This window comes from Phocoena sinus, chromosome 5 (assembly GCF_008692025.1).
Source record: "Phocoena sinus isolate mPhoSin1 chromosome 5, mPhoSin1.pri, whole genome shotgun sequence".
Taxonomy (NCBI): Eukaryota; Metazoa; Chordata; class Mammalia; order Artiodactyla; family Phocoenidae; genus Phocoena; species Phocoena sinus.
This window is the reverse complement of record NC_045767.1, coordinates 114,721,353-114,865,531: the sequence shown is the minus strand read 5'-3', so window position 1 is coordinate 114,865,531 and position 144,179 is coordinate 114,721,353. Positions and strand designations below refer to the sequence as shown.

Genomic DNA, 144,179 nt, shown 5'->3' with positions numbered 1-144,179 from the left:
GAGTCGAGAGCCGCTGCAACACGCAAGAGGTTTATTAGGAGCCGATGCACCGGGGTTCCCTGAACCTCACGCAGGAGGCCGATGGGGAACCCCTAAAAGCGGAATCACATACTTTTTATAGGTTTATTTACTCATAGGGCGGGTATATTCTCACAATGATTGGGTAAATGTGGTGACTTTTGAATTCATTGGCTTAGGAACTTTTGTCCCACCTTCTGGCCGTTATAGTTGTCTGTTCATTGTGGCGGTTAGGGCGTATACCTGTTACGGGCAACTGGAAAATTACTCGCTGTCTGGCAAGTCCCCGTCAACTGAAAAACTCCAAGAATTGGTTTCGATAGGGAGAAGGAGTGGCGCACGATAGGGAGAAGAATTGGTTTCGATAGGGAGAAGGAGTGGCGCACGATAGGGAGAAGAATTGGTTTACGGGAACAAGTGAGGGGGTGGAAAGTCCCTAAAGGCCCCACAATAACAGTGTGTTTTGAAGAGTAAAATATTCTGATTTTGATGAAGTTCAACTTATTTTTCTTTTATTGTTGGTGCTGTTTAAGAAATCTTTGCCTAACCCAAGGTCACCAGGATTTTTCTCCTGTTTTATTCTAGAAATACTAGACTTTTAGCTCTGACTTATAGTTCTATGATCCACTTCGACTTAATTTTTGAATATGATACGAGATAAGGAGGTTACATTTTTTCCTTTTCTTTCTTTCCTTTTCTTTTTTTTTAACATGTGCAAAAATTATTCTAGCATCAAGTGTTGTAAAGATTATCCCTTTCCCTGACACCTTTGGTGAAAATCAGTTGGCCATCTATCTATGAGTCCATTTCTGGACTCTCTTTTCTGTTTTGAGTTATGTCTATCATTATGCCAAGCCTAATTGCTTTCATCATTATAGCTGTCTATAATACTCTTATAGTATGTCCTCCAATTTTCTTCTTCCAAAACTGTTTTGTTTATTCTAGTGTCTCTGAATTTTTATACAAATTTTAGAGTCAGCCCATCAATTTCTACCAAAAAAACAAAGTTGGGATTTTGCTGGGGTTTATCCTGAGTCTATAAATCCATTTGGGGAAAATTGACTTCTTAACAATATTGAGCCTTTAGATCGATGAGTTTTGTATACACCTCTGTTAAGTCTTTTTAGGTTTCTCTCAGCAATGCTTTGAAGCTTTTAATGTAGCAGTCTTGTAAATTTTTGTCCAATTTATCCCTGAGTGTTTCATATTTTTGAACTATCGTAAATGGCTTTGTTTCTTAATTTCAGTATTTTAAACCAACATTACCTTGATTGAATTAGCACATCAGTTTCTGTTTCTTAATTTGTAAATTGGGGATGTCATGTCCATTTTGCAAGGTTATCACGAAGATCAATGAAAATGTACCTAGAAGTCAAAAATTATTACAAGATAGGTGCTCTAGAAAAGTCATCTCATTTAAGCCATAAGACAACATTTTAGGTAGATACTTGTGAGTCAAATGGTAATCCCCAAAAAGAAATGTCCACATCTTAATACGTGGCACCTTTGAAAGTAATCTTATTTAGGAAAAGCGGCTTTGTAGATGAAATTAAGGATCTCAAGATGATAGAATCTTGGCTAATCTAAGTGTACCCTAAATCCAATGACAAGTGTCCTTATAAGAGAAACATCAGGAGAGACAGAGAGGGAGCAAGAGAGAGAGAGAAAAGTGAAGGCCACGTGAAGTTCAGGCAAAGACAAAGGCAGAGAATGGAGTTTTGCAACAACAAGCCAAGAAATACTCAGGACCACAAGAATCTGGAAGAGGCAAGGAAGGATTCTCCCCTAGAGACTTCAAAGGGAGCATAGCCCTGCTGATACCTTGATTTTGGATTTCTGGCCTCCAAAACTGTAAGACAATAAATTTCTGTTGTTTTAAGCCACTTAGCTTGTGGTAATTTGTTATGGCAACCCTAAGAAATGAATACAGTACTATTATTCTCATTTTACAGATAATGAACCTAGGTGCCAGAGAGTTTAAGTAACTTTCAAGATTCCATAGCCATCAATCAAATTCAATTTTTCTTGATCTGTTGTGATTAATCATTATACTATATCCCACCTGATACATGTTAGGTTTTGTGGGCATCACAGAAGAAGGCACTGGTCTCCTTCCTCATGGCTCTTAGAATCTTTAAAACACTATTCCTAAAAATACAGGAATTGGGTCAGTAGCACAGGAACAGACTGAACAGCCTCATAATTACCCAAAGCTGTATAATCCAATTGTTCCTTGGTTTTCTCCTTCAACTGGGCTACCTTTTTCTTTTGTTTTTGATACTCTTTAGCATCTCTACATGCTATGGCAGAGATAAAATTTTGTTTCTTGTTTCTTGTACAAAGAGTTGAGTAGAAGAGAAGGAACAGTGTCCAGGACAAAATGTACTTAACTTTCACTAAGCAAAAAGAGAATATTTAATTATATTCAATTATCAAGAGAGGGATGTTGAAACCTCCAACTATAATTGTGGGGTCATTATTTTTCTTTATCGTTCTATCAGGTTTTGTTTCAAGGACTTTAAAACTCTTACTAGATTAAATATTTAGAAATTTTAAGTCTTAATGAATTGATTATCTTTATGAAATGACTCTTGATCCCTGGTGATTTTGTTTGTCCTGAAATCTACTTTGTCTGAAATTAATTATAGCCTCTCAGTCTTCATAAAATTTATGTTAGCATGGTGTATATTTTTCTATCCTTGTACTTTAATTTACATGTCTTTATTTTTAAAGTGGGTTTCTGGTAGACATTGTATAGTTGGGTCTTGCTTTTCATCCAAGCTGACAATCTTTGCCTTTTAAATTGGGTATTTAGCCTAGTTATACTTAATGTAGTTATCAATATCGTTGGTTTTAAATCTACCATTGTCTTGGTTTGGACTGCTATAACAAAATACTGTAGACTAAGTGACTTACAAGCTACACGAATTTATTTCTAACAGTTCTGGAGGCTGGGAAGTCCAAGATTAAAGTATCTGGTGAGGACCTACTTCCTGGTTCAAAGACTACTGTCTTTTCACTGTGACCTCACATGGTGGAAGGGGGCAAGGAAGCTGTCTGGGGCCTCTTTTATAAGGACACTAATCACATTTACAAGGGCTCCACCCTCATAATCTAATTGATCACCTCCCAAAGGTCTCAACTCTAAATATTATCATATTGGGGATTAAATTGCAACGTATGAATTTTGGGGGGACACAAACATTCAATCTATAGTAACCATGTTCCTATTTGGGTTTTTTTTTTCTTTTTTTTGTTACCTTTTTCTTCTTTTCCTTCCTACTTTTGGATTGTGTGTGTGTGTGTGTGTGTGTGTGTGTGTGTGTGTGTATGTGTGTTTATGGTTTGATTTTATCTCTATTATTGGCTTGTTTTTTCATTTGACTTTTTTCTGGGTTTTGTGGGGGTTTTGCTTTTGTTTTTTGTTTAGTGATTTTTCTGGGATTTACAGTGTACATCTTTCACTTATTAGAGTTTACTTTCAAATATGTAATTTTTATACATAGTATAAGAACTTTATAGCAGTATATGTCCATTCCACACCTCAACCTTTGTGCTATTATTATAATATATTTCACTTTTTCTTATGTTATAAACCCCACAATACATTACTACTTTTACTAATTATCATTTAAAGAGATTTAAAAATTAGGAAAGAAAGCCAGTATACTTATTCATATATTTGCCATGTCTGGTGTTCTCCATTCATTAATTTGTAAGATCCATATTTCCATCTGAAATAATTTTTTCCTTCTGCTTGAAGGACTTCCTTTCTTATTTCTTATAGTGATAATGTGTTAGTAATAAATTCTCTCAGATTTTATATATATGAAGTCTTTTGAAAGATCTTTTTGCTGAGCTTGTAATTTTTTTCCTTTGAATACTTTGAAGATGTCAATTGTATTATTTTTTTTTATGAGAAGACTACTGTTATTCTTTTTTTGCTATAGACTGAAATGTGTGATTCCCCCACCCTCCAAGTTCATATATTGAAGCCAAATGTCACTGTATTTGAAGATAGAGCATTTAGGAGGTAATTAAGGTTAAATGAGGTCACAGGGGTGGAATCCTTATCCCACAGGATTGGTGGCATTATAAGAAGAGGGAGATCTCTCTTTTTTCTCTCTCCCCTTCCCCACGTGTATGTACAGGGGAATGGCCATGTGAGCACACAGCTAGGAAGCTGTCATCTGCTAATCAGGAAGAGATTCCTCACCAGAACTCAACTATGCTGGCATATGATCTCAAACTTCCAGCCTCCAGAACTGAGAGAAAATAAATTTCTGCGGTATAAGCTACCTAGTCTATGGCATTTTATTACAGCAGCTAGAGCTGACTAATATATCCTAATTCTTCTATATTTCTGTTTTCTCTCTATTAGGAGTTTCCAGAAATTCGATTATGATACGCCTTAATGTAGTTTCCTTCATGTTTTCTGCTTGGGGTTGATTGAGCTTCTTGGATCTTTGGGTTTATACTTTTTATCAAATTTAGAAAATTGTGACCATTATTTTTTCAAATAACTTTTTTGTTCCCCTCCCCAACCTACCTTTTCTGGGACTTTGATCACAAATATGGTAGGCTGCTTGACCTTGTTCTACAACTTACTGGTGCCCTGTTTGCTTTATTCCAGTCTTTTTTCTCTCTGTTTTATTTGAATAGTTTCTATTTCTAGGTCTCCAAGTTCACTGTTTTCTTTTCTTCTGAAGTATCTAATTTGCTGTTCATTCTGTCCATGTTGTTTTTTGCCTCAGGTATTGTATATTTTGTCTCTAAAAGTTCCATTTGGGTCTTTTTTTATATCTTCCCTTTTTCCCTTCTTATGTTTATGATTTCCTCTACCTTCTTGAATATAGGTAGTATTTTGAAAAGAGAATATAGGTAGTATTTTTATAGATAGTTTGATGTCCTTTTCTACATCTAATTCTATCATCTGTGTAATTATATTTTATAAATATATTTTGTCCAGTTTTATATTTATTTAAGATGGGGAAGTAAATTTGATGCTTATTATACTATTGTGTTTAGAAGCTGAAGTCTCTAATGTTGTTGGCACGACTGTTGAAAGGAGTTATCTGTTTCTTTTTTTTTTTTTTTTGGAAGTTATCTGTTTTATGTCCTCAGGGTATGGACAATAATTAACCAACTAGGAAAATATTAAAACTTATCATTGATTTCATTCCAACTTGGTGAAAACTGATGTTTGCTAGAATTGAGAAAAAGCTATGATTAAATGATTAGAAAGCAGAAATTGATTATGTTTTGAGGGCTCTAAATTTTTGCCTTAAATACAATAAAACATTTTTATATCACCATTTTTCTTCTTATTTTATACATCACCACAGTCACTAAATTCCCATAAGGTTGATGCCATTTCCTACATTTGAACTCTTGTGTGCCTCAGAAATATGCCTGTACTACTAGAAGAAATCTTACTGTTAGCTGCTAGGTGTTCAGATCTTCATTTGCAGATGCCTAGCATAGTTTCCCTACTGAAATCCCACAGATAGAGTTTCCGAACTCTGGTTAGTAGGTATATCCCCAAATTGATAAATGAAAAGAGAGCTGTAAAAATCTTCCCCTTTTGCACAAAGCTCTATTACTTGGTTATTTGAGATTAAAGTACTTGCTTATTACTTGCTATATGGTAACTTCTTTGGGGAAAGGAATGTGTCTTGTGCATGGTTGTATCCACAGAGACCACGCTGGGCACATGGTAAGTGCTGTGAATATTTGTGGAAATAAGTGACTAGACTGCTGTTTATACTGGATGATGACAAGAAGCACCCTGATTGTTTTGCTATTATCTCTCAGAGTCTACACAGTTGTTAATTCCTACATTTTCAGCTGAGCGTCCAGAATATTGAAAGGCAATAAAAATGACGAAGTACAACCTTAGGTATTGAAGGTTATAACCAAAATGTGTTAGGGGCCCATCTGCAGTGGCCTATGAAAGCCTTGATGCAAAAATTTAAAAGACCAGGTTACTAGCACAAGAATGAATTCCCAGAGGTGAATTCTTACTTAAAAGTAAAACTTGACTCTGGTAGTATGAATTTTCATGGAAGCATACAAATTTAGCTCATCTTAGTTAAGATTATATTCCATAATTGAATCTTCCCGTTACATTTTATGATTCTATATTTCACAATTAAATTTTACAGAGGAAGAGGTAGTAAATATTTTGGCACAGTCTTAAAATGTTTGTGGAATTTTACTTGTCAGCAGCTGGCCATTGCTGTGTACTTTGTGTCCTTTGAGCCAAGCCCAAATTTGAAGGAAAATAACAGATGTCAGTTAATTATTTTCCCGCATGCGTGTGCGCACGCGTGCGCATGTGTGTGGTGTGGCTGCCTTCAAAAGACATCAAACATAGGCATTGCTCTTTTTTTTCAAATTTATTTATTTATTTTTAACATCTTTATTGGAATATAATTGCTTTACAATGGTGTGTTAGTTTCTGCTTTATAACAAAGTGAATCAGTTATACATATACATATGTCCCCATATTTCTTCCCTCTTGCATCTCCCTCCCTCCCACCCTCCCTATCCCACCCCTCTAGGTGGTCACAAAGCACCGAGCTGATCTCCCTGTGCTATGAGGCTGCTTCCCACTAGCTATCTGTTTTACATTTGGTAGTGTATATATGTCCATAGGCATTGCTTATTGATGGTCATCTTGTTTGGTTCCAGACTACTCGATGGAAAATAAAATAAAAAATAAAAAGAATCCTGCACAAGGCATTTGGAAAACAGTTTATAACAAAAATTCCAACAGCAATGTTCGTCAGTAACCAGACCATACTTTGTATTGCATGCTTTGGGAATAAACAATGAAGCTAGGTAGTTACGTGAATCTTAAATGACTAACATTAATATGCTGGATGACGTAGGAAGTTGGCCAATTGTTCTTTCACTTTTGAAAGCTTGGTTCCACTATATTCTGTAGGTCATAGGTGTAAATAAACAGAATGATTTCTGCATTCAATTTATTACAATTGTCTGTAATTCTAGATTCTACAGTTACATTCATTAGAATAACTATGTAACAAACAGTTATTTTTTCTTTTTCAGTTTTAGAGACTTGCATGGTAAATATGTAATAGATTTTTAAATCAGTATTTCAAATTGGTATTCAAAGACAACTAACTAGCTGATAACAATACACTTAACTATAATATTTATATACGCAAAGCTACCTTAAATGATTTGCCACCCTTGATTCACAACTTGAAACAGGGCAGGATCAAGGCTAAATGAGTTACGACTGTGACATGACGAGTTTTATATTTTTCAAGTAAGCATCAGATGTTACTAAAATTAGTGTGTTCTACTTTAAAGTGGGCACCATAAAAGACTAGACACTTATTTTAATTGATACCACCATTATTTAATGCATTTTTGACACTCCTTCTTTGAAATTGTGTTTTTAAACTACAAAAAAGCAATATTAGTATTATCATTTTACTTTCACCTCAAGTATAGGTACATAGGTTAGTCACTCACACCCATGTATTTAATGTGTTTGGCTATTTTCCTTAACCATATTCATCTTAAAATTTGGCCACAGTGAGCACATAAAAAGGAATGAACTACAGACTCCAAAGAAATTTCTATTTTAAAAATTTGAGCACAGACATCATAAGTAAATGTCTTCTCTAGAGAACCCCTTCACACTCTGGATAGTTATGTTGTAGTGTCTTTTAGAGTCATATGTTAAATACCAATTAATCAGAAAATATTTATTAAAAAAAAAAAAAAAATTTATTAACTACGCTAGAAAAATAATATGGCATGCTGTAAAGTATTTGGTCTTTTGAGTCAGATTAACTACTTTGCCACCTATTCTGTTATCTTGATAAATTATTTAACCTTCAAATTTCAGTTTCTTAGTTTGTAAAATGAGAGTAATAATGCCCACTTTGCAAGGTTGGCCTGAAGATTAATAAAGATGAATTACCCCAAGACATCTAGAACTCAAAATGTATTATAGGTCAGTTGCTTTAAGAAGGCATCTAATTTTAGCCTCAAAACAACCCTTTCTAGAGATTATGTAATGATCAAGGGATCAATCCAAGAAGAAAATATAACAATAGTAAATATATATACACCCAAATAGGAGTACCTAAATACATAAAGTAAATATTAATAGGCATAAAGGGAGAAATTAATAGCAACACAATGTAACATCCTATCAACGAACAGATCATCCAGACAGAAAATCAATAGGAAACACTAGCCTTAAATGACACATTGGATAGGATGGACTTAATAGATTATATGTAGAACATTTCATCCAAGAGCATCAGAACACATTTTTTTCCAGTGCCCATGAAACATTCTCCAGGATAGATCATATGCTAAGCCACAAAACAAGTCTCAGTACATTTTTAAAAAACTGAAATTATATCAAGTATATTTTCTGACCACAATGCTATGAGACTAAAAATCAACTACAAGAAAAAACTGTAAAATACACAAAAATGTGAAGGCTACACAATATAATACTAAGAAACCAATGGTCACTGAAGAAATCAAAGAAGAAATAGAAAAATACCTGGTGACAAAAGAAAACAAAAATACAATAACCCAAAATCCATGGGATGCAGCAAAAACAGTTCTAAGAGGAAGGTTTATAGTAATACAAGCCTTCCTCAGGAAATAAGAAAAATATCAAATAAATAACCTAACCTGACACTTAAAGGAACTTAAAAGAATAAAACCCAAAGTTAGTAGAAGGAAAGAAATCATAAAGATCAGAGCAGAAATAAATGAAATAGAGCTTAAAAAACAATAGAAAAGTTCAATGAAACTAAGAATGTGTTCTTTGAAAAGATAAACAAAATTGATAAACCTTTAGCCAGATTTATCAAGAAAAAGAGAGGACCTAAATTAATAAAATCTGAATGAAAAAGGAGAAGTTACAATTGACACTCCAGAAATACAAAGGATTATAAGAGATTACTACAAACAACTATCCACCAAAAAAAAGGACAACCTACAAGAAATGGGCAAAATCCCAGAAATAAACAATCTCCCAAGACTAAACCAGGAAGAAATAGAAAATATGAAAAGACCAATTACCAGTAATGAAATTGAATCAGTAATAATAATCATAATAAACCAACTTTCAACAAACAAAAGTCCAGGACCAGATGGCTTCACAGGTGAATTCTACCAAACATTTAGAAAAGAGTTAACACCTATCCTTCTCAAAATATTTCCAAAAATTGCAGAGGAATGAATACTTCCAAAGACCATCATCATCCCGATACCAAAATCTGACAGATACTACAAAAAAGAAAATTACAGGCCAATATCACTAATAAACATAGATTAAAAAATCCTCAGCAAAATATTAGCAAACCAAGTCCAATAATACATAACAAGGATCATACATGATGAAAAGTGGAAGTTACCTCAGGGATGAAAGGTAAATCAATGTGATACACTGCATTAACAAATTGAAGAATAAAAATCATACAATCATCTCAATAGATGTAGAAAAAGATTTTGACAAAAGTTAACATCCATTTATGATTAAAAACTCTCCACAAAGCAGGTATAGAGGGAACATACCCTAACATAATAAAGGTCATATATAAGTCCACAACTATCATACTCAACAGTGAAAAGCTGAAAGCGTTTCCTTTAAGATCAGAATAAGACAAGGATGCCCACTCTTGCCATTTTTATTTAAATAGTATTGGAAATCCTAGCCATAACAATCAGACAAGAAATAAAAGGAATCCAAATTGGAAAAGAAGAAGTAAAACTGTCACTGTTTGCAAATGACATGATACTATAAGTAGAAAATCCTCAAGACGATACCAAAAAACTACTAGAGGTCATCAATGAATTCAGCAAAGTTGCAGGATATAAATTGAATATACAGAAATCTGTGGCATTTCTATACACTAAGAACAAACTATCAGAAAGAGTTATTAAGGAAACAAACCCACTTATCATTGCATCAAAAAAAATACCTATGAATAAATCTAACTAAGGATGTAAAAAACCTATACTCGGATAACTATAAGAGGCTGATGAAAGAAACTGAAAACAACACAAACAGATGGAAAGATATACCACGTTCATGATTTGGAAGAAGTAATATTGTTACAGTGACCATACTACCCAAGGCCATCTAAAGATTCAATGCTATCTGTATTAAAATACCAACAGCATTTTTCACAGAACTAGAAAAAAATAATTCTAAAATTCGTATGGAATAAAAAAGGACCCTAATAATCAAAGTAATCTTGAGAAAGAAGAACAGAGCTGGGCTTCCCTGGTGGCACAGTGGTTGAGGGTCCGCCTACCGATGCAGGGGACGCGGGTTCGTGCCCCGGTCCGGGAAGATCCCACATGCCGCAGGAGCGGCTGGGCCGGTGAGCCATGGCCGTTGAGCCTGCGCGTCCGGAGCCTGTGCTCCGCAACGGGAGAGGCCACAACAGTGAGAGGCTCGCGTACTGCAAAAAAAAAAAAAAAAGTTTCTTCCTGCTCCTTTTCTAGTCTGTACTCCCCCTTCCCCCAAACACTCACTGAACTGCTTTCTGACACTACGGGTTCATTCGTATCTTTTGGAAATTAATACACATGAATATGTATATTATATATATTCTCGGGGGGGGAGGGTTGGAGGTCTATTCATGTTGTTGCATGTATCAATAGTTTATTACTTTTTGTTGCAGTGTAGTCCTCCAGTGCATGACTGTACCATAACTTGTTCATCCATTTCCCTTTTCATGGACTCTGTGGTCTTTTCAGCTTTTGGCTATTACAAATAAAGCTGCTATGAACAATTATGTACAAGTGGGCAGAATGCTCTCTCTAAGAATGTCCTCTCATTTCAGAATGGACACATGCTTTCAAGTCTCTTGGATAAATACCTGAGAGTAGAAGAGCTAAATCATATGATAGGTGTCTGTTTAATTTCTAAACTGCTTTGCAAAGTGGTTGTACAATTTTACATTCCCATCAGCAGTCTCTGAGAGTTTCAGTTATTCCGTATCCCCACCAATAGTTTATATGGTCAAACCTCTTAGTTTTAGCTATTCGAAAAGGTGTAAGACTAATAATGATTAACATGATTTCATGTACTTATTTGCCTTATATGTTAAGTGCATCTGTTTCAAATCTGTGCAAATCTTTTGTTCAGTTTTTAATCTGATTGTGTGTTTTCTTACTGTTGAGTCTTGACAGTGCTTTATATATTCTAGTTACAAGTCCTTTATTAGATGTTAGACCCCACAAAGATGCCCATGTCTCAATCCCCAGCATCTGTGAACATATTACCTCCTATGGCAAAAAGGACTTTGCTGATGTGATTAAGGTTAAGGACCTTGAGACAGGGAGCTTACCCTGGATTATCTGGGGGACCACCAGGTACCGTTTCCTCTAATCTTTTCAGGTGGTTCTTTCCCCAGCCTTGGTTGGTTTCCTCACAGGCATTCATGCAGTCTCCGGAGTTTTCTCTCTGCCCCATTTCTCTCTTCTCTGTTTCTCTGTTTTATGAACTCTAACCATCTTGATGTACCTGGACCCTCAACTCCATCTCCTCAGCTCAGAGAGTGCCAGGCTCCACAGACACGGGCTTGCACTTCCTGCCCCACAACCTGGAATTTCTCTTAAATCAGTAAACCAAGGCAATTGCAAGGCCCACCTTTTTGTTTTCTGTGCTTCAATGACCATCTCCAGCATTCTGAAAAATCACTGTTTCATATATTTTCTCTGGTTTTTTGGTTGTTTCAAGCGGGAGGGAAATTTGACCCCTTTTTCTTCATTTTGGCCAACAGTTGAAATCCAGTTTCTAGTGTTTCAAAGGTGCAGTGTCACAGCAGAACTGCAGCCTACTTCAAAGTGTGTATATTTACCTTATTAGTCCAGAATAACAAAGACGTACCTAAGATAAGTATGTAAACCCCAGCAATTATGTCTTATTCACTGTTGCATACTTAAGCATCTATCACAGTTTCTGGCCCATAGCACATAGTAACTGCTGAATAAATATTTTAAAAATTAACCATGATCAAAGTAAAGTGAAAAGATATTGTAGGAACACTGTATTCAGATGTTGCCTCACTGACTTCTGAATTCTCTGTTTTTGTATATGCTTGACTGTTAGTCTTTCTTACAGAGCCAGGCTTTCTCCATGTATCAGGGAAGATATTTCCAAGCAGCTATATTTGCACATCCTTCCAGCTATGTGACTCTAGAGATAGGACCCCTTCTCCTTCAGTTCCAAATGGAAAAATCCTAGGGAAGAACCATAAACAGCCCAGATTGGATCATATGCCCACCCATTTGCCAAGGGAAAGCAGAATACTGTGTTATTTTTTTAACAAAGCACTTTTCGTATTAAAATATATGTCATTTACAAAAATTGTAGAAATGTTAGACAAGTAGAAAAAAGAGAATATAAGTATCTCATCATCTCTAGAGAGACAGTATTAAACTTTTAAAACATTCCTTTTGGGAATTCCCTGGCGGTCCAGTGGTTGGACTCCACAGTCTCACTGCTGTGGGCCCAGGTTCAATCCCTGGTGGGGGAACTAAGATCCCACAAATCGCGGGTCGTGGCCTAAATAAATCAATCAAACATTTCCTTCCTTTTTACAGATAATTTTTTTGGAAAGTGGGGGAGGGTCAGCAGGTTATTTAATGTGTCATTTCAGTTTCTGCTTCTGAATGCTTGGTTTCATTCTTTCTGAGGAAGGTTAGATGGAATTGGAGACCAGTCAGACCCCATAATTTACCTGTAAACACCATAAGTCTATGCTTTAGTTAAACACTAGAAAATAAGGAAAGAGGAGAGGAACAAGTCAACCTCTTTGCCTGTATTGAGAAATGCTGTCTCTTTAAGAAACTCACAAACTATTTTGTTCCCATTGCCACTCTTGACTCACCTGTGTTAAGAAACACCTGTATACCTTCAGGGTAGTCTCTTCTGAACACTTGTATAAATTAAGATTTGCCTTTAGGGACTCCAAAGTTCTAGGTCCAAAGTTACATTGAAAAGGAGAGTCTCAGCAAATCAGCTCTAGCAATTCTCAAATGGCATATACTTTATGATACAGGTTTTAAAACAAACTCCGCATTTCATCTGGGTGAGCCATCCACCAACGTTTATTGAATATCTACTTTGGGCGTAAGACTCTACATGCTGCTTTGGGGAACATAAAGAAAATGGATACGTGATTCTCACTCTTAAAAAGGAAACCAGCCATGTAGCTGGGGAGTCAGGTAAAATGGATTTATCGGCTTTACTGTGAGTGTACTCTTGGAGACAGGCGCTAGGATTTTAAAGCCACACATCCCAGTCTGACAAGCATTCAGTTCCACAAACTTGTATTTTACTGCCAATCACCATGTTATTCACTGCACTTTTCACAGAGGGCTAAGATATGACTGGCACAATATCTCTCCCCCCAGGGCTGTTCCTAGAACATAAAGTACCTCTTAACAGAGGAGATGGAAATCTCATCCAAATCCCTCCAGGTGGGGCTTTACAAAAATGTGTCCCCTTCTGACTGACCAATTAGGAAAAGGTGCCCCTCTGGTTGGACTAAATAGAAAAATGTGCCCCTTCTCCTAGAGCCCTGGGCTGAGCAGAGAGGAGGTTGGAATTTGGACACTGCCTGTTCTCCAGTGGTACAATCTACATGAGGAACCTGCAGTTCCTTGTTCTTTGCCCCTTACATTTTAAAATAATAAGCATCCTAATTCTTTGAACCAGGTAAATAAGGGTCGCTCTTAGAGCCGTAGAATGCTGTTACCTTAAGTTGTTACTGTGACTTCTTGTTAACCCCTTGGATTTCCTTTAGATTCCCCAGCCTTGGTGCTGTGCTTATTATTTCAAGAGAGATAGGTACCTCTTCTTTTTCCACATGTTGTTGGATATGGTGGCAGAAGATCTAAAGGGCCTGTCATAAGCATTCCGGGGCAGCTGGAGTAGTTTTTGCCAATACATGCATTTCAATGCTATGACTTATGGGCAAAGACAAGAGGGTTAGAGTATCTTTGAGCAAATACACAATCCTCCAGTGACCCCTCTGGCAATACATCAGAGCTTCTGCAGTATAGCTCCAGGCAACAAACTGAGGCCAGCCAGAATTGATGGGGGAGTCTCTGCTGTGCTCAGCTTTTAAAAATACCTGCACTTCAGTGCAGCACAACTGGCTTCTGCTTGAGTGCATGGGCCTGGTTGTTATTCAGGCTGGGCAGTCCTCAGGAGTGCTCTGGGGAGATCACTATTGTCTGTAAAACTTTCTTTTGAGTCAGGGTTGTCTCAAGGGTGTAACAAGGGTGTTCTCATAACTGATTCCAAATAAATGAAAGCTTAGTTCTAAGAACATTCAGCCTTTTTACAAGCCTTGTTATAAATTACCTGGGATTTGTCAAGACTACTAATTTTACTAAATTTGTATCTTGAAAATAAATATTGTTTTGTAGTGGTATCATCTTTAGTTAGGAAATAATGGGGTTCCTGGCCTCCTTCAGGTCTGGTATTCAACAGCTTTTTGGAGATTTGGAGATGAGATTTTCCCCTCTTTCATCTATACTTGTTTACTCTACTCAAACTTCACTAAATAAATGATAATCTTACCAAATGAGAAAGATAATTTAGGCTCCTAGAAAGAGGATTATGTTGTCTGTTGCTGCAGTATTTGTACTGGGGGGAAGTTGGAGGTAACCTCAGGATCTACTGCTGGGTAGTGAATGTGCACAAAAGAATACTGGACAGGGGTTAGAAGCAATGACTTACATGTACACGTAGCAACATGAGTGGGCCTAAACCACATACTACTTCATGGAAAAATGAAAAGCAGCGGCACGTATCATCAAAAAGTCTACAAATAGGGCTTCCCTGGTGGCGCAGTGGTTGGGAGTCCGCCTGCCGATGAAGGGGACGCGGGTTCGTGCCCCGGTCCGGGAAGATCCCACATGCCGCGGAGCGGCTGGGCCCGTGAGCCATGGCCGCTGAGCCTGCGCGTCCGGAGCCTGTGCTCCGCAACGGGAGAGGCCACAACAGTGGGAGGCCCGCGTACCGCAAAAAAAAAAAAAAAAAAAAAAGTCTACAAATAATAAATGCTGAAGAAAAAGGAACCCTCCTACATTGCTGGTTGGCATGTAAATTGGTGCAGCCACTATGGAGAACAGTATGGAGATTCCTTAAAAAACTAAATATAGAACTACCATATGATCCTGCAATCCCACTCCTGGGCATATATTGGGAAAAAAAAACATAATTCAAAAAGATACATGCACCCCAATGTTCATTACAGCAGTATTTACAATAGCCAAGACATGGATGCAACCTAAATGTCCATCAACAGATGAATGGATAAAGAAGATGTGGTATATACACACGATGGAATATTACTCAGCCATAAAAACGAATGAAATAATGCCATTTGCAGCAACATGGGTGGACCTAGAGATTGTCATACTAAGTGAAGTAAGTCAGAGAGAGAAAGACAAATATCATATGATATCGCTTATATGTGGAATCTAAAAAAAAAAAAAAGATACAAATGAACTTATATCAAAAACAGAAATAGACCCACAGACATAGAAAACAAACCAATGGTTACCAAAGGGGAAAGGGGTTTGGGTTTAATACATACACATTACTATATATAAAATAGATAACCTACTGTAGAGCACAGGGAACTATACTCAATATTTTGTAATAACCTATGAGGGAAAAGAATCTAAAAAAGAATATATATATATTATATAATATATATATAACTGAATCACTTTGTTGTACACCTGAAACTAGCACAACATTGTAAGTCAATTATACTTCAATAAAAATATAAAAATTTACAAAAAGAAAAGAAAGGCAGAGGCATTTACATAAATTAAAAATACGTGCATACAAGACAACAATACCTATAATTCAAAAATACATGCAATGAAAAAGGTAATATCCCACAGACATTAAGAGGGATGCCTATGAGGACAGGAGAGGAGAGGAATAGGGAATGAGAAAGGATAAATAGCATAAGAGCAGGACCTAGCATTGACCAAAGACTAGCTCAACCTTCTGTTCTTAATGATCAAGAACCATGACATAGTGTGATTTCTACTTTTCTCCCCTGGGGAGTTTCAGAAGAATAAGTTGGGATTCCATGAATCTGTATTTAACAAGCATTATCTTTTTTTTTTTTTTTTTCAGTACGCAGGCCTCTCACTGTTGTGGCCTCTCCCGTCGCGGAGCACAGGCTCCGGATGCGCAGGCTCAGCGGCATGGCTCACGGGCCCAGCTGCTCCGCGGCATGTGGGATCTTCCCAGACCAGGGCACAAACCCGCATCCCCTGCATCGGCAGGCGGACTCTCAACCGCTGCGCCACCAGGGAAGCCCACAAGCATTATCTTTATGTCTTCTGATCAGAAGAGTTTGTGAAACATTGTTCTAATGTCTAGAGCAATCATCGGAGCACAGGATGAGAGCCTCTTATGAAAGGTGAAAATGCTGTAAGGGACAGGCACCCAAGGTAGAGAAGGGAGATATTTTAGTGCACTAGAACATTTGGGGAAGGTGTCAGTCAGGTTCTGGGAGGTCTAATGTTCTTTGTAGGATGCATAGTATGGAGAGTTAGAAAGGGGATATGTTGGCATTCTAGAAAAGGGTATTGAGCCAAGTTTCAGAAGTGAGCGGTACAGAATGAGGCATTTAACACGAAGGGTGCGTTTTGGATTGGCATGAAGAAGACGGGTGAACAAAACGGCTGAGGAAAGATTATGAAGGACTTTGGAAGCCAGGGGGGAGGTTTAGACTGAGCCCAGAAGAACAACAGACCTTAGAGGTCATGTAGAAGAAAGAAATCCAAGAAAGTAGTTTGAGGAAGAGTAGCCAGAGATAGCAGGAAAATGCAGAGGAAGGAATTTCAAGAAGGAATTTCAATAGTGGGTCAACTACTTGGAATGCTGCTGAAATGTTTTTTTTTTTTTTTTGATTTATTTTTTATTTTTGGTTGCGTTGGGTCTTCGTTGCTTCATGCAGGCTTCTCATTGCCGTGGCTTCTCTTGTTGCAGAGCACGGGCTCTAGATCGCGGGCTCAGTAGTTCTGACGCACGGGCTCAGTTGCTCCGTGGCATGTGGGATCTTTCCGGACCAGGGCTCGAACCCATGTCGCCTGTATTGGCAAGGCGAACCCTTAACCACTGCACCACCAGGGAAGCCCTGCTGAAATGTTAAGTAGAAGGAGGACTAGAAGGTCTCCGTCAGACCCAAGAGCATGAAGGTCGTTGGAGACGCAGTAAGAACAGTTGTGCTGAAGTGGAAAAGACAGGGAGGAGTGGGTGGAGATGAGTGAGGCTTTGCTCTTGGTAGAGCCCTGGGGAAGTCTCCCAGTGCAGAACCGCTATTCGGTGTGTCCTTCTCTGAAGCACCACTGCGCTCAAAGGAAGTAGGACAGGTCTCCAAAGTTCATCCTCTCGAGAGAAGTGAACTGAGGCAGAGTGACAGGGAACCGGGGCTGGAGAGAGGCTGACTTGCAGGGAGGGCACATGGTGGGAGCAGCACCGTTGCCTGACGGATCCTGAACCTCGGGGCCAGCAAAGCAGTAGGTGGTAAGGAGGCTGGGCCTCTCTGGAGGAAACGTTCTCCAGTGTAGGCCCTGTGGCAGAGACTACCAGCTATCTTGTTAAAATCCATTCCATCTTTTCCTGCTGGACATACAACTAAACTACCTTTAGGCCTCTTTCAGCTGGTTGTGGTCAATGTGAGTGGGAGTTCTTGGGCAACTCTTGCCTCATTTGCTTAGGAGAAAACTCCTAGCCCTGGATGTCCACCTTTACCCCCTTCACACTGCCTGAAATGGCAATGACTAGATTGACTTTGGAAGCCAGATGTTGAAGATGACAGCTCCACTGTGAGCCTGGGCCTCTGGATAATTGCACAGAGCAAAGGTGCCCAGGAGCTCTCATGGTCACCTTGACATTGTTACGTAGGAGAGAAATAAACTTCTTTGTTCTTAAAGACACATTGTTGAGTCTCTTATTACAGCAGCTTGGCATGTTATGCTAATAGAAAATTGGCAGCCAGCACATGGTGAGTGTGGTACCACCAAAACAGAGAACTAAAATTCTGTTGCATGGGCTTAACAGGCAGGTTGCAGGTGGTCAGAACATAGATATCACATTATTCTGTATATACAATATATGTAATTTAAAAGTTTAAATGTTTTAAGCAGGAGATTTGTTTCTTATCAAGACCTAATTAAAACTGAAGTTCTCGGGGCTTCCCTGGTGGCGCAGTGGTTGAGAGTCCGTCTGCCGATGCAGGGGACGCGGGTTCGTGCCCCGGTCCGGGAAGATCCCACGTGCCGCGGAGCGGCTGGGCCCGTGAGCCATGGCCGCTGAGCCTGCGCGTCTGGAGCCTGTGCTCCGTCCGCAACGGGAGAGGCCACAGCAGTGAGAGGCCCGCGTACCGCAAAAAAAAACAAAAAACAAAACAAAACAAAACTGAAGTTCTCTTCTGTTAGTAATGTACTTACTAATATATTTATACAATTTGAAATGGACCATGCAAATTTTTGCTTTTTAATTTGGTACTCATATGTCGTGACCATGAAAATACACTACAGCCTGGACTAAACCTTCTCTGGAACTGCACTGCAGTCCAAGGCTCTTCTTGCCTTCTCTTCCCTCTTTTCAATTCCCTTCCCTTCCCTTCCCTCCATCTCCTGGCTACCCTCTCTCCTTCCACAGATATCAGACCTGAATCACGGTCTGAAGGCTCTCCCTGCCTTCTCCTGCTACCTCTTCCAATACATCGCATGTACATCTAATCTCATCTTAGCATTCATTTCCCAGTGGACCTGAACTAAGGCAAGTGATCATGGGAGTGGTCCAAAAAACAGGCAGTAAGATGGAGATTTGGGGCTGGTTTACTCACTGCCCAACAGGCAAAGAGGATATCATCCCAAATGACAGGTGGGGCACCCTGGCCCAGAGTGGAGGCTCAATTGTTAAAGATGTTAGTGGTGATGACCTGGGGAAATGTTCCAATGTAGGGAAACAAATATGCAGGGCAATGATTCAGACAGGCATGGAATCTGACAGAGCATAGCATACAAGCAAGAGGCCCTCTTCACAGGGAAGGATGTGAGAGTGGGCCCATGGTCCACTAGTCTGTGCATACCATCATCCAAAAGCAGCCAGCCTATGGAACACTGGAATAACCTTTTCAAGTTATTCAATGCCAGCTCTAAGACAATACTCTGGAAGGGTTAGGTACCATTCTCCAGGATATAACATATGTATTTAATCAAAGAGCTGTGCTAGGAAGAAGACATGGTCCTAGAAACCAAGGGGTGGAAGCAGAATGACCTTACCATTATTCCCAATGACTCACTTGGGACTTTTTCTTTCTCATCCCCACAATTCTGGGCTCTACAAGGTTGGAAGACCCTAAAAGAGACCACTCTTGGAATCCCACTCTTGCAGGGGACACAGGAAGGTCCTATTGAACTACAAACTTTGACTACCCTGAGTATCCTTTGTACTCCTTTGACTAGGGACTGGCAGGCGATAGGTCATTTGGCAGGTAATTGACCCCAATTAGGTGGAGAGGAAGGCTGCTCTCCTACACGCTTACCCTTTGGTAACTGTGATCAGATATATGCAGCAAACCTAGTCTGGGAAAGGTATGATTGCCAAGAGTTCAGACACCTCAGGAATGAAGGTTTGGATAATCACTGTCAGGTAAGCCACAAATATCTGCTGAGGTGATAGTGGAGAGTGAGGGGCATTGGGAATGGATGGTAGAGCAGGTTGAGGATGAGCCCCATTATGACCCTGAGTCCCCCCACAGTGATGGAGGCTGTAGTTCATCTCATTAACCAATCACTTCTATGTTTGCCCCAGAAAGAAAGGCTCATGGAAACCCTGGAGGAATTTCTTTCTGAACCTGCACGGAGAAGTAGATCTGTGTGGCACAAGGGGTGACTGTGGCAGTCTGAGAATTTTGCTACAGGGAGCATCAATGACGGACACCCCAGCTCCTGCCCCTCTGGACTCAGCACTGTTTGTTCTGAGGCAACACTTAGTGCAGACCATTCACAGCCAATGACTGAGCGCGGTGAGCCCTAATATGGACTAATTCTGGTGAGATATGGGACTCTTCCAATGGGTGTCTCGGCTTAAGGGCTCCGCATCAGCCTGGCTGAACCTCCTTGGAACTTCACTGGAGTCTGAGGATCTTTCTATCTTCCTTCCTTCCCTCTCTTCTCCCAGAACTACATCACAATCTAAGGCTCTCCCCTCCTTCTCCTGCTCCCCCACCCCCAAATAAATCTTTTCACATCTACCTGGCATCTGTTTCTCAGTGGACCTTAACTACACACAATGGAATAAAACTGATCAAAATTCCTATCTTTGTAAGCGATGCCACAAACTATACGACTATGTGAAGCTGTACATTTTACGCATCTCATCTTCCTGGCACATCTGGTCTTGTGGCAGATCTAGAAGTTACAGATGAAAATCGCTACCACCCTGGTAAAATGGCCTGGAGATATAAGTATTCCAATGATGAAACAGTTTCTCATATTCATAATAGTCAATGTACATATTGTAAAAGTAATTTGATTATATATTGTAAAAGTAAAAAGCAATTATAGCCCAACATAGTATGGTAGCAATTTTAAAATACATTAAAAATTCTCTTATGTATGCCTTAATTTCTGATTATTTACACTTTCCAGAAATATTGATCATGCCAAAATACAAATATGATGGGAAGTACCCTAGAGAGAACCCAAAATAATTATTTTATTATTCTCTTATACATATCATAGCAAAACTAAAATCTTTCGTAATCAAAATCACATGGAGAAAGAAAAGTAACACAATAGACAAGAAAATATAAGTAATGAAAATGACAACAATAAATATAAAGATGACTAGGAGAACGAGAATCCAGACACTCCTAAAGGGAAAAAAAATTGGAAAGAAGATAAAAGTAGTAGTAAATAAAAAACAATTTCTTAGTTAACAGGGAACATGCAAAGATCAGCAACAACTTTATTTTGTTGAGAGACATGATCTTTCAATTTGGTGCTATAGCGATTAGTTAATCAATAGTGAATGAAATTATTAGAGACACTTCCCCCCACAAAAAAATCAAGATCCCAGTAATATATGTAGACAGCCATATAGGACATACAATGAACAAAAGGAATGCTTCTCAAACAGGTATTTGAAAAAATTTTAGAAGTGATAAAACTGTTGTGAGATGCTGGCTTGCTCCAAGACTAAAACTTAAATGTTTTGTTTTGTTCACAAACATTTTTCAACAATATGGATATACTTACACCTGACATATTTTTCTGACTGAATGTTTTATGGAGAACCCCCTCAAAAGTCATTTGGGTTTCACAGAGCAGAAGAAAGCAAGTTCACCTGGATTGCACGTAAATCAAATAAAGATGTACTGAACAGATGAACAGACCAGGAAGAATAGCCAGTTTTATTTTAAAATAAAAAGAGTAACTGTGGTTATTTAAGTGAAAGAAGTTTGCCTTTCAGACATCACGAAGTAACCTGGTGTACTTTGAACAATGGAAATTTCGTGGACTACATTAAACAAATAGCTAAACTCGATCCTTTTTCCCCATGGTCACATGGAAATGTCAAAATTAAAAACTCAAGTGATCTATTTATCCAAAATAATTTATGAAGAATTCGTAAAAACAGTGTGGAAACATGTACAAAATGAAACAGCAAATTCAATAAATTAACCAGACAACAGATACTATTCCTTTCTTGTAGATGCCACAACAGATGTGACAAATACCAATCAGATGGTAACTGTGTGACACAGTTAAGATGGGAAGCCCTGAAAACTATTTTTAATCTTTTTTGCCAACTGAAAATCATCTTTCTGTTATTTTATTCAACAAGGTAGGATTCTGGACGATTATAACCTGCCGTTGAACAACAGCCATTGTCAGTCTTAGGACAACACTTCTATTAAGCACGACTTAAAACATTAATATGTTTGCATATATGTCGTGTAAGGCTCATTCCTTTTATATCATTTGTGTTTTGCAAAGTTATGTCTTTCCAATTTGCCCCAAAGATGGACTGTTTTAAATATGTAGGCTGTTATGGAACTGTGTTCCCCCCCCCCAAATTCATATGTTGAGCCCCTAACCCTCAGAATAAGGCTGTATTTGGAAATAGGGTCTTTAAAGAGGTGATTAAGTTAAAATGAGACTGTTAGGGTGGGCCCTAATCCAACTGACTAACATCTGTATAAGAAGAAGCAATTAGGACGCACACACACACACACACACACACACACACACACACACAGAGGGAGGATCACGTGAGGACACAAGGAGAAGACACCATCTGCAAGCAAGGAGAGAGGTCTCATCAGAAACCTCCTCTGCCAACACCTTGATCTTGGACTCCAATACTGTAAGAAAATAAATTCTGTTGTTTCAGCTACCTAGTCTGTGGTATTTTGTTACGGCACCCCTAACAAATTAATGTATATGCTAACCTGGATTTTTCTTTAAAGAAACTAAATGTAATCATATGGTCTACCTCCTATAGGGTTGTTCAAGTCTTGCATTTTAAGGATAACCTATATTTTCAAAGATTTGGAAGAGAGACCTATATCCAAGTGCATTTTCCTTTTTGAAAAATGTTTATTCAAAAAATTGATACAGCCAATTATGCCATTTTAATTGCAATTTGTATAGACATTTGGAACATTAAAAATGCTTGATTTGGGCTTCCCTGGTGGCACAGTAGTTGAGAGTCTGCCTGCCGATGCAGGGGACACGGGTTCGTGACCCGGTCCGGGAGGATCCCACGTGCTGGGCCTGTGAGCCATGGCCGCTGAGCCTGCGCGAACAGAGCGTGTGCTCCGCAACGGGAGAGGCCACAACAGTGAGAGGGGCCCGCATACCACAAAAAAAAAAAGCTTGATTTGGACATATACGAAGGGTATTTTCTTTTGCCATCTATAAATTTATATATTTAACAACAGAAGTAAAACTCATTTAAAATTACTAGAATCTTAAAGTGATAAAGATGAAATCAATAGGAATTATTTCGACATAAAGCAAATTGTAACCAAAAACTTTTCAGGTCATACCAAAACCCATAATGCATTAAGAATTATAGAGCCATTTGTATGTCTCCTTTGGGAAAATGTCTATTCAGCTTCTCTGCCCATTATTAAACAAGGTTGTTGGCGGGGGTGGGGGGGTGGGGGGGCGTTGAATTGGATGAGTTCTTTAAATATTTTGTATATTAACCTCTTATCAGACTTTTTCCAAAGAAGACATACAGATGGCCAACAGGCACATGAAAAGATGCTCAACATCACTAATTATTCGGGAAATGCAAATCAAATCCACAGTGAGAGCACCTCATGCCGGTTACAACAGCTATTATCAAAAAGGCAAGGCATAACAAGTGTTGGCAAGGATGTGGAGAAAAGGGAATCTTCATACACCATTGGTGGGAATGTAACTTGGTGCAACCACTATGAAAGACAGTATGGAGATTTCTCAAAAAATTAAGAATAGAACTACCATATGATCCAGCTATCCCACTTCTGGGTATTTATCCAAAGAATACGAAAACACTAATTCAAAAAGCGATATGTACCTCTATGTTCATTGCAGCATTATTTACAATAGCCAAGATATGGAAACAACCAAAGTGCCCATTAACAGATGAACGGATAAAGAAGATATGATATATACTATATAAGATATGATATATATTATATATTATATATGCACACACAATGGAATATTACTCAGCCATAAAAAAGAATGAAATCTTGCCATTTGCAACAACATATATCGCTCTTGCGGGTGTTAGGCTAAGTGAAATAAGTAAGAGAAAGACAAATACCATATGATATCACTTATACATGGAATATAAAAAATGAACAAAATAAATGAACAAACCAAACAAAAAACAGGCACACAGATACAGAGAACAGAGTAGTGGTTACTAGGGGGTAAGGGGTAGGGGGTGGGGAAGGCCCAAATGGGTAAAGGGGATCAACTGTATGGTGACAGGTGGAAACTAAATTTTTGGTGGTGAGCACACTGTAGTTTATACAGAAGTAGAGATATAATGTTGTACACATGAAACTTACACAATGTTATAAAACTGTTACCTCAATAAAAGGTAAATTTTTTAAAATAAAATATTTTTTAAAGAAAGAAAAATAGATTCATTTCAAGCAGAAATAATGAATAGGTTCTTTGTTTGGAAACACATTAATGAAGATAATGATACATAAAAATACATGGGAAAAATATAAATTCCTGCTGATTTAACAAAATTCTGATATCATCCAAGATACTAATATAAAATTCATATTGCTCTGCCTAAACAAGTACATCACTTTTCAGTGACAAACTACCTACTGAGTGTTGTCAATTCAAAGATTATTTAAAATTTGCCCTGCACTAGAAATCTTGAAATGCTCTGATGTCTTATAGCACATACATGAAAGAAACTGAATTGAGGTTTTCCCAAATTAGTCAACAATAAAAATAGGTGAGACAGTGTTGATAATGAAAAGATGAATAAAATCCACATACACTTAGAAATTAAAAGCAGACTTTTTTTTTTTTTTTTTTTTTTTGCTGCGGTACGCGGGCCTCTCACTGCTGGGGCCTCTCCCGTTGCGAAGCACAGGCTCCAGACGTGCAGGCTCAGCGGCCATGGCTCACGGGCCCAGCCGCTCCTGCGGCATGTGGGATCTTCCCGCACCGGGGCACGAACCCGTGTCCCCTGCATCGGCAGGCGGACTCTCAACCACTGCGCCACCAGGGAAGCCCAAAAGCAGACTATTAAATCATAGTTCAAGTATCAAAATTAAATTTTAAAACACTTAGAGATGAATAAAACAAACATAACTTGCAGAGTGAGGTAAAAATGACCCTTCAAATGAGGGAGTGTTGTAGAAAAGAAGAGTGATTGAAAATGAATGTGTTAAATGTCCAACTAACAAGTTAGAAAAAACAGGATAAGCCTGCAGGAAGGAGATAATAAGGATAAGAGCAGAAATGAACAAATTAGAAAACAATTACAAGAGAGAAAATCAATAAAACCAAAGTTGGTTCTTTAAAAATATTTATTAAAAGGTCAACCTCTTGTAAAATTGAGCAAGGGAGAGAAAGAGAAGGTGCGCCCAAGTGATCAATACTAACACTGAAAAGATTGTATCTCTGTTGTATGCATGGTTATAATATTAAAAGTACTATGAACAAGCTTATATTAATATAAACTTGAAAATAAAGACAAAATGCAGAAATCCTTAAAAAAATATATCCCAAAAAGTGACTCAAAATAAGTATGTACCTATTATATATGCAATAGGCAAGTTTTACCAAACTTTATGAAATAAATAATTCTAGTCTCATACAAACTTAGACAGAAATGTAAAACGGGGGAAAACTTAGGAATGCATTCTATGGGGCCTTTTTTTTTTTGCAGTACGCGGGCCTCTCACTGTTGTGGCCTCTCCCGTTGCAGAGCACAGGCTCCGGACGCGCAGGCTCAGCGGCCATGGCTCACGGGCCCAGCCGCTCCGCGGCATGTGAGATCTTCCCGGACCGGGGCACGAACCCGTGTCCCCTGCATCGGCAGGTGGACTCTCAACCACTGCGCCACCAGGGAAGGGAAGCCCTCTATGTGGAATTTTAACTTTGATACTAAAACTAGAAAAGAATGGTATAAGAAAATTATAGGTCAATCTAACTTGGGAACATGATGCAAAAATTTTAAATAAAATATTAACAAACTGAATCTATCATGTACAGAAAAACAAAATATACCATGACCAAGTTGTATGTTTATCCCAAGAATGCAAGAGTGCTTTAACATTATAAAATCTATATATGTCAGTTACCACATAAAATATCTTAAAGGAAAAAAGCCATGTGATCATTTCAACAGATGTAGAATAAAAATTGGATAACAGTATCACTCATTTTTATTAAAATCCCTATCAGATTAGAAACAGAAGAGAATTTTCTCACACTAATAAAGGATAACTACCAAAATTTTGTATAAACTATCAGTTTAAGTGGGAAACATTGAAAATATTCCCTTTAAAATCAGGAACAACACAAAAAGTTCCACTGCTATTCAACATTGTGCTAGAAAACCAAGCCAGTACAATAAATCGAGAGAAAAAAATGGGATACAAGGAATGGAAAGAAAGGAAGAAAAACAGTCATTTTTCACAGATGCTATACAGACATAGAAAACCCAAAAAATCTATAGATAAATTATTGGAATTATGAATTTGATGAGGTAGCTGGCCAAAAGATCAATACACGAAAATCAATTGCATTTATATATACCAGTCCACAAAGAGCAAATGGACCCATTTACCATGGCAACAATAAGAACGAAAAATACTGAAGAACAAATCTCACTCCAAAAAATGTTTACAATCCTTATGGATAAACTATAAAATGTTATTGAACGACATTAAAGTACTAAAAAAATAAGATCCCGTATCCATGAACAGGAAGATTCAAATATTCTAAATATGTAAATATGCCCCCAAGTTGATCTATAGTTTCCATTTTTAGCACAATTAAAATCCCTATATTGCTTTTGGTGGAACTTGACGATCTGATTCTAAAATGCATACAGAAGAGCAACATGCTAGGAATCATCAATACTTCTGATGAAGAGGAATGAGGTGGATGTACTTGCCCACCAGATATTAAGACATCATCAGGGGCTTCCCTGGTGGCGCAGTGGTTGAGAATCTGCCTGCTAATGCAGGGGACACGGGTTCGAGCCCTAGTCTGGGAGGATCCCACATGCCGTGGAGCAACTAAGCCCGTGCGCCACAACTACTGAGCCTGCGCGTCTGGAGCCTGTGCTCCGCAACAAGAGAGGCCATGATAGTGAGAGGCCCATGCACTGAGATGAAGAGTGGCCCCCGATTGCCACAACTAGAGAAAGCCCTCACACAGAAACAAAGACCCAACACAGCAAAAATAAAATAAATTAATTAATAAACTCCTACCCCCAACAAAAAAAAAAAAAAAAAAAGACATCATCAAACTTTAATAATTAACACAGTAACATCCTGGTGCAAGAATAGACCAATTGACCAGTGGAACAGAATAGAGAGTTCAAAAACAGGACATCTGCTACATGGCAGAGGTTCTAAAGCAGTTCTGTGGGGAGAAGGTGTGACTGTCAGTAAACACGTTACCTGGTTATCTGTAAGTAAGGCTGGTCATCCATAAATAAAGTTAGATACCTACTGTCTGTCTGCTAGGGCTGCCACAAAAAAATACCACAAACTGGGTGGCTTAAGCAACAGAAATGTGTTTTCTCACAATTTGGAGTCCAAGATCAAGGGGTCAGCCAGTTTGGTTTCTGATGAGACCCATGCCCCCCCTTGGTTTGCAGGCAACACCTTGTCCCTGTGTCCTCCCATGGCCTTTCTTCTGTGTGTGCATGCTCTCCTGGTGTCCCTCCTTCATCTTATAAGGACACCAGTCGTATTGGATTAGGGCCCCACCCTTATGACCTCATTTAACTTTAATTGCCTCCTGAAAGGCCCCATCTCCAACACAGTCACATGGTGTGGCAGGGGAGGCATTAGGGCTTCAACATATGAATTTGGAGGGGACATAATTCAGTCCATAACACCTTCTATGTACCATTAGAAAGAAAAATCTGTTCCAGATTGATTGAGGACTTAAATGTGAAAAACAAAACTTTAAAACTTATTAAAAGTGAACATAGGTGTGAAGTAACAGTTTTCAGACATTGGACATCAGGCGGCACAGGTCCACCATCCCTGAGAAAATGGAAATTAACAAAGTAAGCCCTGGAACTGTCCCAATATAGTGCCTAAAGAAAGTTTCCAGGTCACAGTGCAGGAAGAAGGAACCCGAACAGAGCTCCTAGAGTTAAGGAGACAGCGTTGAGGATTGAGGGAGGCCAAGGCAGCTGGGATTTATGGGTAGAGTGCCAGAAAGATGGCTGGAAAGAGAGCTCTGGAGATGCACAGAGGTTTCGCCTTGAACATTCAGCTGATTATTGATCAGCTCATGCATGTGCTGAGAACCAGGGAAAGAATACCAGAAAGGAGCAGTTGGAAAAATTCCCGAGCTCACACAGGGCAAATGCAGCCCAAATGGAAAAACCTTGTACTATACAGGACAACAGAGTACTCAGAAAAGTACTGCTTCAGTAATGGGGCTAAATTAACCATAGACTAAAGGCTGCTTTGGTCCCACCTAGACAAGCTTAAAGGCAAGCTTTGAAAAGACAAAACTATTTCCAAGTAGCTTAACTGCATCCCAGAATAAAGTTCAAGACTACCCAAAGGAATATAAAGATATAATATATCTGGCTTGCACAATATGAAATTCACAATGTCTGGCATCTAATAGCAAATTTCCAGGCACGCAAAGAAGAAAGATATGCCAAAGAAGACGGAAAGTATGATCTATAGTGAGAAGAAAAACCCATTAATAAAAACAGACCCAACGAAATGAAATACAGAATTAGTGGATAAGGACGTTAAAACAGCTATCATAATATATTCCAAATATTCTAGAAAGTAGAAGAAATCATGAGATGTTAAGAAAAGACATGAAAGAGGTTTTTTTTTTTTTTTTGAAAGACCCAAATAAAAGTGCTACAGATGAAAAATACAAAATCTGAGATGAAAAATACACTGGATGGGATTTTAAAACAATAGATATATTTTAAGAAAAGATCAGTAAATTTGAAGACATGGCAATAAAAACTATCCAAAATGCAACACAGAGAGAAAAAAGGCAAAAAACAAACAGACAAAAAACCCCACAGAACATCACAGGTGTGTGACAATATGTAATCAGAGTCCTGCAGGAGAGGAGAGAGGACAGAAAGGGGACCATCAACTGGAATTGAAGAAATAATGGCTGAAATTATCCCAGATTTCATGAACTATATCAAAAACTTATTCCAAATTTAATCCAAATACCTTCAATTTAAGAAACTCATTGTGTCCATGAATGAATACATGGATAAAGAAAATGTGATGTACTAATACAGTGGGATATTATTCAGCTATGAGGAAGAAGGGAATCCTACCATTTGCGACAACATGGACAAAACTTGAGGATATTATGCTAAGTGAAATAAGACAGAGAAAGACAAATACTGCACGGTATCACTTGTATGTGGAATCTAAAAGAAACCAAAAAAAAAAAAAAAAAAAACCCCAAAAAGAAAAACGAGCTCACAAATACAGAAAATAGATTGGTGGAAGTGGGTAGTGGGCAGAATGGGTGAAGGTGGTCAAAAGGTACAAAACCTTGTTTGTTTTAGAAGCACAAAAATAGATATTTCAAATTTTAAGTCCTGGGAATATAATGTATAGCACAGTGACTATAGTTAATAATACTGTATTGTATATTTGAAAGTTGCTAAGAGTAAATCTTAAAAGTTCTCATCATAAGAAAAAGCAGTTGTAATTATGTGTGGTGATGGATGGTAACTAGACTTACTGTGATGATCATTTTGCAATATATACAAATATTGAATCATGCTGTACACCTGCAACTAGTATAATGTTATCTGTCAATTATATCTTAATATTAAAAAAAGGAAACATTCAACAAAGGTTCCAGTGGGTTCTTTCTTGAAACCCTTCAAGACAATCATTAGAAGCTGCAAACACAGAGAACCTGATTTTTTTATGCATTCATAAAAAGACAGCAGTTCGTAGTTAACTGAGGGCAGGGATATACAGAAGATTGGAAATGGCGGTGTTTCCTCCTTCTTCAGGATAGACTGCAGGTGATTTAATTCCAGATCATTGATGATTTTAGACTTGGAACAACTCCCAGACATCATTTTATCTGTGTCCTCTGGTTACACATATAAGAACTGAGAACTAAGGCGTTGACCAAGTTAAGTGACTTGTCCAAGGTGATGTAAAATGTTAGTTACAGAATTGCCACTAGCATTTAAGTTCCTTGATTCCCAGTCTTGAGTACTTTCCAGTAAGTCAGAGAAAAAAATCTTTTTCTTTTTTTTTTCACTAAATCCCGGTACCCTGGCAAACCACAGCGTACTCCCAATAAACAAACAAATATTTTTGACCGAAATACTTCCAGAGACGAGCCATGAAAATGTGAATATGTTTGGGGGTAAAGAATAGTTTAACTGGAGTGTGAGGTTGATTGAGGAGACATGAGGGAGAAGACATAGTGTGGTTCTCAACGCATGTTCTGGGGACCTGGGGCACTTTCATAGGGTCTGTGAGGTCAAAACTATTCTCCATTCATACTTACATGTTATTTCCCTTCTCACTCTCCTTCTCTCTAAGTATACAGTAGAATTTTCCAGGGGCTACATGACCTGTGATATCACAACAGATTGAATGCAGAAGCAGATAGGAGAATACAGCTGCCTTCTATTAAGTCAGACACTCAAGAGATTTACAAAAATGTGAAACAATGCCACTTTTCTCACTATTTTTTTTTAAAGTTATTTTTTTCATAAAATGTGTTATGTTAACATTATGTTATCATGTTTGTTACTATTATTTTTACATATATAAGTAAATATTTAAAAATTTTTTCAGTCTTAACTTCCAATAACAATAAATAGTGACAGATGTAGCCCGTGTAAATGAAAGCTCTTTGGGGTTTTCAAGAATTTTTAAGAGTGAAAAGGGATCCTAAAACAAAAAAGCTTGAGAATCACTGTTATAGAGGATTTCTAAAACTACGTTGAAGAATTTGTCTTTCATTCACAGGCAGTGGCTTTCACTGAAGGGTTTTGAACAGGGAAGTACAAGGTTAGAGTTAGGCTTTGGGGAAGACTTATCTGACTTATCTGTGGGTAGATGGACAATAAAGGGGGGGTGAAGATAAAACAATCAGGAGGCCATAAAGATGCTGCTGAGAAGCAGTGAGATGGTGGGATTAGGTAGAAGAAGCAGGCAAAGGGATATAGCAGTAGGATTCATGAATGAGACAACTGATGGGACGCCAGGGGCACTGGAGAGGAAAATGACCAATGTGTCCCCTAGTTGACCAAGAGAGTGGTGGTACCATTAACAGAAGTAAGGAAGTGGGGAAGAGACTGTGTTTTTAGGTGGTGTGAGTTTAAGCTCTGACACTTTAGCCCTGGGGCAAAATTGTGAATCTGAAGAGCAGATAGCTGGAAATGTGGAACTGGTATTTGAGAGAGGTCAGTTCACGTTGGATATGTGGAGTTGAGTTGTGTTTGAGATTATGAAGACATTCCCCAGGGAGACTCTGGGAGAGATAGAGATCGGGAGCAAAAGACCCCGAGGGGCAACAATAAGGTGAGGGAAGCTCGGATCCTAAAGACAGAGGAAGAACTTGGATTTTGCAATGTCTCAGAAGCCAGGAAGGGAGTGCTTCCAAAAGAGAGTAAATGGCACCCAGAAGCCTATAGGTTTGGGGGCCTAAGGGAATTTCTCTGATTAAGAGATGTCTCTGGAAATTTGAAATGTAATTTTATTGGAGTGGTGGATGTGGGTCAGATCACAAGAGGATGCGTGTGGGCTGAGAAAGTCTAAAAAGAAGTTTAGCAGCAAGAGAAGAGAGTGAGAGAAGATGGTAGCCCACTCAGAGAATGGAGAAACTCTCTGAGGATGAAGATATTCAGAGAAAGAGCAGAGATCCCAGATAAGCTCACTCTTCGGAGTCGGAAAGCAGTCTAAAAAAGAGGAAAAGTATTGATTCGTGTCTAGAAAATGAATGGCTAGGATGTGAAAAAAGAAAGAATACGTGACAGTGTCAAAGGCAGCAGAAATCTAGGGATTCTATTCCTGCCAACAACAAAAACAAAACACAAAAAGCATCTAGGTAGAGAAAAACTTCGGGAGCTTTTACAGTAGTAAACTTTCAAGAGCAGTTTCCTCTGAAAAGTAGGACTTAGGGAGATTTTATTTTTGCACGTTCTTCTGTACAGTTGGAAAGTTTTCAATTTTTAAATTATGAGTTAGTATTTCATTTAAAATTAAAAATATTCACGCCTCATCTAAATGAATGCGGTGTCCTGGATTGTATACTGGGACAGCCAGAGGACATTAGCAGGAAAACTGGTATTTAGTTAAGAGTAACATATTGATGTTGTTTTCTTAATTTGGAAAAACGGACCATGATAATGTAAGATGTTAACATTAAGGGAAACTAGGTGAGGAGTATAGTCATTCATCAGTATCCCAGGGGGATTGGCTCCAGAACACCTGTGGATACCAAAATCTGCAGATGCTCAAGTTCCTTATATAAAATGATGTAATATTTGCATATAACATGTGCCCATCCTCCCATATACTTTAAATCATTTCTAGGTTACTTGTAATACCTCATCTAATGGAAGTACTATGTACATAGTTGCCAGCTTGTGACAAATTCAAGTTTTGCTTTCGGGAAGTTTTTGGAATTTTTAAAAAAAATATTTCCATCCACAGGTGGTTGAATCCACGGTTGCAGAACCCCCAGATTCAATGGGTGAACCATATTATAGGAACTCTCTCTACCATCTCTGCAGTTTTTCTGTAAATCTAAAATTATTCCAAATGAAAGTTTATCTTTCAAAATGAGTTCATGAAACCATGAGTAAACAAATATAACCGAAGCACAGAATTCTGTTAGGAAAATAGTGGCGAATTAAGATGAATGGGTGGGAAAGGGGCCTAATCGTAGAAGACGTTGCATGCCCGGCTAGAGATTTTGGACTTGGATTCTGCGGTCCATGTAATGTCACTGAATGTAGGAGGATGGTGAGGTGTTTGAAGGAGAAAGGAACAGAGCAGAGCCTTGAAATGGGTGCTCTGTCCCCAGAGAGGCTTGAATGTCATCATTCGTTTGTGCTTGTTCAACACCAGGCTCCCTGAAAAGCAATTCAAATAACACAGTAACATTTTCCCTATCATACTTTCCTCAGTTATTAAAATGCTAATGCTGGGTTAAAGGGAACCAGAGAGCACAGAACCTTCCAGAGTCCATGGAGCAAACTCTAAATTAAATGGAACCAGAACTTACAGAACCTTCTGGAGTCCACTGAGCAAACTGAATTAAATGGAGCCAGAACTCACCGGGAGGCTCCAGGCTCAAAGAACCTTCAGGAGTCCACCATGCATCTTTCCCCATCAGGCTTGGCACTCAGGTTGGTCACCGCCGTTGTGCTGGGCTGTGCTCGCCCGTCCTCGCAGCCTGGCTGCTCTGACCCCTCCTGCAGCCCTGGGGCTGCTGACTCTGCACTGTTTTGCGTTGCTGCCTCTCACTGCAGTGCGGGCAGGAGACGAGTTCTCCTCCTCACTGTGGACCACTCGCTGGGCCACTGGCATCACCTGGATCTTGTCACAGTGCCGAATCCTAGCCTTCGGCAGTGGATGGTTAGAGAATCTGCATTTGACAAGGTTTCTCAATACTGCAGCTACATAACCAATCACTCTAGACTGTAGGTGCTAAAAACAGTAAACATTCATGATCTCACGCCCTTTCTTGTTATTTTCATTTATTTTTTATTGAAGTATAGTTGATTTACAGTGTTGTGCCTACCTCTGCTGTATGGCAAATGACTCAGTTATACACATACAGAAATTCCTGTTTTTTACTATTCTTTTCCATTATGATTTATCCCAGGATATTGAATATAGCTGCCCGTGCTCTACAGTAGGACCTTGTTGTTTACCCATCCTATATGTGTGAGTTTACCTCTGCTCACCCCACACTCCCAATCCTTCCTTCCCACGCCGCCCACCCGTCCACACCCTTTCTGAGGGTCAGGGAGCAGCTTCACTGGACGGCTCCGGCTCAGTCCTTCCTAAGGCTGCAGTAAGACTTGGCCGAGGCCTGCCTGGGGCCCGAGGGCCCACCCACTGCCCGGCCAGTTAATGCTGATGTGGCCAGAGGTGACAGCTCCTTGTCATGGGGCCTCTCCAACCCACGGAACAACTCGAGGGTCCTGACAACATGGCAGCTGGGGTCCCACAGCAAGTGGTCCAGGAGAAGCAGGAGGAAGTCCCGGTGCCTCCAAAGTCACCTGTGTCGTTACACAGGTTGGCCTCGCTCAGACGGGGAGGGACAACTGAGGCCCTGACTGCCATCGGGCAGGCTCACTGGGACCGACGTGAGGCTGCCCACCATGCCTGTTACAGTTGTGGAAGCACTAGCTTCTCCCCGAGCTCACAGCCCTGATGCGTGGAGGCTGGGAAAGTTTTTGAGATTCATTGGTGTTGGTGGCATGGGGCCTCCTCAGGGCAGTGGGCTGCTCGCTCCGGCCAGTCCTGGAAAGGCCTCGCTGGCCCCCTGCTGCAGACGCCCGTCGGATGAACAGACTGCAGCTCACTGACCCACTGACACTTGGGGCTAATTGAACACCATAGTGCCCCGTGAGCCCCACTGTCTCCCCAAGGAGTTGAAGCGACTCCCTCTCCCACCAGCATCTCCATTCCTCCACATGCCATCAGCACTTGGTTTTGTCCAATTTCTATTTTTTACCCCTTTGGTGGGTGTGAAATGGATGTCGTAGTTTTCATGTGAATTTCCAAGGTTACTAATAAAGGCTTATTAGCCATTAGTTTGCCGTGAAATGCCCATTTTTCTACTACACTGTTTCTTTCTTGACCATTGGTGTCCTTTGTATATTTTGGACATTAATCCTTTGCAGTTACATGTGTTAGAAAAAAATTCTAATGCTTAGTAAAACTACCAGATTCTGGGGGAGATGCAAATGGCTGATTCACTCTCCCCCAATGAGCGTTCAAGCCGTGAATGATGATTACTTGGCCTCACTCAATAGCCATAGTCTCGGAGCAGACTTTTTATGAAAAATTAGTATTGGAATGGGGTGCCACTTCTACTCTAGAGCCAAGAACAGTCCCTTGGAGGTTATTGCTTCATTGTAGAGAAGGATTTAAAAGACCCTCAAAGTTATGAAAATGTAAGCAAACAGGCAATCTTTTCCAGTGAAAGTTTGGGTGTAGGTGTAGGTGTAGGTGTGGTTATGTAAAATAGGTGTGTATTTGTTGCTTAGCAACATTTGCCTTTCTCCTTTAGGTGCAAGGGGGAGATCCCTTGTTGGGATGTACTGAGGTGATCCCATGCAGGGGGAGCGAACCAGGCACCGCAGGGAGGCTGGCACTGGGTTCTTCTCCAGCATGGCCCACCTGGCACTGTTCTAAGCATTAGGGGGAAATGGCTGAGCGTGTGAGAAAAGAGAAGTGTTCTCAGAGCTCAGGGGGACGCTGCTGGGGTGACGGGAAGAAAAGAGCTGAATCAATAGGAGTATCTTAGCAACCATGAACAAGTTTCCTACCATCAGAATATGCAGGACCACATGTAATCTCACGTGGCAGAGTCCCAAGCCACGGCATTAGTGAACTGGTCACGTTTCCTGGTTTTCTCTCTTCCTGGCTTCTTGCAGTAGCACCGATCTTCTTTGAACTAAGTCCGTAGTATTCCTGCCCAAGGAGGGTGGTTGGGGGAGGCCTTGGGGAATAAGAGGACCTCCCGTCACTGAGGGCAGGTGGGTGCTTAAGCAATACACTGAATAAATAAAAGTGAGGTGACTGTGTTTGTACTCCAAGCTAGTAGCTGTGGATTATTCCAGATACACCGTTGACATGGATTTTTACCAAGTGAGTCATTTCCCTTACGGTCTTTCTCTAAATTTCTTAAATGTATTCCCACAACACCTGCAGTTAAGCCCAGTGTTTCTTGGAATATAAGAAGCAAAGTACACAGCCTATCTCTGAGAAGAATGGACCCCGAGGGTAATAGTGAGGACTTTGAGAAAGGAAATCTGCATGTGCTAGTCTGATTCTTTATGCTTCTTCTTCCTTACGTCCCAGCATGCTGCCTGTTTGAAGCCATCTCACAAGGACATTTGCAGGATCTGCTAGGTTGGCCATTCCACGAAAGCAAGAGTCCTGCTTTGCTTATTGACCTATAAGAGGGACAGGTAGAAGCTCAGTAAATATTTATTGAACAAACAAATGCATCTAGTGAGCTAAGGGGCATGAAAGTATCTAAACACTACAATGTACAATTGAAGACGGATGAGTGTTAATTTCTGTCCATTGAAAACACTACTAGGGAGGGAGAAGTTTCCTCGGGGAGGATTGGTGAGAGGAAGGAACGCATTAATGCAAACACACTGGGGAGAAAGCTTGTGTGATGGGGGGCTTCAGTCTATGTCCCTCAGAGCTAAACTGAGCCAGAGAACATTCGTTTACTGATGAGTATCCCTACCAAGAGGAAATAGAGAGCTTCAAAGAAGGGGAAGTAAATCTCAATACCCTGGGCCTGATGCCAGATAGTCCAGCACATTAAAGATGACAGACAAAGGAGACAACACCTTAAGACCTATTCCAGACTGTATATTTTCCTCCCTTTGTGGGTTAGCCGGCGTTCAGTATGCGTGTCCAGGAAGTAATAGAGAATGTGGGGAAAGATGTTTTCTGCTGTTCTCTCTGTAATTCTAGGAGCCACACTGTGAGGCTTGAGGTCTAAGTCATGTTGTGATGTCTAGACTATGTGAGAAGAAATGGGATGATGGTAGGATGTAACTTATCCAAGGATGCTTGTGGCTGAATGTGTACACATTTACTAATGGTTTGATTCCCCCTGGAGTGGCTGAAAAGGTCAGGGTAGCCTCTACTTACTGGGAAAGAAGAATATTTTATCTTTGATTTAAAAAATTTTTTTAACTTTGTTAGGAAACTCTATTGTTGCAGGTTTCCTGGGACCTTGTACCATGTACCATGCTTTTTTCATTTTGCTAATGTAGAAAATGATCTAGTAAGTCATCTGTGTCTTGTAGAATTTTGAAAAGGCACAAGCTTTCTCTGGCCTGAAAAGCTTATACCTAATTCAGACAAAAGGGCTTTCTGCAAAAGTTAGAATTTCAAAACATGACAGTTTGAAAGACTGAAACAGCTACAGGTTCCAGAAACCTTGAGTGGAAAAACAAACACATTTTGCAAACTTACTCATGCAGGGCTGGGTTCTCATTACTGTAAAAGTAGAGGTAAGACAGTGGGCAACAAAGTTTTACAATTTATATGCATTTCCTTGTTAGCGAAAGGACCATTTGCTTTATAACTAGGTAAAACATTTCCATGGTTCCAAAACCAAATTCACAAATAGGGTATTTTCAGAGAAATCTAATTTATATCCCTGTTTTTACCACCTTATCCTTTCTCTCTTTTATATGTAACTTAAAAAAACAAAAAAACCCCAAACTTTTGGTTTATCCTTGCATTATTGCTTTGTTGTGAGGAAATATCTATAAATATATATTCATAGCTCTCCACTTTCTTGAAATAGATATAACATACTATACATAATTTTCTCCACCTTACTACTTATTTATTTATTTTTTGCGGTACACGGGCCTCTCACTGTTGTGGCCTTTCCCGTTGCGGAGCACAGGCTCCGGACGCGCAGGCTCAGCGGCCATGACTCACAGGCCCAGCCACTCAGCGGCATGTGGGATCTTCCCGGACCGGGGCACGAACCCGTGTCCCCTGCATCGGTAGGCGGACTCTCAACCACCGTGCCACCAGGGAAGCCTACTTATTTATTTCTAAATTTTATTATTTTTTTGGCCACACCGTGTGGCATGCAGAATCTTACTTCCCTGACCAGGGATCGAACCCATGCCCTCTGCAGTGGAAGCGCAGAATCCTAACCACTGGACGACCAGGGAATTCCCTCCACCTTACTTTTTCACTTAACCAGATATCCTGGAGATTTCCCCATGTAGCATATAAAAAGTAGTCCTGATTCCTTATTTCAGCTCCAAGGTATTCCATTACGTTAATTCAACTAGTCCTTGAAGAACAGATATTTGGGTTGTTTCCGATCTTTTACAAAGCCAAAGTTTTTGAGAATGAAGGAATGACTAGTTGTGTCCAACGAATCTGAGCCATCCAATAGAAGATATTAAAGTGTTCACTGGATTTGGCAATATGAAGGTCAATGAAATCTTAACCAGGGCTAAGATGTATACACACAACCTACCCAGCAGCATGCAGAACCTAGCTTAGCAAGGATAGTTTCAATGTCATGGTGCAAACTGAAATCAGATTATAGTGGGTCACTGGGTGAATGTGAGAAAAAGGAGACAACTGGTAGTATAAACTTCTCTTTGAGGAAGTTGGACAAGAAGGGACACAGAAGTGTAACTAGATAAGTATTTGGAAACAAGAGGGGTTTTATTTGGGGGGGGCTCTATTTTGTATGTTTATGAATGTTTGTGCAAATATGTTTGTAGAATAGAAGATATCACAGCATGTTTATTGTTTGGGGAAGGAGCCATAAAGAGAAAGAGTTAAAATGAGAGGAAAAGAAGGTGTTGATTGCAGAAACATGTTGTCATTCTTCATTTTTGAAGAGAAGGCTCTTAAGGTTGTTGGAAGTATGGTTAGAAAATACAACATGTAACAAGCATCTTTTTAAAAATACATTTCCTGAAATTTATAGGAACTCAACTCACCATGAAAAGGCAACTTTCACTGGCCTCATCCTTGTCCCCTTGAAGCTTATAGTATAAGAGGCATTTATCCTTATTACAGCATTCTCTCCTTTTTGGTCCATCACTACCACTACTGCCTAGTCCAAGCCACCATCGTCTCTTGGGACCACTGTAGTAGCCTCCAAACTGGCCTACCTGCTTTCACTCGTAACCTTTCTGTGGTTCCCACTTTTCTACAGAGAAGCCAGGAAAATATAACTCAGATCCTGTCTCTCCCCTGCTTTAAACCAGTCAATGACTCCTTATGGCAGTTAGAAAAGATTCCAAAGTCCTTATGAGGGTCTGCAAATGATGATCTGTAACTTCTTCAGCCTCATAACTTGGCTCAAAGGCACCTTTTCTGGCTGCCCTGCCTAAAACAGAACACTGCCTACCCCTTAAAGTCACTGTCTGTCACAGCACCCTGTTTGATTGTCCTCATAGCTTAAATGATCACATCTTCACTTATCTTGTGTTCCTTAGTTCATTGTCTCCCCAATTAAAATATGTGCCAACTGAAAGGAAAACTTCTTGTTCACTGTAGTAAACCCAGTGCCTTAAACAATGCCCAGCACACAGTAGCCACTCAATATACATTTGGTAACTCTATTAATATTGTTCTTTGACTTTTGCAAGGACCTGCTATAGTAATCTTCACATCCTTTTACCTCTTGTTTTCTCTTCTTTTATTTTACACAAAGCATTTCAATTTAACAGTTATGACTTTGGGGAATAAGTACAACTGCAGAAACTTTGAAACGGACAAAATTTGAGTTTGAACTCCTTAACAACAAAATGCAAATTTCAGGAGCTTTATGTAGGCAAAGTGGAGTATCCCTGAGTTAACTGGAAAAAAACCTGATCACCTTGTCTCAAGTGGAAAAGTGCAACATTAGCCTTTCTTTTGAAAGATGAGATAACTCAGTGTATATGCTGATGCAGAGTGGAAGAATCCTTTAGGAAACCAGAAGGGTATTTTTTGTGAGGGAGTGACCCCTTCTATCTAGTCATACAAATAAATTGCAGCCTGTGGCTGTCCCACTATGGTAGTGTCTAAGACTGTCTAATTTGGAGGTAAAGTACTAGCAAGCCAATTTGGCCACAGATCTCTGGCTAAATATTCCAAGCTACTTTATAGATAATAAAGATGGTGTTTTGAATTCCATCTGCCTGACTTTGGGGTTTGGTTATTATTTGTTTCCATACTCAGGAGGCAAAGGAAGTGTTATTTGTCAACCATCCTCCAAAAACTCCTGAACAGACAGTGGCTCAAATGTGGTTGATTCAGTTGGATACCCAAGCCTTAGAGATAGATCACTAGTGATCATTGTTTTTATTTTCAAATAAGATTCTTCATCATAACCGCTACAGTCAGATAACATTAGCTAAAGCAAATCATAAAAAGCAAGATTTTTAAAAGAAAAATGTCTTGTACAAGAAAAAGCTTTATTATATTTATACAATGGACTCTAAAGGTGATAAAACAACACTAAAAATTCCAGTCATAAAAGATATCATCCAAAGAAGTAAAAAGTTAAAGGAAAGTTTAATGCAACATTTCAAAGGCTTCTCTTTGTCAGTCTTGTTAGTTTATCACAAGAAAAAGATAAAGAAAAATCTAAAGGTACAGTTGGCAACTCTAATTTATATGTGACTTTGTTTCTGGTTTTCATTTCTAATTACCCTAAGTTGTATTTTGGAGGTGAAACCCCTTAGATGGGGTCGTGTTCACAAGCCCTTGAGATTTACTTTTCAGTTTCTGGCTCAACTCCCGAAATCATTCTTCTTATTTTATCCCTGCAGAGGGAAGGCACTCTTTGTCCCTTCAGTGCTGTGTTTTCAAGTGTCTGGTTGTGTTCAAAAGAAAAGCAAAACCAAAACAAACCAAAACACAACCTACCAAGGAGTCTCCTCCTTAAGAGTGAAAAGCTATCAATTCCTCCTTATAATCAGGAGAAGAAAATGTTCCACTGTACACTTTTTCCAGGAATACATTTTGGAAGAAGAAATTATTTTAAAGAAATTTTTTATGTCTCAGGAAAGTTATACCTTAACTTAGAAAAGCCGGTCCGTCTTAGCGACAGCTTGATATGACAATTGCCTCAAATACAAAATGCAGGGGCTGTTTCTGCACATGCATGAGTCTTACCAGAACAGAGTATTTTTACGTAAAACTTTTTCAAGTTCCGGGACAGAAATTTGATTGTTTCATGACATCCCTAGCTTAATACCAAAGAACAACTTTTACAATCTCTGGGAAAATACTAAAACCCAATATAAATGGATACGCCTAACATCTTTACAGAACAAAAAGAGGGAGATTGTTAATATACCAAGTACTTCAAAATATTACCTGCCTAAGTGTTCACAAGCCTCAACCATTATGGTCAGAGAAAATGACAAGTGTAGTAAGGAAGATGAAAAGCCTTCTGTAGCACGGTCTTTTAGCTACTTATCCAATATTCAGTGGTATGGTATATGTCTAACAACTGGCTCTAGGAAAAAGAAAAAAAAAGAAAGCCTAAACTTTTTGATGTTTGCCAATTTTTGTGCTGTAAATGCTCCCATTGTGACAAATTTCAGGCTACCAATGTGTTTAACAACCACCCTATAAAAAGAAAAAAACCTGAAAATCTAACCATTGGCTCTCACAAGCCAGAGTGAGCCATTTGGAGCACATCACTGCATTCATCCTCCTCTTCTTCATCACTAGCAGAAATTCCATTTTGTTGCACTGGCAATTTTCTATGATTAAAAAGAAAAGAAAGGCATTTCCTAGTCATTCTTGCAAATAGGCCATAAGACAGCATGTGCTGATGAGAAGTAGGCACAAGTCATGGTGGGAGCTGTGCTAGTGATGTGTTCCTTAAAGGAGCTTCAGACTCAGCTAACCCTTTTTACCCTTAACGTTTTCTTTTTCCTGGCTGGAATGCATACATGATGACTGGAGCTGCAGCAGCCATTTTATGATCAACAATTAAGGAGAGAGGACAAGGAACTCACAGAGATCTTGGCCCTGACATCTTTGAGTTGCCTTACCACCTCTGGAGTTCTTATTTCTGATCTTTTTAAAACTAAGAAATAAAATATATTCCTATATTGCTTAAACCGCTGTCATTTAGGTTCTATGTCAAAGGCAGCCAAAGCCAGCCTTTCACCTTGGGCAAACTCACCAATAGATGCAGACCTAGTAAAGAGAAATTGCTACCAGAAGCAAAACTGTTTAAAATTTTTTTCCTGGAAATCACATAGTCATTAAAACTTTAAAAAACTGACCAATCAGGGCTTCCCTGGTGGCACAGTGGTTAAGAATCTGCCTGCCAATGCAAGGAACATGGGTTCGAGCCCTGGCCCAGGAAGATCCCACATGCTGCCGAGCAACTAAGCCCATGCACCCCAACTATTGAGCCTGCGCTCAAAAGCCTGCAAGCCACAACTACTGAGCCCATGTGCCACAACTACTGAAGCCTGCGCGCCTGGAGCCTGTGCTCCACTACAAGGGAAGCCACCGCAGTGAGAAGCCCGTGCACCTCAACGAAGAGTAGCCCCCGCTCGCCACGAGAGAAAGCCCGCATGCAGCAATGAAGACCCAACACAGCCAAAAATAAAAACAAACAAACAAATAAATTTATATATATATAAAAAAATATTTCGTTGGAATGAATCTACCTAAAATACTTGACTCTAGAGGCAGAAATTGTGTTCTCAGCACAGCACTACGAACCACCAGTGAAGAGAATTTTGGCCCCTGTTATTGAACACAGGCACTGTACCAGATACTGTGCTAAGCACTGTAGAGGCATCAGCATACTTGCTGTGTAACCTTGAGCAACTCAACATCTTGGTGCTTCATCTATTTATAAGACGGAGATAACATAATAGTTATATAATAGAGGGGTTTTGAAAAATAAAGGAGTTAATAGTATATATGTAAGGTGCTCAAAACAATGCCTGGCAAATAGGAAACACTAAGTGTTAGTTATTATTACCAAGATTATTATTCCCCACAAACCCTATTAGTTAGGCACTGCTATTACCAGCAGATGAGGGTAAGAACATCTATCTCCTAGGGAGGTTCCTGCCACCGCTTCTCATTGCGGTGGCTTCCCTTGTAGTGGAGCACAGGCTCCAGGCGCACAGCATTGTGCCAGGTAAATGCTTAGTAAGCTCTGGCTATTATGAGTTCGATACAGAACAGCAGTCAGATGAAGCCCTTTAGTGAGATCTGTGTCACTAATTTAGTGAAATATTGTGTCAGTGTGGAGAAAAAATTAGCTTTTTTTGTGGGAGAGAAGGCTAGTATTATTCATCCATCCCTATAATGTACTTATGGTGCCTTGTGATATATAATTAATATGTCAAAGGATGAGTGATATTTGACATGCAATATATAAAAACCAAGTATATGGGGCACGGCAAGAGCTAAGGAACAGAGAACGCCTTGGGATGGGGCTTTGGTATAGAGGAGAGAGAACTCTGGCCCAGGAGACGTGGAGTTGGACCTGATTCTGCCATTTACTAGTTTTTTGACCTTGGGCAAATTACTTAACTTTTCATTTCCCTCATTTGTTAAAATGAGAATTCTGAGTTCAATACATCATCTATCCCAACTTTAAAAAGTAATTCTGTTTGTTTGTTTAATATCTAAGAGGTGATGTTGGACCTTAAAGAATAGGTCAGATTTTGAAAACTGGAGCTTCTGGTTCATACACCAACGTTGAACACAGGATATACTATTTAGATGCTTTGGGGGAATACCATTGCAAATTTGCCCACGTCTGTGTGAGAGTATGAGCGAGACCAGGCAGGAAATGTGAGTCAGGGTCATACTTTGAGAACCTTGGGTACCAGGCCTTGAAGTTAGAAGTTTATTGGGAGGCACTGCTAAGCCATTGAACTTTTCTGAGCAGGGGAATGACATGCTCAAACCACTCCCCTTGGGAGATTATTTCAGCAACGAGAATGATATAAGGGTTACCTGAGGCATGGAGGAGGGTTGCGGGACCACCCTAGAGGTCTAGGCATGAGATCAAAGTAACTAGGAGCGTGGGAAAGGAAGGACATGAGAGGGTTTCAAGAGAGAAGTGAATATCTCACGGAAGGGATGAACTTGTGGAAATTCTCCTGTATGATTTAATTGGCAAGGAGTAGATGTGACAGTTCAGCAGTTTAGTGCAGAGCCATTCATTCCTGGCAGAAACTGGGGGTCTGAACATTTGTTAGGTGAATTTGGAAACAGTTTGAATGGTAGGTAGTAAGCTCACAAAATTGGGGATCAGCCTTGTTAATAATGATTGAATTAATAGACGTCAGATAAGCAAAAAGAATGCTGTCGATTTATTACAGTTTAGGAGTTCAGTAGCTTGAATATTCACTGTGAGTTTTGGGGAATAACAACATTGAAGTTCTGTGTGGCAGGAAAATGGAGGAGGGAACAGTCCTCAAAGGCTTGTGTCTACGGGCTTCCCTGGTGGTGCAGTGGTTGGGAGTCCACCTGCCGATGCAGGGGACACAGGTTCGTGCCCCGGTCCGGGAAGATCCCACATGCCATGGAGCGGCTGGGCCCATGAGCCATGGCCGCTGAGCCTGCGCGTCCGGAGCCTGTACTCAGCAACAGGAGAGGCCACAACAGTGAGAGGCCCGCGTACCGAAAAAAAAAAAAAAAAAAAAAACTATATAAAAAAAAAAAAAAAAAAAAAAACCAAAAAAAAAAAAAAGGCTTGTGTCTACATGCTGCAAATACTACCTGACCCTGACTGGAAATGTGGTCTCAGAGAATAATTCTAAGCAAGGATTATAGAATGCCCCACAGACTTCAGAAACTGTTGAAATTCATCTAAAATTCTACTGCCACCATGACATTTACCATCAAATGTTCACATAGAACTTTTTACATAGTATACAGACTGTTTTGAAACTCTTAGAAAAAAGGCTAACAACTTTTTGCAAATTCTTAGAATTATAATTAGATCTGAAATTTAGACTTGAGAGTGAGGATAATAATGGGAAAGAACCATTACTGTGAAGTATTGTCTACTTTAAGAAAGACACCAATTGGAATTTTCACAGCCATTCTATTAGAGATTTATTCCTTCAGCAAATATTTGAGTGTTTACTGTGATAGGTCTGTGCAAACTTTGGGGACGTAGTGGGAAACAAACTAGATAGAGCTCCCACCTACACACAACTTAGAAGGCTGATAGGGTCTTCCCACGAATAGTCAGCAACATGCCTAAATACATCTATAATTACAAACAGTTCAAAGTTCTCTGGAGGAAAGGGTGTGATGAGAGAATAAAGGGATTTCAACATCAAAAATGTATAATTCCCCCACCACAGTTATCACAGGAACAACCCCCCCCCTTTTTTTTTGCCTCCTGCCTTTTTTTTCTTTCTAGTTTTAATGAGATGTAAGTGACATCCAACACTGTATAAGTTTCAGATGTACAGCATAATGACTTGACCTACATACATCATGAAATGATGACCATGATAAGTTTAGTGAACATCCATCCTCTCACCTAGATACAAAATAAAAGGAGTACCCCTTTTTAATGTGAAGAATACCACACCAGTGATCCTTGGCAGGCTTGTTCCAGGGAAACTAATTCACTTAAATTCATTTAAGGAGCTGATACACAAACTCTACGTTGCATTTATTTTTCTGAGTAGAACCATCTCTTAAAATAAGTTTTTGGGTTCACAGTTTGCATATATAAAATTTGCAGCCAATTTTAAGGGCTCACCTTATTGTAAATGATTAGTAATTGATTTTGGGCAGGGGGAGACAAACTGCTTAAATAGCATAATTAATTTGCTTTTGGTCCCTTGATACCTCCTTTTCTCTGAGGATCCTGTCTTCCTCCCTAGCTCAGCCCATCCACTTTCTCTGATCACACTGCTAGATCTTGGCATTATCCCACACTGTCCCAGCTCCATGATTTTAATCTCCAGCATCCCATTCTCAGACTGTTCCCCAGCTTTTGGGAGTGGTTCCCTGCTCCAGCAATTCTTGGATTCCCCTCCTCCCACCTTCAATCCTTTGATCTTCTCATCTTTCCATCATCATCACACTCTCCCGTGTCCTCACCTCTCTGCTTATCACAGTTCCCCAGAGTCACTCCCCTGCCTACACCCTCTGCTCTCTGACCCTCTTTTCCTCCATCACATCCACCTGCAAAACCCCAGCTCTGCCCCTTTAGGCCGACCGAGGCTGGAGGAAAAGCCACAGCCATGCTGACTGGCCTTGCTTTAAATTCATGACCACTAACCTCAAATGGGCACTTAATAGTGCTGCCTGGCAATCCTACCACATTTCCATGGTTCATTTGCTCTCAAACTCTCCCAAAAGATAACCGTTTCATATGTGCTCCTCTCTTTTCCAACCTCCAGCATCTCTTCCACCCTCACCATTTCTCCGGAAGTAGGGTCCATGGCTATTTCACCAAGAAAAGAGAAGCAGAGAGAAGAGAAGGTCCCTGTGTTCCCAGCTCCTCAGCCACCAGCCCTCGTGCATCTGGGCCCACACACTGCCTTCCTTTCTGTGCTAGCTTCTCCCTGCTTCAGGGCTCTGGCCCCCGGCTCTTCTGTGAAAAGGGGAAGAAGACTCAACTTCAGGGTCTTTGCACTTGGCAACCCTCCCTGCAGATCATGTGATATGCTCCCTCTTTCTCTAGGACCTCTTGTCAATAAGGTTTTCCCTACCCGCATGGACACAGCAACCGCCCCCATTCCCCATCTCTGTTACCCTTTGGCTTCCATCCCATCTACAGCCACCTGGCATATTTGTGTATTTATTCATTATTTGTCCCCCCTGAGGGATTTGTATCTGTTTGCACCATATCCCTTGTGACCTGAACAGTGCTAGATTGATTCATTCACTCATTCCTTTATTCAACAGGTGCCGGACTCTGCTCCAGGCACTGAGGGTACAGCGATGCACAGATCCAGGGAGGAAACAGCCGGTGCACAGGTCCTGAGGTGGGAGGGTGCCCCAGTGGTCCCAGGACTTGTGAGGAGGCCACAGAGACTTGAGGAAAGAGCAAGGGAGAGAGTAGACCAGATCAGAGTGGTAAAGAAAGACGGGAAGGGAAGTTCATGTAGGGTCTTGTACACATTGTGAGAACTTCTATTTTGAGTGAAATGGGGAACCAAGGGAGGATTTTTTTGGTACAATGATATTAATATGCAATCCACATTCAAGTTTTCACAACTGTCCCAATAATGCCCTTTTGAAAACAGTCCAATTTTCTATTACCATTGAAAGAAATAACTGGCATGAGTGGCAAGATCAAATTTCACAGCATGTGTAGTATTAGTAATTATCATTTGGGGCTACTAGGCTGCACTGGGAAAGGTCATCTATAGATTTTAAAAAATGAACAGTTCTACGTCATTTTATAGCTTTCCCCCCCATCCAGAATCCAAACAAGGATTAGTTGTCATGTCTTTTTTTTTTTAAACTGCTTTATTGAAATAAAATTCACACGTCGGACAATTTGACCACAAAGTGTACAATTCGGTGGGCTTTAGTATATCCACAGAGCTGGGCAACCATCACCACAGACTAATTTTAGAACATTTTTGTCACCCCCAAAAGAAACCCCATAACCTTTAGCTATCACCCCACCCCCACCCCAGCCTTTCCAATTCCCCCAAACAAAGGCAACCACCATTCTCCTTTCTGTCTCTATAGGTTTGCCTATTATGGATATTTTGTATAAATGGAAGCTTACAACTTGTGGTCTTTGGTGTCTGGCTTGTTTCGCTTAGCATAGTGTTTTCAAATTTCATCCATGTAGCATGTGTCAGTACTTCATTCCTTTTTATGACTGAATAATGTTCCAGTGTATGGAACTTTAAATTTTTTTGATCCAGTTCCATCCAGTGTATGGAACATTCTATTTATCAAAGGAGGGTTTGAGCAGAGGAGTGATCTGATGGGAGTGGCATTTAACAAGGCTCACTCCAACTGCTGTTTTGAGGAGCAGAGAATGAATAACTATATCAGAAGTTGATTTTTTGGGAAAATAAGATGAGCCTAAGAATTGACCTGTAAGTGCTCAAATATTTAATGAAGAAATTAGCAGAAATATTCTGACCTATATATAAATAGTATTTTATGTGTTTTGGGGGACTTGTTGCATTTCCTTAGAATAATTAAACATGGAATGCAGAAATTAAAAAATAGTTAATAAATAAGAATTTTAAATGGAATGTGCACGTGTAAAATTACGTGAAAAATTGGAGAGTACCATTAATTGGAATTTTAAAAAAATATTGCTGGTAATGGTTCTTTTGGTACATGTGAAATTTATTCCTCAGAATAATTATTCGCTTCTAAACATAACTCAACATTATGGTAATTATCCAAGATTTCATGCCAGCTTCCAGAGAGCTGGCCAAGAGAAAAATGAAATCTTATAAAAAAATATTTTCAATGTCTACGCAGATCAGGTATCTGGGAGCTAGTTCGGTTTTATTTTGGGAAGTTGGTGTCATCTAAAAGATTGTAGAAACTGGATCAAAAAAATTTAAAGTTCTATTGTGGCATCTGTCATTATTTGGAGCAGCGAGGTAACCAACTGGAATCATTAGATCCCGGATTGGCATAAAACACACATATTGATTCAGGGTTTGTTACAAGCACATGCAATAGTTACTAGGTTATCCTCTTTGGGTACGTGCAACTTCTGGGGCTTGCAAATCATTGAGGAGTAAGCGAGGGGCAATGAAACTAGACATAAAAAGGCGAGGCTCGAAAGGTAATTGTCAAAACGCACTCCACGTTTATAGAGCGGTTGGGTGGGCCCGGTGGACTTGTTCTAGGAACATTTCAAAAAAATAAACATTGAACGCGGAACTTCACGGGCAGGCAAGGTACCGAGACCGCTCCCCCGGGACTAAAGGAGGCAGGGGCTGTGGTGTTTTCTCCTTGGAACCAGCGGGGCGTGGGGCTGGAGGCGCGGGAGGCGGCGCGGTAGGCGGCGCGGGCCCAGCGCTCGCGCCGGCGGGGCCGGGAATTTGGAGAGGATCCCTGGTAGCGCAGCCGCGGCGGGAGCGGTGGCGCGCGCAAGTGCGCGTGTGAGCGAGCTAGAGAGCAGGCGGGCGGGCGAGTGCGCCGGGTATTGGCAGCTGAGGAGTGGAGGCTGGGCGGCTCCGACTCCCTGACGCCAGCGCGACCAGATCAATCCAGGCTCCGGGAGCGAGCGAGTGTGCGAGCGAGCGGGCGGGCGGGAGGAGGAAGGAGAGGCCGAGCCGCTGAGCCCGGGCCGAGGCGCGGGGAGGGACCCTGCGAGCGCAGCGCCCGGCCGGCCGGACCGGGGCCGCGGGGGACCCCGCTCGCCCGGCCAACTCGTGCGCCCGCGTGGACAGGCGCGCAGCCAACCCGGTAAAACGAAACAGACCCGAACCCAACTTTCCCCTCCGTCGCGTCCTCGCCCTCCCCTCGGCGCTCCGGGCTTCCCAGCGCCGCCGCCGCTGCCGCCGCGGGCTGGGGCGGGCGCGGGCCGGCCGGGTGGCCACGATCGCGCGCGGGGTCGGCGGCGCGGGCTGCGGCGGGGAGGGGGCTCTTCCCCGCGTGGGGCGGACCGGGAATTTCCCCCCCCCTCCCATGATGGCGCCTCCCGGCCGCTCGGAGGAGCAAGCCTTACACCTCCTCCTCTCCTCGCGCCTGGCCAGCCGGGCAAGGCTCGCGCCCGTGTGCCCCCCGCGTCTTTGTTGGGTCTGCGGTGGGGAAGCCGCGTTCCTCGGTCCCCGGCCCTGCCTGCGGCCGGCCCTCCGCGGCCACCCTCCGCCTCCGCCCGCCGCCCGTTTCCCTTTCCCTTCCTGCAGCCGAGCCTGGGCCGTCGGCGCGGCCCGCGGGCCCATTGTGTCCCGCGCCGGCCCGGGCGACCCCTGCGGGAGTCGGAGGGCGGTCGCCGGCGCTGCCCTCTCCGCGGAGCGGGGCTGTTGTAAAGGGGACACCCGGTGCCCTGGGTCCTTCTGCGTCCGGCTCCTTCTTGTGCCCCCTACCAGCGTCTTGGGGGTCGAGGTCAAGGAAAGTTCGTAGTGAAATTCCCTCTCAATTATTCAAAGGTTTGGCGGCGGCGGCGCGCGTATTTTTTTTTTTTTTTTCTCTTCCGCCTACACCCCCCGGAGTCTCCGAGTGTCGTCTTATTCCTTTCCCTTTCCCGGATTCGATTGCCTCACTGCATGTGTATTTGTGAGTTCGCTGTGCAGCAACTGTTCATTTACTCTGCGCCCGGTCTTTGTTAGTGTTTCTCGGGGTTGTTTCTGCAGGAAGGGGGGGGGGTGTTGGGTGTGAGAGAGACAGACGTGGGCTTGTTTTTCTAGTTGCTTAATAAATATGAAGGCTTCCAGGGAGAGCGTTTGCCTGATGTACTTTGGGAAGGGAGGGGGAACAAATGCCTGCCGGATCTTACAACTACAGTAGCTGCGGCTTTTGTTTATTTTGCGGCGCGGACGATGTTTCAGTGCACTTGCAAGGTCCCCGGCCGGGCGCTTCCCTTCTGAAAATCGAGGCGCGTCTCCGAACCCTCTCCCGAGAAAACATCGTTGTCGTGAGTGCCGTGACAGCCGGCCTCTTGCTTTCCCCTGAGGTTCTCTTGCTGAAATTTCAGAGTAGGTGGAATGATACAGAAGTTGCCTGATTTCTGTATGTGCTTCCTCTTACTGAAACTCCTAGCAAGCAGCTCAATCGCAAAATGCCTTTATTTCAGAACGTTTCTCGCTTTCATTACCTGCCGTGGATAACATGCCTGCATTCAGTAGCACAATGAGAAAACTGTTCTCTGCCCATGTTGATTTTTCATCTTGTTTCTCATTACCTCTTGACGCTTTATTGGAGGTAGCTGAGCTGTATTGGAACCACGATTTAAAAAGAATCAGGGCAGAATCAATGTGCACTGCCCCGGGATTTTCAATTAGTATAAATATTTTGCATCAGTGTTAATTCTGATGGAGGTGCCAGGCCTAAATATGCTGTAACTGATTTAAATGTTTGTCCTCCCCTCTCTCTCCCTCTTTCCCATTTGCAGTTATTTGATATTTCTGTGCAGGTGGTGTACATTTGTGTAATATTGCAGTTCTTAGGAAACTGTAACCAGGGTCGTGGGAGATGATTTTCTAGAGGTGGGCGATGTCAGAGCCTCTGGAGGATCCAGGCAGGATCAGGTTTCTTCTGAGGGTAGGGATTTGTCCTTGATTTAGTTTTGACCCCTCCAAGCATAGGTATGTAACCAAATACATTTTTCCTTTTTGCAGTATCCTTTGGTTTTATACCCTTGAAGAGCTGATGACCTTTGCATTTTAGAGAAACGACAGTTTTTAGGCAATTTAAGATATGAACTTCTTACACCTCTTGGAATTTAATTTTTTTTTCTACTAAGTTCATTAAAGCGTTAAGAGGAAGTAAGTCTCATTTTTCCAAATATATTTATTAGTTGAAAACTAAATTGCAGTTTGTAATTTTGATTTCTAGTAAGTCTGGGTTTAGTAACTTGGTTAGAGTGGAAAAAGAATAAACTTGAGTGTAATGAGATGAGTATATTTAAGCTGCAGTCGCCTACATAATCAAGGCCAAGTTGTGTGTGTATAAAAGATCTCATTTGTGTAGTCTTACAAGGCTAATGGAAGCATCATTGAGGCTTTATAAATAATGTAAGTTGTGTATAATGTAGAGTCTCCAGAGACGGCAGAGAAAGCATCATTACCAGCCTTTTCAACCTGCTTGAGATCTTAAATTGATTTACAGCACTGAACTGGTGCAAAATGATACATCAGGATGACATGGGGTCAGCCTGTAAAAGTCTATGATGTCAGCCTATTAGTTCAGTCATCATAATTAAACCATATTACAGGGGCAGCTAAGCAGGAGTCTGGCGTTATCCTTCAGATATGGATGGTACATGGATTTTGTTTATAGTGGGAAGGCCAAACTGGCAAGGAATGCTAGTGTTTCTGAAAAGGGGAAAGGCTTACAGAACTCTGAATTTCTGAAAAAATTGAAGCTAAATTAAGGCATGTCCAGTCTGCATTGTCTAAGTAGCTTTCCATTTGGTAGTGGAGAAACAGATGCTTTGAGGGTGCCGATAAGGACCCTCAAAGCAGCTCTGATCCATGCACTGAATCATGCTTCATGTGAGCTTGAATTTAAGTTGGCCTTAGGGACCTTATAAAATATCAGAGGACCACATATTTCACATCTCTGATCCTTTTATTAACACGGAGTTACACTGTATTGATGCAAACGCTGATACGTTATTTCTTTAAGCATAGTTACCAGGTCTCCACTGGAAACAGAGATACTTGAATTGAACATATAAACAATTCAGGAAAAGAAGATTCTTAGTTTTTGCTTAAATTTCTGGCAGTCCTTATTCAATTTATGGGTCATCTAGGGCTGTGCTGTCCAATTAGGTAGCCATAATCATGTGTGGGTATTTAGGTTGAAATTAATTAAAATTAAATTAAAATAAAAATTCATCTCAGTAGCACTAGCCACAGTTCACGTGCTCAGTAGCTAATGTGGCTAGTGGCTACCACCTTGGAGAATGTATACATAGAACATTCCCATCATCACAGAAGGTTCTATTGGGCAGTGCCGCTCTAGACCGTTCGCCTCTGCTCATCCACACTTTCTACTCACCTTTCAGCTGCTTCTCTACTTGGTACCTCTGTGGATGAGTTTGTGAGGTCGAAGGGAGAAAGAAATATGTCACTTAATTTTGCTGCTTCCTAGTTGCTCTTGGTTAAAAGAGTTTGGAAGTGACAGTTGAAGCTACTGCATAAAACAAGGTTGACTTTTCTGTCAATCATATTTATCATTGGTGTCATGGCTTCTAATTTGATTTAGAGCTTTGGGTAGGAGAAATAGTTGTAGCTGATTTTTTTTCTGTGTCCTTGTCTTTAATACTCATATCTCATTTAAGCATCAAAACTTCCCTAAGTACTGTCGTTGTCACCTTTTTACAGGTAAGGAAACTGAGTTCTGAGTGATTCATTGTCTTGCCTCAGGCTACGTTACTAGTGATTATATTCTTAGCCATGAAGTGAACAAGGCAAGCTCACTCTAGAGCCTCACTTTTCTAAAAAATTAATTAATTAATTTTTGTCTGCGTTGGGTCTTCGTTGCTGCACGCGGGCTTTCTCTAGTTGCGGCGAGCAGGGGCTACTCTTCATTGCAGTGCGCGGGCTTCTCATTGAGGTGGCTTCTCTTGTTGCGGAGCACGGGCTCTAGGCGCACGGGCTTCAGTAGTCGCGGTGCGTGGGCTCTAGAGCGCAGGCTCAGTAGTTGTGGTGCAGAGGCTTAGTTGCTCTGCGGCATGTGGGCTCTTGTCAGACCTGGGCTCGAATCCGTGTTCCCTGCATTGGCAGGCAGATTCTTAACCACTGCACCACCAGGGAAGTCCCCTCACTTTTATATATATATATATATATATATATATATATATATATATCTAGAATACCTGAATAATCATTGTTCTGCTGGGCTTTATTATTCTGGTATAGACATGACTTTGCTTTTATTTTTTAGTCTTTTAGACAACTTTGCCTTCTATTGTGCTTTTCTGGGCCATCTTCTGTTGTCTTCCTTTAAGTGCTTAAGAAAGGAAACATAATGTTAACACCTCTCTAAGCAGAACATAATTGGAAGACTAAATCTGACATAAAAGTAATGCATTTCAAAGCCAAATTGGTTTTATCTCTGCTTTTCTGGATAATTCCTGTCACTTTCCCCTTGCTTTTTTCTTGTATTATCACAAGCTGATGGTACTAAAAAAGAAAGTTCTAGTAGTTCAGTTTATCTCATTAAAATTAGTCTTCTTTAGCTGGTAAACACTGCACCTTGAGATGCAAATAGTTCATTGCAAATTCCTTGGAATTTCTTTTTTTACATTTATGTCTATTTTTGTATAGTCTTACAGTTCAGTCATTTTTATTTTTATTTTTTTTCGTCAGGGCTATTTAAGAATTTGATGAAACCCTGGATCCCCTATCACGCTCCCATCCTCCAATCCGAAAATGCTTATATGCCCTGAAGCTTGTGTGTGCACAGAAGTACCCAAATTTCAGGTGAAGGACATCCATGGGACTGCCTTGCCAAGTGTATAAGTTTATAAACACTGATTTGTAATTTCCTTTACAAAGAATAGAGATATTGAGTGTTAAAAGCTACTTTGATGTTCCTATCAAGTTGAGCAATCCGAGGCCCAGGGAAGATAGCGGACTTGCCTGAAGTCACCCATCCAGTGATTGGAGGAGGGAAAGCCTGCACCTGGATCACTGTCACCGTCAAGTTCCCATTTGTTTGTTTTTTCCTTCCTCACTTGCTGTGCTCCTGGGCCTTTGGTCTGAGCATATCCAGTGTTAATTGGGGAGGGGAGGAAAGGAGAATTTTTTGGCATGATGTTAACTTTTTGTACCCAAACATTATTTGAGCTGAGTATGAATCAAGTCTGACAACCTCAGATGTTCTTTACAGATTAAAATTGATTTTTTTTTTTTTTTTTTAATTTTAGAGATGGAAAAGAAACGCCTTATGCCTGATTTAGTCAATGGGACCTTACTAGAAAATGGTAGATCCGAGATTCTACAAAGTTCAAATTAAATCAGGCAAGTCTGCTGTACAAATCTCCTCGTTTGGCTCTCAAAAACAAATCATATTCCTAACCAAAAGTCAGAGATTGGGGTATTTAGGGAAGGAGTTAGGAGGTACTAGGGAGAGAATTGGAAAGGTCTAAGGAGAAAAGGGATAATTTAAATATAAAAATTTAGAAATGAAATATAAAGTTATAAAATGACATTGAGGCTGATGAAGTGTTTTGTGTAATTGTACTTCTGTATGTGGTTTTTCTTTTCTTTGTTAAAAACTTACTATTACCGGTTTATTATGAAAGGATATAACTCAGGAACAGCCAGATGGAAGAGATGCACAGGGCAAGGTATGAGGGAAGGGCGCCATGAGCTCCATGCCCTCTCCAGGCGCCCCACCCGCATAGCACCTTGATGTGTTCACCAGCCTGGAGGCTCTGGTCTTAATTTTTGGTACCAAGATTAGCAGGAAGTGCTTTGGTAACAAATGGAGGCATCTCCGTTTTGCCTCGAACTGAAATCTCTTGACTCTTTATCCCCCTTTTCTGCTGTTACGTCGTATTGCAACTATTTAGGCTAATCTGGTGACCTGTCATCTGATTTGCTGCAAAAATACCTGAAGTATTTTTAATACTTCTGGAGTTACTGCCTTTAAAAAAAAACAAAAAAAAAAAACTAAGTTGCATGAATGTACTTACTTAAAATCTAAGTCAAAATCTTCACTATGGTGTTCATTATTAAAATAATGTCAGTTTTAGAGAGGTACTACTAGTCCTAGGCAAAAAAGTAACATTTACAGCTATTGCTGGCTGATTTGCAGAAATGAGCGGGCCCTGTAGAACATTCATTTGCATAAGGAAAGCTGTCTTTCAGATGGGAAAAGCCAATCTTTCAAAAACAGTTCAACTCCAATGACTGCTTCGGGCTTTTAGGCTGATACTGGGAACTGCAGTATTTGTGCAGTTTAATCTAACATCTTTGTGATTTTTTAAAAATTAATTTATTATTTTATTTTTGGCTGCGTTGGGTCTTCGTTGCTGCGCGCGGGCTTTCTCTAGCTGTGGCGAGCGGGGGCTCCTCTTCGTTGTGGTGCGCGGTCTTCTCATTGCGGTGGCTTCTCGTTGCAGAGCACGGGCTCTAGGTGCGCGGGCTTCAGTAATTGTGGCATGCAGACTCAGTAGTTGTGGCGCATGGGCTTAGTTGCTCCGCGGCATGTGGGATCTTCCTGGATGAGGGCTCGAACCCGTGTCCCCTGCATTGGCAGGTGGATTCTTAACCGCTGCGCCACCAGGGAAGCCCCCTGTGATTTTTTTAATAAGCTAAAATCAGAACTTTAGAGAACATTCCCTCTTGAAGATAAAGCATCAAACTCTCTAAGGTTTGAGGGAATCCATACCTGGCAATTCTCCCAAATCTCTCTGCTTGGTTCCTAGTGTTCACATAGGAGCCTTATATAGAACCCAGGTCTATGGCTGGTGGATTGATTTCTTAACTAATTTTCTTTGAGACAAGCCTGGATTTCAAGGAACACATACAACATACACAGCAGTTACTTATGCATCTATATGCTTTTGAGCTCACGGTGAAAATAAATATTCACTATGTCATGTTTGCGAAAAGGAGGATAGAGGGGTCTAGCTTTTGATTCAAAAATATATTTATACGTGTAATTTTTTAATGCTTTATTTGTAGTTTCCCCTTAATTTTAGGGCAGCTGCACTATATTTTTTCCTACAATTCCAGATAGTTAGGGTATAGTTACTCAAACTATTCATTTTCCTCTCCGTGTCTATCTTTTGTGGTTTCTTTGCGGTGTGCTTATGCAAAGTGGAAGTATTTCAGACCTTTATAGTTTTTTTCTTTCAGTTTCGAATACCACAAGAAGAAAAGGGAACTCATTATCTTTCAAGTATTATAATTAGGCATTAAATTAAGTCATTAGTTAGCTAAATGCAAGATCTTTTGTTTAGATTGAAGGAAAACATGTCTTTTTAATGGAGGAGAGGGGTATTAAATATCTCCTTATTTGATCATTTTGATGCAGTGTGGTAATGAGCATATGCTTCACTTAGTGAATCTGTTAGTTCAGAGTGGCTCAGTACTTAGTGAGGAGACCCACAAAAATGAAAAATTAAATGCAACATCACAAGAGTTGTTGCAGGGTAATATAGGGGTAAGTTGTACAGACAGTTCACATGAGGTCCACTGTGATGTGGAAGGATGTGTGGGTTTGCACTGGGAGAAGGAAGAGACATGTGGGCAGAGTAGCGGCGTGGAAGACTCAAGGTGACAGGAGCAGCGCTGTCCGATGGAACTCTCTGCAGTGATGGAAATGCGCTGTATCTGTGCGGTCCAGCACTATAGCCACAAGCGGCTGTTGTGCATTTAAAATGTGGCCAGTGTGACTGAGGACTGCATTTTAAATTTTCATTAATTTATGTTTAAATAGCCACCTGTTTAACAATGAGCTATCATGTTGGACAGCACAGATCTGGAGGCCAGTCTGCAGCTCTGACTGACCACAGAGGGTATTCCTGATGTGGTCCCGTGTGGTGAGCTGGGAGAGGTGTTTGGAAAGGTTAAGTTGAGGATGAGGGTTTGAGGACCTCAGCGTGCCAGAATAAGGAAGCACTGGGAAGTCACAGAAGGTGTTTGAACTTGCAGTTTGGGTTGGAGAGGGTAGAGTCCATGTGCCAGGAGATCGATAAGAAAGCGCTTTGAGTTCTCTCTCTCTGATGGGGTGGGTTTTGTGAGTGAAAAGACACCTGGTGGTTATTTGGCTATAGAGTAATGGGAAAGAGGGGTGTCAGTTTATCCTTAAGTTTCCAACCTGAGTGGCTGGAAAATTAATAAAGCCTTTACTTAAGAATAGAGAAGAACTGGTTCTGGAAGGAATAAAAATTGCGTGAATGATAAATTAGAATTGACAGGTTGAATTTAAGGTGGGGTATCTAAGTATTCTACAGGCAAGTTGGAGATACATAACTAAGCTAAAGCCTAGGGGAGGGCTCGGAGCTTTACGTAGATGCCAAGTAGTGATCTGTTGGGAATGATGGTGGAACGTCCGGGAATGGATGGGTATTTGGAGAGGATCATGTACAGAGAAACAGAGAGCTGGTGGGTTGAATCTTCCATTGATGCCCACAATTAGGAAGTGGTAGAAAGGAGAGGCATGTTTGAAGTAGACAAAAGAAGGAACTGAAAGAAAGGTGTGGGGTCAGAGGAAGAAGTTAAACCAGGAAGCCAAGGGAAGAGAGATTCCAGAGGAAGGTTCAAAGGGGGACATGTTATATGGTTCAGGGTGAAGGAGAGAAGGTCAGGGTAATCAAGTGAATGCAGCTGAGGTGAAGAGACTGAGTATATTAAGAAATAAGAAACAGAGTCTTCTATGCCCTCGAGTGATTTACGTTTCAAAATTGATGAGACGACTTCTTATTTGAAGGTTGAGGGAAAGAAGTTAATGGACAGAAAGCAATCAGAGATGAGATGACGGAGTTAGTGATCTGGAGCACAGGTGACAAAATATTAGTCATGGTAAGGAGGGAGATTGTCTGAGAAGGAAGCAGAATGGGGTCCGAGAGAGGAAAGCGGATGGCACAGAGCTCATGTCAGCTTGCGCTGGTTTTCCCAGTAGTGTCGGAGGCAAGTCAGTCCCTTCATTGGGATGGTGAGCCGGGAGAATCAGAAAATGGTGCTGGCAGTTTAAGAATAACGGAGAAGGTTTGGAAGAACCATTGTAGGTGATGTGCCAGGAAATCTATGGCGAATTCAGAGGCTGAGCAGTCGGAGGAAGCCTGGGGTGAGGTTTGACGCGGCTGTAGAGTAGACTAGTAATTGCTGCTTTTTAGTGTAACTTGGTGCCTGAAAGTAAGCTTGGAGAGGAATGTTGGCAGAGATGATTCTGGCTGACGGATAGAAAATAGGCTAAGAAATGAGGTTCTAGAGTCAGGTTGCCTGGGTTTAAGTCCCAGCCCCCAACACTGACTTGCTTTTTTATAACTTTGGGAAAGCTGCCATTAACTTTTTTTTTTCTAATTTTTTTAAATTGAACTATAGTTGATTTACAATGTTGTGACCATTAATTTTTTTTTTTTTTTTTTTTTGCGATACGCGGGCCTCTCACTGTTGTGGCCTCTCCCGCTGCGGAGCACAGGCTCCGGACGCGCAGACTCAGCGGCCATGGCTCACGGGCCCAGCCACTCCGCGGCACGTGGGATCCTCCCGGACCGGGGCACGAACCCGCGTCCCCTGCATCGGCAGGCGGACTCTCAACCACTGCGCCACCAGGGAAGCCCCGACCATTAACTTTTTGAACCTCACTTTCCTCATCTGAAAAATAGAGATAATGGTATCAGCCTCAGGATTGATAGAAAGACGAGATGAGTTATCCTTCCATATTTCATCTAAGATGCTGTTAATCATAAGATGTTATTTCATGTACTACTGAGGAAAAAACCATCATTTAGGCACAACATACCACTGACTGTAAATTTCCTGGTTAGGAGAGGGTACATCTTGCAGTCAGTGAAGTACAGGATACATAAAGGACTTAGCCTAGGACCTGGCACATAATTAGCATTTGGAAAATGTTAGCTATTTAATATTTGTACTCTACAATGTGATTGTAGAGTCTAGAACGTTAATGAGAGCAATATCGAATCCAACCTAGATAAGGGGTTACAGGTTATAAGGAGTCTAATGGATTAAATGAACTGAGAAGGGTTAAGCAATGGGAATCCTGATAATGAAATTGTGGAATATCAAGTTTGGGAATTTGTAGATGGAGCGTTTCCCTGACAATGCCAGCTAAAGTTTTTTAAGAAAAGTATAGTAATTGAACTAAGAGAAGAATGCCCTTTATTGATTTTAAAAAGCTACTTAAAGTTGCCCAGAGCTTTTAAAAGTAAGTATTGTGAATTTATCTATGGATTTTTCTTACACTATTCATTAGTGTTAAAAAAATTTTTTTTCATGAGAGAATACACACTCAGTGAAGAAAGTTTCCGGCGTGGATTCTGGTGATAGTGTCAGAAGGAAAGGGGGAGATGGATTCTCGATTATCATTGATTGAGTGAATTGTCATTTTCAAGAGATGGGGGTATGGGGGCGGGGGTAGTACTAATAGCTGCCTGTAGAGCTCTTTTGTTTTTGTTTTTGTTTTTGTTTTGGCCACGCTGTGCAGCATGTGGGATCTTAGTTCCCCCACCAGGGATCGAACCCGTGCCCCCTCCGTTGGGAGTGTGGAGTCTTAACCACTGGACCACCAGGGAAGTCCCTGTAGAGCTCTTTTAAACATGGCTCAGAAAGCAGAAACCATAAAGGAAAAATTTATAGATTTGACAACATTTATGTGACCAAACACACACTCTTGAATGACCACACACAAAAATACAACCGTTCAAATTTGCAGCAAGTTACTCTTCTTGTAAAAAACTTTTTAAATCAATAGGAAATTCCACCCCTACAGAAAAATTGGTACATGGACCTGGAGAGTATCATACTAGGTGAAGTCAGGCAGACAAAGACAAGTATCATAGGATATCACTTATAGGTGGAATCTAAAAACATGATACAATGAACTTATTTACAAAAGACTCACAGACGTAGAAAACAAATTTATGGTCACCAAGGGGGAAAGCAGGGGAGGGATGAACTTGGGATTAACAGATACACACTACTCTATGTAAAATAGATAAACTACAAGGATCTACTGTATAGCACAGGGAACTATACTTAATATCTTGGAATAACCTATAATGGAAAAGAATCTGAAAAAGAATGTGTGTGTGTGTGTGTGTGTGTGTGTGTGTGTGTGTGTACATACACCTGAAACGTAAATCAAGTATGCTTCAATTAAAAATAAATAAATGAAATTCTGGGCTCCTAAAAAAAATTGGTAAAGGACAGGAACAATTCACAAATGAATGAAATGCAAACTACTAATAGCCATGAACTGTTCTGCCGTGTCCTGGATGAGACTCTTCACTGGAATGGGGATGATGTCTTCTCTTTTACTTTATTGTATCATTCTTTGTGGAGCAGGAAGGATCAGTCTGGGGAAATTGGGCTTTTCTCACTGAAGGAAGGGAAGCCAAAATTTCCCTGCCTCCTAAGAGAAACTGGGGTCACAAGGAGGTACACAATGAATGTAAGCTGGAGTTATAAGAGACAGGCCATCTCCATCCCATTTCCTTGATGTTGCCCCACTACCCTCATGACATTGGGCTAGGAGTCTCCTCATTGGAATGTGAGGTGTTCCCAGCGCTTTAGGGGCTCTCAGGTTCTCAGGCTCTCAGAACGCAGGTTCTCAACCACCTGGCATGATGGGTGAACTTTTTTTTTTTTTTTTTGCGGTACGCGGGCCTCCTACTGCCGTGGCCTCTCCCGCCGCGGAGCACAGGCTCCGGATGCGCAGGCTCAGCGGCCATGGCTCACGGGCCCAGCCGCTCCGCGGCATGCGGGATCCTCCCGGACCGGGGCACGAACCCGCGTCCCCTGCATCAGCAGGCGGACTCCCAACCTATCAGTGAACTTTTAAGGATACCAGTGCTCCACAGAGCACATCGAAATGGGCCTCTTGCTCTCCCACCTGAGTTGCAGTATTAGATTTGATTTGTAGTGGCGTTTTCTTATTCATATGAGACAGTGATGGCCTTAGAACATGGTTTTTCTTATTGAGCTAGACTGGTTCATAAGGTATTGAAATAAGAAGTTCTCCCACATAGTAAAACCTCTTATAAAGTGAAGAAAATTTGAAGTTAGGCATTAGCATTTGATTTCCCAGATTGTCTCTTAAGGGTAATAGTTAAGGTCATGGGCGTAAGAAAGGCTTCTCATGTGCTGCCCGTAAGGTGGTTATTGGTAGGGTCCTTACCTAACCGAAGTACACTCAGTCTTACCTCAGCCTTGAGTTTTTACCTGGCCACTCGACAGAAGAGGATTCAGCAGCATCTTCTGACCCACCATCTCCTCTCTCTTAAGTGATCTGCAAATATTTCAGAGTTGGGGGGAAAAAAAAGGCTTTTGAATTTCACCCACAGTCTTACCACGAATTTTAGCCACAGGCCAGTTACCCCCACCTCTTCTTTCGTTAAGTCCTTTCAGAGGACAGTGCCTGGGAGTAGGGGGCCGGAACTGGTATGCATTGGTCAGAGCCATCCTTCAAACTCATTAAGCAAAGTTGGGGAGGGAGGATGAATGCCGGCAACACGAGTCTAAATTTTATCAAAAAGGGTCCCTAATTTTATGGGTAGCTTTGTGTGGAAGGGAGTGGTAATGCTACAGTGAGTGTTGCTTTAGGAATTACACCTTTAGCCCTGTGACAGCTCAGCACAGCTGCCTGTACATAGCTTGCCATCCCATCTGTTACGGCTTCCTGTTTTGCTTTGTGTCCGTTGCTGGCTTTGCAGTCTGCATAATTAATAACAACCTCTTTATTTTCCCAGTGTTCATGTTTGTGTGCTCAGGACTTCTATTCAGTTTGTTCAATCTCGAGAGAACGAGAGAATGTTTGATTGGTTTCAAATGGCCTTCTGTTAAACTGTGAGCAAAATTAATTTGATTACCCTTGAAATGATTGGCATCCAAGCTGTATTTATAGCATTTATTTGCATGGAAACACTGAAGAGTTCTGTCTTGTCATACTGTGCAGGCTGAGATGTTGATCTGTATTCCAGGAAAGCCTCCATTAAAATCGGTGCATCCTCACTGAGCAGTTCTGCTTTTTGTTGAGCCAGTATTAATCAATTCAGCAAATGTTTCATGCATCCAGTGCTGGGCTCTGTTTCGGGGAGGGAGAGAGAAACATCTAAGTCAGTTTTTGCTCTGCAGAAGCAATCTTACTGGTAAGAGGAGACTATGATTATATGAAAAGCTAAATAACAAGCCATCGTTATTCATGTTATAGCGTCTTATTTTGAGTGTATTTCTTCAGTAATTGGGATAGCCTTTCAGAATCAAGGGATTAGGAAAGAAATCTAATGTAGTTGGTAGAGCTCCTGCACTGTGCCCACCTCCAGCTTAGTGGATTCTTTCAGCAAGTTTTTGAGCATCTCTACGTATATTTCTGTTCATAGTGTCTCTTACAGAGCTTGATAAAGTTGGGATAAGGGGTCATAAATGTAGGATTTGCACTGAGATTGTAACTTTGAGGAAAAATGCAAACGTGCTTGTCTAATGCAGCTTCTGTTTTAATAGCTTTTACTACAGTTATCTTATTCATTCTTTAGACTGAGTTCCTTGAGGGTATGTGGACAGTATCTTTCCGATCTTGATGTTAGCACAGTGGTTCTCACTTTGCACATCAGAATCCTGTGAATGACAACCACCGCAGAAATGCCAGGGCCCGCCCCTGGGGGGGCTCTGATTCCAGGGTTTTGGTTGGGGAGCTTTTAAAGAAGCACCACAGGTGAGTCTAATGTACAACAGCATTGAGAGCTGTCGGCTTGACACATGGTAGTGATGAGTGAATTTTTTCATTTTGATGTGTTTAAAATCATGTCGGGAAATAGGACGTGTGGTATGCTGTAGGTCTGTTGTGAATATGAACTATGTCTTTGATATCCAGCAGCACTTGGTGCCGGGTGATACCTGTTCTAGGTGCTCCAGACGACCCAGGTAGTTCTGAGGGTTAACTTTTGCTCCCCCTTTTTTAATTTGAGGAGAGAAGAGATAGAAAGAAAGGATATGTGTGTTTGAGAGCTTTTGCTTTTCCCTTCTTGAAGGAGTCAGCAATTCCTTGTGTCCTAGAAGTAGAGCTAATAAATAAAGCTGTTGCGACCTGGGGCACCAAGAGCACAAAGAGAAAAGGAGAGAAGAGTGTTAGCAGAGGTTATCCGGCAGAGTCTGGAGGAGTGTTTGGGTGTCACAGCTGGGGGGAGGGCAGGGCTGTTTCCGCCAGCAAGGTTGCTGCCAAATGTCCTGTAATGCCGAGGTTGAGAAACCCTGGAATAGGGGATTGAGAAACCCTGGAATAGGGGATAAGGAAGGAGACTGGAAGGCAGATAGGATACTGAAGTGGTCATGTCACAGATGGCTGTTTCTGCCACACCCGTATGCCGTTTGCTATGTTATCCCCTCTCCCAAATCCTCTAGAGTCAAGAGCACTGTTTTTTGCCCTTATCTGTAGATAGGATTGTGACTGCCAGCTGTGTATGAGCCATTAAAAATGAACATTTTAATATTTTACCTATAATAAAATATACTTGAAAGAGTCCTTCAGTTATTTTCCATCTGTACATTTGCTTGAATGGGACAGTATTAATTCACACGCAAAAAAATAAGCCAGTAATTTTTGTTCTGTTTTGCTTACGTTTTCAGTAAAGGATACTAAGAACCATCAATAAAACAGGGAAAAAAAACATTAAAAAAATAAACCCAGTAAAGCAATCAATCAATCCATCTCTGAGAGAACCAGAATAAAAGGAAAATTTCCCATCTTAACAAAGGCTATCTACTAAAATCTTACTTTTTAAACTGCTGTTTCTTACAGCATCATTTATAAAGGAGGCGTTTGAGGCGGCGCAAGTGTCTCCCTTTTAGGAATGGATAAGAAAATACAGTCTATACGTCTTTTTTTTTTTTAAACCACTACACAGTAACTGGTAGAAATAGACTAGATTTTAAAAAAAGAACAATCAGTGGGAATGTAAAGAAAATTAATTTCTTAAAAGGAGTTTAATTTTAATATTCCACAGCCTCATCATAAGAAAAGAGTATTAAGAGTTGAACACATACCGTGGGCTGTTGGTGTGAGGTAATGGTGCCAATTTCCTTGTGTCTTTGTTCAGTTATCGCTTACAACTACTTATCCCTATTCTAGGCTGTTTAGATGAAAATGAATTTAATTTTGTCATCGCTGCCCTGATAAAACTCTTGGTTTTTTCATGTTCTAGGAAAGTGGCAAGATGCCAAGAAGGAAAGCAACAATGAAAACAAAAATAAGTTGGGGAGAGAAGGAACCAGGGGGATTAAAGTAAAACCATAAGCACATCCTTGCTTGTCAGTCCCTCTACTTTATGCATGAGACAAAGGAGGAGGTTATTTAGGAGAAGCAGGGTGATGGAGGGGTTGCCTTGGCAAGCCCTTAACCTTTCTGCACCACGGTTTCATCATCTCTAAAACAGTCTCTACATCACAGGACTCCCATAAGGATTAGAGAGAGTGAATAGGTGTAAAGTGCTCAGCACAGTGTTTGGTGTTTCATTGTGGTGGTGATGGTGATGATGATGACGATATGAGAATGATTTTTTATTCCCTCTGAATACTTGAGCTGTGTTGGAAACTGACAGAGACCATGGATACACTCTTGCGCGATGTCTCCCATAGAGCCACCTGCGTGACAGCCCTCTCTCCCTTTGAAGTGGGTGGTGATGAAGCTGAGAGTTTATGGAGTCCTCAAACTGGGGTGTTTCAGACGTTCTGTAAAGACTGTTGCCAATAGAATGAATTTCCAGAGGAGGATAGAGTGATTTATGTGACAAAATATGTTTTTAAGTTTTTATAACGTAATAAAACCATTACAGTTAAGTCTCTGTCATCCACGTATAGATTTTCCACAGCAGTATTTGAATCCTGAGCAGGCATTTCTTTAGAATTTACTACATTCTCCGAGTATATAACAGTTTTATGGTTAGTGTAAGCAACATGTGGTAAGGAATTAAAAGCGTTCTTTGATAAAAGCATAATACATATTCGAAAAGCAATGGTTACGTTTTATTAAGGCTGCTTTGGATTATCCATTCTGTGGTTCGTCCCCACTGACGCAAGTGGTTGACAGTCAGCTGGACTCGTTTGGATTTCCACGTCAGGGTAGGCAGCACAAAGCCCCAGATGCACAGGAGATGTAGTTGTGGTAAAGAAATGGCACAGGTTTTTGGCCTCTGTCCCTTAGATAAACAGCCTGAACACGTCCTGTGACTCTATCACGATCAGCCTGATAATGTGGTTCTTCAACCCCCCGCCCCCCATAACGGTGAGCAGGGTGATGCTGGGAACTGTTTCATACCCATTTTCTTCCTACTGCACCTTTGTGTTGGGGATAAGCACTTAAAGTACTGTTCAGTTAAATAGTGAATTGGTGGAGACTAACGCCTCTTAGTAGTTGAACGTACCAAAGGAGGAGAACTTGTGTTCTGAAGCCTTCTAAGGGCACTCTGTTTATTAGGTTTTTCCATCTCGATTGGTCAGTAACTTCACTGAGGGGAGGTTAATGGATAGAAACTGGACTGAACAAGTGATCTGAGGCAGAAGAGACCTAGATCGGTGGTGCTGGTCTCACCTAATTCTCCAGGTGATGCTTGCTTGTCTCCGCAGCGTGGTTTCCCTAACCCAGTGAAAGACGGAGCATCTGCTGCTTTTCACTCTCAGTTGGAGGGAGCTCTCACTGTTCTGGAAGAGGGCTGCTGCTCTTTGTTCAAATTCCTCCTCTGAGGTGGCCAAGCGAATGGAAGTCCAGCTTCGTTTTTGGCAGATTGAGAACAGGATGTCATTGATCATGGAGGAGAGTGAAATCTGGCTGATCTCAATGTTTGTTTTGGTGGTTATGTAAACTTTGATTTTGAGAAGTCATTTTATTCTTCCAGATAACAGATTTACATACTGGAAAAGGGACAGGACCAAATTGCTCTTGAGATATTTGAGTAATACAAAACATTTCTTTGGTAAGAAATTCGTGCCCTGAAAAATTGGAAGGAGATTTGAATTGTTAATGGAAAGGGGACTAGGAACTAGAACGGAGAGGAAACTGAATTTTTTGTTATAATATGCCATTTTGTAAAATTGAATTTTTTGATCATGTGGCTGAATTGTATAATAAAAAAGTACATTCCCACCCATATCATATTCACCCAGCATTAGGTCATATGTCCCAACCCCATACATTGGAATACATTTCTCTGAAAATCCTAGTTCAGTGATAATTCCATTCTGGGCAGAGACACTTTCTATTATTTTTTCCTTCGTCAAACGATAAATCTTGTCACCTGTTGGTCATAATACTGTCTCCCGGAGCCGTGTAGAATAAATCTCTTACCTACTTTCAGTTTTTATTTGTTTTTATTGTTAGAGTCTTAAAATTGAAAACCGTAATTGGTTGTAAATAAAAATGGTCTGCTTTCCTGAACTCCCCTCCTGCCAGCTCACTCCTAAAGGCAACCACTTGTTCAGATTTGTTTATTTCCTTCCAGGCTTTTAAAGGTGTGCATATATTATACACGTGCAGGTTTCGTTTCTATTTGTGTTTTTAAAATGGGATTGTACTATGTGTATGGTTCTCTAGCTTTTTTTAACTGAACAATTACAGTATGGTTTTCTTTCCATGTTAGACATGAAAGGCTGTCCTCCTCCCACCTTTTTTTTGACAGTTACATCATTGTCGGATGTACTATAATTTATTTAATCGTTCCATTATTGTTAGATACCTGGGTTATGTGGAACATGGATGATCTTGAACACAGATCAAACGCATCTGAGGATACTGCTTCCCTTGTAGCTGTTTCTGCGGCTGTTTTCTCTCACCACCCTCATACCACCGGGCCTGCTGGAGGTAGGGGCCTCCTAATTGTCTCCTCCAGACCATTCTCCCACCATCCTCCATGAAAACACCCACCTTTGACCATCCTGTCAGGTTATACCACACTTCCCCTCCTTGTTACTCACTCACTGCCTCACTCCCCACCCTCGACCCTAATTCCTACAGGATTTTAGTGTCTTTATTCCCTTCCTGCTGCTCCTATGATCATTCTCGGTCTACTTCTCCAGTGACCTTTGACCCCAGCTCAGGTACTCAGTCTCATAGGCCCATAATATGGGATTTTGCACTTCTAAAAATTAAACAGATTTCACCAACTTTATGGGTAATTATTTTCCTCATTTACTTAAGCAATAAAGTGTTATTTGTTCATAGCTTACCTTCAGAATATGCAGTAGCTGGGATCTGACCACTTCTACTGGGCTGATCCAAACCTTTATCATCTTTTTTTTTTTTTTTGCGGTACGCGGGCCTCTCACTGCTGTGGCCTCTCCTGTTGTGGAGCACAGGCTCTGGATGCGCAGGCTCAGCGGCCATGGCTCAGGGGCCCAGCCGCTCCGCGGCATGTGGGATCTTCCCGGACCGGGGCACGAACCCGCGTGCCCTGCATGGGCAGGTGGACTCTCAACCACTGCGCCACCAGGGAAGCCCCTAAACCTTTATCATCTTGAGCTGTAACAATTGCCATAGCTTCGTAGCTGGTCTCTTTCCTCCTTCCCACTACTATCACTCTTCCTCCTTCCATGCCTTCAGACAGTTCTCAGCCCAGCCATACCATAGTCAGCCTGTTAAGCTAGAAGTCAGATCACGTTGGCATCTCTGCTCCCAGCTCGTTGCGGTTCTCGTCTCAGTTCAGAGGGAAAGCTACAGAATCCTTGCGGCGTTCCTGTCTGTCTGCTTCGACCTCCCCTCCCCTCGCTCTCTCCATCCCAGTCACGTTGGACTCCTTGCTGCCCCTGGAACATTTCAGGCATATTCTTGCCTCTTGGCCTCTGCCGTTGCTCCCCCTCTGCTTGCGACGTGCTTCCCTAGATATCCACGTGGCTCCGTCCCTCACCTTTTCAGGCTTCTGTTGGAATATCACCTTCTCAGTGAGGCCTTCCCTGCCACAAGAATGTAGGTCTCATGAAGGCATGATCGTTTTTAAAAAGAGAAAAAGCTGTTTCTGTCTCTTGTTCAGCCCTGTGTCCCAGTGCTTAGAATAGCGACTGGCATGTTGTGGGTGTTTGTCGAATGAGTCGAATGACTGTAGTGGTTATCAGCCTTTCTTTTTATCGTTTTCTTTCCTTTTTTTGTACAAAGTTAGAACTTCACTGGACAGACAAAAGCTAGGACACAAACTTTGTTTTTTTTGTATAAACAAAATATTAGAATTAGCTTATTGTGAACCAGCTTTGTAAATATGTTACATTTTTCAGCATGTTATAATTTTCAAATCAACTTTACGTATCCCTATTTAAGGCTGATGCCAGCCCAGCGGGGGGGTAGGTGGTGGAATCAAAATTTCATGGAAGAGCAAATTGAGGCTCAGAGAGGTGTTTTGTTCAGAGAGCAGCTGCTAAGTGGAAAGCTGCTCTTCAGACCTATCTTCTTTCATTCCAAGTGAAGGGCTCCTGCTCTCTCATTTAGAAGCATCTCAAAATGACAGAAACATGGTGGGGGTCTTATTTGAAAGCCTGGAGACTGCCCTGATTGCTTACTCTAGATTTCGCCTGCCATTTGTTTCCATTTGGAAAGCACATAAAATAAATGGTTCACTTTAAAATTCCTGACAATGACAGAGCAACAAGTTTTATTTCTCTCACCTGTGGAGGAAGTGGCCTCCACCCAGTTTTACTGAATTAGGAGGGAAGTGATTTTTTCAAGTGATAAAAAGAAAGAAAATTCCATGCTCTTCCCAGAGGAGGAGTTCAACAATTGGGAGAATGGCGTGAGACCATATGTTGGTTTGTAAAAGGATATAACTTGTAAAGATGTTTCCTTTGATGCCTGTGATGAATATAGATGTGTTTCCCTTCTAGAGGGTCCTGATTAAATTATTCAATTAAGCCCGGAGCTGGAGGATCTAAATATAGGGAGAGGGTTCAGGCTGTCCTGCCTTGTGGGTGTCAGCTCACCCCTACAGATGTGCGTGTTTGTTGTCATAAATAACACCTGCCAGATCAGTGGAGAAGGAGAGATGTTCCAAAAAATGAAATACAGCAGAGTATTTTTCTTTTTTAAATAAAAGGGACAATTTTTTTCCGCCCTTCGGCCTATTCCATTTTCATTTGTGAATTTGGCATTTGAATTACCGATTTTTTTTTTTTTTCTTAACTTGATTCATAGACTTTAGTATCTGTTCTGGTTTCAAGTGTAAATCTGCTACTTACTAGAATATGATCTTGAAACAGTTACTTAACCTCTGATCCTTAGGTTTATTACTAAAACTGAGAGAATGGTATACATCTTGAAAGATTGCTATAAGAAGTCAATACGATCATGTTTGTAAAAACGACCAATATAATCCTTGCATAAGGTAATAGCTCAATTAAAATAATTTCATTTGTTAACGATTGAATCATTCCTCACTGGTCGCTTATGGGAATTTACCGCATTTAGCATGCTTTGCAATCAGTAAAATTGCTATACTACGATAACAATGACTCAAAGCGAAGAGTTTTTTCTAAGAGACGACTGTATACTTTTTCCGCTTATAGTCTGTACAGTTGAACTTGCAAACGTCCCTGCTCTGCAGTTCCCAGTGTTTGAGGAGTAAGCACTTGCGAGCCAAATGAGTCTATACAATTTTTGAGTTGAGGTGACTGCAGACGAGATTTATCAGAGTGAGGCCTTTAGGACCTGGATGTCTTGAAAGGCTACCACGTGCTGAAGGACAGCTTTCCATTACAAGCATGAATTCGAGAACAGGGATTCAGGGGGATTAAGGAATGTTATACAACTTCTAGAGAAGTGGTAAGGAGATGTAGCAATAAGCCAAGCTTGTTTGTTGATGTTGAGGACAGCAAGAAAACTTTTAAGTGTCTCCAGTCTACTTTAACTAAACAAGTAATCTCGTGAAACAGAACAGAACTGACACTTGTTACTCTATAAGGGAAGCTCTGTGACTAAGAAAAATTGACCAGGTGCCCTGTCAGCAGCCAGAATTTGTCAGGATGGAAGGACTTGTGTATGCAGAGCAGAACCAGAAAGAGTTCTTGTCTTGAAGAATTTTCTAACACAACGAATATATATTAAATAGCATACTTGGTGCAACTAAACGCATAAACTACGGCCCTGTCCTTAGAGATGCATCTAAGTGCGACATCCCTAAATTCCTTGCTTCATTGTCATCAAGGGGATGCTGCCTTTGGTAGAAATGTCACCGCTCACGATGAACTTCCAACTGGTAGGTGGTGAGCTCTTCTTTTTGATTCCTAAGATTCCTACTCACTTAACACTGTTGAGAGACCACATCACGGCAGCCCTTGCCAGCATGTCCCTCAGGTCACACCTGAGAGACTGGTAGACCGGCTGTTAGCGCCTGTGTTTTAAAGGCACCGGTACCTGCGTGACTTCATTATGCAAAATAGCTTTCAAGAGCTGGTCCACTCTTCCACCTTCACCCCCTAGTTTCTCCAGACTTGGAAAATTAACCTTGAAAACAATTTTTTAATGAAAAAGAGGCAAACTAGCTATTCTGTGTCATCAAACTGACATTTGGAAAGTTGGGAAATGTTTGGAAGTAACCGAAACAAGGCTTTATAGTAAGAGGCTCAGAACAGTGAAGTCCGCCTTCTGAATGTTTGTGACGGCAGGACTTTGCTGTAAGACCAGCAGAATTCTGCGATTGCCAGTGGATCTTTTTTTTTTTGTAAAAAGTATTATTTAAAAACTGTTTTCTAATTTAAAAATTTTTTTTCAAATTCCTTTCCCATTTAGGTTATTACAGAATATTGATTGAGCACAGTTCCCTCTGTAATACAGTTAGGTCCTTGTAGGTTATCCATTTTAAACACTGCAGTCTGTACATGTCAATCCCAGACTCCCAATCTGTCCCTACCCGCCAGTGGATCTTCGTATCACTGTCTTGTGTAGGGACTTGGTTTAAATATATTTTCTTTTTCTGAGGATTCAATCAGAGTAGAGTTCCTGTTAGCCCAACTTCTCAGCAAAGAAGTAGGTAGTTTAAAAAGCGCTTTCAAGTCTGTAAAGGAAATGGAGAGAGGTTTTATTCATCCTCACTTTCTTCTTGTTCTAGGATTTTTTTCCCCCTTTATTTTGGTTAGTGGTGAGCTTTATTTAGCTACATTTGACCCGTTTGAAATTGAGAAATGTTGAGTGAAGGTCCAGGGCTAACTGCTAGTTTAAAACAGAAAAAGGAAATGCAGAGGGACTTCACCTGTTTTCTCCTTCAAGACAAGTATCTCAAAGCCAAATGAGTTCCTAATTGCAGTAACCGGGGAATAGAAACATTTGAACAGGTTATTTGTTGAAACGACGTCACAGAATCACAGACCATCGTTGCTTTGGGATATTTTCTGAGACTGAAATAGCTGGAGAAAACCCATCTGCGTTTTTATTTTCATTGTGATGGCATTATACTTGTGTAGCAAATTTTAACTCTTTTTTCCCCCTGTTTCCCCTGGTATGTTAAGTTTCTGACTCTTTTTGATGTTTTAATTTAGCTAAGCATCTCGGGGGAGGCAAGAGTTCTCATCAGGCCTTGAATCCTATCTGAAATTGGATGTTAGGCTAGATGACACATACCTTTCCACAGAACTAATTAATATTGCCGCCAGTCACTTTATACAACACACCTCTGATGTACTTTACACCTCCATGGCATTCTGGTGAGGTATTTGGTGAAATAATTTAGATACAACTACCGAACTACAGAAATCATATAGTTTGCTCGTGATTTCTCTAAAGCCGCACAGTAGCTCTTCTTTAGGAGCTAGAGTCTTACTTTTTCTGTTTCTTCACAAGATCATCTGTTTAAGAAGAGCTAGTGGTGTAAGTCAGGAAATATGCATACAGTTTATTTAGTTACTTGGAAATACTTGTTTCCCCCGCAAAATGGATCAGGCATTTTTTTACAGAAAGATAATTTTTGTAAAGTTTTCGTTTTTCTTAAGTAACACATCCAACGGTTACACAGTTCCAAAGCGAAGTTAATCAATACCCCTGCGTTTAGTTCCCTAATTCTTTTGATCTTTATGCCTTGATGTTTTACCATTAGAGTTAAGACAGTAATGAACCAAAGAACAAGAAGTTGGGGGTGGGGGAGAGTTGCTTGCTTCATTGACGGTAGACCGTTTATCTCCTTTTTTTTTAAGGTACTAGCAGGGAGTCTTTGATGTTTCTCCCCCCAGTCACTTTTTTGGAGCCTGTATTTCATGCTGATTTTATTGAATCATTTCATTATTCCCTCAGTATTTAAAGGAATCAGTCGTTTTGTCTAGTTCACTGAATTGCGTGCCAGTGCAGGAACTGTAACAGCACTGGTCTGAAGCTGTAGAGGGCGACTGGCCATTGTCTGTCTCCTCTCCTCCTCCTTCTGTTAAAGGTACTTGGTTTGTAGCACTTGGCAACTCCCCCCTCCCGCCTTTTTATTGTGCTTCAGATACAAATTAGAATAATTTCCTTTTAAAACTTTCAGTGGGAATCTGGGATCTGAGGCATGGCAGAGAGTGTATTTTGTTGATATTCGCACAGTTGGATAATTACATGTTTCTTTGCTGGATGAAGATGAAGAAAATGCCGTTGTTGTGCAATTGGCTAACGAGGTTTTCTTTCAGTATAGAGCGAGTCTCACAGCAGTTAAAGGTATTTTACAACTTCTTCCTTTTTTCCTTTTAACATTAAGGAATACCACATAAGCTGCAGAATTCAAGAGCCATGTTGAAAGGAGCATTATAAGTATTCTTCTCATTTGGTTCCGGCATTGCTAATAGAAATCCTTCCCGTGGGCGAGACTCCATAGGGAAAGGGCCTGACTTTAGAACCCTGTTTTAACCTGCATTTTTTTTTTTTTTTTTTTTTTCTTCAGTACGCGGGCCTCTCACTGTTGTGGCCTCTCCCGTTGCGGAGCACAGGCTCCGGACGCGCAGGCTCAGCGGCCACGGCTCACGGGCCCAGCCGCTCCGCGGCATGTGGGATCTTCCCGGAACGGGCACGAACCCATGTCCCCTGTATCGGCAGGCAGACTCTCAACCACTGTGCCACCAGGGAAGCCCTAAACTGCATTTTTATTACTTCCCAAATCGGGTCACATTGTAAATGCAGCCTGATTTATAAGTAGACTTTGTATGTGTCTTGAGTTAATGAATTGAGGTTTTGATTTGTTTTGTTTTTTTGTGTGTAATTTGCAAATATTTGTGTATAGAGGCTTTTAAAATTTTTCAAAGTAACAGTTTTTTATTAAAGAATGTTTGAAAAGTTTTAACAAGTAGGGGAGAGAGAGAGAGAGATTATTACCCTTCCAGACCCAGCCACCGTTACATGCTTTGGTATATTTACATAGTTGTTCATGTTATGTATACCGTTATTTTGGTATATTTACATAGTTGTTCATGCTGTATATACCATTTTACATTCTGCTTAAGGTGTTTTCCCAGTTATTTTTATGAACACAATTTTTTAAGGGTTACGTAATATCCCGTTGAGTGGATTATACTACATCTTACTTATTTTCCAACTTTTAGATACTTCTTTTTTTCCTTATAATAAAGAATGCTCTAATGAAAATCATTATGCAAAAACTTTTTTACCTTTCCAGTGCAGAGTGTTTCCTTAGAGTAAATTTCTAGAAGTGAAGTTGCCAGAACAAAGATCTCCCTATTTTTTAAGGCTTCTAGGGGGTTCTTTACCAGATGAATGCTTTTGCTTCTTTGTCATTTTGAAATGTTTGTATTTGGAGAAGAGGGAAGGAAATCTCTGTTTGCTGACTCATGTTTTTATTTTGTACTTTAAACTGATAACGCCACTTAGCTTTTGACATAAACTAAAGCAGGAAGTACCAAAAGGGGCAGAAAAAGAATGAGTTGCCTTGCCAAGGCCATAGTGTCATGGACACGTTTGAGTTCCTGATGGGAGGTAGGTTACTTGTTTGACTTGAATATAAAAAAATGCTTAACTCAAGTAGGCAAAAATCAGTCATCAGCCTGTATTTTGTTTCATATGCACATTTATATGCAAGAGTTTGTGATCTTGTCACTTTAAAGTTTTTAGTGGCATCAGACCCCCCAACTGGCCCTGTGGTGTTTAGAGAACGTAGGGTTTTTTTTTCATTTTTTGTTCCCTGTGCGGAGAAGCCTTTTGTATTGAGGATATCACTTTAGCTGTCTTTCTAAAACATAAATCTAATCACACTGATGCCCTGATTTAAAGCCTTCCATTTGTCCACAGGATACGATGTGTGACAGGCCCTTCACAGTCTTGCCCTGCCTTTATCAGCCTTGTATCGTCTAACAGCAACCGTGAACCCTAGCATTTCTCTGATGTTGGTGAGAGCAAGTAATTTACAAAAGTGGTTTAAAAGTTGAGGCTCTAGAGCCAGACAACATAGGTTCACTCTGGCCCCACCACTTACAACTGTGCACATGAAACCTCGGACAAGTTATTTAACTTTTCTATTGTATATTTCACTTTCCTTACCTGTAAAATGAGGAAAATAAGAGTGTTCACTAAAAAGGGTTTGTCACAAAGATTAAACTAATTAGTAGATATAAAGTGCTTGGAACAGTGTCTATCAAGTAACGACCACTCAGAATATTAGCTCTGTTGTTTTGCAAAATTCTACTCATCCTTTAATGCTTGTCTGATAGTTCTTCTTTGGGAAAACTTCCTGAAATCCCTGGAATTAACTGTTCTCTCCTTTTCTGCTTTTATTCGTTATCGTTTATACCTGTCGTATAGCTTTTGCACACAGTGTTATTATTGGTTCAGGGTGGGCAAATGCATGGTACAGGGGCCGCCTCTTCTAGTCCTGCACTCAGGGTTCACCTTGCTACAGTCCTGGCATTCCTTCCTGCTGAGGTCTGCACTTGACCCAAGACTCTGCAGTACAGTCCTTTAGCTTGGCATGCAGGGGAACCAGTTTGCTTCAAGAAGAGTTCACTGTTTACACACTGGCTCTTCAGGATGGAGACATCTTTGCTTCCATCCTCTGTGGATACCGTAGGTACTTAGCAGGCACTCAGTGCAGCTTTGCTGAATGAATGTCACTTTGAGCAGTTAAAGCAAAGGTCTGCAATGGTGGTCCTTAATCTCCCCAACTCTCCACATACTTACCTTCTATAACAAACCCATCAGTGCTAGAGTTTGAAACAGCCCCAGGTGATTTTGATATAAAACTCACCCCCTCTATTTGAAAACCATTGACCAAAATATAAAAAAGCAGTTTTTGGAGTTGAAGAAAAGGACATACAGAATAAGAAGAAATGTATTCCTTGTATAAATTGTTGCTAGAGGACAAGGAAAAGAAGTTGTCTTTCTTGTTCTTTGGCACAATTAACCTTTAGTTAAAAGTAAATGATCATTTCAGGAGGTACACTCTGACCAAGTGTGACTTTTGATGGTAGCATAGTTTTATTTTCTCTTTTTCTGTTCAACGAAAGTAACGCCAGCTTCAAAGCACTGGTAAAACTCTTTACTTTACAAAAGGAAACAACGGACCCGCTACAGCCTGTTGAATAAGTAAAGCTCCACACTTGGCCTTCTGATTCCTTCAGGGAGCTAAATCATTCATCAAACATTTATTGAGACTCTGATATGTGCCAGCTACGGGGCTAGGTTCCAAAGCTAGGAAGACAGTAAGATAGAATTCCTGAGTCATTTTCCTCTAGTGAAGAAGTAGCTATAGACATGCACAGCTGTATGTCTATACCACAAAGTAGCTATAGACATGCACAGTTTGCTATGATAGCTGTTCATAATTATTATCCCTTTGAGTTCTGAGGATCAGTAATGAATTCCCCCTTTTATTCCTGTTATTGGTAAATTGTGCCTTCTCTTTTATTGATTTATAGGTTTTTTTAGAGGAATATCTGATTTTATTCGTATTTTCAAAGAGCCAACTTTGATTTTATAGGTTTTCTCTCTTGTATATATATATTTAATTTTTGCTCTCATTTCCTTTTACTGTCTTTAGGTTTAATTTGCTGTTCCTTTTTTTTTCTTTTGATAGATACATAGAAAATTAGCTTTCAGCTTTTTTTCTTTTCTAATATATGCATTTAAGACAACCCATTTCCTGCTAAGCATGGATTGAGCTACATCTTACAAGTTTTGATATATCATATTTTTATAGTCATTCAGTTTAAAATATTTTCTGATTTCTCCTGTAGTTTCTTTTTTGACCCATGCATTATTTAAAAGTGTAATTATTTTCAATAACAATACTTTTGGCATTTATTCTTAGTTATATTATGATCAAAGGACATATTCTGTATGGTTTTATTCCTTTGATACGTGTTGAGATTTGCTTAATGGCTCATTATATGGTCAGTTTGGATAAGCATTCCATGTGTTTTTGAAAGTATTAGGTATGTTATAGTTGTTGGGTGCATACATGAATTGAGTCAAGTTTTTTTTTTTTTTTTTTCCGGTACGCGGGCCTCTCACTGCTGTGGCCTCTCCCGTTGCGGAGCACAGGCTCCGGACGCGCAGGCTCAGTGGCCATGGTTCACGGGCCCAGCCGCTCCGCGGCATGTGGGATCTTCCCGGACCGGGGCACGAACCCCCATCCCCTGCATCGGCAGGCAGACTCTCAACCACTGTGCCACCAGGGAAGCCCCTTGAGTCAAGTTTTTAAACATGTTGTTAATCTTCTATATCTGTTGATTTCTGTTTACTTGTTTAGTCATTTACTGTGTTAATCTCCCACTAAGATTGTTAGTCATTTTAATTCTGTCATTTTCTGCTTTATGTGTTTTAAAACTGTGATTACTTGGATAAAAAATTGGGATTGTGATGTATTTGTGGTGGATCAACTCTTAACATTATGAAATGTCCCTCTTTTATCCTTGGTGATGCTTCTTACTTTACAGCTTCTTTTGCCTGATATGATAGCTTTGTGAGCTTTTTTGGTTAGAATATGAACAGTATATTTCTTTCCATATTTTTTTTTCTTTTGGCCATTCTCTGTCTTTATATTCGACGATATGTGTCTCTTGTAAGTACAGTATAGTTAAGTGGTGTCTCCACCCCTACCCCAGTCTTTTGCTTGGCAAATTTAGTCTCTTGATATTTAAGTAATTCTTGAGACTTTGAGGATTAGCTGTGAATCTTACTGTTTTCTATTTTTCCCATCTATTATGTGCTCTTTTTTCCTTTTTCTTAAGTTATTTTGGATTAAACATTTTTAAAAATAATTCCATATTTTTAACTCCTCTATTACCTTTTTATGGTTTTTAAATTCTTTCAGTTGTTGCTTTATTATGACATGAATTCATAACATATCAACAATACTTTAATGCTTTACCACAACCTGGGTAGACAAGGACCTTAGAAATCTGACTTCATTTACCCCTTCTGCTTTATTTGTTATGCATTTTAATTCTGTATTTTAAACACCACAAGACATTCCTATAATTGTTCTGTAAAGTCAGTACCCTTTTGGAGCTCTTCGTTCTTTCCTGCAGTTCCTTGCTTTTCCCTTGTGCCTGAAAATTCCTGCTGGAAGCCAGTTCTCTCAGATTTTGTTTGTTGGAGAGCATATTTATTTCACAGTCATTTTGAATGATTTTTCTCCACTAAGTATAGAATTCTGAGTTTCCAGCTTTTTATTTGTAGGCTAAAGATGTCATTTCACTGTCATCTGGTTTCCATTGTTTCTGTTGAAATGTCAGCTGTCAGCCTTATTGTACTCATTTTGAAAGTATTGTGTCTTTTTAAAGACTTGTGGTAGGGTTTCAGCAATTATACTGTGATATGATGCATTAAAACTTGTGGATACCTTTCCATCTCTCCTTTGGATTTGTAGGCCTTCATGAATCTGTGGCTAGACATCTGTTGTCACTTTTGGAAAATCTTTGGCCAGTATCTACAAATATTTCCTCTCTCACAGTTTTTCTCTCCTCTTTTCCCATCATCTTGTTCCAGTCTAGTATTAAGATGATTCTATTAAGATGATTCTAGGCTGTGTTTCAGTGTTTGTAAACACTGGTCCATTTCAGTTTTACCCTTGCACACTAGGGCATACCTCTTCAGGGGTCTCAACTGAAAGTCTGGTATGTTTACCAGGCCCTCAACTCCATTTTTCCTTTTTCTTTTTTTTCGTCTCCTCAGCACTCTGAGACTACTGAAATCTCTGTTTGGTTCTTTAGCCTCTTTCTGCTTGGCTACTCACAGCACAGGCATTGGCAACTAAATGCCTTGAGAAGAAAAGCAATGAAGAGTGTTCAGCTTATTATTTCATTGCTTTTCACATCTCTCCAGCATCTTGGCCCCTCATGTCCTGCATACTTCGGTTGCTCTTTGATACATTTAAAAAGTTGGGGGGTTTTCCCCGATTTGTTCATTTGTATTTTATTCAGCTTTTATAGTTACTTTGGGGAGGAGGTTGGTTTGATACCCGCTACTGAATCTTAGCCAGACTTGGTACAAAGTTATCATCTTTAATCTTTTTCACCGTTTGTGTTTTTATCTGGTGAAGAGTAACTAGAAAGTTTAAATGAGACAACGTGACAAAAGTATTTGGTACAGTATGTGTTCACGTGCTTCATTCCTTTCATGTAAATAAAAAGCAAATTTGAAAAAGTAGGGGGTAAATTTCCTACCTTACTTGCCTGATAGCCCATAGGCATAGGCTTGTTTACTGGTTTACTGAATAAATACCCTAAAATGTTGCTACATTTACATAGTGTAAATATAACTACCTTTTTTATAGCGTAAGACATACTTGAGGAACAGACCAAAATAGATGTTAAGACTATTGCATTTTTATTTTTTCCTTTTGCTTTCAGTTTTTGTTGATTGAGATGTATTTTGAAATATATATCTTAGAGCCTATAAATGAATCTAAATATAAAACATCACAATATCTGTTGAGAACTTGAACTTTTTTTGCACTAAGGGGTCTGTTGCTTCTATCTCAGAACTCATGTAAACAGTAACATACTCCTTTTTAAGCTGCATCTCAGTTTATTCATCTATAAAATGGCAATGATGGTACTACCTAGTTGAAAGAATTATTTAAAGGATTAAATACTGTGTTAGTCTGCTTGGGCTGCCATAACAAAATACCACTGACTGAGTGGCTTAAACAGTAGAAATGTATTTCTCACAGTTCTGGAGGCTAGGAAGTCCAAGATGAAGGCTCCGGCCAGTTTGGTTTCTGGTGAGGGCTCTCTTCCAGGTTTGCAGACAGCTGCCTTCTCTCTATGAAGAAGGCCTTTCCTCAGTGGGTGCACATATAGGGAGGGAGAGAGAAATCTCTCCCTTCTTCTTGTAAGGCCACCAATCCAATTAGATCAGGGCCCATCCTCATTTAATGTTAATTACTTCCTTAGAGGCCCCATATCCAAATACAGTCACACTGGGGGTGAGGGCTTCAACGTTAGTTTTAGGGGGGGACATAATTCAGCCCATAGCATACTGTAATACATAAAAGTGCTTAAAATAGTATCTGGCCCATGGTAATTGTTTAATAAATTGTGATTTTGTGCTAGAGATGATTTTAAACATCTTTTTCCCTTTTTTCTTTTCTAGGTGCTGACTTTGGGTTACTTTTGAAAACACTAGGAATGGTGATTTCTACTTTTCAGGACCTCAGCACGAAGAAGCTAAGGAGAATCCTATGTAAATAAAGTGGAACCTCTTCTGCTCTCCTTTCACATTTGGGGACGTCTTTCTTTCTCCATCCACAAGGAGTGTACGTGGTGCCATCATGAACGTGACAAGTTTGTTTTCCTTCACAAGTCCAGCTGTGAAGAGACTTCTTGGGTGGAAACAGGGTGATGAAGAAGAAAAATGGGCAGAGAAAGCTGTTGACGCTTTGGTGAAAAAACTGAAGAAAAAGAAAGGTGCCATGGAGGAACTGGAAAAGGCCTTGAGCTGTCCGGGGCAGCCCAGTAACTGTGTCACCATTCCCCGCTCCCTGGACGGCAGGCTGCAAGTTTCCCACCGGAAGGGGCTGCCTCACGTCATTTACTGCCGTGTGTGGCGCTGGCCTGACCTTCAGAGCCACCATGAACTAAAACCACTGGAATGCTGTGAGTTTCCTTTTGGTTCCAAGCAGAAGGAGGTGTGCATCAATCCCTACCACTATAAGCGAGTAGAAAGCCCTGGTAAGTGAGCCCTTTTATGTTGATGCGTTTAGCAGATTTGTATTGTTTCTCAGAATCATTCCTTTCCATGTTTTTAGTTGTAATTTTCAAATATTAGGGGAAAAGTTACATTTGTCCGCCCTTGAATATGTCATACGTTCTAACAGCATAGTCTCTAGTTAATCTTATGTCTTAGGAGCAGGGCTGTGAAAACTGTTATCCCGGTACTAATACCTCTAACTTGTAATAAATTGTTTTCTTTCTAAATTTATTCTTTATGTTTCCCTTTGGCTCTGTGCATTTCTCTAGACAAATTTAGCTATGATTTTATTGTGAGGGACAGGAAAGGAAAGAAGCATGGCATTACTGTCTACCTACTTGAGGGCAGTTGCCAGTGACTTGGCAACTTTATCCTTAAAAATAGCAATTTTTATCATCTCCAGTGGAATTTCACTATGGCATATTCCCTGTAGAAGATATGAAGGAATTATGTTCTGCTGTGGAATCATTTGATACTATTACTTTATAAGATATTCTTAGTTTTTACATATATGACCTTGGCCGGTGGGCAGGGGGAGAAGCACAGTAAAGGATATACTTCAAAATTTACTTGGTTTTGCCCTCAAATTAGAGTCCGCATTCTAGACATTTGCATCAATTGGAAAGTGATCAGTCAATCTCAAGACCCTACATATCTCATTGTCAGATTGGAACCAATTTTGTTGGTGGATTAGTTATTAATAGCTGTTGGTTACCAGGGGTTCCCAAATGAGGCTGTGCATTAGATTCACGTGGCTCCCCCCCGGAAATTCTGATTCTGGCCTAGCCTGGTAATCCGTGTTTTTAACAGGTACTCCATGTGGGGCTGATGGGAGCTGTTGGATTGGTGTTTGGGAACTACTAAGCTAGATCCTGTAATAACATGGCTCTCAAATAAAAGGCATTCTGGTTTCTTACGGAATATTGAAGAAGAGTTTAAGGACTAGGGAATAATATAATAAACATCTTTGTATCCACCACCCAGTTGCCTTCAGTAACTACCGTCCTGAATTTGATGGTTAAGTTTGAAGTTCATCATTCCCATGCGTGCTTTTATACAGCAATTCTGTATGTGTTTGAATCCTTGACAGTATGTACTGTCAATTCTGTATATTTAAAGGTATTATATAATGATATTGGAGTAACCTTCTACAATTTGCTGTATTCATTCAACATCATTGATGTGTGATTTCTGTATTACACACTTTAGGATTACCTTGTCAAGGCCTGTGAAAAATCCTCTGGAGATTTTATTGGAATTTCATTGATTTCATTTGGGGAAGGATTGCCATAGTTCTCTTCTTGAGCGCAGTATTTTTCTAAATTTATTTAGGTATTTATTTATTTTTTTTTGCGGTACGCGGGCTTCTCACTGTTGTGGTCTCTCCCGCTGCGGAGCACAGGCTCCGGACGCGCAGGCTCAGCGGCCATGGCTCACGGGTCTAGCCACTCTGCGGCATGTGGGATCTTCCCAGACCGGGGCACGAACCCGTGTCCCCTGCATTGGCAGGCGGACTCTCAACCACTGCGCCACCAGGGAAGCCCTATTTAGGTATGTTAAGTTTCTTCCATGAAGTTCTTGCACATCTTTTCTTAGATTTATTTCTAGGTAGCTGTTTGGGTTTTATTGTATCCTTCTGAAAGTTACATCTTGTTACAGTTGTTCATGGCTAGGACTATACTTGCTTTTTTCCAGCCATCTTGCAGAATTCTCCTTGTTCTAATCTACACATTCTTTACTGCTTGTCACACCCACTGTGATGTAAATTTTAGTGTGTAATATGTACAAACAGGATTGCTTAGGTACTTGGTTTTTAGATCCCCATAGTAACTTTAAGAGGTACACGGGGAAGATTCTAATCCCACTTCACAAATGGTAAAACTGAGGTCCCTATAAATTAAGTGACCTGTGTGTCAGACAGCCAAGGTTCAGTATTGAGAAAACACTGTGGATACATTTTCTCCCGCCACCCCTTCCTCCAGTCTGCTCCATTTCATCTCACGCTGCGGCAGCTGGGGACCAGTGCACTACAGAGAGTGTTCTTTGAAGATACACGCTGTGGCCATGTAATCTTCCTGCTTCCCACTGCTCTTACACACAGCTCTGTGTTCTGCTCTTCACCCACCTCACCAGCTTCTTTTCCCACCTTCCATGCTTCTTGTGCTTGAGTCATATGGGGACACTCAGTGCACTCTTCCTCTGTACCTCGTTTCTCCTCCCTCTTTGCCTAGTTCACTCTTCTTTATCCTTCAGGCCTAAGCTTAATGGAGGCCGACTTTGCTGAGAAGCCTTTGTTGATACCTCCCCCCCGCCCCCCTTACCCCCCTCACCCCCCTCGCCCCCCGCCGCTGCATGCCTGTCTGTGTTTCCCATAGTAGCAATTTGAATTTCTTCCTGATGTTGTTCACACACTTATATTTGCCACTGTTAGTCCTCCTTGCAGGATAGTAAATCAAGCTCCATGATGGCAAGGACTATGTTTATTATTAACATCTCTACATTTAGTAGTGGGCATGGTTAAATACATTTTTGCTGTTAAATGAAAATACTTCTTTTAGTTTCTCTGTATGGTCTTTTTGTTTGTTTGTTTAGAGATGAGCTTTCAATTTGTTTATGTCCTCCAACCATCATCTTCCCTTTCGTGTCCATTTCATTGCCGTTACTATCTGACATAGATGGAAAGGATTTTTTAAAAGTTAACGCTGAGGTGATTTTGTTGCTCTTAATAATTTACGTGTAAAAGGCTTGATAGGGAGGAGGTGGGAAACCAGCTAAAACAGGGCATTCTGAGACTCCACAAGTATCATTCCATCCTCCCCTTTAGCCAGGAATCTGGTGAGCCGTGCACAGACCAGTTCTCAAAAACCGTGAGGCCAGTATCTGTTGAATTTGAACATACCAGGATTTTCCTTATATTTTTTATATTGTGAAGTGAAAATATGGTGGGAATGAGTAACTGGACTTCTTCCAGAGACCACCGTGAAGCAGCCCCTGCACCTCATGGGGAGAAGCCCCTCTAAATCAAAGTGCAGTGGGGCCTCAGCCCCTCACGATCCCAGAGTTAAGTAGGCATTTCCCCTCTATAACGTAGCATGGAGCACACCTGTTGTTGTTTCCGTGAAGTAGGAAAAAAGGGGTCTGGAAGCCTAAGCTGTGGACACTGCAGCTCAACACTGAATTACTCTCTGAACTCTGTAACTATTTTACCTCAGATAAAGTATTTCAAAGAGCAGTTTAACAGTTTAAGCATAAGATAGGTCTCCCAAACTTGTTATTTTCTGCTAAGGCCCCTTTTGGGATCTCTAGAGAAAACTTCTGCAGAAATTGGGAGGGAGTCTCTAGATTTAGAGCAGTGGTTTTCAAAGTGTGTGGTCCTCAGACTAGCAGCATCAGCATCACCTGGGAACTTGGTAGAAACGAATATTTTAAGATCCTTCCACAGACCTACTGAATCAAACTCTGGGGATGGAGCCAGCAGTCTGTTTGGACAAACTCTCCAGGTGATTCTGATTCAGGCTGAAGTGTGAGAACCACTGGTTTAAGGTATCCCAGGCAGGTCAAGTCCAGCCGACAAGATGAAGTCTCTTACTGAAAAGAGATGCTAATGAGTTACAGTTTGAAATCCTTCATCATTTTTAACTTAGCATCTTGTTAGGGGTATAAAACTGACTTGCTCTTTCCAGAATTTCCCTTCCTGCTGATATTCATTAAGATTAGCATTCTTATACAATGTGATAAAGGTGTCTTAAAGGGAGTGGAGGAGTGAGGGGAGAAAGGAATGCTTTGTTGTTTGGCCCAGTGGAAGTTTTATAATTGTTCTTTGGGGTATCTTTTACTGTCTCTGTTTCTTTGACCAAAAATAATTTTAATGGATTTAAGTAAACGTAGTTTTTCTTCACCTGCGCCATTAATTTTGTTATAAATAAAAGAGTCTAAACGTTGTGGTGGGGAAAAAACCGAAAGTTACAGAAACACTTTGCAACAACTTGTGCTCATCATAGGCAATGATGGGAGAGAGTGTGAGAGGGACGAACCTTCCTTTCGGTGAAAGGTAGTAAAGTACCTTGGCCATTACTGAAAAATGCATCTTTGGGAAAGTAGAAAGTGGTAAGAATTTCTTTTTCTGCAAGTGTGTGGATAGTTACAGGAAAGAGGAAGTGTGTGCAGTTTCTGAAGACCGTGCCCCTGCTGATGATGTAACAGGTGACTGTTTACTTGGACTTTTGGTAGCCTTTAGAGTCCAGGGTACTTATTAGTGGTTGGGTTAGATGGCAGTTTTCTTTTTCTTTACCAAAGCAAATGCTGACAGGGTAAAGTCAGTCATCTCAATGTGGTATGAGAAGGCTATTCAGTTGCTATCTGCCGCCATTAAAATGTCTTCATGGAGACTTCCTGTCATTTGGCCTTTTTTTTTTTTAATGTTTTTCACGTGGTTCCTGAGAATTATCATCTGTACTTTGAACTTCATCCACTTGCAAGGCCATATTGATCCTGAGCTTGAAATTCTGAGATTTCAGTTTGATCTTTAAAGTAATACCCTGCTGGGGCTTCCCTGGTGGCGCAGTGGTTGAGAGTCCGCCTGCCGATGCAGGGGACACGGGTTCGTGCCCCGGTCTGGGAAGATCCCACATGCCGCGGAGCGGCTGGGCCCATGAGCCATGGCCGCTGAGCCTGCGCGTCCGGAGCCTGTCCTCCGCAACGGGAGAGGCCACAACAGTGAGAGGCCCGCGTAACGCATAAAAAAAAAAAAAAAAAAAAAAAAAAAAAAAAAAAAAAAAGTAATACCCTGCTGTTCGCTTCCTGGTGCTTCTTCCATTTTCAGCAGCATGGCTCCCAGCTGTTTAAAATACACCTAAAATCCTCTTCACCTGTTGACCGAATGCAAGTTTTGCCCCTTTGGCTGCCTCAGTCACCAGGTAATTCCTGGCTTGGTAAATTTTACCTTAAGAAGAAGGCCTTAAAATCATAGAAATGGAGAATGAGTTGGTGGTTGCTGGGGGCAGGAGGGGAGTAGGTGTGGCTATAAAAGGGCAACATTGGGGAGGGACCCTTGGGTTGATGGAAGTGTTCTGTATCTTGGCTGTGTCAGTGTTGTGATTGTGATGACGGTCTATAGTTTTGCAGGATGTTACCATTTGAGGAAACTGGGTAAGAGGGTAGGCAGGATTTCTCTTGTTACTTCTTACAGCTGCATGTGAATCCGCCATTATTTGAATTTTAAAAATGGTGATTCCCTGAAAAAGCAGCTAGTGCAGCCCGCGACTCAGTCCCACTGAGTGCTTTTCCTCAACAACCATTGTGTTTTGGCATGTAGCAGAGGTGCTCTATGAGTACTTTTATATTGTCACACAGAATATTAGACGGACATATACTCAAGGATCAAGATTTAATAAAATTAATATTTAAAAATTTAAATCAAAAAATTTTAATGTGTTTCTTCATGTTGTGAATGTGTTTTTACATGAGCCAAGGATGACAAAAACCTCTATCTAATTAAAGTGCCTTTTTTTTTTAAGTCTTTGTATTAGTACATCCATTCGGAGGATGGTGATGGGACGTATTGACTTTTCCTTCAAGTTTATCTGAGTGGCTGTATCTAGGAGTCTGGTGACTGACGCTGTAAACCAGATACCAGGATACGATGGTGACAAGTGTTTTGAAGATTTAGGATTAATTAGCAACAATATCAACTATAAAAATTAAAATAAAGCATTATGACCTGTATATTATAGTCAGAGTTCTCCAGAGCAACAGAACCAATAGGATCTATCTATCTATCTATCTATCTATACACACACACATATATATTATATATATAGATCTTATATATTATATATATATACATATATATGTTTTATACCTAGATCCTATATATTTAATAGGATCCTACTAAATTTAAATTAATTTATTAATTATCCTATTAATAAGTCTACTATTGGGATTTCCCTGGCGGTCCAGTGGTTAGGACTCGGTGCTTTCCCTGCTGAGGGGCCGGGTTCAATCCCTAGTCGGGGAACTCAGATCCCGTAAGCCACACAGCCCAGCCAAAAAAAAAAAGAGTTTTTAAAAAAGTCTATTATATATTATAGGTTTATTATGGGAGCTGGCTTATATGAGTATGGAGGCCGAGAGGTCCTATGATCTGCTGTCTGCAAGCTGTAGAACCAGCAAGTCTGATGGTGGAAGTCCCAGTCTTAGTCCAAAGGCCTGGGAAGCAGGAGCACCATATCCGAGGGCAGGAGAAGATAGGTGATCCAGCCTTTTTGTTCTGTTCAGGTGCTCAGCAATTGGATGATGTCCACTTACAGTGGTGAGGGTGATCTTCCTTACTCAGTCTACCAATTCAAATGCTTATCTCCTCTGGAGATACCCTCACAGACACAACCAGAAATATTGTTTTACCAGCTCTCTGAGCATCCCTCAGACCAGTCAGGTTGACACATAAAATTAACCATCACACCCTGTGTTCATCATCTACATCTAAATTCCTCTTCACTCAGACATCTGGGGCCCATGTACAACTCCTCAGGAACTGGGTCTGCCAGAGAAAGATGGGCATGTGAGTACAGCACTGTGCTAAATTGAATGATAGAAGTGTGGACGGGAGATGCAGCCAACTCTTACAAGCCTGAGAGTGGCCACAGAAAAGCTCGCCGGACTCCAACGCATCTGGACATTGTGTTCCAGCCTGTGTGGTGGTTCAGTAATATAAGTATATAGTATATTTCATCGTACAAAGGAGTTAAATTGGTTTATAAGGAGACTTACAGTAAAGTAGAAAGTATAACTAATAAGGTAGGCCAGGGAAAGCAAATTCAAAAGGAAGGTCAAGACTAAGGGGAAAATTAGCACATATGCGTCCCATGACTCACGATGATACAGATGTACTGCTGTGCCTAGTTACTTTGTGATCCTAGTCTGGATGGTTCTCTCCTGCTTTTGGTGTGGGAGAGAGATGTGTATGACGTTGAAAAGAAGGAAGAAGGCTTTGAAAGCTGTAAAAGGTAGTTCAGAACATTTGTGCCTGAGGGTGGGTGGTGGGTAGAGCCACCGAGGCAGTTTGCAGAGACTTCCTGCGGGAGGGATCCTTGGGGCGAGGGCAATGTCCCCTGACTTTGCAGTTGCTTTTCCATAGTCCACTCAGGGCCCCGTTCTCCTGTCCATGTGGAAGTTTTGTGGTGCAAGAGCATTTGGTTACTACTTTTGCTTCTGTCCGAGTTCAAGGGACAGCCAAGCGGACATGGAGTTTAGATGTTGAACTTATTTCCCAAATATTATGTTGGGCATTTGGCTTGTGTTTGATAATTTCATCAGTGTCATCTCAAATATTATTAGAAACAGATGAAGTAATGTAATCATGTGTGGGATTTTATACCCAGATCTCTTAGTGGATTCCATTTTCTCAAATCCAAGGCAAAATGTGAAGTTTATTATTCCGATCTTTTTTTTCCCCGAGCAACTGCGCCTAGTACATGATTTGGGCAACTGGTTTTGTGTTATTTATTAATTGATGAGCACATGGTATGTTTTAGCAGTTACTATATGTTACTTTTACATAAATTGTAAAAGTACATATTTTTCATAAGTTGAAGCAGACATGGAGACTGTAATTCTGTGATTTGTTTCTGGGTAGCATTTCTCTATTGCCAGGTCTACTCCAATCTGAAATTTTAAGACCATACTCCATAGATTATACAAAGTATCTTGCTCATACTTTTGCTTTCCTGACCATGATCCTCCACTTCATTCCTTTCCTATCTCTGCAACATTAGGTGGGCCAGAGAAGATATTTTCAGACCTTCTGGATTCACGTAAAGCTCAGCACCCTTCTCTCTACCCCTGCTAGTTTATAGGGCTGAAGGAACACTAGCCGGCTGGCAGCTGTTGAAAACAAAGCACACACACACAAAACCATGGCTGATGAAAAAGCAATTTTGAAAACCACAGAAAAACATTTGTCGTAATAGAGTAGTTCACTGATTGCAATTGTGTGGAAATAACGTTTCAAATCAAAAGGGAAAGCCTGGTTCATAACTTCCAAGACTAGCTTTGGGTGAAATAATACGGAGGCCTGTGAGTACTGCTTTTTGGCTTTGTATCCCCGCGTGTGGAAAATCCTCAGTGATGTCTTGTCGGTCGGGGAATGTTCTGTGTGATTGTGGTGGGGAGCCACAGTTGACTTTGCCCCAGGTTGGTAGTGCCCTAGGCTCTTGACAGACACGGAAAGTGAGAGAAATGGAGGGGAAGTTGGCTTTTGTAATGATCTCAGACTGATTTTCTCGGTTTTACTTTCAGCCTCCTTGGTACTAGCTGTTCAAAGGCTCAAGGAAAAGCCTGGGCATTTCTTTCCCAAAATGTAGGTCCCATCCCCTTGTCTTTTTCCACTTTGAGATGCAAATATTCTCTTGAAAGACCCAGCATCATGCCTGATAACCATGAATTAGCCAGAAGACCTCTGCCCTGTTACTTGGAAGAAGGAGATTTGTTTGGGGAGGAGATGGGGAAACCGAGTGGATATTTATTTAATTTAAAGAGCAGAGCTGGGGGACTTCGGGCAGCTGGAGGCTACCCTGAGCACTGTGTTAAAAATCGCAGAGGGCCTGGAGAAGGGGAGGACTAAAAAACCCCCAGATTTTGTTAATTTGCTAGCTTGGCTGGGGATTCGTTGCTCTCAGATACTGGTCTCAGGACTGGCTGGAAAGGCTGCATGCAGACTTGCTTCCCCTGCGTTTAGTCTGGTCTGGGCTTCCACCGTGTCAACAGCAGCTCTTCCCCGTGGGTGGGAGATGGGGAGGTAACGCTGAACTTGCCACTTACCCATTTCACTTACCTAATTACCAGTGCCTCAACTGGACTTCTCCATTCCCATGACCTTTAGCACCGAAGCCTGCCCGTAACACTCCACCCCGTCTGCTCTTCCTAAAACTGCAATGCAGGGGTTCCCAACCCCCGGGCCGTGAACCGTGGTCCGAGGCCTGTTAGGAACCGGGCCGCGCGGCAGCAGGTGAGCGGCGGGCGGGCGAGCGAGGCTTCATCTGACCCGTCGCTCCCCACCGCTCGCATTACCGCTTGAACCATCCCCCTAACCCCCGTCCATGGAAGAACTGTCTTCCACAAAACTGGCCCCTGGTGCCAGAAGGGCTGGGGACAGCTGTGCTGCGAGCCACATGGGTTGTGTAACTAGAAGTAACGGTAATCTTCCCGAGAAAAGAATGAGAATCTGTAAACAGAAACTATGTTTAAATAAAGAGATTCAGGTCCACAAAGGACTGTTTGGCACTTTTTCCCCCGGTTCTTTTTTTTTTTTTTTTGCGGTACGCGGGCCTCTCACTGTTGTGGCCTCTCCCGCCCGTTGCGGAGCGCAGGCTCAGAGGCCATGCATGGCTCACTGGCCCAGCCGCTCCGCGGCATGTGGGATCTTCCCGGACCGGGGCAGAAACCAGTGTCCCCTGCATCGGCAGGCGGACTCTCAACCACTGCGCTACCAGGGAAGCCCAGCCCCTGCTTCTTTAAATGGGCATTTTTATACTCTGGCATTTTAGCAGACCTTACAATGGAAGATGAGGTTTTACGTTCTACTGCATCACTACGTCGGTTCTAAAACAGCTCTCCGAGATGCTGCTGTTCTTAGTTCCCCACTCTCACATGAAACAAGCCATTTCCTGTCTAAGTGAGTGTCTGGCTTACGTAGTCATACGTCACCTGACCACCTCCCACTTGCTCCTGTATGGGATCTTAAGTCAGAAGAAGGCAAAAGGAGAGCCTATGCTTTTTTTTTTAATATATAAATTTATTTATTTTTAGCTGCGTTGGGTCTTCGTTGCTGTGCTCGGGCTTTCTCTAGTTGCGGCGAGCGGGGGCTCCTCTTCGTTGCGGTGCGCGGGCTTCTCAATGCGGTGGCTTCTCTTGTTGCGGAGCACGGGCTCTAGAGTGCACGGGCTTCAGTAGTTGCAGTGCAGGGGCTCACTAGTTCTGGCTCGCGGGCTCTAGAGCGCAGGCTCAGTAGTTGTGGCGCACGGGCTTAGTTGCTCCACGGCATGTGGGATCTTCCTGGACCAGGGCTCGAACCCGTGTCCCCTGCACTAGCAGGAGGATTCTTAACCACTGCGCCACCAGGGAAGCCCCCAGCCTATGATTTTTTGAGTGGTATTTCGGCAGCTTTTTGTAAACTGAAAGTAAACATATATATGACAACAGAGTGGAATTCCTTTGTATGTTTTTTCCTGTATGTTTCCCTATAAATTCCTGACAATTACATCTGACCAGCTCTGTAGCAGATTCAGCAGTATTTTTTGTGACAGTACCCTTTCTTTGAGCACCTAAAAAGTGTTTCCAGGGTATGGTGGTGTACCGGGACAGGTATTTAAGTACGATGGTCAAGTTGGGAAACAGTTGTGGGTAAACGCTTTTGAAACATCAAACTTAACAGCTTTTAAACAGAAAAAAGAACAGCTGATTTTACAATGAGTTATTTTTAAAAGAGAAAACTAGTGGGAGCATGTCACAGGGACACAGAGGTCAGCTTGAAGGGGCTGCTTCTAGCTAAATCAGACAATTTGATCAACAAGATATTTAAGGGCAGAAATGAATTATCAGCCACTGGGGGATAAAAACAGGGATCCATGCTGGTAGTATTCATTCTACTCTTACAGTAGAATGCTGATTGCTGACTGGTAGATGTGGAGTGGAGTTCTTCAGGAAAATCAGGACAAATGGGGACGATTAAAGGAGATACTTCTCTGTAGCTGTAAGGTTAAAATATGGTGGGGCGGAAGCTCAGGTGAGAAGGCCTGGACTAAAATTTTGGCACTTGGTATATTTGACCTTGGGCCAGTTGCTTGTCCTCTTTGAGCTTGTGTTTGCTAACCTGTGAAATGGGGAGCGATGGTATTTACCCTCCAAGGTCATGCTGAGGCTTAAATTAAACAATGCACATGAAAAGGCTTTATGCATTCTGGAAACATAATGTGGCTGAAACAGTGAAACATAGAGCATAACTTTTGTGCACATCTTCTTTAGAATAAAAACAAAATTTGTAATGTTAAGTTTTCACTAAACAGATCTTCAGGAAACTATAATACAGTTGACCCATGAACAACTCGGAGGTTAGAGGCACAAACCCTCCATGCAGTGGAAAATCCACGTGTAAATGTATAGTCGCCCTCCATATCCATGGTTCTGCACCCTTGGATTCAATCACCTGTGGATCGTGTAGTACTGTAGTACATATTTAGTGGGAAAAAAATCCGTGTATATGGATCTGTGCAGTTCAAACCCATGTTATTCAAGGGTCAATTTTTACAGTATTAATAATAGTAACAATAGAAATTAAAATAGCTACTTTTTATGCTTACTGTGTGCCAGGCACTGTGCTTATGGATTCACGTGTATTCTCATTTCATCCTGACCGAGCTGTGAAAGGTAGAGAGAGGTACCCACCGACAGGGCCACTTAGCTGCAGTTTAAGTAAGTTGTCACATGGCTTGTAAGGGGAGAGGGTGGATTCAAATTGAAGTCTAAATGCAAAGTCCATGCTGCTACCCACCACACTACTGCTTCCCAAAAGAAGTCGTTCCCCCCACCCACCCTGATCAATTTTCTCTCTCTGACAGAGGGAAAAGGTATCCACAATTTTCAGTGGTAGAGCATTTGATCTGAAATACATTTGTGCAGCAGCGGCTTGAATTTGGGGTTGCTAATGGTAAATTCTGAAGCACACCTGTGCTTTAGATGCTTCTGGAAGCTTTATTTGTGTTTATTTCCCATTGGTCACTCTTCATCATTAGATAATAAGTGTCTGTTTCCTAGAATATATTTGAACTCTGAAAGAGAACTAATTACATTCAGCTGCAATTAGAAATGAAACCAAGCTGCCTGGTGTGACACCTGGGGATGGCCATTTCCATATCAATAGCGTCTGATAGATGATTAGACGCGCTAGGCCGAGGGCTGACCAGAGCCCAGGAACTTGCTAAAGCTAACTGTGTCACATTGAGAGACACCTACCTCCCCCACTGGTTCCTGGTTGTATACTTATCAGCAAGTCACTTTATCTCTCTCTACCTCAGTATCCACCCTAGGTCGGAGTTGTTACGAGGATTAGATGAGTGAACATTTGGTACAGCCCTTGGCATATGTAAGCACAATGTAAATGTTAAATGAAAAGGAAATCTGGGAGAAGTACTACTCTTCCCATTTTACTAGTAAGAAGTTCAGTGTAAAGAGTAAGTTCCCTGTTAATCGTCTAGTAAATAACTAGACAAGACTTCTATCCAGAAGTCCAAAACTAAAGCCTGCCTCTAACTGTTCCTAAACTTCCGGTGTACCTTATGAAGGACTTTTTCGTCTCCTGGCATTTTTAGCTGACACCCTGAAGTTTTTCTACCTCTAACAAACTATGAAGTCTCCAATAATATAGCATCTTCCTTCTGTGGTAGTTAAGCAAATAAGTATTTGGCAAAGGAAAGGAACCTAGGGTAAGGATGGGAAGGAGACCTGGAGGGAGGAGCCAGCATTTGAGAGGCTGCCACATGCCACCTGCCAGAGCTTGGCCACTAGCCCTGCAGGGGGACAAAGGCCTGTGCTGTCTGATTCATGCCGCTAGGACCCTGGGCTTCTTGGTCCAAAGACAGTGCTTTTTCCTTGGCACCAAGACACCTGACCAGAAAAACTGGACACTTTGTGAATGTTCTTGTCAACTTGGTATAATAAGGCCATGCTGTTCTTTTCTGTATCATTCTAATTTAATCTGCATACCTGAGAACTGGGACTGAAGCTGTATGGAGTTTTAGAGTTGAAAGGGATGATTTCTAGAAATCTGACTAAAGGTGAGAAAATTGAAGTTCAAGCTCCACAGCTAGTTAGAGACGTAGACAGGGCAAGAGGCCTGGGGCTGTGTTGCCCACAAATATGGTAACCCTTCATCTTCCCCACCCAGGCTGCATTCAGCCAGACTCCAGGAGGCCTGATTTATTGTGTCTGGGATGAGGTACAGGAATCTGCCTTTAAACAAGTGTCTTGCTAAGTCACCGAGGACTATACTTTGAGCAAGACTGGTCTGTATTAATCAGGTTATAATAAGCAATCTAAGAACAGTCATATAATTCACAAACATACATTAATTGAAAAAACACTTATTAGGGATCTATTATATGCCAGGCACTGGATGATACCGTGAAAGAAAACTCAATTCTGCCCCCAAGGGGCTTATGGTCTGGGTGAGGTAAAGTCAAATTAGCAATAAAATGTTACAGATGCCATGATGATCTAAGCCACAGTGGGGCACAAAGAAAAGAGGAATTCATTTCTCCTGGAGCTGAGTAGAAAAACCAAGAAAGATACCATAAAGGAGATGGCATTAGAACTGAGATGAGAAGGATGTCAAGTGAGCAGAGGCACAGGAGTATGAAACCAGCAGGTGGAAACTGCAGGAAGCTCCGGGTGGCTGGGTGAAGTGACAGGGCAGTTACCCCAAAGATAGGTTGGACCCTGAATCTGCACTAGATCGTGGAGTCTTAAAGGACGTACTGTGGGCACGTAATCTCTCAGATGAGATGTATTTCAAAGGAATCACCCACGGTGTACAAAAAAAGAGAGAATCCCCAGCCTGGAATTATCTAGGAAGTTGGGTTCTCAGAAGCTGATTTCAATTCAGGCTCTTTTTAAGTCAATTTCATGTTGTTTTGCAGATACTTTTATTGAATATACTTCATTTCTCTGTTTATATTTAAATTGTGTTCACGTGTTCATCTTCTGTTCATGTATTTGTACTCGAGTAATTGATACATTCCTAGAAAACAAATATTACAAAGTTGCTATCGTTAGGCAAAATCGTCCTAACTTTTAAAAAGATGTTCCCTCAAAAAACTAAACAGAAGAATGGAAAGAGAATTTTAAATCCACAATCTTTTTACAGTTTGGCAGTACTGAGTAACATAGTCTGGTGGTTATTATGTACAGACCTTGATTCAAACCCTGGCCCTCCACTTAGCAGCTGTGTGACCTTGGACGTGTCATGGAGCTGGACTGAGCCTGCTTCCTCATCTGCTGTGAGGGTTCAGGGATCTGTTATAAACTCCGTGTGGGCAGGGACAGTGGCCGTCCCGCTGACGTCTGCACCTGCCATGTCCCACCCAGAGCCTGGCCCTGAGGTCAGTATTCAATGGGCATGTATGTAGTGCCCAGTGAACAGTATCTAGTTTTACTTCAAACCCTCCCTTCTGCCGCCTGACCACCAATAAGCACGCAAAAAGATAAAGGGCCACCACTCAGGGATTTGGGGCTATATTTGCATTAAAATTTAACCTCGATTAAAGGTTATGAGACTTTTTTTTCAGTGTAGTTTCCCTGACATATCCTGAGGTTAGGAATTTTATTTCATAAATGCATATACTATTAACTTTTAAGTAGTCTTACCCTCTCCTCCACTCTCTCCTGGAAACGCTTCTATTTAGAAGGTCATGAACACACACCATATTTAGGGACATCTGTCTAGTTTAGATATTACACTGGGCACAGCTGCTCTGGCAGCTTGGCTGCCTTCCCCCTTTCCCCTTCCCTCGTGCCCCCCGCCCCCAGCCGTTTTCAGGTGAGAATTGTGGCTGCTGGACCAGCTCTCAGGCTGTTCTCCCATTAGCCCTGGGCCACCTTCCTGCTCTTGGGTGGCCTCACTGGCTGTCCTGAGACCCCAGTGAGATGTGGTCTGACACTTGTGCACCGCGACGCTCCAGATTTCCACAAGCAGCAGCGGCAGACTCACACAGTTTAGGGCAGGGAGGGCCCTCGGGATTCAGACCCCTTGCTCTTCGGAGTGAGAAGATTGAGACCCTGGGAAATTAAGTGACCTGCTCAAAGTCACAGAACTAATAATTATCATAGCTAGGCTAGAACTCAGGCGTCTCGACTGTTACTACCTCAATTCATTTTCCAGGTCTTCGGAACTAAGGGACATTTATGTACCACTGGGTCACAGCCAGCTTATTTGCCATCATGTCTGTGTGGACAAACATAGGCGACAGCCTGGCAGCTTTGTTATCAGAAATCGCTTGTGTGTTAAAAAAAAAAAAAAATTCTCGTCCATGAGCATTTGGCAGGTCACAACCTCGTCAGCCTTGGTCTGGTCACTAGACTACTTTACACTGATGACTTGGTGATAGAATTTCAAACAATACTTCAAAATCTTGAACATGTTCACAAATCTGGAGGGTGTACAGGAATACTTTTCACAACTCAGCCCCTCTCTGCAATGTTAGCTGTTTCTTTTTCATTCCTTTTCCTTGTGCCCTGGTAACACAGAAAAGCTGAGTCCAGTAGCAGAATCACAAATGTCTTCTGAAACTCGCTTCCTGAAATGAAAATACCTCCTGAAACTTTCTTAGTTTGGTTTCCCTATTGACTGGAAAAGGGATTTTATTTATTTTTTAACTAAAAGGAACACATAAATACTTTGAAAAGCAGAGATATACATCACTAAGAAAAGGCAGAAATCTGACCTTTTTCCTCCTGGGAGGTCAGGGAAAGAGGGGAAGAAAGCTCCCTCCTTTTAAAGACATACAGCAATTATTAGAGATTTTCAAGTAGGTGGAGGGAGGTGTAGTGATATTACCTAGGAGCCTTGACCTCACCCCCTACTAGAACACACCTGAAGAGGTGGTGTGCAACCAGCTCAGGCTTTTTCTGTTTTGTTCTTTAACCAGGGGTACAACTCCTAGAATATAGGAATGACACAGCACAATCTGATTTTTCAGTGATTCAAATCAAAAAGAAATTCATGTGTGTAAAGAAAGTGTTTTAACACTGAGCCCCTCTTTCAAAGGAGATTCTTGTAATTCAAATTAGCCAGTAGGAGCAGCCCTTAAAGGGAAGCCGCAAACTTCTCTCAAGTTGCCAAGTAGGAGTAACCTTATCAGTTGCCGAGGAAAAGGGTCCCCAGAAGCGTCAGTGCTCCCATATTTCTGTTTTCCATAAAATGGAATAGACTGAAACATGGAAAGAAATAGGAAGAGGAAGGCATTCCTCACCCTCTCTCCCTTCCTATTTCTGACCTGAGTCAAGCATAGAGTTTGCAAATCCTACTTCTTTCAGCTGGGTAATCATCCTCTCACCCAAGAAATAAGAATTGCACATAGGGGGACTTCCCTGGTGGCTCAGTGTTTAAGAATCTGTCTGCCGATGCAGAGGACACGGGTTCCAGCCCTGGCCCCAGGAAGGTCCCACATGCCGCGGAGCAACTAAGTCTGTGCGCCACAGCTACTGAGCCTGTGCTCTAGAGTCCATGAGCCACAACTACTGAACCCACGTGCTGCAACTACTGAAGCCCACACACTCTAGGGCCCGTGCACTGCCACTACTGAACCCGTGCACCACAGCTACTGAAGCCCGCACGCCTAGAGCTCGTGCTTCAAAACGAAGAGTAGCCCCTGCTCACCGCAACTAGAGAAATCCCATACACAGCAACAAAGACCCAACACAGACAAAAAAAAAAAAGAATTGCACATAGGTTTACTTACACATAGATAATTGGTCTGGATGTTTATTCTTTCCTTTTCCCCCAGTAGAAAACATACCTTAATATTGAAATATTGCTGAAATGAAAGGAACAAGGACTGGGGATGGGGGGTGGGGAAGACAGCTGGGAGGGAAGTGCGCTGTCCTTCAGGATCCCACACAGGCGAGGTGCCTGGGCCTTGTTGTTTTCGAGCAATTTGTGTATATAGGCCTAACCCTGCCTAGCTAGCTCCCCCCCTGCCCCATCTCTTCTCTTCCACATTAATACTTCTTTCTAGGACTAGCAGCTGTTCCACACCCCAGAACCATTTCATTCCTCTCCTTAATTTAATCAGTTATTGTTTATAGTTTGGATGACCATAAAACTTATTGTCTAAACCAGAACACTTTTGAGAGTGACAGACTCACCTATTAATAATTCCATCGGACAACAGGTACAGACTGGGATTGTCCAAGGCAGGCCAGAATATACAGATACTCTACTTATAATCTTCAACTACACAAATCAGTTTTGATAATGATTCATCTCTTAGCATCATCAAGGAGTTAGAAGTGTCTCATAACTGGACTCACTCAACTGGACTGGAGTTTTCTCCTTTCAATTGAGCGGACCTTTAATTTGTCCAGAAACACTTCTAGACTTTATTCTACTCACCCATCTCTTAAACTGTATCAGACATAATTTAACATTCTTGGAAGGTTAGTAATCGAGACAGCAGAACCTCAGTGGTTGACAGTGCTCATTGCCTTTGTCTCAACTCTCGCCCCTTTCTCTGTGACCTTAGGTAAGTTATCCCTCTAGAACTCTTATTTGCAAAGTGTGATAATGTGATCGGCATGGTTCCAGGCTTAAAGTAAATATTAGTGGTGGTAATCTGAATTTTGTAGCTTCTGATGATCACCTGAAAACCAATTTGATGAACATCTCCTTGCTTCTACATAAATGCTCTTAGTTCTAGAGTCTAGCTTTATATCTTACCTGCCTCCCTCCTTGCTGTGACCAGTCTTTTTGCTGTAATTTTCTGAGAAATTAGTAACTTATTAGAATTGTGATGCTGAGTAAATAGGAAATCCACACATTCAAACCACCCCAGCACAGTGTCCCACACCAGCTACTCAAAGCCATAGGTAACATGGCAAGCACATCTTCCTGGAGGATCAGTTTTACTAGATTGTAAATTGTTTAAGATATCACTTTTATATTTAATAAATAGTGAAGAGCAGGGTGTAAAATGTATATGAGTTGGTTAAGATAAGGCAACATGTCGATGTAATTTCAGTTCCAGTGGTGCTGCTGGGACCCCGGGTGAATTCACTCTCCTCTCTCACTGATGCTTACCTTGGTGGAGAATGTTGAGAAATACTGGGAAAATGTCTTTCAGAAACATTCTATGGGTAATTTGAGAGGGTTTGAAGCACTGGTTGCTGCTATTGTTAGAGGGTTAAGCTGAACTTTAGGTAAATTTGACAGAAATGTCTTCATCCTAGAGTGTATAGGAGGATATCTGTTTATATTTTTTACGTTGCAGTTCTGCTTATTAACTTTGAACAGCCTGTAGAAGACGTATGTCTTAAAGATTATCACCCCCTTCAGCATAAGACTTCCTTGCGGCTCTTTCCTTTTGGTATCTTCAGTTGGTTTTCCCTGTAGGATCGGGTGTATCTGTGATAGCAAACTGGAATTCCTTTCCTGAATGGGGATTCTGAATTGGGAGATGTACATCTTATATATAGCCCCAGAAGAAGAGGTTGTAGGATAAAACTGTGTTAATTGGGGATGTAGTACTGTTGAGAGCTCAGAATAATGGTTTGCAAACCTTGAAGATGGGATTGGGAAAGGAATAAATAATAGAAAATTTTAGCCGTTTTTTTAGATTAGCAAAAGACAATTTTAAATTGCCTCTTCACATTCATTTTTTGAACAGCTTTATTGAGGATTAATTGGCTTAGAATATACTGCACATGTTTAAAATGTACAGTATGATTAGTTTTGACATACACGTGAAAGAAACAACACAATCAAGATAATGAACATACTCATCACCCACAAAAGTGTTCTCCTGCACCTTTTCAGTCTCTCCCCCCAGCCCCGACTCTCATCCCCAGGCCACTACTGACCTGCTTTCTGTCACCATACATTGGTTTGCATCTTCTAGATTTTGTTTGCATGGGATCATACAGCGTACACTCTTTTTCTGTCTGCCTTCTCTCAGCATATTATTTTGAGACCGATCCATGTTGCTGTGTGAATCAATATTTCATTCCTTTTTATTACTGAGTAGTATTCCAGTGTATGGATGTACCATATTTTGTTTATCTATTCATGTGTTGATGGACACTTGGTTTGTTTCCAGTTTTTGGCTGTCACAAATAAAATATACACATCTTTGTAGATACATGTTTTCATTTCTCTTGGGTAAATACCTAGAAGTAGAATGGCTGGGTCATATGGTAAGTGCTTGTTCAACTTTACAAGAAACTGCCAAAATTGTCCAAAGCGGTTGTGCCATTTTACATTCCAGCCAACAATGTGTGAGAAAATCCCTGCTGCCATTACTTGATATGGTTAAGCCTTTTAATTAAAACATTTTATTGTGGTAAAGTACACATAATGTAATACTTATCATTTTAACCATTTATAAGTGTACAATTTCATGGCATTAAATACATTCACAGTGTTGTGCAACCATCATCCAAAACTTTGTCATCATCCCCAACAAAAACTTGGTTCCCATTAAACAATAACTGCATCTTTTCCCTTTCCCCCAGCCCCTGGTAACCTCTATTCCACTTTTTGTCTGTGAATTTTTCTATTCTAAGTCCCTCATATAAGTAGGATATTTTTCCTTCTGTGTTTGATTTACTTCACTAAGCATAATACTTTTAAGAATTTCTTTGATGAAGGGTGTGTTCACATCTTTTACCTAATTTTTAATTGGATTATTTGGATTTTTATTCATGAGTTTTGAGAGTTCATTATATATTCAGGACACAAGTCCTTTATCAGATATGTGATTGCAAATATTTCCTTTGAGTCTGTGGCTTCAATGTGTTAAGTGTAAGACAATACTTCAAAATAAATATCCTTAAACAAGCATTTGTGGGGAAAAAATCGGAAATTCAGAAACTAAATACAGAAATGGATAAAAATTGGAAGAAAATCAAAGAGAATTGATGGAATTCAGTAAATAAATTTAAAAGAAAAACATTTCATAAATAAAGAATAAATTTCAATGTGCCAAAGAACAGTAGATTTGTATTAAAATGTAGTAAGGTTCATTGAAGAAAGGCAGGAAAAAAACTAAAGGAGTGAATAAGAAATTTAAAATGAGATAAAAAGGGTCTAAGAGAAAGTGATTGGAAAGGACAACAAAGAAGACCCAAAATATGTATAACTGGAGCTCCAAAGTACCCAGAGCCAGTAGAACAGGGCTAATACTTTAAAACTTCCCAGAAGTTAGAGAAGACCTAAATCTACATATTGAAAGAACTCAGCTTACACTTGGGAAAATTCATCTAAAATGATCAACTCTGAGACATATCCTAGTAAAACTATTAGACTTTAAAGATAAAGGAAAGTCCTCAGGGCTTCCAGGTAAAAAGAGCACATTACTTGTAAAGGCAAGAAAGTAAAGCTAAAAATCAAACCTCTCAAAAGCATCATTTAGAAATAGGCAACAGTGAAAAAGCATTTCAAGAAACAAGGAAATCAAGGACAAGCCAAGCTCTCCTTCAAGCATCAGGGCTATAGAAAGTTTTAAATGTGCAACAAGTCAGGGAATGCTGTAACAATGAGCTAGCTCTTCCTGAGGCATCTGCTGGGGTCATTTTATTCAACTAAGATATGACTGGGGAAAGTTTGGCAAAAGGACAGGTGGTGAGCATTTAATATATTCAGTCATAGAGATAAGGCTAAAATAAGTGTAGTGATATGGATGAAAGAATAGTATATAAACTTTATTCTGGCAAAGTAGAAAGAGTACAACTATAAAAATGGAATAGAAGAATAGGGAAAGGGGGAAGGTAAAATAAGTTCATTGATTTTATAGGTGATAGATGAGAATTAAAAGATACCATTTAAAACTGACCAACTAGACGGTATGAGGTTGAGCAAGGAAAAAAACAGATGGAAGACCTTAAAAGATACAAATAGAAAAATAACCATAGCACAGCAATATAAAACTATCTTTAGGGTTTCCTTTAAAAAAAATCGAAGACAAATAATTACATCACATAAATATAGTAAATATAATATTACAATAGCTCTAATAAAAAAATAACATGACAGAGTTGAGACCAAACATCAGTCATATCAATAAATGTAAATGGGCAGGAATTCCCTGGTGGTCCAGTGGTTAGGACTCCACGCTCTCACTGCTGAGGGCCTGGGTTCAATCCCTGGTCGGGGTACTAAGATCCCACAGGCCGTGCGGCATGGCCCAAAATAAAAATATACATTATACATATACATATGTATGTATATATATATATATATACATATATATATAAATGGGTTTAATCACCTATTAAAGTTAAAAGGTTTTCAAGTTGGTTCATAAAGCAAAACTTTATGCTGTATTCAGAAGACCCATCGGCACCCCCCTCCCAAGTGATTAAAAAGCTAAAAATCAAGGAATTGGCAAAGGTATATCAGGCACTTATAAACAACAGGAAATGGGGGATTGTGATTCTAATATCACACAAAATAGAATTCAGAAGACCAAAAAGCACTGACACAGAGAGCACTTTGAAGTGAACATATATGCACCAAACATCACACCAACCTCCTATATAAAGCAGGATATGGCAGGGAAAACGAATAGAAACACACCAATAATGGAAACTTTAATACACCAGTCTAAATACAAGACAGGTCATGTGGGAAAAAACGTAAGTAATCATAGCAGCCAGAGGTGGGGAAACTGCCCACAGGCCAAGTCAAGTCTGTTACTTGTTTTTGTAAATAAAGCTTTTTAACACACAGACACATCCACTTGTTTACATATTGTCTATGGGTTTCTTACTACAACAGCAGAGTTGAATAGTTGTGACAGAGGCCCTGTAGTGCACAAAACCTCAAGTGTTTACTCTCCGATCCTTTACAAAAGAAGTTCACTGACCCCCCCACCCCCATGCTGGAGACCTAAGCAACATTATTAATTAGGTAGTTTTTACGGAAACGTATTAAACACTGCATCCTAATAATAGAAAATATACCTTGTTCTCAAGTGTGCAAGGAACACTCACAAAAATGTATAATATTGTAGGTCACAAAGAAAATATCAAGTTCATAAGTTAGAAATACTGCAGTGAGCATTCTTATCACAATGCCATAAACCTAGAAATTTGAAGCAAATAAGCTCTTCTCTATGGGAATTTTAAAACTTTTCTATTAAATGACCTATTGGCAAATGAGAAAATATAAAGATAAATTACATAATTTCTGGAAAATAATGATCAAACAACTACATATTAGAATCTGTGGGATGCATTTAAACCAGTGATCAGAGAAAAATTCATAGCGTTGGGAACACCTATATCAGTAAAATGAAAGAAATAAATTTTAAATTCCCAATCAAAAGGCTAGGAAAAGAACACTGAAGTAAGCCAAAGAAAAAGCAAAAGTATGAGGACAAAGATAATAAAGATAAAAGCAAAAAATAATGAAATAGTTAAAAAAAAAAAAACAAAAAACAGATCAAGTCAACAAATCCAAATCCTGGTTTGAAAAAAAAACAATCCAAGGGTCAATTTAATAAAGGAAGAAAAAGGTGTTGCAAGAAGGAAGCACAAATATAAAGTAAGAAATAAGAAGGAAATAGATATTGATAAAGAGAATACAAAATTTTACTGTAAGGTTACTTAGCATACCTTTATGCAAGTAAATTTTAAAAACCTAGGTGAAATGGATAATTTTCTTGAAGAAAGTATAATTTAACAAAATTATCCTCAGTAGACATAGAAAGCTTACATTTATTTACAGAGGACAAATAGAGAACGTTTTAAGGAACTATTCCACAGGAAAGCACCAATCCCAGAGAGTTTAAGAGAGGGAGTCTACCAAACATTCAGAGTCTGTTTAGAAACATAAACTGTTTCTGAGCACACAAACATTTATGAAGCAGGTGTAACGGTGACATGACAACCTGCTAAAGATAGCACTCAAAGAAACTTACAGATCAATATAGTTTATGAATATTAATATAAAGATCTGAAATAAAATATTAGTTATAAGACTCTAATGCCCCACATTAAGAAAATAATACATCATCACCAAGCAGGTCTTATGCCAGAATGTAGGGATAATTCACCATTTTAATAAGTATAAGAAGAAAAATCATAATATCTTTAGAAATGCTGATCAATCTTCTGACAAAAATTCAACACCTATTCCTAGTAAAAACACTCAACTATAGGAATGGATGGATACTTCCTTAACATAATTTATATATGTCAGTCCTAAAGTCAGCATCTTACTTAATGGGGAAACACTAGAGGCATTCTCAACAAGGTCAAGAATAAGTCATGGAAATTCACTATCTCCATTACTTTTTAACATTGTATTGGCACTACTAGCCAGTGCAATCAGACAAGAGAAAACAATTCAAAAGGAAAAAGTAAAACTAGTTGGAGACGTGATCGTTTGCTGGAGAACTCACTCTATAATGAGTCAATGCTAAAAATAACTCAGACAACAAAAGAATTCAGCCAGATAGTAATATATATAAAATAGCATGGAAATATCAATAACCATATATATAAATAATTACCAGATAGAAGATATAATGGAATAGAAAACTCCATTTAAAATAGCAACGGAAAAGATAAAATACTTAATTTTATAAGAAATGTTTAAAACCTAATGCAGTGTTATAGATTGAATTATGTCCCCCGCAAAATGTATCTGTTGAAGCCCTAATCATAAGTATAATACCTAAGAATGTGACTGTGTTTGGAAGTAGGGTCTTTAGAAAGTTAAAATGAGGCCATTGGTCTGGACCCTAAACTGACTGGTGTCCTCATAAGAAGAGGAGATTAGGACATACAGAGGAACACCAGGGAAGTAAGCTACGGGAGAACGCAGCAAGAAAGTGGCCATCTGCAAACCAAGAAGAGAGGCCTCAGGGGAAACCAACCTGCCCAACACCTTGGTCTCAGATTTCTAGCCACCAGAATTTTGAGTAAATAAATTTCTGTTGTTTAAGTCCCCCAGTTCTGTGGTACTTTGTTATGGGCAGGCCTGGCAAATTAATACAGGCAGTAGCCATGGGGCAGTTCTGAAAGATGCAAAAGTAGAGTTGACAGACCTTCCTAGTTCTTGAATAGAATATTTTAACATCATCAACATATTCTTACTAAATTAATGTTTTTTGTTTGTTTGTTTGTTTTATTTTTGCGGTGTGCGGGCCTCACTGTTGTGGCCTCTCCCATTGCGGAGCACAGGCTCCGGACGCACAGGCTCAGCAGCCATGGCTCATGGGCCCAGCCGCTCCGCGGCATGTGGGATCTTCCCGGACCGGGGCACGAACCCGTGTCCCCTGCATCGGCAGGCGGGCTCTCAACCACTGCGCCACCAGGGAAGCCCAATTAATGTTTAAATATAATGTGATCCCACTAAAAGTACCAGTAATCTTTTTTTCTGGAGGTCGACAAGGTGATAACCAAAGTTCATATGGAAAAGTCAGTGTATGAGTAAAACACTGAAAAAGAAGAACTGTGAGAGGGGACTAGCCCTACAGATATTAGCATGTACTATAAAGTCTCTATAATTAAAGCAGAGTGTTAATGGGGCACAGACTAGAATGGAATGGGAGGGAATGTCTAAAGATAGACCCTAACATACATGGACATTTATGAGAAAGGTGGTGTCTCCAACCACTAGGATGGGTGGGCTTTTTTTTTTTTTTTGGCCTCGCCGCGTGGCTTGGAGGATCTTAGTTCTCCCACCAGGGATCGAACCCACGCCCCCTGCAATGGAAGCATGGTGTATTAACCACTGGGCTGCCAGGGAATTCCCCAGAGTTGGGCTTTTTAATTAATGGTATTGGGGCAGCTGGGTAACCATTTGGAAAAAGATAAAGTTAGATCTATTCCTCGTACTATAAATAAACTGAACTCCGAATGGATCAGAGATTTAAGTAAAATATGAAACTTTATATGCACTGGAAGAATGCATGGGTGAATTCCTCCTTACAGTCTGGGTGTAGAAGGCGGCTTTTTATCCCTCAAAATCCATATGCCATAAAAGCAAACATTGATAAATTTGACTATCAAAAAATAAAAAATAAACTTGCACGTAAGCAGAGCCAAAAGACAAATTGACAGATTGTGATAAGATATTTGTAACGTAATATATCATGGGCTAATGTCATATATATATATATAAATGAAAAATGGGGAGATGAAAAATGGGCAAAAGGCACAAGCAGGCAATTCACCAAAAAAAGATAAAAATACATCTTCTGAAATACATGGAAAGATGATCAACTTTCACCATAATAGAAGTATAAATTAGAATTGCACCATAATACCTACCATTTTCCACCCATCAGATTATCAGAAAAAATTTTTAAAAACCTGTCAGCATAGTCTGTTCAGGAGGCTTTGAGGGAAAAGTCACTCTAATTTGTCGCCGGTAGCAATGCAAAATGGTACAACCCCTATGTAGGGATACTTGACGATAACAAAATTATACCCACATTCACCCTTTCACCCAGTATTTCCACTTCTAGGAATTTACCCTGAAGATACACCTTTAACAATACTGCAGTATATGCCTGGAGTTATTCATTGCAATATAGTATGTAATGGTAGAATATTGTAAACTACCTAAATGCCCAGACGTTGGAGATTGGTTGAATAAACTATGGTGCTATTAGCTGTAAAACAAATAAGGTCAATCTCTACAAACTAATATGAAGTTCATCCTAAGATATAGTTGAAAAAGCTAAGTGCAAAGGCTGTATAGGAGGCTGCCTTTCCTTTTAGTAATAAAGATGAAATAAGAAAGCAAACATTTATCTGTTTAATTTCAAGAAGAAACACAGAAAGGATAAAACAGAAAAAAATGAAATTGATTATCCTCTGAGGAGGTTAGATGGGCTGATAAATTGTAATATATACATATGATGAGATGCTACACACATTGGATGAATCAATCATGCAGACCATAATGCTGAGCTTAAGAAGCCAGACACAGGAGTATATACGATTTCATTTATACAAAGATTTCTGCATTTCATTATAGGTGTGTGATACCTCAGCACCTTTTTAAAGTTCATTAAAATATACCTGTGCCTATATCATCAGCAGCAAAATCATCTCATCTTAATAATCAGAGGTGAGAAAAAGGTATCGATCTCGTCAAGTTCATCTATAGAATGCTGCTTTGTTGTCGTTGGTGGCTCACATCCCAGGTCATGTACAAAAGCTGATTGATCTCACCTGTGGTGTACACTAAGGGCAGCCCAGTGCTTTAGAGCCAGACCACTGCACACCACGCAACAGTTACACAGGAACACGTGCGTGCGTAGTATCAGCCGGAGGTATAGAAATACATTGCCTTCTGCTGCCACTGTCATCTGCAAGCAGTGGGAAGAAGTAAATTCCCAGTTCTAAAACTCTGTTAGGCAATAAGAGTCTCTAAAACAGGGGCTCCAGTAAGCGGGTGTGGGTGGGAGAGAGGAAGGGAGAGAGAGGAGAGGTGGAGAACTGTTTTAAGTTGCTGTCTGGTGCTGTAGTTGGCAGGAGGGGTTTAGAAGCCAGTATTTTCCACCTTTTAAAGGTACGGATCAGAATGGAGGCTGTAGCTAGATGACCATAAAAGGCAAGCTGGGAAGCGGTAATTCAGGCTGCAACAGTTGAAAGAAAAAAGTGTTTGATTGCATAGGTAATTTAAAGATATTGCACTATTTCAGAGCATGTATTTATTTTGGAATATAGATTTCTCTTGGTGTTGGGGGAGCCTTTGTGACAGTTGGGAACTTTGTCGATGACAAAGCAAAGTGGTTTACATTTCAAATGACTATTGAAAGGTAGGAGGAATTAGGCCTTCTTTTCCCTTCCCCCCACTTTTTTCCTTCTTGGGTTTTTTTTGGGGGAGGGCGTTGGGTGTTTTGGAGTGTAATTGATTTACAATGTTGGGTTAGTTTCAGGCATACAACAAAGTAATTCTGATATATATATATGTATTTATTCTTTTTCCACTATAGGTAGGAATCATGCTTTTGATGACTTGATTTGGACAGATTCCATCACTGTGAAAAAGGAAATACATTTATTCTACTAAAAAGATTTGTTTCTAAGGGATCAAATAGTAGGGGAATTAGCAAATCTTATTGCTACAGGATTACCGAGAAATCTACGATACAGCACACGAGAAATTTTAATACCTTCAAAAACTTTTTTTCTTAAACAATTTTCAGCTCATAAATTAGTGATAATCCAAGCATTAAGAGTACTTTTTCCTGTAGAAATGGTATCAGTCATGGATAGATTCCCGGAAAGCCCTCAAAAATCTACTTAATTCCTAATGCCACTAAATATGGTTTCTTTGGGAAAATGTATTCTGAGGCCTAACTCCCAACAACAATAACAGATTTTAAATCTCCTCTTTCCTCCCATGTAGTTTACCAGATGGGTTGTTTTTCTCCTTCCAGCCAAGGCCACAAGAGCAGTAGGGATTCCAAGGACCTTGATTATGGGGAGGAGCCATCTGGTGACCCTGGCAAGAAGCTTCTAACCCCAGTTAGGGCTCTGGAAGCCAGCCTGCCCTTCTCTTTATCATTGCCTTTGTAGTGGCTTTGCCCCTGGAGGTTTCTGAAGGTTGAGGACCATGCTAATCATTAACTCCTTAGGTTCCTAACATACGGAGCTTTTAGGAATGGCTTAAGTTGTTTTATTTCCTTCTCTCCTGGTGTGTATGTTTTTTGGCCTTTGTACCTTGAGTATTCATTCAGTTAGCAAAATGTGGATTGTATGACCTGTTTCTTCCTTGGCCTATCAGGTAGTGATAAGGATTACTGAGAAGTGGGTAAATACATTAAGATCCTTAGAGGGAAAATGTTCATAAAGTATGACTGCTAGGACACAACATAAAGTCTGTCCCACAAAAAAATCATATTTTATCTAATTAACTGTCTTCATTGGCATTTGGATTTTATACAGCTCATTGTATTTACCCTCTCAACTTTATTTATTACACTTCCTTTGATTTAAAGTGAGTTAATGTGTCCATTTAAAGCATTTGTGGTGAATAACTCATAGCATTCGATAAATATTATTAACTCTTAAATGTGGAATCTTATCAGCCAGAGATGTAAACTGGAATTGTCAGTGGCAATACATGTTCCTAGTTGTGCTTTGGTTTTTAGTGAATGAAAAAATTAAGAATAAGGGAACCTTAACATTTTTAACCTAAAAGAATGTATCTTGCAGACTTTCCTTGGGCAGTTTGTCAATGCTGCAGGTCCAGGCATAGGCCATCAGTGATTCTAAGGAGACCGTAGAGTTTACTGCATTTATTCCTGAGTGAAAAATGTCTTTTCATTTGAATGGTGCTTTTCAGTTGGCAGCATGACAGTCTTCGAATAATTTGTTGTTACTTACAGATTAGGTTTCAGCTTTATTGTGTTTTATTGTGACGTTATTAACGATTTTCATCATTCTCATTTTTGTCCCTCTTTTCTTCTCTTTCCCTTTTTCCAGTTCTTCCTCCAGTACTGGTTCCAAGACACAGCGAATATAATCCTCAGCACAGCCTCTTAGCTCAGTTCCGGAACTTAGGACAAAATGAGCCTCACATGCCACTCAACGCCACTTTCCCGGATTCTTTCCAGCAACCCAGCAGCCATCCGTTTCCTCATTCTCCCAATAGCAGTTACCCAAACTCTCCTGGGAGCAGCAGTAGCACCTACCCTCACTCTCCGACCAGCTCAGACCCAGGAAGCCCCTTTCAGATGCCAGGTAGGTTGCAGTGTTCAGTGATGTTCTGTGGTCAAATTGTCATCACAGTGTTAAGGCGAAGCTGGGTTCCCTGGAATGAAGAAAGTTTCCAGTCCTGGTACGTGGCACTGCGCCTCTAGAACTCAGGATGCAACTTTGAATGAAAGGGGACTTCTAGCCAAGTAAGCCAGTGTTTTATTTGTCTGGTACAGATGCTTGAATACATTTTCATTTTTGATTTTTGAAAGGTTTTAAAACAGCTGCATCCTTCTGGGAGTGGCATGGTTGTTCTAGCCTTTGCGCTTGATAAAAGAACGAGGAAAAAAATAGCATGCTGCACACATTTGCTGTTCCCATGCAAGGAAAAATCCCTGTCGTAAGCGCAGCCTCAGAAAAGATATTTCCTGGGGACTCACAGCCCACCACACAACTTAATTAAATTCGTTTAAGTGGTGACGTAATCCCAAGAAACATATACTTTAACAACAAAAGACTTGCATCAGGAGTACTGGAAACCATCTGCTTGTTTAACTTTAACAAAGACAAAAAAACCATTATCCTTCATTTTTAGACTTCTCTGGTGGTGTAATGTTTGTCAAATTAAATGATTAATTAGGACATTATATTTTTCGAGTTATAGGTTCATAAGCGAGCCCCTCAAAAAATGATTAGTGCCCAATTTCTCGCCAGCAGACCTCACAAAGGATACGCCAAGCAACGATACACTTGACATCTATTAACATTGCAGGAAGGGAAAATGAGTGGGCGAGCACGTTTAATGTATCACTTGAAATGTTTTTGGGCAGATTTGAATTCAACAGCAGAGCTGGTGTGTCCTCAAAAATTGAAAAGTGGTCCACACTTGATATTCCTATCTTTTATTTATATATTTATTGCTTTTTTACATTTTTAGCCTATTATTTTGCACTTTTGTTTTTGCGGTACGCGGGCCTCTCACTGTTGTGGCCTCTCGCGTTGCGGAGCACAGGCTCTGGACGCGCAGGCTCAGCGGCCATGGCTCACGGGCCCAGCCGCTCCGCAGCACGTGGGATCTTCCCGGACTGGGGCACGAACCCGTGTCCCCTGCATCGGCAGGCGGACTCTCAACCACTGCGCCACCAGGGAAGCCCCTGCACTGTTTGTTTTTCAGTCGAAAACGGTTTAAGATGAGGGTGAGGGGGGCTTCCCTGGTGGCACAGTGGTTGAGAGTCTGCCTGCCGATGCAGGGGACATGGGTTCGTGCCCCGGTCTGGGAGGATCCCACATGCCGCGGAGCGGCTAGGCCCGTGAGCCATGGTCCACTGAGCCTGCGCGTCCAGAGCCTGTGCTCCGCAACGCGAGAGGCCACAACAGTGAGAGGCCCACATACCGCAAAAAAAAAAAAAAAAAAAAAAAAAAATAAGATGAGGGTGAGGGATAGACTTGTTTCAAAATCAAGCTAGTATCATCTGGTAATCTGCTATCCACCACACTCCCTCCTGGACCCGCTGGGTTTGAGGAACAGGTTAGCGGTAAGGAGATTGTTTCGGAAGGCTGTGGAGCAGTGGCAGACCCAGGGTGGGCCCAAGAGTGAAAAAACTGAAGATTATTGCTTGAATTTACACCTTGTCCCCAGCTGTCAGGGATTAAGGCACAGGCCAAGTAGAGGAAATATGGAGCAGAGAAAGCTGAAGGGGTGGGAGGAGGACCTTGTGGGGAGAGCAGAGCATCACCCAGAGTATCTGGTGCCTCCCAGGGACGCTGATGCCTTAAGCCGTTGATGAAGTTTTCACCAGCTTGTTTGCAGAAATGGTATTGGATTTGGTCTCAGAGGAGGCTCTTTGTCTTCATTCCTGGCTGGAAGTAAAGCAGAGGCAGTGTTACAGCTGCAGGGAAGAAGCTGAATTTTAAAAAGCTGGAGAAAGGGTGGAAAATACATCCAGATCAGGTCCCCATAGTCCTGTCTTTGTGCTCTGAGGCCTGGCTTGTTAGCACCTGGACGGTAGAAGTGGCCAGGTTGTGATTCAGCTGGAAAGTCAGTCTGGGAAATCTCTTGAGAAACTCTGAAAGAGTAGTGTTCGCTTTTTCTATTTGATGGTTGCCCTGAGTGGTCTAGAGTACCTGTCCAAGCTATTGGTGGTTCTTTGAGGTGAAGCTTTGTTCTCTGCTCTGTTGTATGTGCTAAGTGGTATGAGGTGAGCTCACCATAGCCCATGAGGAACTTGTTTTTCCATCACAAAGGATTGTTTGTGGGAAATCCTTATTTAAGAAAGCACAAGACTTGTGTTAGTGTTCTTTGTTTCAAAAATCACACTGTTTGCCTCTTATTTGCCAGTTAGCTGTGAGCTTTCCAGGAGAAACATGTATGCAAATTCTGAAATAGAAGATAGTTGCGACAAACTGATTTCTTTCCTATTATTCTGCTACTAGGGATTTTGAAACTCGTGATTATTATTTTTTTTAATATGAGTACAGAAGATTTAAAAAAAATTTTTATTGGGGTATAGTTTATTTACAACATTGTGTTAGTTTCAGGTGTACAGCAAAGTGAATCTGTTATATATATTTAAGTAGGTAGGGAGAAGGTAGTCCCAGCAGATTTCTTGAAGTCATGGGAAATTCACAGTTGGGGTCAGCAAGTTGGCTGTAATGAAACTCAGTTGGTAAATCCCTAAGAGCCCATAGATTTGATGCAAGAGACCCTGAAGCTCCTTTTCTTAAGAAGTCCTGCGTAGCTTTCGAAGGTTTTCCGTCCACCAGGGAAATGATGAAATGCAGAGGCCCTTTTAAAGTGGGTTGGGTGAAAGCATGTTTAAATGCCCCTCTGATTGTTTTAAAATGGCATGATCCTTGGTAGGCAGACAACTTCTAGAACTGGCATACGGTGCTTTCGTCCCACTGAATCTTCACTGCAATTGTATAAGATTATTTATTGCATAAGATGGTAGTAATTTTCCAAAAGTGTACACCAAGTCCAGCGCCTGTAGCCTCTAATCTTCCGATGGGGAGGTTGAAAGGGCAACTTAATCTCTTAAGAATTTCGGCACCGAAGAGGATATATGTTCTAAGCACGTGTGTTTACCAGGGCTTTTTTTCAAATTTTGTAGCCGATACACCTCCACCTGCTTATCTGCCTCCTGAAGATCCCATAACCCAGGATGGCTCTCAGCCCATGGACACAAATATGATGGCGCCTTCACTGCCCTCAGAAATCAACAGAGGAGGTAAAATGAATTGCTGCCTATTCCCTTTCAGAGTCTGAAGTTTATCTGTCCAAGTGTTGCTTTCTCTCACAGATTTTTATGAGTCTTTAAAAAGATAGCTATTTGAAAAAGATAGAGCACTTATAGTAAGAGAAGCTCAATGGAAAGACTTCTTTGGATTACAGATAAGCCTTTTATATGAAGAACAGGCACACTGATTTAACTAATGAAGGCCTAGATACAATTGTGCAGTCATCTGTTTATAACTTCAATACTCAATACTTTTGAATTGGTGATAAAAGAGTATTTTTATGTGAAAGACAAAGGATGTTGAGGGAGAAAAAAGAACGTAAAACTAGAGTTTTCACTGGTGATTTCCAAAATTTAAAGTTCACATAACAAGGCTTTCCAAAAGGTTCTTTGGTCGTTGGAATAGATATTCATAAGCCCCATCTATTTTTCTAGGCCTCATGCAGCTGAAACAAACTAATAGCTTTTGTTCCCTTCTTGCTCTATTTGTTTGTTTCTTACCTTGTTACAAGAAGGGGTGGGAGGCGCATGTTTTTCCTTTTCTTACCCTGAGGAGCTGACTTCTTTTCCTGTCTAGTAGAGGGTGGGTCCTTGTGATCCCTGGCAGTGTCTGAGAGGAGGATGCCATCATTCTGCCAGGTCTGCAGAGGCTTAAGCGAGCAGGGAACTTGGGTACATAAGCGTTGGGAGAATCCCTGAGCATCTGTAAGAAGTCATGACCACACATTGAGTGAAACTGTCCCCAGGTGACCTCCCCTGGAGGAAAGTGCTTCGCTGGCCCGCTCAACAGCGGCAGAGATGGATCATTCAATTTGTATTCATTTAATGCAAATTGAAGTTAAAAAGCCATTTCATTACTAGGTATGTCTCATCTCATTCCTATCACTTTTGTAGTGAAGGTCTGGAGATACCTCAGACCTTGTCAGAGTTGCTGATATCTTTTAACTTATTAAAAGTTGTGGATGAGCTCAAAGAACCTTCCTTCAGTGTGCAGTGTATTAAATTAGGATTTACACCTTTTTAATCTGTCAACATTTCTTATATCTTTTTTATTGGCTACGTCTGTCATCTTTTTTAGTAGCTCTGTATTTTGATAATCTCTAGAATATACTCTCAAACATAAAATTATGAGTTGACAAAGATTTTGGTTGGGGAAAATAACTCCTGTCTCACACATCCTTGGAATGTGTATTTGGGGAACAGAATAGCAGGAGAGAATGGGCACAGCACTGTGAAACAGTTATAAGCCTGTGGACCTGCAGCCATGGTGGCTAAGCCCAAAATGTCTGATTTCAGGAAACAGACCTTCAATTTGCTTTAAAATTTTTCCTTTAAATGGCTTAAAATTCTTTCCCCATTAGAATAAGTTTACACTTAATATTTTCATGAGGACGGGCTATTGGCCTTGTGGTCGTTATACTTTGGTGGTTTTCCTGGAGCAGGGGTCAGCAGACTGCAGCCCATGGGCCACTTCAGCCTGCTCCCTGTTTTTGTAAATAAAGCTTTATTGGGACACAGCGGTGTTCATTTATTACATATTATCTGTGGCTGCTTTTGCACAGCTAGGGCACAGTTGAATAGGGGCCATAGAGACCACGTGGCCCCCAAGACCTTTTTGGCCTTTTACAGAAAAAACAATTGTCAGCCTCCAACCTGGGTGAATAGTCCTGTGAGCAATCCTGATAGCTGGTTCAAGCCCTCTCTTAGACTTCCCTGATGGTCCAGTGGTTAAGACTCCGAGCTTCCAGTGCAGGGCGTGCGCGTTTGATCCGTGGTCGGGGAAGTTCCGCCTGCCGTGCAGCACAGCCGGAAAAAAAAAAAAAAGCCTTCTCTTTATGATGTTGCAGTCTTCTTTAAGATTTGGCACCTGTAAATCACTAAAACTTTGCTCTTTGAAATACAGCTTATTGACATGGGATAACACTTAGCAAACAGGGAAGATGGTGTATGTTTGTGTTCAGCTTACCTGCTTAAGTGTATAAAGCGGTTACTGTATGTGTGGATTTTCTTAATGATCATTTTCCTTATTTTCTTTACCGAATTCTACAGTGAAGCTCATTTTAATATTCGTGGAGGTTGATGTTAAGAACGCAGAGGTCATTCTCCCTTAACAGTTAGAGTTCGTGCTTGCAATGTGGATTTTCTCTTTTTTTTTTAAGATTGTACACTTCATAAACCTCAGATCATTACATATCGGCATACTAGATACATATGGTTTGTATTCCTGGAATTGCTAAAGCACTGGTATAAGAGGTTTTACTGCAGAAGGAACTTATCTTTAGAACTTTTTAGTTGCAAATGTTTAGAAGCATGTTCTGTTTGGAGATTTGTTAGTCTTAAGAGATTTGACTTAACAAGCTGCATCCTGTCGGTAAAGCTGGGTAATTTCCATTGTTGGCCCATTCTGGGAATGGAGAGACAAAACACACCTGCTCTGCATGACTTAAAGCAAATATAAGGAAGTTAGCATGAAATCTGGATGAGAGAGATAGGATTCATCCTGTAAGAATGGCCAGCTGGCAGGATTTCTTCCTGAGCTTGAGGACTGGAGCAAAGCTGTAGCTGTGAGAGTTATTGGCAACCGAATGTGAAGCAAGGTAACTTCTTATCAATAATTAGAAACTGATTTTCATTGCTTTGAAAAAGCCTCGGCATACTGAGGCGTTGTCCAAAGTAATTCCTCTTTGTGCCAGCACCTTTGGCACATTTCCTGTCCTCTATTGTTCTCTCCGCCCTTGTTTTTTCACTTGCCACTTGTTGCGTCTCTTTAGCTGGTGAGCCAGGGTCAGTGGTGGGGTCATTTCCATTTTGGTGAATTACAGAGCGTTCAGCACATGCCGTTCGTGTGCTTGCTTAGCCAGTGTCTTGGTTACCTGATGGCCACTGGAGAAAATATCTTCCAGTGAAAGGTGAATGTCGCACTTAGCAAGGAGTACCTGCTTCTGAGATCAGAGATGAACTCTATACATCATCATAGCAGTGGCTTCTTCACATCTTCATTCCACGACCCTGAGCCAACTTCACCACACAAGTTCCAGTTTTTGAGAGCCCGGGGCACTCACCGTGGTTGACTCTAAGCTTTTCTTTCTTAAAGATGTTCAAGCAGTTGCTTACGAGGAACCAAAACACTGGTGCTCTATTGTCTACTATGAGCTCAATAATCGTGTGGGCGAAGCTTTCCACGCCTCCTCCACGAGCGTGCTGGTGGATGGCTTCACCGATCCTTCCAACAACAAGAACCGTTTCTGCCTTGGGCTGCTCTCCAACGTCAACCGGAATTCCACTATCGAAAACACTAGGCGACATATCGGGAAAGGTGAGCTTTCACTGGAACCTCTCTCAAATGTTTGTCTGTCGTGTCCCTCTTCCCCCAGAACTCACCAGTCGTTCCTGGAGTCAATACCAGATGATATATACTTGCCGGTACGGTCTATAAATATTTTTTCAATTTGTATTATCAGGAAGTTCTTCATTTTCCAATCAGTGATTTTTGCGGTCTCCTGACTCATAATAATTATAGCTGGAATAGTGATTTGCTGTCTGGGGACACCATTCTATCACATGTTTTGCCAAAGAATGAAATAGCTGTTAAATTCTTTACAACCTAAAACTAAAAGCAAAAAGCAAATGAAAACAAGTAAACTGAATGTATTTCAAATGAATACCATGACCCACTGGGGAAAAAAAAAAGAACTAATTCAAAATAACTTATGAATATATAGTATTTGGCTATAGAACCTCAGCCTGAGCCAGGTAAGGTAGAGCGACTGCAAACAAATCCTGAACTCTTTTTAATAGACTTGATTATTTAGTGGCAGTATGAAGGAGACAGTTATGAAATTTTAAGATGGATTATAATATTAAGCAAATGACTAAATGTGTGGTTGTTGGGGGTAAACCTGGGTTTTCACTGTGGAATAAGAAGAGACATACAGGGCTTCCCTGGTGGTGCAGTGGTTGGGAGTCCGCCTGCCGATGCAGGGGACACGGGTTCGTGCCCCGGTCTGGGAAGATCCCGCATGCCGCAGAGCGGCTGGGCCCGTGAACCATGGCCGCTGAGCCTGCGCGTCCGGAGCCTGTGCTCCGCAACGGGAGAGGCCACAGCAGTGAGAGGCCCACGTACCAAAAAAAAAAAAAAAAAAGAGACATACAAGTGTGGAGGGGGGTAAAAAATAAACCCTGTGGAGGTATCAGTGTGAGATCGTGATTTTAATAATGTGTACATGCATGTTTGTGTACTGCTGTGCACGTGTGTGTGTGCACGTGTATGAAGGCATATGTGGACGCGTGTCTGCGTGCATATAGTTCCTGATCTGTCTGCTGAGAGGGCCAAGAGGCAAAGATACCCAGTAGTGATACGCACGTACAGTGCTCAGACCACCATCTCTTAACTCCATGGCTGCTAAGAGGAACCAGGGCTTTTGGAGAAAGGGGCTGACTCCAAGGCTGAGACAGGTAGATGCAAGCTGAGCCGAAACGTTCTGTTATGTCCGAAAGTAAACAGATACTTATGCACATGATGGAGGCATTTCCCAGGAGCTACCTTGGAGGGGCTTCCACTGGCCAACTCTGGGATAGTTCGAGCACCAAAATAATTAAATACAGTAGTGAGTTTTAAACCACTGGAAAACCATAGTAATTCATAAGTCCATGCCGATAATAGATAAATAAATGAATGGGGAAGGCTGACTGGTAAATGCAGAGTGAGTTGGTGGCGTTAGAAAGTCCCCATTTTGCAACCATCAGGCAAGAATAGTCAGTGATGCTAAATATAGAGAGAACTTTTTATGAGAATCAGGATATTTTCATGGTCTTTAAGTATCTCCTCCCAGGCTGCCTATTACTGACATGGGAGAATAAAAATCAGTAACTATTTAGTGGAGAAATTGGACAACATCTTGACTAGGCGATGGGAATTATCGTCGCCAGTGAGAGGCAGATGGAGGTCGTGAACCTCCAGCTGTGGTGCTCCGATGAGGGAGTAACGTCACCTACACAGAAATCCAGCTGAGCATGCAGATCTGAATCGAATCTCAGGGTGCCTTCAGACAGACCCCAGACACAAAGGGTGAGAAGGGACTGTATTCTTCCAAAATACTGATGTCAAAAGACAAAGGTGTGAGAATGTTCCACATTAAAACGGCTAAAGAAACGTGACAGCTCTATGTAATAATCTGCCCCTGGACGTGATCCTGCAGCAGACAGGGGAAAAGTACTACAAAGAGCATTATTGGGGTCAGCAGACAGAATTAGAATATGAGTGGTAGATAAGATAGAAGTATTACATCAGTGTTAAATGCAGTGGCATTGCTGATTATGCTGTGGCTTGTAAGAGAAGACCCCTATTCTTAGGAAATACACACTTAAGTATGTAGGGGTAAAGGACCATGATGAAATGGTTCAGGAGGAAATTATATATGTATCTTATGTTTATAGATAGAGATATCTATCCACCTAAAACAATCCTGTGTCCGAATGTATACATGTATGTACCTATGTGTGTGTATATGAGGGTGTGTGTGGAAGAATAGAGAGGACAGAGGTACCCATGATGAAGCATATGGAGTGAACTGTCCCAGCAGGTGAATCTGGAGAATGGTTGTGTGGGTGTTCTTCTGTTTTTCTTTGTTGTTTGTTCTATTTCTGTAAGTTTTGAAATTATTTCCAGAGTAAACGTTTTTTTTTAAATGACCTACTATGAAATTTAGAACAAATTAAAAGGTTATTCAATAGGTGCTTAAAAGACATTTGAGATGAAGTTTAACATTGAATCCTGGAAACAAAAACAACTCTTAAAACAGGAACTGATAGATAATTCCTTAGTATGCTTAAGGAAAAACAATAAGCCTAAACTACACATCTAATGATGAAATGTCAGAACTCAGGTTCATATCGTATGGGTATCTTTCTGTGGTCTGTAAACCCCTGAAATTGTATATAAACCCAATTTTGCATACATTTGGAACAGAGGGACATAGTTTTCACTATATTCTAAAGTTGACCATTACTCCAATGTAGTAAAAAGCCATTGTACTCTGGAACATTCCTATTAACAATTAGGAAGAAAATAAGGATTCTGGGAATGCTGTTATTTCAAATTGTTCCAGATGCCTCGACTCTATTTTTAGAAATTATATATCAGTTTTCTTTAATCTGACAATAACCAGTTAGAAAATACAATGGAGAGGAAAATTACATTCTCAGTAGCAACAGAATGCGTAAATAATCTGAACCAGCAACATATGAGAATTATGTAAAGAAAACCAAATTTCACTGAGAACGAAAGAAAATTTGAATAATAAATAGGTAGTCTGTGTTCCTTAAAGAAAAGGCTTAATATTGTGAGAACAGTTTAAGGATATTCATTCTTCCTAATTTAATTCATAGTTTAAACAGTCCGTGTCAGAATCACAATGTTTTGTTTTTGAAAGTTGGAAGATGTATTCTGCATATTACCCAGAAGGATTAATAAGTGAAAATAGCTAAATTTTTTTAATGGAAGAGTAAAGAAAAAATTCTCAAGGTGACGATTAATGAAAGATTATGAAACTACAATTAAATCGGTGTGTAGAGAGAACAATAGAATAAAGTAAACTCAGACTATACTGTATTTAAAAATTTAATGTATGATAAGTGAAGCATAACAAATTAGTAGTCTTCCAGTGGTCCTGCAATAACAAAGTTAGCTTTGGGGGGAGGCTGGGGGTAGAAACCCTGCCCCATTCCACATATGCAAATGAATTAGTGAGTTGAATTATTTTTTAAGGCAAGCTATTGAAAAGCTAGAAGAACATATATTGATCAAGAGTGGCAGAGAGGACTTCCATGGTGGCGCAGTGGTTGAGAGTCCGCCTGCTGATGCCGGGGACACGGGTTCGTGTCCCGGTCCGGGAGGAACTCACGTGCTGCGGAGCGGCTGAGTCTGCGTGCCATAACTACTCCGCAGTAAGCCCATGCACCGCAATGAAGAGTGGCCCCCGCTCTCTGCAACTGGAGAAAAGCCCGTGCACCGCAGGGAAGACCCAACACAGACAAAAAATTAAATAAATTTAAAAAAAAAAAAGGATGAGATAGACTGGAAAATGCTTAAAAAAAAAAAAAAGAGTGGCAGAGATTTTCTAAGCATAAAAAAGCAACAGAAAGATTGCAAGAGATTTGTCTACTTAAAGATTTCAAATTTCTGTAGGTTAAAGAAAAACGGTACCGTGAACAAAATTAAAAGACAAAGGACTAACGGGGAAACAAATAAGAAATAAATTATTTATATCTTTCCTATATGCACAGCTCATTAAAAAAATAATAAAAATACTAGAACCCCAGAGGAATAAATAAGAAATATGAACAGTAAATCCATAAGAGAAACACAGATGGCTAGTAAACAGAGGAGAGCGTATCAAGGCTTACGTGCAAATTAAAACAATATTGTTTTCCAGCTATAAATTAGGGGAATTTTGTTGTTGTTTTAAACTCAGACTCAGTACTGGCACGGGTGAAGTGAGAAAGGCACTCATCTGCTGCTGGAGAGAGTGTATATTGATACAAGCGCTCCGGCAAAGTGAATCAAGAGCCTTCGATCCAATGACATAACTTCCAGGAATCGCTCCTAACAATATTATCAAAAATTATGCTGAGACATTCATCATGGCATTGTTATCATAGCAGAAAATTAGTATCAACAGAATGGTCCAATAATGGGAGAATCCTTTAAATAAATTGTTGTAGTCATTCAGTGGTGGAGATATGTTAAATGTTTGCAAAGAAAGTTTAATGATACTCAAGACCGAATATGATGTGTATTCACAGTTACTGCCTCTGGGCCACTAAAGGAGTGATAATGTTTTCTGCTTCTTTATATTTTGCTTTACTTTCTAAATTTTCTAAAATGAAAATTCCTCATTTTTATAATCAGGAAAGAAGTAGCAACCACACACACACACCCTTAAATTGTTTTCTCTACATCAGGCAGAAAAATGGGCTTCTGCTCCAGCAGCTATTTAATTGTTACAGCAGTCTTAGCCATTGTGTATACATATCAACACAGCACATAGTATTTTTTTTTTCATTTCTCTAAAATACTTTAGTTCACTCAAATCACGACAGCCCTGTAGACACAGCCATCAGCTCGACTTGCATTTTTTTCCTTTCTTTCTTTAATATCTTTATGGGAGTATAATCACTTTCCACTGTTGTATTAGTTTCTGCTGTACAACAAAGTGAATCAGCTATACGTATACATATATCCCCATATCCCCTCTCTCTTGAGTCTCCCTCCCACCCTCCCTATCCCACCCCTCTAGGTGGTCACAAAGCACTGAGCTGATCTCCCTGTGCCATGTAGCAGCTTCCCACTAGCCATCCATTTTACATTTGGTAGTGTATATATGTCCATGCCACTCTCTCACTTTGTCCCAGCTTCCCTTTCCCCCCACTGTGTCCTCAAGTCTGTTCTCTACGTCTGCGTCTTTTATTCCTGCCCTGCCCCTAGGCTCATCAGTACTATTGATTTTTTTGGATTCCACATATGAGCACATAGTATTTTGGATGAGACAATAGGTTCTAGCATTGACTAAGCTTTGCCAGAGTTACCTGCAAGGTCCATCACTGAAAGCCACGTGGGATGTGACTGTTTGCTGGCTGGCCTATAATGGTGTGGGGTTTTGTCAGAGTGGTTTTTTCCCCTTTCATTTTTTTTTAAAGGCTGGGTAAGGGGCTTCCCTGGTGGCGCAGTGGTTGGGAGTGCGCCTGCCGATGCAGGGGACATGGGTTCGTGCCCCAGTCCGGGAAGATCCCACATGCCGCAGAGCGGCTGGGCCCATGAGCCATGGCCACTGAGCCTGCGCATCCGGAGCCTGCGCTCTGCAACCGGAGAGGCCACAGCAGTGAGAGGCCCGCGTACTGCAAAAAAAAAAAAAAAAAAAAAAGGCTGGGTAAGATCAATTTCCTATACTCCTGGCACTCTAGATCTCACAGGAAGAAGTTTGGAGCAGATAATAGTTGAGTGAGATCAGATTCCACACAGTATGAATTACTTTTTCTAGGTTTTTTTCCCCCTGGGCCTTACATCTTTTTTTTTTTGCGGTACGTGGGCCTCTCACTGCTATGGCCTCTCCCGTTGCACAGGCTCCGGACACGCAGGCTCAGCAGCCATGGCTCACGGGCCCAGCTGCTCCGCAGCATGTGGGATCCTCCCGGACCGGGGCACGAACCCGCGTCCCCTGCATCGGCAGGCGGACTCTCAACCACTGCACCACCAGGGAAGCCCTGGACCTTACATCTTACACTTCTCAGCAGTACTTCCTCCACCTGTGGTTTTCTAGTTCTTTTACTCCTCCCGATCCTCCCTTCCCCTACCCTAAAATTTTTTGAAAAGCTTAGCTGCAAAATAAATACAAGAGAGCTTATATAACGAATATGCGTAGGATCCCATGATCAAGTTCAGCTTTATTGTGCTATGTTTTTAAAGTGAGAATTTGCTCTCAATCCATGGCCAAATAGGCATTAAATGCTTTTCAAAATGAAATTGCTGCACTCTGTTACTTATTTTTAAGAGACTTTGTTGTGTTATTTCCTGCAACCTTCTAGACGTGCGTGTTGACATATGGACATTGTATTAACTAATACAGTTAACTAAGATTTTATCAATTGTGCAAGACTTGGAGAATGTCTATTTATCGAATCAACCATGTAAATTTACATTCTGAAGCTACATGGATGCTTTTCAGCTGTGAAAAGCGATAATGACCACACTCTATGCTTTGTCTCCCTGCAGGAGTTCATCTTTATTATGTCGGAGGCGAGGTATATGCTGAATGCCTCAGTGACAGTAGTATCTTTGTGCAGAGTCGGAACTGCAACTACCATCATGGATTTCATCCCACTACTGTTTGCAAGATCCCTAGTGGGTGTAGTTTGAAAATTTTTAACAACCAAGAATTTGCTCAGTTACTGGCACAGTCTGTGAACCATGGCTTCGAGACAGTCTATGAGCTCACAAAAATGTGTACTATTCGCATGAGCTTTGTGAAGGTAGGTGAGCTCTGATTCCTCTAGTCAGGGTTTAATGCACTCCCATGTTATATGTAAATCTATATCCTCTCGATATGTGTCCATAGACACCAACTTATTATCTAGACATTTTTAACCTTTAACAAGGATGTCAACTATGAGGAAAGTATCATTGGAATATAGGAGTGTTTGTGTTGAATGTTAGTAGTAGCAGGCTTTAATAATTTTCCCTTATTCAAGTAGCACCATTTTAGCTATTGTAATACTATTAGAATATGTTATTATGTATATATATATAAAGTATATGCTTTAAATGCATGGTTGTCTTATGAGATCAGTTCTTTTTATTATTTTTTTGTTTATTTATTTTTTGGCTGTGCCACGTGGCTTCAGGGATCTTAGTTCCCTGACTAGGGGTTGAACCTTCACCCTTGGCAGTGAAAGCGCAGAGTCCTAACCCCTGGGCCGCCAGGGAATTCCCAGAGATCAGTTCTATAAACGCACCCCTCTTTTTTTTTAATGCTATGCTTGTTAGTACTTTTAGGACGGTGACACTTGTTACTTTTGTTTCAACAATAAGCAGGTGGTCTTTTTTGTGTGTGAGAGTAAAAGTTAATCACTGAGATTTATTTTTGATTGGTCAGTTTTTTAGTGGTTCCAGTAAAGCTTGTGATTTTCTGGTTTTTTTTTTTTTTTTCCAAACAACAGTAATTTATTCTCAGGTACATATGGGTGGGCAAGGGATGCACTGATCTAGTATGAGTGCCACTGGGGGTGGCTCTGTCCCATATGACACTCATCCTTATTTTTTTTTTAATACATCTTTATTAGAGTATAACTGCTTTACAATGTTGTGTTAGTTTGTGCTATACAACAAAGTGAATCAGCTGTACGTATACATATAGCCCCATATCCCCTTCCTCTTGCGTCTCCCTCCCACCCTCCTTATCCCACCCCTCTAGGTGGTCACAAAGCACCGAGCTGATCTCCCTGTGCTATGCAGCTGTTTCCCACTAGCTATCCATTTACGTTTGATAGTGTGTATATGGCAAGGCTACTCTCTCACTACATCCCAGCCCCCCTTCCCCCGATTTTCTTCTTTTCAAGAGTTAATAAGGCCCTTGCCTCTGCGCTAGGATTGTGCTGTGAGGTTCGAGGAGGGTGAAGGTTACAGATGTCGCTCACAAGAATTGATCTCTTTTTTGCCTCCTCTTCTGCCTCTGAGAAATAAAAAGTTTTAAGATGCCATCAAAATGGAAAAAAGAAACTCATATGTCTGATTAAATTTATGAGTCAGAAACTTATTCTAGTGGCTGACTGACTTGGCTCTGAATCCTCAAAGATAGATTTTCCTCCTCTGTTACTCTGAGAAACAAAACTAATTATATATTTGGGCGAGGCAGTCACCTTTCATATCCTCTCTTCAGAAGCTCACAGAACTTGTTGTTAAACCTGTTCTGTGCTGTATTTATTACAGAGGGTAACTTTGGAACCTTACTTTGTTAATCATCCTTTACGTCAAAGGTGTCTTTCCCTGAATATCATTTTTTCCCTACTTCTTTGAGTCACATTAGCAGGTTTTCAGTGTGTTTTCTTGAAACACAATTCAACAGTTTCTTATAGCTGAGTCCAGAACTTTTTAGTATTGAAGGAGGTTTTTTTTTTACCTTTTCAAGAGGTTTACCTATATGCTATGTACCTATGAGACTACAAAGAGCTTTCTCATCCATTAGTAATGTGAACTGTTTAATTTTTGACTTAGCATTTTGACTGAAATGAATTTTAAAATGAGGACAGTGAGTTGCCAGCATTGTTTGTGTTTGTTGTTTTTATTGATATGGAGGAAAGAAGACCTCTTGAGAGTCAGGAGATCCAGGTTCTAGTTCTGTGTGTGTGTGTGTGTGTGTGTGTGTGATTAAGGACCCGGATTCCTTCCTGATCCCCACGTTCATTATTTTTAAAATGGGTGGCTGCGGGCTTCCCTGGTGGCGCAGTGGTTGACAGTCCGCCTGCCGATGCAAGGAACATGGGTTTGTGTCCCGGTCCGGGAAGATCCCACATGCCACGGAGCGACTGGGCCCATGAGCAATGGCCGCTGGGCCTGCGCGTCTGGAGCCTGTGCTCCGCAACCGGAGAGGCCACAACAGTGAGAGGCCCGCGTACTGCAAAAAAAAAAAAAAAAAAAAAGGGTGGCTGCAGTGGGGAACTGTGGTGATCATTACTGAGGTCCCTTGATAAGTCTATTGTTATTGAAGGACCACTCTAGGAGAATTTATGACTCCAATGCTGTAATTGGCTTTCTCCTCAAACTTATTTCTTATGGATTACCCAATCAATTTTAATGATTTTACTTTTACACATTTTTTTTTTTTTTAATTTATTTATTTATGGCTGTGTTGGGCCTTCCCTGCTGCATGCGAGCTTTCTCTAGCTGTGGAGAGCAGAAGCTACTGTTCGTTGCCAGGGCATGTGGGATCTTCCCAGGCCAGGGCTCGAACCTGGGTCCCCTGCATTGGCAGGCAGACTCCCAACCACCACGCCACCAGGGAAGTCCTACTTTTACACATTTTTAAGTATTGACTTTTACACAAGTAAAAACCACCGTTACGCTGATAAAAAGTGTTTATAATGCAAAGATATGCATTAAAAATGTATTAGATTTCATTTATTCAGCGAACATTTTTAGCACCATTCCAGAGAATTAATACAGAGATGAAAAAGCACCTAAAGTCTCTAGCTTCAAGATGCTGATGGCCCAGTCTGTTTTTAATTAGAATATAAAGTGGTAAGTATTGGAATGAAGGGTTATAAGGCTATAATGGACATAGCTAGGAAGCTGGACTTGGAGAGTTAAAGATAAACATCTTATTTAAACCCCCTGCTGACATGACGAAGGGCAGCTACTTTATTATACATTATCAACAAAAAATTTACACATGGTACAGCATCGTTCTTTATTATCATAAGGACTGCATACTTTGCCCTCTCACACTTAGCATCCTAGAGAAAAGATATAGAACGTTTTACTAATATTAATAGCCAATTTTGTACTATTTTTTAAAGGTGATCATTTTTGGACTTTAATATAAAACACATACTTTATAAATTAGTTGCACAGTAAACTCCGCATGTCTGAAAAATCCAGGTCATTTCAGCTGAACAAGTGTTTCTGGAGCTTCTGCTTTGTGCCAGTCACTGTGCTAGATGTTTGAGATCAAAGATAAATAAGATCTGGTCTCTGCCTTCAAAGAACTTACTATCTAATGTAGGAAACATGCACATAAATCTTCTGATTAAACTTAGCAGTTTGTTGATATCTGTACAAATGCATGGATGTTTATACATATGCAGTTCATGTATCACAACTTTCTCTTGAAAGTTCTGATATTCAGATACATTTCTTGAAATTCCTGGGGTAGGTAGATAGCAGAGATAAATAGAACCTGGCCTTGTCTGACATCCCTCAGGAAACAAGGGTTTATCAGGCCCTTGTATGCCATCATCCACCATACCAGTGAGGTTTTGATCTTTGCAATGGCAAAACTATTTTTCTCTTTTGTACAGGGACTTGCTTCTGTCAGCTTTCATGTCCTAATTCAGTAATCCTGAAGATGCCTGGCAAGCTACCCTCTCGTACAGATGATTCAGGGCAATGGCTAGGTGTTACTAATTGATTCAAGGCAATGGTTAGGTGTTACTAATAGATTTTTGGATACTTAACATGCTCCTGCCAGTTTTGCTTAGAGATTGAAAGGTCAAGCTCTGTGTTTATAGAGACTTCAGTGGCTAAATAGGAAGAAACAGAATGTCAGTTTGTCTTACATACCTTTTTCCTTATTTTCTTGATGATGAAATGAGAATTTAACAACATCTGTCACAATATTATCGGTGAGATAATGGGCAATAAAAGTGAAAGTTAGAAAGTATCTTTATTACAACAGCCTTATAATGTAGTTTGAAACTTTCATTCCCCAAGACCAGTACTTCTTAATCTGGAACCCATGGATGGCCTTTGGGGAGCTGTGAAATTGCCTGCCAAATCATGTGTGCACATTTGTGCACGTTTGTCTTGTGGAGAGAACCAGATCTTTAATCGGAGTGTCTGATTATGTGAGCTCTTTTTACTTCATAAGTTTAACCACTGAGTCAAACAAGTTAAATGACCTCCCATGTTGTTTCTAGGGTTGGGGAGCAGAATACCACCGCCAGGATGTTACTAGCACCCCCTGCTGGATTGAGATCCATCTGCATGGCCCCCTCCAGTGGCTGGATAAAGTTCTTACCCAGATGGGTTCACCTCATAATCCTATTTCATCTGTGTCTTAAAACGGCCTCGGGCTTCTGCCTCTTGAAAACTATTGAGCCTTGCATGTACTTGAAGGATGGATGAGTCAGACACCATCTGAACTGACAAAGGAGCCTTGATAATACTTGACCTCTGTGACCAACTGTTGGATTCAGAAATTTAAAAACCTGGGTAACATACTGTTGATATAAGAACCTGTTTAGTTTACATTGTAACATTCTATTGTAAAATCAACTAAAATGCATACTTTTAGCAGGACTTCGTGTATAGTTAAAGGAGAGATGGCCAAGCCAGGGACAAATCATCTATTGGAAAAACGGTCCTAAGAGATTCTGTTGTGTTTGGCACTTTAAGGTCATCGTTTGGCAGAAGCTGAGCATTGATAGTCTTTCTGACGTGTGTTTTTATCAGGTTTAGAGCCCATGTGGAGTCTTCTCACATGGGTTTTCATAATATTTTAAAACTATTTGTTTAGTAATGGTTTTTGTTTGTTCGTTTTTTTAAGTAAAGGTTAATCTTGGTGATATACATAGTAATCTTTCTAAAATTGTATGCTGACCATAATGCTGTCAGAATAATGTTAGGCATATGCTCTTTGCTAAATATATATGTACAGAATATTTGGAAGTTAAGAATTGATTAGACTAGTGGATTTAGGAGTATTGGAGGGGGCGGGGGGAGAGGGAAATGACAAATGTAGAATATACTGTAAAAATTCAGTTTGTTGCTTTAAAGAAACAAACTGATGTCTGAATTTTGCTGTGTTTCAATTTTTTAGAGATTTCATCCTACCTTTTTTTTTTTTCCATCTTCTGTCCCATCCTCTCCAAAAAACAGTTATGCAGCTGGTTAATTCATACAACTGTGAGAGCAAATGAATAATTCCTACTATTCTGAAATTGACTGCCTGTATGTTTCAGTACCAATTGTATGGAGTGCTTGAATTTAATAAGGAGTTTTTATGGAATTTACAATACAGAAATAGGCTTTAATTTTCAAGTGAATTGTTTGCCAAACCTAGTAACTCTGTTAAATATTTGGAGGATTTAAGGAACATCTCCGTTTAAATCCATTTCAAACTTTTTAAGTTTTTTTGTACTGTGTTTGGTTTTCTTTTTCTTCTGCTAATCTTTTATATTCACTTACGCTCTCGTACATTGAGTACTTTTATTCCAAAACTAGTGGGTTTTCTCTACTGGAAATTTTAAATAAACCTGTCATTATTGCTTACTTTGATTAAAAATGTGTTGTTTCCTTTCTTCACGCACAAGATTTGAAAATTAATAAAGTTCACCACTCTCTTGAGAGATTTTTCTCAAATATTCTTTGCCAAACGTAACAAACTAGATGACTGAAAACCTAAATTGCAGAGACAGGGAGACTGAATCATGAAAAGAGCAGAGTCACTTTAAATCAGAAAAGAAAAGACATATGGAACTTTAAAAATTAAGAAAAAGCTAACTTGCACAACCTGGAATTCCAGATCTAAACATACAGGCTTTCTCGTGTGAGCAGTGTCTGCAGCGGCCATTATTGGTGGACGCCTCTCAGTCCACCCAAAGTCCCAATTTCTAAACTTCAGATGGGGATGCAAGGATGAATGTGAAAGGATGTAACATTGGGGGAAGAAGGAGAACTAAAACTGCAGCGAGACAGGGTGATCGCTTCTGCCATCTACTTGTGACTGGGATGAGCCCATCCTCTCTCTCTCTCAGCCCCACCTCACCCCCAAAATGGAGTTTGCCCACGAAGGACACAGATTTGAGGAGACTCAGATTCTTCCCTGGCCAAATAGATGCCACTGTTTCTCCTGTACATTTTTGTACGTCTTTCCCAGAGGTATTTATCAGCCCCTTCTATTCCCCAAACTATGACCAAGCAGAAATTTCTGCTGCATCTTGCTGTCTCCAGAAGCATCATGGTGTAAGTGTAGAAAGCCCTGAATGGAAGACCTCCGTTGTAACACACATGCATGCTTTGCTATAGGGCATTTCACTTCTGTGAACCTCTGTGTCCTCATCTGTAAAATGGAGATAATGTCGTTGTGTCCTCATCACAGGTTGAGGGGAGGATCTATTGGAAGAAAAATGTGTTTGAATATACCTGGCAAACATAACTGCCATGCAAGTATGGGCTCACTCTTTTCTTTGACCCCCCCCACCCCCGTACTCTGTTTTCTCTCTTACCTGCTATCATTCCTGGCACAGGTGATCTGGATACACAGTGGTGATTAGTGAGCTGTAATAAGAGGAGATTAATAAAGCTATCAGGCTTCAGCAATGAAGTATAACTGGAAATTGTCTAAGAATAAAGAACTCAGGTCAGGATTTCTCACCTTGTTCCTAGTGGACAGCTATTTTTTGCTTTCCCCGAGTTCCTGGGGCTGCCTGCTAGGACAGTTATGCAAGGGGTTAAGTGGTGTAGCTATGCTGGCAGCCAGCTTGGAGATCTACCAGGTGAAACCCCCAGATTGTCCAGGAGATTGAAACGTACTGGGTCCACGACCCTAGGAGTTGGCAGTGTGGCCCTCATACACCTGCAATTATTTGTATTTTTGGTGAAATCCTAGGACTGTTGTCATCAGCCATAGGAGGCTTTTAAGTCTCCAGGAAGTTTTTAATTAAAGGAATGAAAAAGTCAAAGCAACCATTTGTTTGGATTACTAGAAAAAATTTAAGCTAGTTCAAACAAACAAGGCAATGTGAACTGTTTTATAGTAGACATGTTTTCTGCCCTAAGAAAGCACTAAGGTGGGATGATTAGAAGTGGAGGGCCCTGAAGCCACTGCTTCACTTCACTACTTCATAGAATTAAACCTCCAGCAAGTTTCTGAACTTTTTCTGCACCTATTTCCTCATCTGTCAAAACAGGCAATGGGACTTCCCTGGTGGCTCAGTGGTTAAGAATCCGCCTGCTAATGCAGGGAACATGGGTTCGAGCCCTGGGCCAGGAAGATCCCACACGCCGTGGAGCAACTAAGCCCGTGCACCACAGCTACTGAGCCTGCGCTCTAGAGCCCGCTAGCCACAACTACTGAGCCCACATGCCACAACTACTGAAGGCCGTGCGCCTAGAGCCCACGCTCTGCAACAAGAGAAGCCACCGCAATGAGAAGCCCATGCACCGCAACGAAGAGTAGCCCCCACTCGCCGCAACTAGAGAAAGCCCGCGCACAGCAACGAAGACCCAACACAGCCAAAAATAAATAAATAAATGAATAAAAAATTTTAAAATGTAATAATAAAATAAGGCAAAATGGAAAGCATAGAGGAGAACAGAGGAAAGAAAAATGTTCGGACTCGGCTGAGTGGAGATCGATGAAGGTTATAGAGAGAAAGTGGTGTTTAAGGTTGAACCTTGAAAGATGGAAGCATTTTGAAACTTTGAGGCAAGAGAACAGTCTGAGTAGAAGTGTGTGTGACAGTCACCCAGCATCTGCCCACCAATTTCTAAAGACCCGTCTCCAACCCACAGGGTTACTGTGGGATTTACCATACAGTATAATGTGATGTCCCTTCTGGCTACTGTCACGTGGTCCAGGCAGGGGCCTGTTCTGGGACTGGAAATAGGGAAGAGGGTTTTTCTGTGCCTGGCTGAAGCTATGGTAAACCTTGGGAATTGTTTCCTGCCATCTCTTCTGCTACCTGTGCTGGAGACAAAAAGTGAGAGAGATAGGGTTCTCAGGGAATCCTGGTTCCTGGGTCTAGGATTTCCCAAGTGCTGCCATGTTGCTGTTCTTGGCTATCCTGGGACACACCAGAATCTTTAGGGAGAATGCCCTCTTCTGCTTCATGTAGTTTGATTTGCGTTTTTGTTACCTGCAAGCAAATGTGACTTAAGCAATACAAGTAAGAACACACTTGACTTTTTAAAGACAGATCATTTTTATAGGTAATTTTAACCAAAGCAGTTCTTGTTCATGCAAGATTTTAAAAGTCCAAGAAAAACAAAAAGAAGAAACAAAGTCACCTGTACTAACCCTTGATAAGTAAGGTTATCCTTGAACTAGGTGATTATGATAACCTGGCAGAGAGACACTCAGCAGGCTATAGGAAATTCAGGTCTAAAGGTTGGTCTTATTAGAGAGATGATGATTGGCTCCATTTGTTAAGCAGTTACTGGTACCAGTCCTGTGCCGGCCACCGTGCAGGATGATAAAAGTAAACAGATCCTCGGCCCTGCCCTCAAGGAACCTGCACTTTTGATAGAGGCAGACAAGTGAATAGGCAGTGACACAGTGCTGTGACAGCGAGGGGCCCAGAAGGGGATATAAACGGGACCAGAAGTGTAAGGGAAGACTTATAACAGGAGATGGTGCCTGCAGGCTCAGTCTTGGTGTGCTGGCTAGGAATGATACGGGCATGGGATGGGTGGGGAAGGATGTGAGCCAGGCAGGAGGGGCAGAGGGCGGGAGAGCCTGGCACCTTTGGGGGCAAAAATGCAGTGCAGCTGGAGTGTAGGGCAATTTGCAATGGTAAAGGAAGGAATGGAGGGGAAAGAAGGAGCCAGGTCATTAAAGATCTTGTATATGTAATACTAAAAATGGGATTTACCCCCTAGAATTTTAGCTCCTAGAGATCTCAACCTAGAAGTGGTTATGACAGTCCAGAGTCCAGGAGAGAATCTACGGGGAGGCATATATACACAAGGAGCAGAGAGGAGCTAACGACATAGAAGAGAATCGTAGAAACCAAGGGGAGCGTGTCAATAAGGAGGATTTAAAGAACGACATGAAGAGAACAGAGGCAGAAAGGTGAGAACTTAGAAAAGGTTTACACTTGGTACTTAGGAAGTCTCTGGCGACCTTAGAAGTTTTGGGGGGTGGTGCATAAAGCCAACAGATAAGGGTTAGAGAGAGAGTCTGGACTAAAAAAGTGGAGGCAAAGAGCATTGAGTCTAGGAAAGTTGAGTGGTGCGGAGAAGACAAGGAAGTGAATATGGTGGCTGGAGAGAGGACAATATGAGGAAGGCTGTGTTAGAGCTATCGCACGCCTGTGAGATGATGTGTGCCTCTTCGGTGAGGTCATCTACCACAAGAGGATAAGGCTGGGCTGAGGAGGAGTGGAAAGGCCACGGCAGGTGCTGAAGAGAGGACTCAACCAGCAATAAGCTCGAGCCCTGGGAGAGCATCATTGGCAAAACCGAGGTTGGGGACATGGCCTGGAAGTCGATCCCATCTTCATGGTTCCATAAAGGCTCTGGAATCGGGGGCAGGGTTAGAGAAAAAGACTGTGGTAAAATTCCCAGAGTAGATTATTGACAAGGCAGTCCTGGGGAAACTCAAGGGGACTAATGACCATCAATGGAACGGTGGCCTAGGTGGTCCAGGCTAAGAAGCAAATGAACGAGAAACCAAGCAGGAGTCACTGGGAAACTGGGATGAGAACAGAGAGCACGTTTGGTGTGAATGACCACAGCCTGCTCTCCTTCCGTCACTCAGAGAAATTTGAAAATGCTGCATCTCAGACAATAAATCCTGAACCACGGCCCTTCATAAAGGGTGCTTTGTGGGGTAGAGTTGTGAAAGTGGTTGGAGGAAAGAAAATCAAGGAACCAAGAAGTAGGCTGCGAGGAGTTAAGTGTGTCATAGGGAAGAACAAATCTGACTCCATATGGGATCTGTTTCTTTGACTTTGTATTCTGTTGCTGTTGTTAGGAGTTAAGAATGTTGCCTAGAGCCTGAAATATACAGGATAGCTCATCCTCAGGGCTCTGACCTTGAAAGGGATAACACTTCTCTATTCACATAGAGAGAAAAAGTTGCAGAGCAGAGAATAATGTTTGCTGAGGTCATTTAGGGTGATGGAGGAGACAGTGTAGGGGCTTACAGTGGAATTAGGGCAAGGGACCAGCAGAACTACTGTAGTGAGAAAAAAGACTCCAGAAGAACATCAGTCTTCAAGGGAAGACAAATGGGAAAGAAAGCCAGAGAGACTCAGGAGCGTGTATCGATTCACCCCAGGATCCGAGAGGGAGCAAAGTGAAAGGTGAAAAGCTTCCTTCTCCCCAGTGCTTGGCATATTTCACACACACAAAGTTACGTCATCTGTGTCTTTTAAAGATTCCCTGCGCCTGAGGTTTTGGAAAGGATTTCTGAAGAATTTCTTGCTCAGTTCATAGGGTTCGTGATACAGTTAAATAAAATAGGAACTCAAGAAAGAGGAAACAGGTGTGGGGAGGAGTGACGTTGATGAAGCTCATGGGATAGAATTCTGGGCTCCTGGGAGCCTTATTTCTTGTATTTCAGGTTATAGACTAGTTGCTGCCCCAGATGATACGATGTCAACGATAATGTGCATCATGAGAGCAGGGTCAGCAGGCGGAATGAATGGAAGGCAGTGGGACGGACACAATAGCAGGACAGGAATATGGTGATCCGAGCTGCTCTAGAACGTGAGGGCAGTCTCCTCCACTTCCCAAAGCACACCAGATTTCCAGCAGGCGAAAGAAGCGTAAAGTAGAAGAGCTGCTTGCCCACTGCCAGCTCTAGGGACCACGGGTGTGGAAACTTCAGGTAATTTCTGGGCTGATACAATACCAGCTGAATCATTTAGAGCAGTAGGTTTTTCTTAAAAGAATATGTTTTGTATATTGCCTGCATTGGGTCTACAGTGTTTTCTTACACCAGCAGAACTTATTAAAAAGAAATAATTTGCCCAAGCCTTGCAAGTTATTGTACTAGATTTAGATTTCACTACTAGGTTTCCCCCAACATAGTAGATGAGCTGCTAGCCTCCATGTTAGTTGATTTATTTGTTCCATATACATTTATTTTTTTCTGGGAGAAGTGGGATTGGAAAAATTGTAGGTGGTTTACTGAAAAGTCTATTTTTATTGAGTCTGGTGACTTTTATCATTCTTAAATGGTTTTCAAGGCAGTGGTCCCCAAAGAGGGTGCTGTAGGGAATCCTGAGGGCTGCAGTTTCCAAGCAGTGGAACTGAAAACCTCTTCGGCAGATCTGGAAGCTCGGTGCCGGCAACTGAGAGGCCATAATCCACTCCGTTTGAAACGTAACATGATATTTAACAGGCAGGGCTGTATTATATTTAAAAGGTCGGGACTGACTTCTCTAAGGAAGACTTTGTGAAAAGCTGACAATGTGTAAATTCCCCCCTTGATCGGAAAACCAAATAAATCCAAGTAACACAGCTCTGCTCTCTTTATCCCTTAACATACAGTAAGTTTTAAAAAGGAAAAAAAGGGAGAAGAAAAAAATTGAAGTTGAGCTGCTATTACCCTTTAGGACTAGATACCCTTTGAGAACCTGAGGAAGAAAATGTTCTTCTTTCCCTTGGTCTTGGGTCCGAGTCGCCTCCACCTTATTTCCATCCCCTGTGGATGTGATTGTTGAGTCAGGGCACCTGAGTTATAGGGACCTGTTTTTAATGCCGGCTCCATCACTTTCGAGCTGTATCATTTCAGGCAAGTGAATTAATGTCTGAGCTTCAGTCTCACTGTCCGTAAAATGGGAAAATAATAGCCATGTTCTCGTAGGTTGTGTGATTCACACTGAATGCTTGGTGCAGAGCCAGGCACGCTGTGAATGCTTAGTGGTGGCTTGGTGGCATTGGTGATGCTGACCCAGTGGGCTTCATAAATGCAGGCCTCTCAATGAAGGGGGCTGGTAGGCTCTTTGGTACCTCTGGGAGTTGGTAGATGACCTGAAACCCGTAAGAATTTTTCAAATCCCCGTAACAATTTTTCAAATCCCCGTAACAATAATAAACATTCTAGTAAAGAAAAATGCAGTGAGTTCCGGCAGAGGAAAAAAAAAAAAAAAGAAAGAAAGGAATGCCCAGTGTGTAGCATAACTAATGTTAATAAAACATAAATCTTGTCCATTTTCCCCTGATGCTTCCAACAAGAATCCCATCTGTGGAGTCTTTGTTTTGTTTTGTTTTTCTGCATTTTTCTTCTTTTTTTTAATTGAATGAAAGATTCTTTAAATTCTATAGTGCTTTACAATTTTCAAAAGTTTCACACACATGATTTCATATAATCCCATAATGACCCCCTTTTCTCCTCCACCCCTATGTTGCCTCTCCCCCCTCCCCACTGGTAACCGCTAGTTTGTTCTCTGTATCTATGAATCTGCTTCTTTTTTGATTTATTCACTAGTTTGTTGTATTTTTTAGATTCCAAATGAGTGATATCCATCTGTGGATTCTTGACTGAAGAAGCTTGAGGTGACTATATGGAAAGTTTTATCCTATTTGCTAAATACTTGTGCTGTCGAGGTGCTTATAAGTACTGATTTTCATTTACATCACTCCCTACGTCACCCCTAATTTACAGACTAACTCTTTGGTAGGACATCTCTTAGCCTGGTGATTCCTAATTCTTAAAACATTTCTTTATTCCTGGTTCCATTTCTACTTGAATGTTTGCCACACCTGATCTCAGACCTGTAACTTTCACCACCAGTCTTAGGCTACTGCTAACTCCAAAGGATTCAAGCCACTCTTCTGTGCTTGCTTTCACCCAGATTCTACTTCACCTGCTGAAAGAACGCACCACTGGGAATTCTCATCCTAGGTACGTTCTCATCCTTTGCCACAACTTGAGCCATTGTCCTTCCGTGCAGTGCCACATTCCAGATTCTTGTTTATCCCTTTGTAGGCAAGGATTTATTCTGGTAGTGTAATTTTGTCTCCGCTGGTTGGGACACGGAAGGCTCGTGTTCTACTTCTGGAAGGGTATGATTCCTAACTGGGTGAAGTGGCAGCCACTCTGCCCTGGGTGTCTGCCTAAGTACACAGCAGATTCTACCCTTACCAGTCATCAGATATTAATAGCTCACTTGTATCTAGTAAAATCCATTAACTCAGGGCCCTACCAATTTTCCTACCCCACCCCCTTGCTTGCCTAAGTATATTTAGAAACTTCAATTAACATAGGTCCTTTTGAGAGGAAGGAGACAAGATTAACCAATTCAACCTTTATAGGATATGTAATTCTACTTAAGCATAAGGCATTAAAGGTAACACCATTAAGAAATGTCTCTGAAGCTAATCCCCGTAGGACACTAAAACGCTTTAAAATTTGAGCCCTTGAGAAGCCAGTCCCGACGGGGTGTGACATTGATCTATGTTTAAAATGGGTAGAGGATTTCTATATATATATTCCAGCCTCTAGCTTCTGTTTTTGGGGAGACTGGGTGCAGGATGGAGTAAGGGAGAGAGAAAGGCTTTGAGTCAGAGAATGGCGTCCTGATCCTGGCCCCAGAGCTCCCTTCGTGGTGACCGCTGTGAAGTTCTCCAGATCCTCTGAGGCCAGATTTTCTCTCTGTAAGGTGGGAAACAAACTCTTCAGGGACGTCGTAAAGATTAGGAATGATTATGTAAAGTGCTGCTTGCCGTACCTGTCACCTGAGTTGATGCACAATAAACAGTAGTTACCGTTATTATGTTTGGTTGAGTCGGCGGGGTGATTTAGTTTTTAATTTATTTAGGTTTGTTTGAAAATTCACTGTAACTGCCTTCAAATTCAAAAATAATAAAGTTGTATGGTATGAAAATTGTATATACATCTCAATAAAGGTGAAAAAAGAAGATTTTTAAAATTTAGAAAAGGGGATCTATCAAATCCCCTTAGAAAACATTCAAGTGATTTTTCTTTAATAAATTTATTTATTTATTTATGTGGTTGCGTTGGGTCTTCGTTGCTGCGCGCGGGCTTTCTCTAGTTGCGGCGAGCGGGGGCTACTCTTTGTTGCCCTGCGCGGGCTTCTCATTGCGGTGGCCTCTCTTGTTGCGGAGCACGGGCACTAGGGCACACGGGCTTCAGTAGTTGTGGCACACAGTCTCAGTGGTTGTGGCGCACGGGCTTAGTTGCTCCGCGGCATGTGGCATCTTCCCGAACCAGGGCTCGAACCCATGTCCCCTGCGTTGGCAGGCGGATTCTTAACTGCTGTGCCACCAGGGAAGCCCACAAGTGATTTTTAAACCAAAAAATCTCAGGGCCTCTTCTGTAGGTGACCAGTAAATATTGATTAATGGACTTCATCTGTAGTTTTTCATGAGAACAGGAGCCCAAGTTGTCCCTTATGTATCCTGCCCTTAATGCAAACATTAATTGCTACTTTTATGATACAAAAGTAGTACTTTGTTATAAACTGCTTTTTAAAATTATTCCTTTAGCATGGATTAGTCATTGGTTGATGACACCAGTCTGGGCTTAAGAGTAAAAATTTTGGACTAATTATATTCATCCGTTGAGGGATGAGATGAGGGCCCTTGGATATGCAGCACAAATTATTTCCCAATGCATGGAGTATGGTTGTCATAACAACCTTATAACAGAATAACCAATAACTGACATGGGCCACGTAGGAGGGGTCTTACTCTTCTCATGAGAAAAACTGTGGACGAGGTCCATTAATTTATGGACCACCCACAAACTCGGGACTGGAATTTCAGTTTTAACATCTCTTTTGTTTCCTAGGAGAATTAGATAGCTTTTTGTCTTCTTAATACGTTTTTAAATTTAAAAAACAGTTAAGGTGGAAAAAAACCCATATTATCTGAGAACTTCATTTTAGGGCAGGAGGAAGGGCAATATAAAGTATATATTTTTAAGGAGGCATTGGGTCTCGAGTTTGAGAGCCAATGTCCTGCATGCACTGGCTTCTGCTTACATCTCCCAGCTCACTTCATCCCACCCCAATCCAAATCCTCAAACACACCAAGCTCCTTCCCCCTGAGCTCCTCTGCACCAGCCCCCCCTCTTCCGCGGACGCTCCCTGCCCCAGTCCTTCCTCCCTGCTGTTTGCAGGATGGCGCCTCCTTAAGTTTTACTTCCAGGGTCCTTGCTAACCTCTCTGGCAGGCGTGGCCCCGAGGCACTCGCTGTCACACCACCTACTTGAATTCTCTTTAGCCCTTGTCACCACCTGATTAGGGACCTTTTCTGTCTATGCCACAGTGTATCCTCCGTGCCTTGAACATTGCCTGGGATATGGTAGGAGCCCAGTAAACATTTGTGGAATGAAAGAATGAATAAGATAAGACAAGGTAAAGCATCTTGTTGGTGATATATAAAGACCATTCATCATTTGATCATATCTAAAACTGTAAGGTTTTGCATTATGAAATAAAATATTAAGACTCTGGAACCAATACTGTGGCAGGGATGGCACCCATGCTCACCATTTCAGAGTCTGCAAATTAGTGCTAACTGAAAGTGACGTTCACAATATTTTGCAAGCTCTTTTTTTCCGATTAGGTGTGGTGTTTTAGTTAAACTATTATATATTTGTGGGCATGTGTGTCGGATATAAAAGCTCAGAAAAGTGAGATCTTGTTCAAACTGGGGTTAAAACAAAATGATAATGGATGAACACGAGGTCAGATGACTCCCAGCAAACTATTACTAACAAGCAAATTATCAGCATCAAGAATTGGAGTAAAAGCATCGGGCTTAGATGAGTAAAAATTTATCCAGAGAGTATGCAAAGAGAGATGTGCGTGAAGGGTGGTAATTAACTTGCCTCCAGCCTCCCTCACCTCCAATCCATCCTCTACACCCTCTTTCTAAAATACCAATGTTACCTCTCTACTCTGACGGAAATCCTCCGCTAAGTCCTTATTGTCACGTAAGATGTGCAGCATCATGAAAGCAATAAAATGTCACTCTTTGCAGAGCAGGCGAAGACCCTTCATAGTCCGGCTCCTCCCATCCCCTTGTATGTCCCCACACAGGCCCTAAGCTCCAGTCACACGGGAACACTTGTCGTCCTCACGCATGACAGTGGCTTGCTCTTCCACAGCCCCTCCCTGAGAGGCCCTTCTGCTGCCTGGAAAACCCTAACTCATCATCAAGAAATACTGAAGCATCACCTCTTCCGTGTAGCCTCCCTGACGTCTGTCTCAGGCAGTGTTGGGTGCCCCTCTCTTATTCTCCCATTGCACCACCCTCAACAGACCCCCATTTTAAGCAGTAAACATTTCTAGTGTCATTTTCATCATACTTCTCCACTCATCTAGCTGCTGTTTGCTTACAGGACTGTATCTTACTTATATCAGGCCCCCCGGTGCTACTATCCCCAGGCTTGGAATATAATAGCCACTCAGTACGTGCTTGTCTGAATGAAAGAATGAATTCACTGAAAGCTTCATAACTCTTCCTGCGGGAGTCAACTGATATCCCAGAAGCTGCTATTTTAAATATCATTTTTATCCTTTGAGAATTGAACACGATTCCCTTGGGAAAGCTCACTGAGCCTGAATGCGAGAGCTGGACTTTCTTTCCTTGGGATTCAAATGTTCCACCTCTTTCGAATATTGTTTAGTAAAAACATGAATGGAGGCAAGTGAATATTTATGTATGTTAAATTCAACAAGCTTTTATGGAGGGTGTCTGTGACCATAACGCTATAATGGGGTTTCCAAGAGTGGAGGCTGCGGCCCAGCAGACAGTCACAGGGGTGAGAGCTCGAGGGACCAGGAGATCATGTAGCCCCCAGGCCCTCAGATGGTCCAAGTATGGGCTTTAGGTGTATGGTGATGAACCCCTGAAATCCGGCAGAGAATTCTTTGTGTATGCACCAACATATATTTTTCCTGGAAGGGTGTATTTTCCCTGGGGGTAGATGGGCTTGTAGATTTCACGACATTCTCAAAACCATCTGTGACCAGTAAAAGGTTAAGATACAGCCCACTATCAACCCCTCTCCCTTTATGAAATAAACTGAGGCCTGAGCGGTTGGGTGATTTGTCCAAGGCCTCACAGCACCTTGGTGTCATACCTGCATCTAGAACCCAGTCTCTGGGATCTTCCCTCCCCTTGGCCATATTGCCATCCCTTCAGAGGGGCCTGATGCTCTGACAGTTTCCTTAGCAATGCTTCACCAACTGATGGCAGGCTCCCATTTGTCCTAAATTAAATATAATATCAAGGGGTACCAGTTTAAAACTGGGGGTAAATAATATGTTCATTACATTTGATCTCGTTTTTTCACCAAGATTATATAACTGTACTACCATTAAGTGCTATTGGATACCTCCATTTTTTCCCCACACAAACTTTGGAGGCACTTTTAAATTTCATTTTTATTTGTCCTACAGGTCAGAATGCAAATTTTGTAATAAAATTACTGAGCTGTGTTTGAGCTTTTAAAATTGCAGTTTCATAGGCTCTTGGTTTCTAAAATTGTGATGACTTGCTTTATTTACACATGAGCCAAGCTATTTAACTCTTTTAAAGGGACTATGAATTTTATTACTTGTTTTCTCTGTTGGAAATTACCATGAGAAGTTCCCAGGAAAATTCTTGTTTTGACTCCATTTTTATGCTTTTAGAAAGAGGAGCAACATGGTTCTTTGGCTGGGGATGGTAAAAAAGAGGTTCTGCATTTCTGTTCCTCGTGGAATGGGACCCTCTTTAGAATTACTGCCCTGGTGCAATTGCTGTCAAAAGCAACAAGAATGGTCTATCGTCACATGCTGGTTTTCTCGGCTTTTTAATATTCTTTTACATTATGTTTTATCATAGGATATCGAGTATAGCTCCCTGTGCTATACAGGAGGACCTTGTTGTTTATCCATTCTCTATATGACAGCTTACATCTGCTAACCCCAACCTCCCACTCCATCCCTCCCCCAACGCCGTTTCCCTTGGCTTTTAAAATAATACTAAAGAACAGGAGTTCTTCCCGGGTTGCACAACTGCCTGTGGTGATTCTACTGAAAACTTGGAATTATTGCTAAAAAAGTCTCACTCAGAGGGCTCAAATCAATCAGGGGAGGGAGAGAGAGAGAGAGAAAAAGCTCCCAGGTGCGGAAGAGCTCAATGAGATATGTCACTATCATTCTTAAACACCTGTCCTCTCTCTCTAGGGATCCCTAAAAATGACTAGATGTTTCGGAAGAAGAAAGGCCAGAAAGGAAATGATAGGAACCTTATGTAAATATGGAGAAATAAAGTTAGCATCACATATGTAAGAGGGACAGCTGCGTGTACATTGGAAATGCAGAACAGAATGGAGTAGAACACGAGGGGGGGCCCTGGAAGCCCAGGCCAGGGACAAAGCCACCCAAGGCAGGAGAGAAACAGGAGCTGAGTTCAGAGCTGACAGCAAAAAGAGGAAAAGGAGAAGACTGTTGTCTGCCCCCAACTCCCTGTTCCCCACGGTACGTGCCTCACGAGCCCACCAGGTACCCACAGCCTCAAAGAGACTCAGTTTCCCACTTGCTACCCTGCTTGTTTCAAAACCCCTCTTCCTCTAGCTTCTAATCAATCATTCATTCATTCATGTATGCGAGCATTTACCCAGCAAATGTTTACTGAAAATGGCTTCTGGCAAGAGTCAAGATTTCATCTAGCCTTGGAGCAGGGCTGCCGGGAAATTGCAAAGAGGAAGTAAAACCTGGGACAGTTTTAAGGAGAGCCTTAATCACCTGCAGTGTGGGGTGACACGCTAATAGAATTGAGGTCACTACCAAAATGGTCCCCTCTCCCCAGGTTCCTTCACACAGTAGTCCAGTAGTTGTTTGCTCTGAGGTAACTGTATGTGTGAGCAGATGGCCTGAGAAGCCGGGAGATTGGAGAAACGCCCTCTGACACCGGTTAGGGGTCAGATGTTATGTTATTACCACATTATACTTGACTTATTCTCTGGTGTTCTTCCCCATTCTCCAGGCTGGGTGTGTGCACCACCATGCTGAACCTTCACCCCCAAATACCAATCCTCAGGGGCTTCATTGAGGACACAGGCAATAGAAGACTGGGCGGTAATCCTGGATTCCTGTTATAAATACTGTGATCACCACAGTGCTCTCTTGTGTCTAATTTCATCTCTTACAAACCTCACATGGCCCTTTGTTTTGGTCTGAGATTCTGTTTACAGATACAATTGTTTAAATTTTTCATAAAGCTAAAATGTACATGATTAATTAAAAATCAAATAGTCCAGAGGACTCGTCATTGCAAAGCAACTATCCTGGACTCTGCCCTCCCCTTTCTTGATTTTGCTGCCCAGTCGTAACCTCTGTTCCATCTGTTGTTTTCTTTTGGTTGCCATCTCCACAGCTCTACATAGTAAGCTTCTACTTCTATGTCTTGATTTATCAATTCTAGACCTCATTTATTGATTCCCTCCCGTTGAAACTGATGTAACTTAGATTGGGACTTGAACCCATGGTCTTTTCATTAGAATCACTCACCTGATGTCTGGACTTGCTGAGGCTCAGGCTCTCTGTGTCGCAGCGCAGAAGGAATTCAGCGAGAGGCAAAGTGATGGATAAGAAGTGATTTATTAGAATAGGATGATTGTGAGGTTTACAAGCAGGCAGATAAGCATTGCACTGCCGCTGAGTACTTAGTGGGTTACATTTTGATAATAAAGGAAGAGAGGGGAGGGAGAGAGGACCTTCTTTGTCTTTCTTTCTTTTTTTTTTTTTTTTAGCAGTACGTGGGCCTCTCACTGTTGTGGCCTCTCCCGTTGAGGAGCACAGGCTCCGGACGCGCAGGCTCAGCGGCCGTGGCTCACGGGCCCAGCCGTTCTGCGGCATGTGGGATCTTCCCGGACCGGGACACGAACCCGCGTCCCCTGCATTAGCAGGCGGACTGTCAACCACTGTGCCACCAGGGAAGCCCTGTCTTTCTTGCGTAGACATCATGCTTTCAACATCAGCTCCTCCTCCAGGCTGGGTTTTTTGTCCCTACATGGTCAGGCCAGGACTGTCATGGCACTTTGGAAAAATTATTTCAGGTCTCAGTGCAACGAGGGTCTTTTACTTTGAAATGTCACCTTTCCATAAGTGATTGTTTTTTGTGTGCACAGAGCATGTTCTGGGGGTCATTAACTTGATGACACCACTGGGCAGGTTGTAGGTCTTATTCTCCACTGTTGTTTTATTGTTTTTAGGGCAGTGTGCAAAGACCATGTCCTAGGGGTCAAAGAGCATGTTTTGGGGGTCATTAACTTACTGAGCTCACTGGGCAGGATGTAGGCCTCATGCCACCATTGTTTTATTGTTTGGGGGCATGTCTCGTGCTTCTGTTGTGCGATTTTGTTGCTAATCAAGTTAGCTTTATTTTGTTGTTAAGCAAGCCGATCTGGCTTTGATGCTAAGTGACTTATTCTGCCTTATGAGTCAAGCCAGCCCACATTGTTTCAGGATTTTTCCATTACTTCCTTGAGTGATCATTAATCTTACTGTGGTCTCCCAAAGCCCCCTAAAATTCCCTCCCTATCTGCAATCCCCTAATGGGGTTTCCAAGGTGACTATTTGATTATCCTACTGAATCCCTCTCACTGCGATAGAGGACTTAGCTAGTCTACATGGCTCCCACATCCCCTTCCTGCCTCCTCCCGTTGCTGAGTCCAAGCTTGTACTGCTCGCCCACAGGACAGGCTGATAAATTGAGAGACAAGTTGCTGGGGCAAGGAATAGCGACATTATTGGGAAAGCCAGCAGACCGAGAGCATGGTGAACTAGTGTCCCAAAGAACCATCTCGACCAGGTTTGGCTACTAGTTTCTCCTATAGAGCAAAGAGAGGGCAGTGAGGAGGTAAAGTAAACAAGGTGGTAAGCTGTTGCAAATGTTTCCTGGCTCTGGTCAGACTCAGGAGGGGATGTGTTAATTTCTTCTTTCCCGCAGCCATTCACAGGCGAGCCTGGTGAGGATGTGAGCTTAAACAAAGATATTTTAGCTTAATGCTCAGGCACGTGGAGGAAGGGTTCCAGGAGATAGGCCATTATGTATACTTTAAATTATAGGCAACATCCATTTAGTGATTAACTTGTAGCAAAAGCAATAGAATACAGAGGTTAAAGTAAAAGAAATGGATCCAATATGGAGTCAGATTTGTTCTTCCCTGTTACAGTCCCAGTGTAGCAATTTCACGATTCTTGTTTCCTTCACTTTGCACTTAACTTCTCCCAGCCTTGTTACCTGAACCTCTGTTGGTAAAATGTCAAGGCTGATGGCATTTACACTGTGTTCCTTAAACAGAGTCCAGTCTCCTGTGATTTGCCCACAGGTTGATTCTATATGTTCCAAGCCAATAAACAATGTTTACTATCATAACTAGGTAAATAGTATCCATGCAGAGCCAAGTGGTGAGCCTAGATCACCAGGCTTCCTCCAATATCACAACACCTGGAATGGAAAATGTTTCTACAGTCAAGTTCAAATGGATTTTCCTTTTCTGTGTTCTACCGTGTAATCAAAATAACAGTTAATATTAGTTTACTTTTTACTTGGACCATAATTTTCTTTGTTTTTTTTTTTTAGATAATCAAAATTTTATATTTTTTAAAATTTTTATTGGAGTATAGTTGATTTACAATGATGTGTTCGTTTCAGGCGCACAGCAAAGCGATTCAGTTATATATATACATATATCCCTTCTTTGTCAGATTCTTTTCCCATATAGGTTAATATAGAAAATTGAGTGTAGTTCCCTGTGCTGTCCAGTAGTAGACCATAACTTTCTGATGATGTGAATTTGTTTCTTGTAGTTTCTGATTCCTTTTCTTCTCTTTTATTTTGCCTACATGGAATGAGGTTTTTGATACGTCAGCTTGTCTAGGCTAGAGTTCTGTTATTCAGACTCTAATCTGGGTGTTGTTCTGAAGGGATTTTGATCATTAAAGTCCCCAATTAGTTGATTCTAAGTAAGGGAGGTTAAAGTGGGTGGGGTGACATTTCCCTCAGAGAAAAAGAATTTCTTTGGACCTATGGACAACAGGTTCAGTCTGTGCCTATGGTTTCGAGCCTGCCATGATATCTTCTTCCCAATAACCTGGCCTATGGATTTGAGACTTCTGTAACCAGCCCCCGCAATCATGTAAGCCAATTCCTTTGTAATCATTCTATCTATCCATCTCCCTATCTCTCTATCTATTCCATCTCTCTATCTCTCCATCTATCTATCCATCTCTCTCTCTCTCTCTCTCTCTCTCCATCTATCTATCTATCCATCTCTCTATCTCTCTATCTCTATCCATCTCTATCTATCTATCTATCTGTCTAATCTGTCATCTGTCAATCTTGTATCATCTCAAACTGGTTCTGCTTTTCTACTTGAACCCTTCTGTTCCTTTATCACAACTTCAAAATTTACCAGTATTTTCATCAGACTGTTTAGTCCACCAAATTGCCGTGTTTTCTGGAGCCCTCCCTCCTGGAGCCGTTTCGCTCCCCTTCCAATCCACAGACATCACTCTCTAGCTCCTAAGGGACAGCCACTTTCCCAGGACTTCCCCTCACTGCTCTCTCAAGTTGAACTTACGTTTC

At 41.1% G+C, this 144,179-nt stretch overlaps 1 protein-coding gene across 7 annotated transcripts; it reads left to right on the top strand.

Moving 5' to 3' along the window:
* Positions 1-48,605: 48,605 nt before the first annotated feature.
* Positions 48,606-127,179, top strand: SMAD1 (SMAD family member 1). 7 transcript variants are annotated; one of them, XM_032633081.1, is made up of 8 exons: positions 48,706-48,941; positions 54,073-54,166; positions 79,368-79,945; positions 108,177-108,434; positions 111,500-111,616; positions 114,720-114,941; positions 121,395-121,651; positions 125,813-127,179. In XM_032633081.1, exons 3-8 carry the CDS (start codon positions 79,546-79,548, stop codon positions 125,954-125,956), a joined length of 1,398 nt encoding a protein of 465 aa, XP_032488972.1. In that variant the 5' UTR covers positions 48,706-48,941; positions 54,073-54,166; positions 79,368-79,545; the 3' UTR covers positions 125,957-127,179. The 7 variants fall into 7 exon arrangements, with proteins under 7 accessions (XP_032488970.1, XP_032488972.1, XP_032488971.1 ...); XM_032633080.1 differs by having other exon boundaries at positions 53,513-54,166; XM_032633079.1 differs by lacking the exon at positions 54,073-54,166 and having other exon boundaries at positions 48,606-48,941; positions 125,813-127,166.
* Positions 127,180-144,179: the final 17,000 nt, after the last annotated feature.

Bases quoted from the DNA above. Each gene is read 5' to 3' on its own strand.
- SMAD1 (XM_032633081.1), top strand. From the start codon at position 79,546: ATGAACGTGACAAGTTTGTTTTCCTTCACAAGTCCAGCTGTGAAGAGA. The intron at 79,946-108,176 runs GTAAGTGAGCCC...CCCTTTTTCCAG, and splicing joins TAAGCGAGTAGAAAGCCCTG to TTCTTCCTCCAGTACTGGTT. The intron at 108,435-111,499 runs GTAGGTTGCAGT...CAAATTTTGTAG, and splicing joins AAGCCCCTTTCAGATGCCAG to CCGATACACCTCCACCTGCT.